The sequence below is a fragment of the Odocoileus virginianus genome, chromosome 7, assembly GCF_023699985.2.
Source record: "Odocoileus virginianus isolate 20LAN1187 ecotype Illinois chromosome 7, Ovbor_1.2, whole genome shotgun sequence".
Classification (NCBI taxonomy): Eukaryota; Metazoa; Chordata; class Mammalia; order Artiodactyla; family Cervidae; genus Odocoileus; species Odocoileus virginianus.
In genome coordinates, this window is record NC_069680.1 from 26,901,593 (window position 1) to 27,045,771 (window position 144,179).

General features: G+C 45.4%; 1 protein-coding gene, 1 long non-coding RNA gene and 1 pseudogene across 4 annotated transcripts; 1 reads left to right on the forward strand and 2 right to left on the reverse strand.

Annotated features, from left to right (window-relative positions):
- Nucleotides 1-11,195: 11,195 nt before the first annotated feature.
- On the reverse strand, nt 11,196-77,999 carry LOC110141512 (uncharacterized). Its single transcript, XR_002315065.2, has 3 exons — nt 77,786-77,999; nt 44,818-44,936; nt 11,196-11,558 (listed from the first exon to the last, which is right to left on the reverse strand). It is a non-coding gene; the product is annotated as an uncharacterized lncRNA (long non-coding RNA).
- A 10,040-nt stretch (nt 78,000-88,039) lies between these two features.
- On the forward strand, nt 88,040-99,614 carry LOC110141511 (elongation factor 1-gamma-like; annotated as a pseudogene).
- Nucleotides 99,615-109,568: 9,954 nt separating this feature from the next.
- On the reverse strand, nt 109,569-122,886 carry TEX36 (testis expressed 36). 3 transcript variants are annotated; one of them, XR_011488665.1, is made up of 5 exons: nt 122,705-122,883; nt 116,375-116,506; nt 115,597-115,677; nt 114,253-114,607; nt 109,569-109,638 (listed from the first exon to the last, which is right to left on the reverse strand). XR_011488665.1 is itself a non-coding variant. In XM_020900419.2 (4 exons), exons 1-4 carry the CDS (start codon nt 122,753-122,755, stop codon nt 114,311-114,313), a joined length of 561 nt encoding a protein of 186 aa, XP_020756078.1. In that variant the 5' UTR covers nt 122,756-122,883; the 3' UTR covers nt 113,994-114,310. The 3 variants fall into 3 exon arrangements, 2 of the variants coding, with proteins under 2 accessions (XP_020756078.1, XP_020756079.1); XM_020900419.2 differs by lacking the exon at nt 109,569-109,638 and having other exon boundaries at nt 113,994-114,607; XM_020900420.2 differs by lacking the exons at nt 109,569-109,638; nt 114,253-114,607 and adding an exon at nt 115,190-115,385 and having other exon boundaries at nt 122,705-122,886.
- Between the last annotated feature and the right edge of the window lie 21,293 nt (nt 122,887-144,179).

Consider the following 144,179-nt stretch of genomic DNA (forward strand, 5'->3'; position numbering starts at 1 on the left):
TTTATGGGGTCGCAAAGACTTAGACAGGACTGAGCGCACACACACACACGCACTGTTGACTGTGTACTGAGCCCAGTTTGTCTTCCTAGAATTTAAAAACTATATATACATGTGTGTATGTGTATAAATTTAAAGTCTATGACTTGTAGGTTTCCAGTGGTGATTAAGAAGGCCTTTTCAGTCCCTAGATGGTATGCACACAAATTCTATATCTTCTTGAAATTTTTAGTTTATTTTTGTTTTACTTTCAAATCTTCAGTCCATCTAGATTACATTTTTTAATGTGATGTAAATAAGGATCCAATGATATCTTCCTTCAGACATCCATTATACTGACAACTGTTTATTAAATAATCCATCTTTTTTCCACTGAAATGAAACCTTGTGGTCTATTATATTTTTGTACTTGCTGAGATCTAATTTTTGCTTCTCTCTTTGGTTCCACTGATCTCTTTGTCTCTTCCTGAAGCCACACTGACTTGATCGCAGAGCTTAGATCATGACCCATTATTTTGTGAGGAAGTGTACTCACTACTCTTTTCCATAACTTTCTTAGCTATTCTGGGGGCACTTACTCTTCCATTTAAGCTTTAATATCATTCCATCCAATTTGGAAACAACTCATTGAGATTTTAATTGCAATTAGATTGCTTTCATATATTAATTTAGGAGAATTGACTTTTTATGGCAGTAAGTCTTCTAATCCAAAAAGAATATTTGTTCAACTCTTGTCTTCTATCATCCAATATGTGCCTTTGGTTTTCTCCTTTTTGAGACAGCACTTTTTTTGTGAAATACCATTTGTGAATTTTGTTACCATTGTGAACGAAATATATTTCCCAGTTTCCACTTCTAAGTGCTTACGGCAGTGATCTGGCCAGAAGCACATGGTATATGGAGTGGGGTACTGAAAATATTTGACAAGAAAGTACAAATATCGTATATTAATGCAAGTATGAGGAATCTAGACAAATGGTACAGATGAATCTATTTTCAAGGCAGAAATAGAGACTCACACATAGGGAACAGACATGTAGACACAGCAGGAGAAAGGAAGGGTGGGACGAATTAGGAGATCAGGACTGATGTATATACACTAACATGTGTGTCTCTGACGTCTCCCACATTGCAGGTGGGTTCTTTACCCCTAGTGCCCCCTGGGAAGCCCTGTTAAATCGCTAGCTCGCGGGAACTTGCTATAAAGCACAGGTGCTCAGCTCCGTGCTCTGTGATGACGTAGATGGATGGGCTGGGGAGCGGGGGAGGATGTGGGGGGAAGCCCAAGAGGAAGGGGATATATGTATGCATATGGCTGATTCACTTCATTGTACAGGAGAAACTAACACAACATCATGGAGAAATTATATTCCAATAAAAATATTTAGAATAGAGAAAAGAAAGTATACATAAAGGCATGGGTATAAGTAAGGGAAGCCAGTGAGTGAGTGGAGAAGCACGCCAGGGTGCGCCGAAGCAGGCTTCAGAGTTGCGAGGGAGCTGCTTACAGATCTTGGAGGGCAAGCTACAGCTTCAGGGCAGGATAGCTGGAGAGGAGCCTTTGGGAGGGCGGCGGCCATCGCCCATCCACAGACGGCAGAAAGAAAGACACCCTCTCTCTCCCTCCTGCCGTCTCTGACCTCCTACCAGTGGTTCGCACTGGCTGAACCCAGCTGGAATCCAGAGGACAAGGAAGTCCACGCACGTGAGCAGAGCCAGGCAGGAGGCGAGGACAGACAGAGGGAATCCAGACAACGCTCACACTGAGAAGAGAGGAAAGCTACTGCATGTTGTGCCTTCATCTTGTATGAGGACACCTTACATATTATTATTTTAGGAACAAAATAAAATCTTTTTGGGTTTTCTGGGTATAAGGTTGTAACATTATTAAAAACAGGTAGTTGTCTCTTTTCCAATGCTTATATCCGTTATTTAATTTTTGTGCTGTATTACTTTGCCAGGGTTGCCAGAGCAAAGGACTATAGAGTGGCTTAAAAACAGAATGCGTTGTCTCACAGCTCTGAGATCAAGGTGGAGTCAGGGCTGGGTCCTTCTGAGTTGGGAGGCAGAATCGTTTTTGTGCCTCTCCCCAAGCTTCTGGTGATTGGCTGGCAATCCTGGGTGTTCCTCGCTTGTAGAAGCATCACCCCAATCTCTGCCTTTCTGTTCTATGGCATTCTTCCTGAGTGCATGTTGTTCAGTCACTAAGTCGTGTCTGGCTCTTTGCAACCCCATGGACTATAGCACATCAGGCTCTCTCCCCCACTATCTCCTGGAGCTTGCTCAAATTCATATCCATTGAGTTGGTGATGCCATATAACCATCTCATCCTCGGTCGTCCCCTTCTCCTCCTGCCCTCAATCTTTCCCAACATCAGAGAATTTTCCAATGAGTTGGCTCTTCGCATTAGGTGACCAAAGTTATTGGAGCTTCAGCTTCAGCATCAGTCTTTCCAATGAATATTCAGGGTTGATTTTCCTTAGGATTGACTGGTTTGATCTCTTTGCAGTCCAAGGGACTCTCAAGAGTCTCCTCCAGCACTACAGTTTGAAAGCATCAATTCTTTAGTGCTCAGCCTTCTTTATGATCCAACTCTCATATCCATACATAACTACTAGAAAAAACATAGCTTTGACTCACGGACTTTTGTTGGCAAAGTGATGTCTCTGCACTATCTAGGTTTGTAATAGCTTTTTCTCCAAGGAGCAAGTGTTTTTGAATTTCATGGCTGCAGTCACCATCCGCAGTGATTTTGGAGACCGCCCCCCCCCCCCAAAATCTGCCCTGAGTGCATGTGTGTATCCAAATTTCTCCTTCTTTTTTTTTTTTTTTAAATATATATATTTATCTTATTTACTTGTTTGGCTGTGCCAGGTCTTAACAGCAGGTGGGATCTAGTTCCCTGACCAGGGATTGAACCTGGGCTACCTGCATGGGGAGCACAGAGTCTTAGCCACTGGACCAGCAGGGAAATCCCCCAAATTTCTCCTTCTTATAAGGACATCGGTAGTAGTGGATTAGGGCCCAGTTCTAACGACCTCCTTTTAACTTGATCATCTGCAAAGATCCTATTTCCAAATAAGATGGGACTCACAGGCACTTCAGGTTAGGGCTTCAGCATTTTTTCAGTGGAAATACAATTCAACCCATAATACTTGTATTGCTTCTACTAAAACTTTAAGGACAATAATTAATAATAACCGCAATGGCAGGTATCACTGTCTAATTTCTAATTTAACTGATATTAATATATCCCTCTTATAGAATATATTTGCTATTGACTTTTATTAAATGGTCTTTATTAATTTAGTAAATAATCATTTAGTAAACAAGTAAGTAATGTAGTTATTATTTACTTCTCTATCCATTTTATTTTAAAATTTTATTAGGAGTAAAGTTACCACTATATTTTATCAATTGCCTTTCTAGCATCTGTTGATTTGATCAAATGATTTTACTCCTTTAATTTAATGATGCAATGGATTGCGTTGATAACTGTAGAGCTGCTGAACCTGTTTTGCCTTCTTACAAAAAGTTTTTTAATAAAAATATCAAAATATTCTTTTGATACATTGATGGATTCTAAAAAATTCTATTTAGACTTTTTACATTGATTTTCATAAGTTAAATCAGACTATAATTGTTCTTTTTGACAATTTTTTGGTTAGATTTTGATATTAAAGGTATGCAAACTGCATAAATTTAATTGGGAAGATTTCTTTATTTCTGGCCAAGAATACTTTACATAACACTGGATTTATTTATCTGATCTTTAAAAGTTAAGAGTTCAGCTGTGAAACTATCTTGCTTTGTATGTTTCTTCATATATCTTTAAGTAGCTCTGCAGTTTCTTCTGTGGTAACTGGTCTATTCAGAGTTTCTACTTTTTTATTGGACCAATTTAGGTAATTTATACTTAATTTTTTCACTCTCCACTTTCAAAGTATTTGCCATAGTATTACATGTCATATTTCCTCATTTTTTAAAATAAGTTCTCTTTTACCTGTGATTCAATTTCTCTTAGCATTTTTAACGTGTATATTTTCCTTAATCACACTTTTTTTAGTGTTCTTTCAAAAGAAAGAGCTTTTGGATTAATTTATCCTTCTACTATCTTGGTTGCTATGGTATTCTATCTCATTAACTTTGTCTTTTAAATTAATAAATTTCCACTTTCTTTCTTTTCATTTATTTTATAGTTCCCTTTCTACTTTCTGGTTTCTTTCTATTAGTCTTTCCTATTTTTCATCTTTGATAACTAAACACTTCAATCTATAGATTTTTTAAAGCATTTCAATGTACATGATAGATTTTTAGAATAAAGTGTTTCTTCATTGTTTTCTAAGTGGTTTGCTATTTTCCTTTAATTTTCTGTTTGACCTAAAGGTTAGCTAGGACTGTGGTTCTTAATTTGCACGACTTTTGGTTAGTGTTTAATTATTTATATATTTTTTGAATTTAATATAATAGTATAATCTGTAAATATCTACATTTTGATCCATCTGTGTCTGTGCTTATTTTTGATTTTTCATTATTGTTTTGTCTTTCTCCTTTAAGAAGTTTTTTTGTTTAGCCAAGTAGCTATTTGGCTCTTTTTTCCCTAGCTAGTATGGAATTTTAACTAAAGATTTCTATTCAATTAATGGTTATTGGACTTTCCCAAGAATGCTTAAACAGAAACATATTTCTAAATTATTATTTTAATCAATATACTAAGTACTTTCCCCACCAGGATGCCTTAGCTAGATGTTCCACGTGGTGTAGAATAATGATACTTAGAGAAGGTATTCTTGTTTTATTCCTAATTTCAGTCCAAATATCCTTATTTATATATTAATTTTATATTCTATTTTATATTCTATTTCATTTAAAAAGTTTTATTTTATAGCTATTTTCTAAGAGTTGTTTCCTTTTCATTTAAATCTAGAATAAATCTGAAATTTTGTAGGCTGTCTTGATATCGCCTAAGATGATCACTAGATTTTTTTTCTTAATCTTTCAATGTAATGATTTATATTACTACATTTCCTAATGCTGAAGGGTCTTTGCATCCTTAATCTATTTTACACCCTGCTGTAATTGATTTGCCAAAATTTTCTTTTGGATTGTTGCATTTGCATTTAAAAGCAAATGACCCACAGTTTTTCTATCTTGATCTACTCTGTCTGATTTTGATATCAGGGACACATTAGTTATTTAAAAAGTGTCTGAAAGATATTTCAAATGTGTTTTTGCCAAAAAAACAAAATGAACCATATGTTAATTCTATTGAAAAGTGTCAGTCATGCTAGTAAAGTCTTGAAAAGGAAGGATTCCATGGTCCATGAAGTATGGTAAGTGTTCAATTTAGTTCAGTTGCTTACTTGTGTCCAACTCTTCAACCCCATGGACTGCAGCACGCCAGGCTTCCCTGTCCATCACAACTTCCAGAGCTTGCTCAAACTCATGTCCATTGAGTTCGTGATGCCATCCAACCATCTCATTCTTTGTCGTCCCCTTCTCTTGCAATCTTTCCCAGCATCAGGGTCTTTTCCAATGAGTCAGTTCTTCGCATCAGGTGGCCAAAGTATTGGAGCTTCAGCATCCTTCCAATGAATATTCAGGACTGATTTCCTTCAGGATGGACTGGTTGGATCTCCTTGCAGTCTAAGGGACTCTCAAGGGTCTTCTCCAACACCACAGTTGGATATCCTTGCAGTCTGAGGGACTCTCAAGAGTCTTCTCCAACACCACAGTCCAAAAGCATCAGTTCTTCGGCACTCAGCTTTCTTTATACTTCAACTCTCACATCCATACATGACTACTGGAAAAACCATAGCCTTGACTAGATGGACCTTTGTTGGCAAAGTAATGTCTCTGCTTTTTAATATGCTGTCTAGGTTGGTCATAGCTTTTCTTCCAAGGAGCAAGTGTCTTTTAATTTCATGGGAAGTGTACCCCTCTGTTGGAGATTCACAATACACCATATACAAAGGCTCTGAAAATTCCTGCACAGAAGATGCTTATTTCTTCAACCCAGGCTTTAACAAACTAATTTGAGCACAGGACAGTTTTTTTTAAGTTTATCTATTAAAACATCTTACAGGATATCTTTGAAGAGATATCAGCTTTAGAAATGCCATTTTAGGCACGAAGATGTTTCTTATAAATTATATATAACAGAAAAGATTAGGAAACAACCTAAACAATAGTGGAATGTGTAGGTAAATTATAGTGGAACAGAACATATGCAGTCACAAACTGCTGTGTACAGAGTTTTTATAAAGGCATTCATTTTCATGTTAAAAGAAAAATCAGGATTAAAAATAAACTATGTGTTCAAAAAGACCCTGATGCTTGGAGGGATTGGGGGCAGGAGGAGGAGGGGACAACAGAGGATGAGATGGTTGCATGGCATCACCGACTCGATGGACATGAGTTTGAGTAAATTCTGGGAGTTGGTGACGGACAGGGAGGCCTGGCGTGCTGCAATTCATGGGGTCACAAAGAGTCGGACACGACTGAGCAACTGAACTGAACTGAACTGAATGTGTTCACATATATATTAAAAACAGAAAATGATTGGGAGTAAGTTCACCAAGATTCAAATAATCATTTTGAATGGTGGTTGTTTTGTTCATTTGTTTTTCTTTTCTTCTTTCTGTTCCTATAAGTATGGATTGCCTCCATATTTGGGGGAGAATGGTAACACCAAAGGGGCTTCTCAGATGATACTAGTGGAAAAGAAAGGGCCTGCAAATGCGGGAGATGCAGGTTTGATTCCTGGGTCAAGAAGATCCCTTAGAGGAGGGCATCGCAACCCACTTAGTATTCTTGCCTGGAAAGTCCAATGGACAAAGGAGCCTGGCAGCCTATAGTCCATAGGGTCGCACAGAGTTGGACATGACTGAACTGGCTTAGTATGCACAGATGCACAGTAATACCGAAATAATAGAAGCCTCCAATTTTTACCTGAAGGGAAAGGGAGGGTCAGACTTGTTGGCAGAGGAAGGAAGGTCAGAGAAGGTGCTGGGTGCCAGGGTCTCTGCCTGATGCTTTTTCTCTCCTCCTGCCTGTGGGAGGGCTTCCTAGGGCTGGCCATGTCCCTGGTGTGGATTTAAGTGTGAGCAGCCCCTCCTAGATGGCGACGCCAGGCTCTAACTTAGCAAACAGGTCGCTGAGCACGTATGTGTTCCACCCCCATCCTCACTCTCTTTCCACCCCATTTTTGTACTGACTGTATGGGACTCCCTTTCCCACTTGGCCACAGCCTCCCCGAGGCTAAGGACAGTGTGTGATGGACCTCTGAGTCCTTCTGGCAATTAGCACCGGGCGCTATGAAGGACACACAGGGGCACTTGTTTGTTCATATTCTAAAATAAGTGGCATCGTTCTCCTTAGACCCCACACCCCCAAGTCAACCCTGCTCAGCAGGGTCGAGAAGGAAGCAGAAGGACTCTATGGCTCCAGGAGGAACAAGTATTAGAGGCGCCAGGAGCTCGTGGGGTCACTGAGGCCACTGCAGACTCTCTCCCTCCAAATCCAGCTTCTCCATTCTTGGACCCTTGAAGTAGACGCTTTCTAATCTACATTATGGGCTTCCCTGCTGGCTCAGTCAGTAAAGAATCTGCCTGCAATGGGGAAGACCTGGTTTAATCCCTGGATTGGGAAGATCCCCTGGAGGAGGGCATGGCAACCCACTCCTGTATTCTTGCCTGGAGAATCCCCAGGGACAGAGGAGCCTGGTGGGCTACAGTCCATGGGGTCAGAGTAAGACATGACTGAGCGACTAAGCACACACTTTACATTATGGAATTTTAATTGATTACCCACAAGTATTACCCAGTCTCAGAGTAACAGTGAAAGTCTGTATACTGGACAATCACTCAATAATGGACTTTTTTCATTACAGAAAGAATGGGAGTATCTAGTAACAGCTCCAACTCTTGATATGTTCACTAACGGGATTCTGCTGCTGACTAATTCCATGAAGGTTTACATAATTCTTGACCTCTTCTAGCACAGAACGTTTCACTATGTGACTTTTGAAGGCCAAAGACACAGAATCTCCTGTGAGGCCTGAGTTCACACCAAGATCAAGAGATAATTTTTCAAGGAGCAATTTCTTTCCTGTTTTTAAAATTCACACGTGCAATCCGGAATCTATTCAAGCACTACCTCACTCTGTATTATTTTTTAACTTTGTTTATTTATTTATTTTTGGCTGCACTGGATCTTCGTTGCTGTGGAGGCTTCTATCTCGTTTCAGCGAGTGGAGCCTGCTCTCCAGTTGATGGGAGAGCTTCTTGCCGTGGCTTCTCCTGCTGCAGGGCAGGGCTGTAGGCACGTGGGCTTCAGCATCGTGGCACGTGAGCTCAGCAGTTGCGGCTCCCGAGCTCCAGAGCGCCAGCTCAGTAGATGTGCAGCTTAGCTGCACGTGAGATCTTCCCGGCCCAGGGATTGAGCCCGTGTCTCCTGCATTGGCAGGCAGATTCTTTACCACTGAGCCAGCAAGGAAGCCCTCTGTATTATTTTTTACTTTCTGTGTCAGATTAAGACAAAACCCAGTTTTCCTAAGATTTTGACAAAGTTTTGACAAACGACAGCTTAATCCCAAGAACAGCGTGATCACAGTGACTTTCACAGACTGAGCTCTTCCTTGGGACACACACCAGGTGAGTGCTCCCACCTTTCATCCGCAGGTGGTGGGTTCTGCTATTGCGGGTGAGCAGACCAAGGCTCAGGGGGGTTAAGTCACTACGTGATACGGGCACAGCTCGTGAGTATGCACTAGATCAGAGGTCTTCAGGCACCCGTCTGACTTCTCCAAAACCAGACCGTTTTTTCTAACTGTTCCGTGGGAAAAGTGGAATTAGCATATGAAATAGACAATACTTTCACAGTGTGGTAGTAAGAGGAGGAAAACTTCAACTGCCTACACCCTGAGTAGCACCAGGCATAGTTCTAAGCATCTAAGGCAGAGATGAATTCATTATGTTTGCAAAAAAAAAAAAAAAAAAACCCACGGGGGCAGGGGTGGGGACCATGAACGCCTCTGGCTTAGAGGTAAGGCAGCGAGAGGTCAGACAACTTGCCCAAGGCCATGCCTCTAGCAGGAGCAGGGCAGGGCTGGGGTCCCGGGAGTCTGGCTCCAGATCTGGGGAAGAAGCGCTCCTTTCCTCTGCATGAGAGCAACAGGAGCCCTGGGACCCTCTTTCTTGGCTGTTGGTCGTCTTCATTAAAGCTGATTAATCCAACACTTGCTCTGCCATCCTCAGCTTGAAGAAATTTTTGGATTACCATTGGAAATTGGCAAGACATATCTGTTCTGGCCTCCTTTCTATTGAACATGTATCTTCAATCACCCTTGGGGGGAGGAAGCAGTGGGATGAATCTGGCTCTTAACTCAGTATTTGTCAAATCTGCATGTCATTTTGGTATAAACGGGGCTTTGGGCTGACTTCTCGATTTAATCAGACATCTATATCCGTGTGTGTGTGTCTGTGTGTACAAAGACTTCTCTTCAGATTTCTTTGAATCCAGGAAATAATAAGATGCTAGGGAGGGAAAGGAAAGTTCTGTACTTCAGAACTTCACATTCTGGGGCACCAGCTGTCTTAGAACCACATTAGTGACTCTTGTGAAGTGCTATTTTCCCAAGAGACCACTATCATCAGAAGAGCACCTCAAGTTAACATTTTCCAAGAGCATCCCATCCTCTTCGTATTTATTATTTGGCTTCAATTACCTCAGTCAATAAAATTACCATTGTTGGTTCGCACCTTTCAGAAAATTTGTGTGCATTAAACACTTTGGCAATATTTATTTATTCTGCCATCTGTCTCACTATCTACACATTCTCAACAGTCTGGCCTAGAAAGCGCCCAAAACCACCTGAGCATCATAAAATTAGCGCATGGCTGTCAGAGCAACGCGTGGAGAGCACCGCTGCTGTCCTGCTGCCTGATTTAATGAGGTTCCGAAAGCATGTGGACAAGGATGCTTTCCCTTGGTTACCATGGAAACAGGACAGGCGCTCGGAGCAAGTGTCAGCAGCATCGAAATCAAGATGAATCAGCTGATGGCTCGTCATCTGGGGGAGGCGGTGACCATGCCGAGGTGGCTCCAGTGTGCAAGTAATCTCGCCCTCCTGTTCCTTCCTTCAGACAAACTCCGAGACAGAGATCCAAACTCCACCCCGATGTTTTCCTGAGCATACCGTGTTGCCATATAAGCTTAGTGAGTCTGAAGGGACTTACACTTTGAGAATTACAAAATTAGAAATGCTTAGAGTACTTCTGTTCTTTCAGATCCTAATTAATTGGCGATCTGTTGTTTTATCTGAGAGGAAATAAACAATTACACAATCCACTCCCACACTTCCTTTCCTCCAGCACGGGTTTATTTTATTCAAAGTCAAACTCACCTCAGGAGGAAACTTTTTATTTTAATGAAGAGAATAGGATAGCCAGAGCTTCTATTCCTAGGGTCTAAGCCTTTTCACACAAAGTCGATTTTCATCCTAAATTATGTTGTCACTGGGGAAGCAGCAGAATTTATAAATTTTAGTGTTAGCTCCATGAGTCACTAAAGTTTCTAAAGTATTCTTGAATCACTTGTAAAGAACAGAAAATAGAATATAAAATAATTCTCTACAATTCATTCTATATTTATGGAATAGTTTTCAGGTGAGAAGTTATGAACGAAGAACACAGATGAGCTGAAACATTGCTGGAGAACTAAGAAAAGGCTTGAACACCATTCTTCAGAAAGTTCCAATTTGGCAGCAGAAACTTGAAGCAGAACAACATTTGGTAAATATAGATCTCTGCCGACTTTTGCGAAGAGGAGGAATCTTTAACTTCTTGGTTTCATCTTCTTAAGATTTTTCTTCCTCTGTACAGGGTCAAATAGAATTCATTAGCCAATTAGCTCAGAGAAAATAAGGCAGCGTATATGCTATTTCATGTAGAAAAAGAGCAAAGTGTTCAATTTTTCTGCTTTTCGGCTGAACTGACAGATATTCTTTGTTCTCTAGGAATGTGATGATTTAGGCTAAAATTCTGCTTCCTGAATAATTCAGATAATTGCCTCAACCCCACACTTTGCTGGAGTTGGAGAGACTTGACTTCAAAAGGCAGGTGATCAAATTAAAATCACGTTTTGATGAACCTTATTTTAAGCTGTTTTTGAAAGAAAAAAAGATATTCACTGCTTAATTAAACATCTCTATGTATTTTGAAAACACAGATGAACCACGCTAAATGTTATTAGTCTAATGTTAAGTGGTGAGCAGTAAAAATTTTCTTTTGAAAAGGGTATGCTTGATATGTTGGACTTTGTTCCATAAGAATCGTCTAATCAGACATTTTTTGTCAAGCAGATGTTAGAGTTTAGATGTTCCAGGAGACAACGCTTTCATCCCGAACCTCAGCAGCTGTTTGCGCAAAGCGACGCTTGTTATGTGGCTCTGTGGCTGCCGGTCTATGTCATGCCGTTCTGTGCCACTGTCCTGAAGAGTTAGAGGGCTGGTTATACCAAGCATTTCTTGGGTCATTGACATAAGAGCATCTAATGTGCACCTGAAAAGAAATTTAAAAGAGTTCATTTAAAGAAACGGTACTGCTGTCAAACTTGCCTCCTGTGGTACTAGAAGAGCTTCATCTTGGTATTATGATGCAATTGCTTACTTACTTTGTGGACATCTTCCCATGCCCTAGGGTAATGCTCCTAACTTAGACTGGTGATGTGAGCACAGAAGTCTTTGCCTGGTGGGTCCATGATTCAACCTGCATCATCTGCACACCTCACCCCAAGTGCCCCAGGCTTGCTGCCTGGGGAGGACATGTACCCCTGCAGGGACAGGACGGACGAAGCCCGAGAGGGAGAAAGAAAGGCACGGGCGTCCGTGGTGCCCGCCGCACAGGCCCCACCTTGGATGAACCCACCTCCGCACCAGCTCCCGGGTGGGCTGCTCACTGCTGCTGTCCCACCCTGAGCAAGGTGGAGCCTGGACCTGGTGGCACCAAACTCAGCTGGGCTTTGACGCTGACCTTTTGGGGGGCAGCTCCCCCTGCAATGCTCAGTTAAGACCACTTTGCATCTTAGCCCCCTCTTCAAATGTCTGCACGATTCCCCCAGGGTGGCCCCTCCTCTCTGCAGGTGATCTTGCCCCCCGGTTGGACAGAGAAAACAGAAGCCCTCAAACCAGCCTGACCTCGTCCATCCTCTCCTCATTTTCACCTGTTTCAATAATAATACCAACAACAGATAATGCTTATGGGCTGCTCACCATGAAGTCTCTCCATGTGTTACTTTACTGAACCCTCATGATAACCTGATGATGAAGGCACCAGAACCACTCCCACATCACAGGCAAAGAGCCTGAGGGACACAGAGGGTGAGACCCTTGCCCAAGGCCACACACACGGTGTGCGGCAGCATGTGACCACGAAGCTCAGGTGCAGAGTTGGCGCTTCATCTCAGGCCCTGGATCCTATCCCATCCCCGCTTCTGAGGGACTCACTCCAAGGGCTGTTTCTGCCTCCTTCTGGGTCATCGGCCTCTCCCTTCCTACTGGCCCCTTCCTTGAGTCTTGCTCGAGTCTTCTACCCATCAACTCATTGTTTAAAAATCCTGGATCCCTCCTCTGTCTATTGTCTTCTCTTCCCTTTCCTTCCCTCCCCCTCTCTCTCTCTCTCTCTCTCTCTCTCTCATTTTCCCCTCTTCCAAACCAGCCTTCGTACAAAAGTCATGAGCACTCACGGGGCCCACTTCCCCACCTCCACTGATTAAGCCCAAGGCAAACTGGCACGTGCTCCCATCACCCTATAGAAATGGTAACCAACAAGGACCGACTACACAGCACAGGGAACTATACTCAGTATTTTGCAGTTACTATAAGGGGAAAGTGAACTTCCCTGGTAGCTCAGCAGTAAAGAATCTGCCTGCAATGCAGGAGACACAGGAGACACGGGTTTGATCCCTGGGTCTGGCAGATCCCCTGGAGGAGGGCATGGCAACCTGCTCCAGTATTCTTGCCTGGGAAATCCCATGGACAGAGGAGCCTGGTGGGTCGCAAAGTGTAGGACATGACTGAAGTGACTTAGCACTCATGTTTAAGGGAAAATAATCTGAAAAAATAGATAATATATGTATGTATAACTGAATCACTTTGCTGAACACCTGAAACTAACACAAAATTGTAAGTGAACTAGACTTCAATTTAAAAAAAATGTTCCTTAGGTTGCCAGTGACCTCCAGTGTGCTGTTTCAGTCCTTTCCTTGACACAGAGTTGGTATTAAGTGTTTGTATGGGCTTCCCAGGTGGTGCTAATTGTAACAGAATACACCTGCAATGCCGGAGACACAGAAGATGTGGATTCAATCCCTAGGTTGGGAAGATCCCCTGGAGAAGGGTATGGCAACCCACTCTATTATTCTTGCCTGGAGAATCCCATGGAGAGAGGAGCCTACAGTTCATAGGGTCTCAAAGAGTCGGACACAACCCAAGTGACTTAGCATGCATGCACAAATGTTTGTATAAAATAAGTGAAGAAATGGATAAACAAGTGAATATATAAAGTCTTGTAAGAAAAACTCAGCTGACTTCTCCCTATTCTGTTCCCCATCATTCTACCCAGCTTACTTTTGCAGATCCCCTGAATTAGCACACACCCATAGCATAGCTTCTCAACCTGAGGATCTGGGACCACCTACTTGGGAATTTCGTGCCCATCCCTGTCCCCCCATCTGCTAAGATGTTCTGGGTGGGGTCCATGTGGACGCTGTGAGCACACACTGGAGGTTGCACCTAGGCACATGACAGTTGGAGGGTGGGTGATCCCTTGTCTGCCCTTCTGTCAATCTTCATGATTCAGTGCTCTCCTTATAAACAAAAGATTTAAGACTATAAGAAGGAATTATGCCTTTGGAAACATTCACAGATACAAAGGAAAAATAAGCGTTATCTCTGGCATGCAATAGCGCTCGTGGAATTTCATCAGTCCTTGCCTTTTGCTTATGACACTTACCCTTTTCATCAAGGCTGTTATTAAAGGTTGCCACAACAGAACAATAGCAGGAGCAATCCAGGCTCAGACGTTTGCTCCCATCAGCTTCCGCCTGGGAGCTGACATCTTGGAGACTGATGATCTATTTTCTCTGCTCCCACTTTTTGGAACAAGAAAGTCTTATTTAGAAGGCAGAATTGCTTCCCAGGCAAATGCAGATCAGGGCATACTTTCCCCTCATGTGAAAACGCGCAGTGTTTCGCCTTCTGTGTAATTAATCACTCTGCTCTTCCTGCTCGTATGTTAGCTTGCCATTTACGCCACACGCTGTGCGTACTTTAGCACATTTGACGACAATGCAGAGAAGTGGGCAGGGCCTTCGAGGCACCGTTCCTTCCACAGATGCCTGACAGGTGCCAGCTACGTGCCCAGCCCCAGTCTTGGTAACTTGGATGCTACTCTCAGATACCTTGCAGGCTAACGGAGGAGATACGTCATGGATGCAGCATCCGGCACAACCAAAAGGTGCCAGGGGCTTTGAAACTAGCTTGTCTGAAAAGCCCTGAATGCAAGAACTGGCTCCATCATTTGGATTTCGGTGCTGAGTACAGGTCTGGCAGGAGACAATGCTCACTAAGCAGGGTTAAATGAATAAGACAGATCAAGTAGTTTGGGAATTCAGAGTTAGGCTGGGATAGGGGAGTGGATCACGTCCTTCCTGGGGTGGGCCTGTGGATTAGGGTTCCCTGAGGAAAGGGACGTGTGGGCCTAGCAGCTCTCACAATCCCATAGGACTTCACTGGATCTCTTTGCTCAAACCTTTACAGATTAAGTGTAAATTCATAATATCCTTGGAAACACAAGTGTCTTTCTTCAAATGTCAACCTGCATATCTTACGGCTTGTATTTGGGTGAAAGGCGTTCTCCACCCCAGTGCCCACCTGCATTCAGGAGTCTTTTGGTATTGATTTCAAAGGCTCTTCTCCTCCTTTTCTGTTTTTATTTATCTTCTCATAAGAAACTGGGAAAGCAGTCTCACTATAAACATCTTGGAAAGTAGAGAAACATTGGAAGAGTTTGAGAGGAATCACCCATAATCCTGCTAACCTAGAGGCAACTATGATTATTCTTTTTGGCATATTTCTTTATAGCATTTATGTATGTATGTATTTTTAACATTGTTAAGCACTATTAAAAACAGCTTCGAGTCCTTTCCACCATTATTAAAAACTCTTTAACTTTTTAAAATACTATGGAATGTGATATGATAGTGTTTGATTATGCAATGACTTAAATTTTCTTCATGTTTGATATTTTGACTGTTAGATTTTATGTTAATATAAATAGAGCTGAAATGAAATATTTATAAAGCACTGTCCACATTTTTAGTTATTTGCTTGGAGTAGATTCCTGCATCTATTGGAATGGTGGAGTCTAATGGAACCAATGGAAACAAATAAAGATCCTAATTAGGGGACTTCCTTGGTGGCCCAGTGGCTAAGACTCCAGCACGCCACAACTAAAGATCCTGCATGCTGCAGGGAAGATCAAAGATTCCGCATGCCACAACTAAGACCCAGCACAGCCTCTCTCTCTTTAAATATATATATAACATATATATGTGTGTGTGTGTGTGTGTGTGTGTGACACACACACATATCTTAATTAGGTACATATTGCCAAACTGCTTTCTGGAAAGTTTTCCCTAGCATTTCCTGCTCCCATAGGGTTTAAGAGTGCTTTCAACACTCCGGTTCACTTCAGGTTTTCCCATTATATACCACTCCAGAACAAACTATTCTAAAAGTAAGCAACTTAAAGTTACAGACATTTTATTCTCTGACAATTGTGTGGGTCAAGAATCCAGGCAGGGCTCAGCCAGTTGGTTCTTCTGCTCCTCATGGTCCCCGCTGGATCACCATTTCTGAGAGGCTCTTGGAAATTTTTATGTCTAAGCGATTGTATTAGAACAGCAATAAAAAACATGTAATCTCAAAAGATAAATAAAATATTCTTAAAATGGGGAAAATAAGTCTAGTTTTTTGGACTGAGGTTTCTTGGCGGTGGTAAGGGGGCATTTGGTCTTGTCTGGAGGGTCCAAGAAGGCTTCCCAACACGGTGTGCACCCTGGCAGGGGTGGCTAGAAGGCTGGGCTCTCTCAGATCCTTCACTGTCTTCATGTGGCCTCAGGGCCTCCTCCCCAGGTCTCTCTAGCAGAGCAGTCAGACCTCTTACAGGGCAGCTCAGGGCACCACAGGTGAGCCAGGGTTCTCAGAGACAGGAAGTGGAAGCCACCGGTGTCCTAGGCACAGCATCACTTCTGTCATAGTCCGCCGTCAAAGCTGTCATAGAGCCCATCCAGGTTCAAGGACAGGGGTCTGAGACATCATTTCTCAGTGGCAGGAATGTCAAAAAATTTGTGGCCACCTCTAAATCAATGAGTCGGACATGACTGAAGGAACTTAGCATGCATGCACTAATTCACTATATTACTGAATATTATTATAAGAAATATTTATTTGCTTACTAATTTGAAAGATTAGATATGGTAAACCAGTGTTTCTCTCACTTTTAATTTATTCCAATCTTTAATTTTTCATATATTTACTGCCATGTGAATTTTCCTACCTGTGAATTGTTTGGTCTTGCCGTTGGGTCACTCCTAGCTTTACTACTTAACAACTTAGAGATGCTGGGTGGGTTATTTAAACTCTGTGAGCCTCCACTTCTTCTACATCTGCAGAATGGGGAGTAATAATATCATCCACCTGAAAACCTGCAAGAGTCGCTGTGAAGCTTAAATGAGAGAATCTTCAAGTGTCTAATCCATGTCTGACTCCTCATATGTACTCAGTACTCACTGGGGACAACTGCTTGTTCAGAATCTTATTGCAATACTCAGGCACCAGCTTGGGGAAGTGCCTATGGAGAGAACGCAGGGGCTGTGGGTTGTAGGGGGGAACCTCGGGCAAAGGAAAAGCCAAGCATCCTCTATATTCTGCTTGATGCCAGTTTACAGCCTCAGTTCCCTGGCACCTCTGCCCGAGGGCAGGGAGCTGACGGCTTGTGAATGGGCACAGTGCCATCCTACGAGATGGGAATGAGAACAGGCAGCCAGGGGAACATGTAAGTGTCCTGCCGTGTTTGTTAAACAAACCATTCCCAGCTGGGGAGCTCTAAAACAGCTGTCAATCCTGATCTTACAAACCCTGGTAACGAGACGTGCAATCATTAACCCGGTTCTGGGAAGAATTACCTTTCAAACTTTTTTTTTAAAAAAGAAATAGCACAGTACACCCAGCAAATACAGAGAAGTTGATTTATGCCTCATCCATCAAATGGAAATACATGCTATTCCATGGGAACAAGACCAACACTTTGAGACTGGAGGTAGTCAATTCATTTGCTGAGCCCCAGCGGAGGGGAACTCTCATTTGTCACTTGCCCCTCCTGTCTGAAGGTGACACTCTGCACCCTGCCACCAGCAGCACAAATTCTTTTAGTGGCTTTTCCTCCCCTTGAGTGATAACGGCCAGGCACACACTCCCGTCCTGATTTGAATCTGGTGGTGCCTGGCCACAGCTGGTAGCCCTGTGAGAGACGTTATGGGCCACAAGCAGACCAAGTATCAGCCTTGAAAGCCTTTGCGCCTCCGGATGTTTTGAGGGGAGCAGGGGATGGAGCTGGGCAGGGCAGACTGGTGCTGGATGCAACACGGAAGGAGAAGCAGGCGAGGAGGACTCAGAGGCCAGGGCTCCTCTACCACCTATCAGCTGTGGGACATGGGCTTCCAGAGCCTCAGTTTCTACATCTGCTAATGGGGACACAAATGCCCGCCCTGCCTACTTCACAAGAATGTGAAACCGGGACTTTTTGGTGGCTCGGTGGATAAGACACCGCCTTCTGATGCAAGGGACTGGGTTCGATCCCTGGTCCAGGAAGGTTTCCACATGCTGAAGCAACTAAGCCGGTGAGTCACAACTACGGAGCCCTCGCTCTAAAGCCCACTTCTGCAGCACATACACCTAGGGCCCATGCTCCGCAGTGAGAAGCTGCAGCCATGAGAAGCCCGCACACTGCCACAAAGGGCAGCTCCTGCTCCCAGCAACTGCAGGAAGCCCATGCACAGCAACCGAGATCCAGCACAGCCAAAAATAAAAATAATGAATGTTTTTTAAAAAACAAGTGTGAAACCCCCCAAAACAGACCTTGTTACTGTGAGACATAATCATAACTGAGGCAAACATTATGCATTCTTTCTGTAGTGTTCTTTTAAAAGGACTTTTACATCTAGTATCTATTTTATTCTTTAATAGCTTTGGAGGGGCTTAATAAATGCTATTTTTCCACTTCACAAAGTGGGAAGCTGAGGTTTTCTGAGTCTGACTCCCCTGGATCATAGAGTGGAGCCCAGGTCTCCTGGTCCTCAGCAATTCCCACTGGAACACACTGTCCCCGAATGGCACAAGGATACACTGGGATCTGGACATCCTTCCAAGGTCCTTGTTTTAGGCACCTTTTTTTAGGTGGGTCAGTTCTAGCCAGGCCTCAGGGAGCTGGCGCTCAACTTGTCCGGCTGCAGGTTCCCCACCTGGAGAAGCTCCCAGGAGCCCAACCCTCCTCTTCCTCAGGCCACAGAACTCTGCATGCAGATGACCGGCTGGTTGGAGAGGCCCAGACTGGCAGTAGGGCAGGCGGCTTGGACAGGCCAGTGCCCTGCTGAAAAGAGGTCAGATTGGTCAAGCAGGTAGAACTGGGCTTTAATATCTCCACTTGTGGTTGGGTAAGTCGCTCAACCTCTATGAGTCTCAGTTTCCTCAAAATTGGGGAAGGTAGATGAAGGGCATGTGGTTGTTGGAGAATCAAGAACACTCGGCGTGAAGTGTCAGCCCTGGTGTCTGGCACAGAGCAGGGGGTATTGTTTTCTTTCTTCTTTTCTCCTTATCTCGCCTCTTTCCTTTCCTTTCTTTCATTTTTTTCTTCTTTTGGTAGGGGTTTTGAAAATATCTCAAATATGAACCAGACATGATGTGAACTTGGTGATATCTAAGATTTTTGGTTTCAACATGGACCTTTTGAGTTTTTTAAAGTCTTTATTGAATTACAAAATTGCTTCTGTTTTATACTTTGGCTTTTTATGGCTGCAAAAATCTTAAGCTCCTCGACCGGAAATTAAATCTCCATCTCCTGTATTGGAAGGTAAAGTCTTAACCACTGGACTGCCAGGCAAGTCCCAACTTGAGGATTTCTTGAGCAGATATGTTTATATTCAAGTTACAGGTGCACAAAGGCAACACTTATGGTCAAGCAGATAAAATGGAAAGAGTCCATTCCACAGCCTCAGGAAGGACTAGGCTAGCCTCAGAGGACAGAGACAAAGCAAGAGGGATCATGCAATCCAACTCATTTCATTCAAGTATTTCTTACTTGGCCCATGGATCCTCACATGCTGGGTAGCAAACTAACCTCAGAAGCCCTGGAAGTAGCTCCAACTTTTCCAAGATGACCATGTGTAACCTGAGTAGATCCTGAGGCCCCACGAGGCCTAGTCTCAGACAGTTTCATGTTAGAGACTATCAAGCAACAATGAACAATCACAAATAACTCCAACCTCCTTTGGAAGAATATCAAAGGAGATCCAAATTATAGTATCTAGAAACACTTCTGAAAACTCTTTTTTCCTTCTTTCCTTTTTTCTCCAGTTCTTACACAATCTCTGCAGGGGTTCTCAAGACTATAAACACTTCACTCTCAAAATTCTGCTTCTGAGTGTCCCAGATCCTTAATCCACGTGGCTTTTAACTCTTCCTTCTACTGAATCCCTCTTCCGTCTCCCCACTCCAGCTTGGGTCTCTCTATCCAGTCTTAGAAGTCTGGGACGTGTGTGGGTGGAAAGACAGAACTCTCTCTGGAGGACAGAGGAGAAAGAGAGGAGCAAGAGATGTTGGGGGGACATGCAGAGGCCGGTTGTGGCAAGTGACAGGGAGGGAGCATCACACGGGGACATCTCATTTATACCGCACGTGCCCAAGGACCAGCAGAGCGCCCCAGCACGAGCAGAGACAAGGACCTGGGGTCCGTGGACTTCCTCCAGTGTGGCTGGCGTGGGAGCAGCACACGAGGGCCGCTGTGTGTGCATAAAGCGGCTACAGTGAGCTCCCCAGGGCTGAACAGACAGATCAGAATTCTGGTAATCTCTTTTTGAATAGAGGTACTGTGTAATCTTTAAACTACCTGTGTAACCAGGAGTTAGTTTTGTCAATTTCACTAAGACTTAGATACTGGATTTCCTAGTGGCACAAATGGTAAAGAATCTGCCCGCAGTGCAGGAGACCAGGGTTCAGTCCCTGAGTAGGGAAGATCCTCTGGAGAAGGGAACGGCAATCCACTCCAGTATTCTTTCCTGGAGAATTTCATGGACAGAGAAGCCTGGCAGGCTACAATCCATGGGGTTGCAAAGAGTCAGACACGACTGAGTGACTAATACACACAACCCTACCAAAGACATTTTCATATCTCCCTGAATGTAACAAAGTTAAAGTTCATCATATTCTGGCTGGTATGAAGCCTTTCCTCTGCTGGGTGACTAGTACCTTCACCTGTTCTAGGCCAGGGGCTCACCACTCACTGCCACCCCTCACTGCTGCCTTCAGTTTGATTTTGCCACCTTGAACTGGGGCATTCACGCCGCTGAGCTTTGATTCAAGAACACTGGCTCATGAATTCCCCTGCCCTTTCACTGACCTTAATGGTCAACGTCCCGAGGTAGAAGCAACCCCATTTGAAAGGCTGGAGGATATTACGCGTACCACTGGACATTGCGTACCACTGGACATTTTTAGAAGGAGGATTTTGGGGGAGAAGAGGGATATAGCCTTTTTGATACTAAACATCCCACATAAGTAACATAGTATATAAGAGTATTTGGGGGCGTGCCTGCATGTGCACGTGTGTGTTTCAACAGGCCAGAAGAACAAGCGGAGGGGCTTGCGAAGCTCCCAAACTGCTGTATTACTATCGCTGCAGTGACTACTATCACTCTCCTCCACGGCTAGCGCACTTTAAGTTTCTGACCTCCTCAGAAGCCCTCAGAGCTCTCTGCTGATATTCTCTTTTTTTCAGAAACCTAAGACCTTTCAAGTGGTCAGGCTATGGAGGAGGAAGGCAGTCCCCCATGGTCAGGCAGATGCGCCCCCCAAACTGTCAGGGCAGCTGCAGACCCCTACTGCTGAAGGGGACAGTGTGAGCTCTGGCTCTGCCATCTCCTGGCCAGGCTACTGGCGTGGCCCCACACCATTACCTGGTCCCACTGTCTGCTTCCTCCTTGAGAAAGGAGGGCTTCAGGCTGGATCCTGTAATGTTAGAGCCAGAAGCAAGTTCGAAGCTCACGTAGCCTAAAGCCCAAGAGGTCACATGATTTGCCCAAGGTCAAACGGAGGACTGGTGGCAGGGCCAGGACCAGATGCCTGCTCTCCTGGTCCTCACTGCCCTGGGCGTCTTTAAGGACTCAACACACAGTAGATGGCTTTTCAAAGCAGCCCATAATCACACCTTGGGAGATGCAGACACTCACCCCAACTCTGCTCACTTCTGCATCTGGGAGGCAGTGCTTTCTAAAAATGCAGTGGTTTCAAGTTCAGCCAACTCTGGAGTGTTTTTTATTCTCTCCTGCCCCCAACATGCTGAACGGTTTCCATCTTCCTACTTCGCCCCTCTCTGTGACCCAGAGGCTCCTCGGGCTCAGTGGGGTGGGTACCGCCCCCTCTCCTGCCCCCGGGTTCAGAAGTGCCTACTGCTTGAGTTTCCTAGGACGGGGCCTTCGTCTCACAGCCTGCTGCCTCCCCAAGCACAGCTCTGCTCCTCGCCCATCTTCACCAAGTCGTGGCTGGCTGGGCATCCCTAGGAAGCCTTCCCACCATCCTCAGCCTACCCAGTTCCAGGTGGTCCGGGAGGGCAGCCTTTATTGGTTCCTCCTATAGAGGGTCCTGGGCCAGGCAGGCAGATGCTAAGATGAACAAGACATGGTGTTGCCTTCAGGGAGCAAAGATGTGGGAGAGACGGACGATGCTTCATTCCCCTGCTGGCCTTCACCCTGGCTGCTGCCTTGTCTCCCCACTGTGCATGGAGTCCTGGAAGGGGATGTCACCTGCCTGAGTCCCTACACCAAGCACAGGTCCGAGTGTATACAGTCCTGGGCCTTCAGCGGATGCATGAACCACTGAGTGAGCGAGCAAACAGGCTCGGCCGTGGAGGTGCGCGCTGGTGTGCGAGGTGCCAGACCACCCAAGGTGCTACCTGCAGACTGACTGTCGTGTTGGAGGCTGATAACCTGTTGGCCATGTGTGCTGATGAAGAAATTCATACTCTGGAGTAACCTGAGCAAACTCTGGCTCAGAGACAGAGGGGTGTCCCTTCCCGAGAGAGTCCTGCTGAAATTTTCACTTCCTGCAAACTTGCACTTTTCTTACAAATCGGAGTCATAAGTTAGGTCCCTCCAGGACAAGGATTCGCATGAGTGATTTATGAAAGGCTTGCTCCCGGGGACCCAGGTGGCAGTGGGACAATTTCGGGACCCAGGTGGCATTGGGACAATTTCAGGACCCATCTAGCCCCAGCCTGATCCTGTGGGAGTTCTAGAGCATGCGTACGCCTGTGATGGCTTATTCTGTGTGTCCACTTGGCTGGGCTGAGGGGGGCAAAGAAAGCTGGTAAAATATGATTTCTGGGTGGGTCCGTGAGGGTTTCCCCAGAAGAGATTAATTGGATTGGCAGACTGAATAAACAGCACCCCTCACCAGTGCAGATGGGCATCGTCCAATCTGTTTAGGGCCCAAATAAAACAAAAAGGCAGAAGTGAAGATATTCAGTTGTGTGTGACTCTTTGCGATCCCATGGACTCCTCCATCCATGGGACTCTCCAGGCAAGAGTACTGGAGTGGGTTGCAATTTCCTTCTCCAGGGGATCTTCCTGACCTGGGGATTGAACCCAGGTCTCGCACACTGTGGGCAGACACATTACCCTCTGAGTCACCAGGGAAGTCCCGAAAAGGCAGAGGAAGGGCACCTTCTCTCTGCAGCAGCTGGAGGTCCATCCTCTTCGGCCCTCAGGCACTGATGCTGCTGGTTCTTGAGTCTTCAGACTTGGACCAGAACTCACACAACCAGCCCCCTGGTTCTCAGGTCTTTGGACTCAGATTGAATTACACCACCAGTTTTCCTGGTTCTTCAGCTTGTAGACAGCAAATCATGGGACTTCTCAGCTTCCATAATTGTTAGGGGAAACACTGACTGAAACCGTCCACCCTGGTTGGGCACCACAGTTATTTTATGACAGGAGGTCCTGGTATGGAACACGGAACTGACAAGCCACCACTGACTGGAAGAGTTCAGGAAAGGTCAGAAGGAGAGAGGAGACAGCAGCCCACATGTCCTACCAACCTCCTGGAATCCTCCGCGCCGGAATCCATCTTGGCTGAGCAGTGTGGGTCCCACCAGGAAGGGTCAAGTCAGAGTGATTGGCCAGAGACACCCAGGAAACCAACCCCATCACTATGAAACCTAAGACTGCGAGCCACGTGGCAGAGCAGTTCTCCTGGGTTACCCGCTGCTCTCTGCCTAGGTGCCCCTTCCCCATAACGTCTCTTGCTTTGTCAGCCCACATGTCGCCTGGACTATTCATTTAGTGAGTGTTACACAAGAGCCTACCTTCAGACCTTGAAAAGGATCCTCCTTCCTGCAACGTAATCATCTGAACAACTTTGGTAATAAATCTCCTCATACCTGTATCTGTATCTACATCTACAGATCTGTATCTCTACCTATACCTCTATCTCTACATCTGCTGGTTCTGTATCTCTGGAGAACCAGAGATGACTAATGCATCGCAGAGGTGAACCCAGGGGAACATGACCTCAAAGGCCCTTTTGACCCCAGTACCGGCAGACAGGCCTCTCAAGGAGACAGGCCAGGAAAGCCAATAGCCAGGAGGCTGGGGGTTTGGGAGGGACAACTACACCTTGTGGGGACAAGACTGTTTGAAAGCCCTGGGCTGGGTGACCCCTCGCTTCTATTTTTATTTCAGAGTCTGTTTAACTGGCAAATGCTGAGAGCCATATTCAGCCTCCTACATGCCGAACACCCTGTACACATCCTGCAGCCTCACCGTCTGGCTGGATGGTGAAGGTCAATGCCGTGGGCACGGCTGAACCCAAACACAGGCTCCTAGTCCAGTTCTAAGAGGGACTCTACCCGTGCCCTCGGGTCCCCTGCTCGCGACTTTATCGCCCTGTGTCGGAGCGGGCGGGGGTGGCTCCGTTATTCCAAGGAGGCAGAGAAAGGTCTTAGGACCAAAGCAAGCCCCTGAGACACCTTCTAAACTGCTGAAGACCATGAACAGGCAGGTTGTCATGGAAGCCCCGAGGGCTGGGCACGCAGAGATTGGCGCTCTCTTTCCTTCCTTGTGAGTTCATGTCTAGAAGACATTACTGTTTAAAAAAATCATTAAAAGCTCTATTTATGGAATGCCTTGGCCAAAACATTTTAGTAGGACATACCGTTCGCCTCACTCCCTGCTGTCTCCGGTTCTCAGGAATAAAAGTGTTTTTCTCCAGAAAAAAATGAAGGCTAATGTAAGAAAGAAGTGCTCGGGGAATTATACCACTTAACTAACTTCATAAGTGTTTACAGCAAACACAGCCTCAGTGGAAACTTTGGAGGGGAAGAGGAAGCCTTTCAAAGCCTTCATAAAAGGTAGCGGAACCCCCACTGACACCGGGTGGAAGGCGGGGATCACAAATAAAAGAGCATCTCAACATTCAAAAGAAGGAAGGATAGCTGGAGGGGGTGAGGGGAGGCCGAGAACACATGAAAAAAGACATCGTTCCCACTTTGCTGATTACAGAGATCAACCAAATCCTCCCACGCCGGAAAGAACAAAGTAGTCATTTCTAGCAACCCCAGAGCAGAAGAAGGGGATATTGGCAGAATCCCTTCTTATTAAGGAGCAATTAAGTTATTAGGCGATTTCAGAGAAGTTCCAAGGGAACAGAGCCATTTTGTACGTTACAAACCACCTCTGAGTCCTTCACAGAATCGTAAGATACAGCACCGTTGCGTTACTTGCTATTTCTTGGCTGTTGTGTTCATTCATTCACTCAACAAATATTTATCTAGTAGACTTCTATCTACAGGCCATGGAAAACAATTTTACGGACCCAACAAAATCCTGTAGAAGGTAGAATCCAATCTGGAATTAGAAAGCTACATTCTAGTCCCCATTTTGTGGGGTGTGTGCTTTTCCACAGGCATCTCAAACTCCAGGGCTTCAGATTTCTCACCTGTAAAACCATACTCTGATATAATGTTTCACATTATAGAAATGGCTAGTAAACCATAAAGTCCTTTACGAAGGTTAGTTATTATTTTTGTAAAGTTCCCTGATGGGATGAGGTGACCACACATCCTTGTTTGTCCAGAAAAGCCCCAGGTTGCATCTGTCTTCCCAAGCCCTTTTCACTGTAACGGGCGTCCCAGTTTGGTGGGTGAATTATACACTCTCTCACTGGTAGGATCACCTGTGCAGGAGAAAACCATGAGCAGAGGACCAGAGTTCCCATGAGACTGTTCCGTCGCAGGAAATTCCCATATCTCACTAGCTCTTCACCAAGGCTCCGTTCTGCCTGACAGTACCGGCTCTTTTTGAAGTTGTGACCAGCTCAGGTGTGAAAATTAAATGGGTTCACAGAAATGAGTGCCCTTCTGCACACTTGCAACAGACGTTTCCAAAATGAAAAGAAGGGGGAATAAAGTGATTCACGGAACTCCCATTATGAATGCAGGATCTGCACATAAGGAAATGTTTTCCTGTACAGAGTCATTCTTGAGTTCATAAACTGAAATATTGTATTTCAAGGCATCGACAGGAAGCACACAGCACTGGCTGAGGCTGGCAGCAGCTGAAACCCAGGAGATTTGGGGCTTACCAAGCGGAATCAGGCTGCTGAGTTGTGGTCGCTGGGGGACACTGCCGAGGCTGGGTCTTGGATTTCAATTCCTGGCTCTCCGGCCCTTGGCTGGGTCTCCCAACCCCACTGGCTTCTGCTCCTGACTTGGGGCATGGGTATGGCTAGACGCTGCCTCCTCGTGCTGCTCTGAGTGCTAGGAGGCCTGGCCTGTAGAGATCTGACACGGCCCCAGACATGTGGCCAACTGTCTGTCAAGTGTGGACAGGCTTGTTCTCAGCTCTGCTGCTCCCAACTGAGTGGTCTGCGGGGGCTTCACGAGTAAGAAAATACATGGCAGAAGTCAGGAGCCAGTCCCTGCTATACCCCTCTTCTCTGGCCTTGATGAGAGCTGACCAGAACAGAGCCTTTCAAATGTGGTCAGTGAGTTTGCATCTTATCTGCATCAGTTAGCCACTGCCCCAATAATGCTGTGTAACAAACTATCCCAACCCTCTCCAACGTGTTGGTGAGCTGGTGTCAACGAATCTGCTTCCGACTGCTCTGGCTGGGGGGATTTTGGTGGTAGTTCTGCAAGGACCTGTGTCTCTTCCTCCTGCTGCACTCAGGGCTGATCCATAGGATGCTCCTCGGATGTCAATGACTGGGGCTGGAGGGCCCATGGAAACCCTCCAGGTTTCCCAAGGTCAAGGTTCAAACCAGTCACTGTCACTTCTGCCCATATTATCATTGACCAGAGCAAGCCATAACATGTGTACGTGCCAAGTTGCTTCAGTTGTGTCCAACTCTTTGTGACCCTACGGATTATAGCCTACCAGGCTCCTCTATCCATGGGATTCTCCATGCAAAAATATCGGAGTGGGTTCCATGCCCTCCTCCAGGTTACCTCCCAGCCCAGGGATCAAAACCGTGTCTCTCACATCTCCTACACTGGCAGGCAGATTCTTTGCTACTAGCGCCATCTAGGAAGCCAGCAAGTCATAGGGCCAAGCACAAAGTCAACACTCTCCCAAAAGGGCCATGACAAGAATGTGGTGGGAGAGAGGAGCAAAGAACTGGAGTCAATTTGCAACATTTCATCTTTTGCAGAAAAGGATGGAGCAAATTCTGAACACCGCTTATAGGCTAGGACTCGTTTCAGCTTCAAGAAATCCTCTGAAGTAAGTAATTACTCTGTTTTATAGATGAAGAGACTGAGGACTAGGACTGAATCAATTAGCTTTGCCATATAACAAAGCACTCCCTAATTTAGTGTTTAAGCATCACCGTTTATCCAGCTCACAACACTGCCCGTCAGCAAGTGGGGCAGGGCTAGATGGACTCTTTTGAGCTGATCTCAGCTGAGACCCGTATGCATCCGCGGTCAGCTGGCAAGTTGGCCGGAGACTGCTGGTCTGAAATGGCCTCACCCACCCATGTGGTGGTTGGCTGGTCATCAGCTGGGCAATAGAGATGGCTAGGCCATGTGTCTCCTCATCCAGCAGGCTATGTGGGGTTTGTTTACACGTGGATATACTGGTTCCAAAGGTAGCAAGAGAGCAGTCCCAATGTGCAGGCACTCTCTCTGCCTTCACTGGCTTATTTGCTCATGTCCCAGAAGCCAAAGCAAGACATGCAGCCAGCCAGAGCCAGCGAGGGAAGGGACAAGCCACGGGGTAGACAGAGGAAGTAAAATAACTAATGCCCATTTTGGTAATCTATACGAGTACCTTGCTCGGGGCACACAATAAATACGAGGCAGGCTTCCTTCTCTGCTGCTTTGGGCTGACAGGCATGTGGTAAGCACAGTCTGCAAGTCATCTGAGTCTCTGATGGGTTCCAGACATGCATCACCTCCCACGAGGCCACATAAACTGCCTGATCCTCACTGGACTCATACACGGCCCAAGAGGCTTGTGCTGCAGGAGTTAAAATAAAAATTAACCAATAAATGTATTTACAGGGCCTTTGGAAAAACGATGTGAATGTCTTAAAAGTAAATCTCACTTTCAGAAAAAGAAATCTTGCATATTTGATTCCAGATAAATTCTCCAAAAGGCATTTTTATAAACAGAAGCAGGAGCTTCTGCTGGTCTATGCCCTCACACTCCGATAGGGCACCCACTTGTCAGGCTATTACTGAGTCTGGTTTCTAAAGAACTGCCTAGAATTGGCTAACCATGCCCAGGTCTTAGCATCTGAGCTTTTACTGTGTAAATATGTTCAAATGCACTCATCCACTTTGCATCATATATCTGGAAAAGGGCAAAATCATTCTCCAAATTGGAGGGGACGCAGAGTGGGGGAAAATGTGTTCAGTGTTACTGCAATTAGTCACGCTTTGGAATATCCTGGGGAAAGTCTACTCTCCAGTTATTATTGACATAGTGAAGTGGAGGAGGTTAAAAAGAAGTCTGCAGGCACCCTTAATTAACCTCGCCATTATTTTTATTTCCCCGTGCATTTTCCTGACGGATGGGAGATCACGGGGTCAAACCCTGTTAGAGCGGCCGGTATCCTGGCGGTCCCTGAGCCCCAGCCTCCTGCTTTCCAGAGATGGAAGGAGCTGTAGGCAATCTGCACCATCAAAGTGGGCCACCCGGGGGGGCAGGTCCCAGCCCACTGCATCTGTGAGGCGGTTCCTCCTCCAAAGCCTACCCATCCTCCAAAGGCTGCTCATGTGCTCCGTCTCCAGGCAGCCTTCCTGGAATGGACTTCTCTTTCCTCTGTAACTCTCAGCCCTTTCCTGGCACCTCCTAACAGCGGATGAGAGGGTATTCTGCCCAGTTCCAAGGTTTAGGAGGGAAGCATTTACGAACCCTGCTGCTCACAGAGGCTGGCCTCACTGGTGACTGCCTTTGGCTGCGGAGAACACTGGCTCAAGGTCACACGCCTCGGAGAAGCCTCAGCCCCTCACTGGCTGAGACCAAGTCCAGCCCATTTCCCTCCATTTGGGCACATTCTGGCTTCAGAGCTCCTGTCGGACCGTCTGGGGCCGGGGCTGCCCCTGCACGGTGGGCCGCTTCCCCTGTCCCATCCCTGCCTCCTGAGACCTCGCTCCCAGGGACACCGCTGCATGCAACCCTCCCTCTCAGAGTCTGTTTCCAGGGCATTCGACCTGGGACGCACCTCCATGGCTCCCGATGTTTGTTTGCCAGCTGGGAGTGCTGGAGCTGAACTTAACACTGTTTTGCTATACAAATTAATATGTATTATATATTCTTATATATTATATATATTTTAATATATTTTATATATATTATATAATGTTATATATTATATATTTTTGTTTTATATTATATACATTAATGTTATACATTGCTATATATTACATTATGTTACATAAATATATATTGTTATATTATGTATCTGTTGTATATTTTTATATATGTATTATATATATTATATATATATAAATTTATATAACAAAACAGTGTTAAGTTCAGCCCCAGTGCACCCAGTTAGCTAACAAGCATATTATATATAAATAAATATTTATTTTTCTGAAACCTTGATGGCTAAAAATGAGAACTGCAATTTTAAAGTGGCCCACCGTTTCTTCCTTACCCACAGGTGGGGTCTGACCTTGTCCCTGGGAAAAGACTGGGTGTCTGGTCGTTTGGGGGTGGGAAGGACATGTCAGTCTCCCTGTGGTCACACATCATGGAGCCCCAAGCCTGCTCTGATGCCCCAACATGATCAGACTCCATGAGCTATTGTGCCAGGAGGTCTCTGCCAGGCAGGGAGCTGCATCTTGTCAGGGAAATCAGTCGGGGCATGGGTTTCTTTCCTTCTCTGGGTGGAGAGGAAGCACATAACCTTGAATCGAATCTCATTAGAGGAAGATGACGAAAGCCATCTCTCACTTCTGGGAGGAGCTGGCTGCCTCTGCCCAGCACAGCCATCAGCAATGGACATATAAGGAGAGAGAGAATCAAAGGGGGCCCCCACCAAGGGCATGTCCGTAGAGTCTAGGAGATATTAGTTCTGGGGTCTATTTAAAAGTTTCCTTCCTCTACACTGTGGCCCTGAAGTTACCTCCAGCCCTCCATAGCCATGTAGACACAAGGCAGGAGCCTGTACTGGGTGGAGAAGGAGTGCTCCAGCAGACTGGGCAATGAGAATGACCAGGGGGTGGATGTGGCCAGCCAAGACGGCAAACTGTAATTCAGTCAGATCTGTGGGAGCAGAGGGCTGGATGAAAACAGGACTTGCTAGCTGGGCACTGATGGAGAATTGGATCTGTGGACTCTGGCTGGTGAGCTGTGTCCTTACTCAAGGTCATAAGCTCCTTGAGAGCAGGACGCATGCCTCATTCCTTCCTTGGGTCATCCTCATTGCCTAGTAGGGTGTTTGCACGTGGTGGGACCTTCAAAGACATTCGTATTTGGATTCTCAAGCAATCTTGCATTATACAGAGCATAGTGATGCTGTCTATCCAGGGTCCCAGAGTGAGTGAGTGGCAGAGCCTGGGCTAGAACTTGGATCTCCAGATCCTTGGGTCTGGGTTCTTTCCATCTGGCCATCCTTTGTTGCTCGGGAACTATGAGTGCCCTGAGCACAACTAGATTCAGCTTCAACCTCCTGGAAGAAAATAGTGGGTTCACCCGAACTAAGGATACATGGCTGAGCACCCAATGGCCAGCAGTCCCAGCCCACGACCTGTGATGGGCAGAATTCTGAGATAACCCTCGCTCTCAGGTTCCCTTCCTGTGTATATGATGTGTAAATGATGAGCTATAGCACCTACGATCATGGTATGTGATGTGGCAGAGGGATTCTGTGGTTGTAATTAAGGTTGCTGATCAGTTGATCTTATGATGGGAGAGTATCCATTTGTACCTAAATATAATCTGAGACTTTTCTCTGTCTGGTGGGCAGATAGTGAAATGAGAGAGATTCAAAGCGCAAAAAAAGATTCAGTGCATCATTGTTGACTTTGAAGGTGGAGAGGGCCACATGCAAGGACTGGAGAGTAGCCTGTATGAGCTAAAAGTCAGTCACCCTGGCCAACAGTCAGCAAGGGCATGGGGACCTCAGTCCTACAACCACAAGGAATGGAATTCTGTCTACAACCTGAATAACAGATTCTTCTCTAGAGAAGAGCCCAGCCAACCGACACCACGGTTTCTCTTTTCAGACCCTAAACCAAGTCCAACTGAGCCCAGGGGACTTCTGCTTTGAAACTGTGAGATAATGGGTGTTTTTCTAAGTCACTGCATTTGTGGAGACTCTTTACAGAGAAACTGAAGACTGAGAGGGTCTTCTTTGAAAGCTCTCTGCAGTAGGTTTTCAAGCATGATAGACTATGGATGAATTCCTGTTCTCAGCTGTACAACCTCTGAGCCTCGGGTTTCTCATCTAAGTGATGGAAATAACACTGGCCTTTCTGAGTGGCCCCATTAACTGGAGTCTGTGGTGGGTGGCTGCTCTTTGGGGAGCCCTTAACCATTCAGCACCTCCTCAGCTGTCTCCTGGTAAAATAAAAAGTGAAATCGCTCAGTCGTGTCCGACTCTTTGCGACCCCATGGACTGTAGCCTACCAGGCTCCTCTGTCCATGGGATTTTCCAGGCAAGAGTAATGGAGTGGGTTGCCATTTCCTTCTCCAGGGGATCTTCCTGACCCAGGGATCGAACCCAGGTCCCCCGCATTGTAGGCAGACGCTTTACCGTCTGAGCCCCCAGGGAAGTCCAATAGGCCTTGGTAAAATAGGGCCCCACCAATACTCATCTTACCATTGCTCTAAAGATCGTATCTCATGAGACAATTGACAGAGGGCACAACACTAGGTTCTCTATTTACACCACCAGCCTGAGCACAAGCCATACATCACCCACCCAGCAACAGGCCATAAAGGACCATTTCTTGCTAGCATATTATCAAACATCATCACTATTGTGTATTTTTTGTTGTTTAGTTGCTAAGTCCAGTCCAACTGTTGCAACCTGAGGGACTATAGCCTATCAGGCTCCTCTGTCCACGGGATTTTCCAAGCAAGCATATTGGAGTGAGTTGCCATTTCCTTTTCCAGGGGATCTACCTGACCCAGGGGTTGAACCTGTGTCCCCTGCCTAAACAGGAGAACTCTTTATTACTGAACCACCAGGGAAGCCCTTTATGTAGCTTAGGACCCTCTAATTAATAAACTTATTGAAAGTTCAAGAAAAATTTCCTAAATATCATATAATCCTCTTGAGTAGGAAAATACTTCAATGCAATGTAATACTTCATTTGCATAAAAAAATTAGACATCAAGAAAGTTCAGAGGAGGTCTTGGGCTTTGAGCCTCTCTCAGCAGTGAGCACAGCTTGTTATTTTATCAGGAAAGCATCTTCTCCAAAGAACCTCCACCACCAAAGAGTTTTTGCTGTAAGAACGCGTCAAATCAGAAACTATGTTGTCATTCATCTTTTCCTTCAGATTCCATCGTCCCACAGGGAAAGCTCCTAACTAAGACACGGGCAGGCAATAAATTAGGAGAAGCAGCTGACACGTCAGCATGAAGAAGCCACCCGACCAGCGGAATCGACTGCTCCGGGTGTAACTGTCTCCCACTCGATGCGCCATATCTGAGTGCCCGTGATTCATGGGTGCCCCGATCACGGGCCCCCTGTTATCTAATAGATTTCTGAAGTTTTCCACCAAGCATTTTATTTTAAATGACAGTTATTTCTATTAATGGGTGGGCCCTGTCAGTTTCCTGACCCCGGTCGGGAAGGATGTCTTTCTGTTCAAATGGCAGTCATCATTTCTGTGAAGTGATGCATGTAAAGGAGGCAGCCGGTGCAAACACCTCGCACGGGGCTGTCACTCAAGCTGACATCTCCATGTCGGAGCGCTTTCTCCAAGTTTTCTCCATGTGACCTGCAAGTTAAAGATCAGGGGGCTCCCTTCATCCAAGCCATCCATGTGCCAATCATCCTTACCTAAAAATGAAAGTTACAAATAAGCCGGAGCTCCTATTTATACCCCTCTGCCAGGCCCATCTCTCCCCTGTCACTCTCCCGCCTTCATTATGGATCCGTGGCGGCTCTTCCCCCACGCCAGATCACAGACCAGCCGCTCCCCTTCTTCCACTATTTGTTTTCCTTCACCTTCTGTGATGTTTTATAAAATGGGCATGTCCTCCTGGCCTGAACAGGAGAGGAGGAAAGTTTCCTCTCCGTCTCTTCCTTCTCTTCTTTCTCTCCTTCCTCCCATCTTTCTTCCCTCTCTCCTTTCCTTCCCTTCTCCCATGTCCTCCTCTTCCTCTTTCGTCCCCATTCCTTCTCATTTCTCTTTCTTTTTCTTTGTTCTTCCTTCTTCATACCCTCCTTGTCCTGAAGGCTTCTTCATACCAGGAAGTTCAGGGGGTTTTTTTTATTAATTTTTCGGTTGCGCTGCGTCTTCATTGCTGTGAACTGGCTTCCTCTAATTGTGGTGAGTAGGGGTTACTCTTCTTTGCAGTGTGTGGGCTTCTCATTGCAGTGGGCACAGGCTCAGCCCTTGCAATGCGTGACTCTGGGGAGTGCAGGCTTCAGTCGTGGTGGTTCACCAGCTCAGTAGATGTGGCAGAGGGGCTTAGGTGCTCTATGGCAGGTGGAATCTTCCCGAACCAGGGACTGAACCCGTGTCCTCACATTGGCAGAAGGATTCTTAACCACTAAGCTACCAGGAAGTCCCCACAAGTCCAAGCTTGATTCTGCCCTGCCCAGCTCTGCTCTTTGCACCTGCCCACTGCCTCCCCCAAGCCTGACTCCGCTCCTTCTACCTGCCAGCCTGAACCCTGGCTCAGTTGACTTGGTCCTCTTGTGCCGACTGAACCACCCACTTGTGACTGATTCGGGTCTTCCATGAGGATCTGCTCACGCCTTGGACGAGCCTCACCTTTCACTCCAGGGCTTCTGCTTCCCTCCATGGCCACACTGAGGGTCTTTCTCAGCTCCCCCAGTAAAAATGGTCTTCTACTCATTTGTTCAACAAGTTTTCATCAATCACCTTCTATGTGCCAGGTCCACAGACACCAAGCCGATATCTGCCAACACATCTTCATCACTTGGTGACACGTGCCCCAGAGGAAGGGTCTGCCTCGGTCCCACACGTGGGGTGCCTGCTGGGTCAGGGCCACCATGGGTGCTGCTCCTGGAAAACCCTGTTCTACTTTTAAGACCCTCCTGCTCCGGAGGACAGAAGGGGACCCATCCTCAAGGGTGGACATGACTTTCCACTCCTCTCTGCATACCTTCAGGATGCCAGAGACTGGAGTGGGGAAAACCGCCACCTTGGGGTCCTCCCCTCCGGAGAGAGCTCAGCCCTGTCACGACCCTCCTCTAACTGCTCTGTGGACGCAATTGTGTTCTCAGGTGCTCTGTGAACACGTCTCAGTGCTCCAGCCTTCTCACTCCCTCCAACCATTGCCTCCCAGCACTTCCCATTTGCCTTCACTGGAGCAAAGCTCGACCATGAACCTGAAGACACAAGCGTGAACTCTGAGCTGGGAGAGCCCCAGGTGCCTTGCTACTACGGAACTAAGGAAAAAAAGTGAGAGTCTTAAAAAGCCCCCAAAGAGGGAAGCATCTTAGGTCCCAGCTTCCCATATGTGATGGGGGGACATGACAGAACAAGAGATATTTACAAAGCCTTGCACACATTGTTTGCCCCAGAAATGTCAATCCCCTTTCCCTGATACTTGCAATTTCAAACTCCCAGTTGAGAACCTGACCCCAATTTAGGAGGTGGAACGGTGGGTTCTGAAGGCGCCACTAGCTGGGAAACGTGCACAGAGATCGCCGGAGTAGGCAGGGTACCTGCACATGCCTCACACCTCTCTCTAGTCCTCCCTCCTCTCCTCGTGGGTAACCACGTGGGAGGAGGCAAACTGAGGGCTGTGCACTGGACCAGCGGTGAGAAATGAGGTGCTTGGTACACCAGCCTCGGGGTCTTCTATACAGATACTGGCAGCTGAGACCCCAGACCACTTTATGAACTTTCCATGAGATGCATCTCCTTTCAACTCAGAAATTCGCATACCTGAAAAAACTGCACGGAGTCCTGACTGACCAGGGAAATCCAGTGATTTACCTGGACGATAGACGAGGATATTCAGTTCAGTTCAGTCACTCAGTTGTGTCCAACTCTTTGTGACCCCATGGACTGCAGCACACCAGGCCTCCCTGGTCATCACCAACTCCCAGAGTTCATTCAAACTCATGTCCATTGAGTCAGTGATGCCATCCAACCATCTCATCCTCTGTTGTCCCCTTCTCCTCCTGCCTTCAATCTTTCCCAGCATCAGGGTCTTTTCCAATGAGTCGGCTCTTCACACCAGGTGGCCAAAGTATTGGAGCTTCAGCATCAGCCCTTCTGATGAATATTCAGGGTTGATTTCCTGTAGGATTGACTGACTGGATCTCCTTGCAGTCCAAGGGACTCTCAAGTCATCTCCAACACCACATTTCAAAAGCATCAATTCTTCGGCACTCATCTTTCTTTACAGTCCAACTCTCACATCCATACAAAACAATTCTTAACTTTTAAACTAAAATAGCAACCCCAAATCAGATAATTAAACAGGGAAACCATGCACAAATGTCATACACAGAGGCGGAGATCAAAGTAAATGGTGGACTGTGATAAAGATCAAGAGGGACAATTCAGATTTTTATGGCATATGTGACAAATGGCTGAAGTGGGAAAAAAAGATACCCAGTAACTTGATTTCTCAATATGCTGCAGAGATCAAAGGCTGGCCTCAGAAATGAAATACCACACCAAATGGCATATCCTTTGTTTTTATTATTATTTGGGGGGACAATTTGTATTTCAGACTCATAACTCAAGGGCTAGAAATTCATGAGCCAGTGTCGAGAGGTCCGTCAGCTATCCAAACAGGGAGGAATATTGCACTTAGAAATGCGTTCCACGCCTCTCATCCTGCCCTCACCCCAGGAAAGAAGTTGATAAGAGACCAATATAAATTATATGGGATTCAAATTAAATCCTCCACATCCCAGAATCCTGCTTTTTCTAAGTTCAACACTATGTGACTGTGTGTGTACATGTCAAATGAAAGTGAAAGTCACTCAGTTGTGTCCGACTCTTTGTGACCACATGGACTATATGGAATTCTCCAGACCAGAATACTGGAGTGGGTAGCTGTTCCCTTCTCCAGGAGATCTTCCCAACCCAGGGACTGAACTGGGGTCTCCTGCGTTACAGGCAGATTCTTTACCAACTGAGCCACCAGGAAAGCCTATACATGTCAAAAATCTCTTCACTATTACTTTCTGGCATTTTATCCTCTCATAATATATTCTTATTTCCTAAACTTGTTTCCCTGTGACTTTCTTTTCAACATCACCTTTATTATCTCCTGAGTCAAGTCTTCTTTCAATTGCCCATGGTTACATCTATGTCCACATCACCCAAATAATCCATCTCTCTGTGATCTGTCCAAATGTGTAGACATTTGGCAGCAGGTTAAAAAAACAAATCCAGTTGTGCAATCACTTCCGTTTTCTTCTGGAACTTTGTATAATGTAGAGATACCCCAGATAAAAGCTCGCCTATCCTCTCAATCTTCCATATTTAGTTAACATTATATTGTTATTTATTGTTCTTCTTATAGAATTCACCAGCTCACCAAGGTAGCATCAACAGGCATAATAACGTGGTTAATATATTACACAAACAATTATCCTTCAAATGTAAGTTACTAAATGGATTACAAATGAATCCAAGAATATTCTGGCAAATATCCCCGGAAGCTGCACTGGGACTAAAGCCATGGTAACAAAGCAACGTATTCAGGCTGGGGGATCAATGGCATGTTTGAAAAGCTTAATAAAACATCAAGACTGTTGATATTGCTGGTTCCAGGCAGGGAGGCAGAGACATTTAATCAGGTAGCAGGTAACATGGAGAATGTAAATAAAATAGATCAAAAATACATGTCCTAGGATCAGTATATTTACATCTCTCTCGCAGAGAATTACACAGAGTTAGGGTGATGCGCAGATTATTGTTGTGTGTTAGAGGAACCTGAGAAGTAAAAATGGGCTGCCTGTGACTGCTGACTAGGTTCCTAACAGTTTGGTCCAGGGTCTGATGGGCAGAGCTGAACTCCCTTCTGTCTCTGTGTGGCTGAAAGTGACCCATGTGCAAACCAGTGTTTCAGTCCAGGCTCACATATCCTCAAACCTCTTGGGTGTTTCAGAAATCCAGATTTCTCAATTATCTTTTTTTTTTTATAGAGAATTCAAGCACTCTAAAATTGAGAGAGTGCATAATGAACTTCCATGTACCTAATCACTAAGCTTCACCAATAAGCAACCTTTTACAACCTTAGAGATGATTTCTTTTCTTATTTGGTAAAAAGCTCATACAATTTACTGTCTTCACCATTTTAAAGTGTACAGCTCAGTAGTGTTAAGTATTTTCACATTGCTGTAAAAGAGACCTCCAGAATGTTTTCATCAAATGAGTCTCTATATCCAGTAAACAATTTCCCTTTTCTCCTGTCCTAGTCCTTGGAAACCACCACTCTGCTTTCTGTTTCTATGAATTTCACTAGTTTAGATATCTCATATAAATGGAATCATACAGCATTTGTCTTTTCATGACCAGCTTATTTCACCTGGCAGAATGTCCTCAAGGCTTACCCCCACACTGTAATATGTGATAGATTTTCCCTCCTTTTTAAGGTTGAATAATATTCCATTGTGTGAATACATCCCATTTTGTTTATCCATTCATCTGTAAATGGACACTTGGGCTGCTTTCATCTTTTCACTACTGTGAATAGTGCTGCTGTGAACATGGGTACCAAAATATCTCTTCAGACCCTGCTTTCAATTCTTTTGGATACATACCCAGAAGTGAGATTGCTAGATCATTTAGTAGTTTGATTTTTTTTTTTTTTTGAGGACACCGCCATACTATTTTCCATAGTGGTTGCACTATTTTACAATCACACCAATAGAGTACAAGGGTTCTAGTATCTTTACATCCTTGCCAATACTTGTTATTTTCTGAGTTTTTAATAGTACCATCGTGATGGATGAGAGGTGATATCTCATTGTGGATTTGATTTGCATTTTCCTGATGATTAGTGATGTTGAGCATCTTTTTATATGCTTATTAATCATCTGTATATTGTCTTCGGAAAAATGTCTAGTAAAGCCTTTTGCCCATTTTTAAGTTAGGTTACTTGATTTTTTTTAATGTTGTTATGATTTCTTCATAAGTAGAGACATAAAATGGTTTCCATTTTGTTTTTAACCAAAAAAATTGTAAGAGGAAAAAAAACTAGATTCCTGAAATGAAGATCCAGATAATCATACAGAGGTGGTTTCCAATATAAGCCAGAGATAATTAGTAGTTGAGTTTGAACTATCCACATGGCTAATGTGAATCATTAATGTGACTAGACAGACAAACGTCCGTCTAGTCAAAGCTATTGTTTTTCCAGTAGTCATGTATGGATATGAGAGTGGGACCATAAAGAAAGCTGAGCACTGAAGAATTGATGCTTTTGAACTGTGGTGTTGCAGAAGACTCTTGAGAGTTCCTTAGACTGCAAGGAGACCAAATCAGTCAATCCTAAAGGAAATCAGTCCTGAATATTCATTGGAAGGACTGATGCTGAAGCTGTAACTACAATACTTTGGCACCTGATGCGAAGAATTAACTCATTGGAAAAAGACACTGATGCTAGGAAAGATTGAAGGCAGGAGGAGAAGGGGACGACAGAGGATGAGATGGTTGGATGGCATCACCAACTCAATGGACATGAGTTTGAGCAAGCTCCAGGAGATCGGTGATGTACAGGGAAGCCTGATGTGCTGTAGTCTATGGGGTCGCAAAGAGTCAGACATGACTGAGCGACTGAACTGAACTGAACTGAATGTGAATCATCATTCAGTCACCAAACATGTATCCTGCTGAGCCAACTCTCCTAAAGGCATTTGCGCACAAGTGTGTTCAAAGAGCTTACAATTGAGAAGAAAAGCAGGTGTTTCTGATTTTTTTAAACAGCTTTACTGAGATGCACCTCCCATAACCATATAATTTAAAGGATATAATTAAATGGGTTTTTGTATATTAAAATTTGAGATTATTATATATACAACAAAAAAGTTTTCATTTAAGCCATTTTGAGTGGACGTCACGACACCAGATTTGGGGGTATGCAGTCCATAGGCTGGCTAGCAACATTCTGTGTGATTGGAGTTCTTCCTGCTACGTTGGGCTTGATGGTCAGGTTTTCTTCTTGAGCTACTTGGGAGAAAAGGCAAATGCATTAACTCTTGTTTCTGCCTTCATTGTTCCCTTTGGGCAAAGGACAAGTACTAGAGTACCTAAAGATGACACTCCTTTGTTTAGTCACTAATCACCAATTACTTCGTATGAAGGTCTTTAAATTAAAAAATTATTTGTTTTTTGCCAAACTATTCATTCATGTACTTCAAATGTTAAGAAAAAAAATTCCTAAAAGATGCCAGTTCCTCATTGCTCCCAATAGAGGATAAGCATTATTAGATGTGCAGTTTATTTTTGTTTCTTTTAATTAATTAATTACTTCACTTGGCTGCACCAGGTCTTAGTTGTAGCATGTGGGATCTTTAGTTGCAGCATGAGCACTCTGAGTTGGCATGCAGGATCTAGTTCCCCTGACCAGGGACCGAACCCGGGCCCCCTACACTGGGAGCGGAGAGTCTTAACTGCTGGACCACCAGGAAGTCCCTGTTTTTGTTTCTTTTTCTTTGCACAGGTTTTAAAGCATTTACAATCCAGTGCAAACATATATTATTTTCCTCCTACTTTTATCATAAAAGGTAGCATATTATGCACATTGTTCTGCAACTTGCATCTTTCACTTAGCAGTATACTTCAAGTGCTTTCATGATGAGTTTTTGATCATCATAAATAGTAAGAAATCAAGACTTCTGGTAGGAATAATTTTTTTCAAAGTATTTAGTTATCACTGGATGAGTCATCTATTAATGGGTCATTTAGTAATGGATGAGTCATTTATAATCAGTGTCTATCAGAGCACACCAAAGTTCACAGCCTAAATTACCTGGATCATTTAGTTGGAAAGAGACCCCATTTCTACCCAAATTAACCAGGTAGTTGTGGTTGATTAGAGTGGATCTAAAAATACATGGCCCTTTTCCCCTTTCCCTATAGGGACATGCTCCTTCATATTTTGATCCCAATTTATTTATAAAATCAGCATCGCTGTGGCTTGAATGGCTTCACAAACGCTTCCAAAGCGAAGCAATAGCTCAGAAAGATGAAATGGGTGAATGGGGAGCATTTTGTATTCTCGAACACCAACAGGACTCTGAAGAGTAAATAAAGAGCACCTGAAAGGTGAAAACTGTTCATTACAGTGTGAGCTCCTGAATTCCTGATCCTGAATCAGTAGATCAGCTCCTCCAAGCAAAATGGCATCATTAATCAAAAGGGAAAGAAATCCCCTCACAAGAGTGATAGGCACTGTGGGAAACAGAACTCAACTTGAAAATTCACTTCACTGCTGGTGGGCTGTTCCTGGGGAGAGCTTCTGATGAGAGAAGCTGGTGATCTTAGGACGAACCAGGAAGGTGAGTGGGATTAACTGCATCAAAAGAATCAATGGGGTGCAGAGAAGGGCGACTGAATATGAAAAGGGACTAGATTTGATAGATTTCAACTGATGAAATGTGCCTCTTGACCTTACATGGGGAAATAAAATAAGAAACTTGAAAGCTTCATTTTTGGTTAAAATATTCCATCTATTGGGCTTCCCTGGTAGCTTGGACGGTATAGCATCTGCCTACAATGTGGGAGACCTGGGTTCGATCCCTGAGTCGGGAAGATCCCCTGGAGAAGGAAATGGCAACCCACTCCAGTATTCATACCTGGAAAATCCCATGGATGGAGGAGCCTGGTGGGCTACAGTCCTTGGGGTCACAAAGAGTCGGACACGACTGAGCGACTTCTCTTCTTCTATGGACCTCCATGATAATACTCCCCATCACTCAATAAATTATCATCTTATAGTTCAATTATCATATGAGCCAGATCACCAGCTATCTCATCCCACCCCCTTTCATTCATTCATTGCACCTCAGGTCCCAGTTGTTTTGAGACAGATACTTCCAAAACGATCCATGTCCCTTTAGTTCTAATGAAATGAACAGGCTTCCTAGGTGTGCTTGTCCTAACCCAGCATGGACCTCAGTCCCAAGGTTCTGTTTCCATCTTGGATTAATGGAGTCTGCTGCCTTGTTCTACAGTCTACTTGCCACTCCTTCCAGTCTTCCTCTGGCATACTCAGGAATTTGCAGAATTTTAATATTAATAGCTTCCCCCAGATGTCCCACAGTTGTGCCAGTCAATGCTTTAAAAATAATCTACATTTTATTTCTTTAATTCCATTAACAGATTTATGATTTAACCTTTCATCAATAGCAGAAACTTGTGAGTTTTTAACCACAGAAAGGAAGTTTAATCACTCCCCAATTAGAAATTGTTGCAACATACTCCTAAACCTCTAGTGAGAGCTGCTGGCTGGAGGTGCCCGCCTGGGGATGAATCCATTTGTGCCCCTGCCCTGGAGCCAAGGCACTGCTTGAGGGAGGAGAACACAGGGGCTTGTGAGCACCTTGTTTTGGAGAAAGGTAACGTGGCAGGAGGCTGCTACTTAACAACCAGTCGCCTCCTGAGCTGGAGGGTCAATCACTACCATGAAGCAGTGACCGCTCCAGGTGAGACGATGAGGTTGTTTCACGTTCGAGAAAGTCTGGAGGGTGAACAGCTAATGGGCTGATGCCTTGGAAGCTTGACAAGAATGCTGTTTTCAGTTCCAATTGTGTTGGAGCTTCAGCGCCTTCCTTTTGGGTTGAGTTATTTTATTTAAACGGAAATTAAAATAAAACAGCTTGATACTGGGGACTGCCCCTTTCTGGGTTTTACCTGTCCATCATGTCTGAAAGTTTTTACCATCAGCCTGTATAATTTTTGTAATCAGAAAAGCAACTGACATTCTTTAACACAAAGGAAAACAACTTGTTTTTTCCATGCTTGCTTTTTGTCTAGTTCAGTCTTCTGTGGACAGCAGTAGCAGCTGAGGGTTCAGGGATGTTTACCCAATCGTGGTCAGCAACAGAAGATGTTTGCTTCTGCTTTCTCACTCTGTGAGACAGTGAAATCAAAAACAACAAAAACGATGGGGATAAAATAGTCATAATTTCTATCCTGTTGCGGTTTGTCTTCAACTCGACTTTCAGTTCCCCAAAGTCATTCCAAGCATGCTGCCAGAAGTCAGCTCTGACATTAAGAGCCAGAGAGTCTAATGTACAGGGATGGGAATGGTGCGGCTTATGGAAGGGTAATCTGCTGATTCTGGCGTAGAGACAAGGCCATTCAACCTTGCCTGCAGTTTTAACCACCTGGGGAGCTTTATAAGACACTGATACCTAGCCCCACACATAAAGGTTTGGCTGTGACTGCTTGGGATACTGGCCAGATGAGTCTATTGTGTGGCTGAAGGCAAGATTCTTTCCTGTTCCCATCCCCACCTCCTGCTCTGATGAAAACCCTTCTGTTTAGAGTAGTCTGCGGACCACTGGCATCAGCAACAACTGGGAGCACGATAGAAATGCAGACAGACCCTCAGGCCCCACCCCAGACCTTCTGAATCAGAACCTACGTTACAAGATTACCAGATGTGTCATGTGCACGTTGCACTTTAAGAATCACTGATTGAGGCCTCAAAATCTCTTTCCTGAATGCATCGCAGTCTCTGAGGGGGTCTTCTAGGTTTCTCTGTTCTCTGCCATTTCAAGGCAGTCTCCATACTGTTGAAGGGGTTCACAATAAACCACAATCAATTTATTTTGAGCTGAGGCATCTGAGTTCCTGAAATCCCTTATCTGCCTAAAAGCAGAGCCTCCCCAAAGAACTCAGTGGTCATAAATCCCCTCTCCTACAGCAGCTCTAATCTTCCTTTCTCTGACCCAAACAGACACTGTCACAAGACTATCATGTCTCCCATCTATTCTCCTAAGGGCCCATGTATCTTTCCAAAGAGTCATTTGCTTTTCTGAAAATGCCCTTCCCACCACTCCTAAGAAGTCATTTGTTCTCCCAAAGGGCCCCCCTGCCCCACCCCATCCCCTGTGTGCTGAGAGCTAAGGTGCCTCAGTCGTGTCTGACTCTTTGTGATCCTATAGACCACAGCCCACCAGGCTCCTCTGTCCATGGGGCTCTCCAGGAAAGAATACTCCTCCGGGGGATCTTCCCAACCCAGCAATCAAACCCATGTCACGTTCCCTGCATTGGCAGGCGGGTTCTTTACCACTAGCACCACTGGGAAACTGAGTAAGATGGTGTATAAGCCACGAAATCTAACCACCTCCATGAGTCACATTTCTTTGTGAACTCTCCTGTATGTATCTAGTTAAATCTGTTTTTTCTTTTGCTAATCTGGATTTTGTGACTTTCATTTGCAGCATCCAGGCAAATGGGATTCGTAACATAAGAGGGTAGAGGAAAAGCCTTTCCTCCCCAACACCATGACCATGTATTGCTGGTGTTGATAGGATAAAGTACAAACCCCTTCACCTGGCAACAAGGCCACTCAAAACAAGCCTCCAGCTGTATACCTCTCCAAATGTACTGTGTGTTCCTGGCTTCCTGGAGCCCTGCCACCAAGCCATGCTGAAACCTAGCCATCAAAGCACTTTCATGAATCCGTACATCTGCACAGACTGGTAACTCTGAACAGTTATTTTTTTTCTCCCTCTTCTCTCCCTGGAGATCTCCCACTCTCAAGAACATCTCCAAGCTACCCCTCCATTCAGTCTTCTCTATTTTCTTCCCCCAAAAGGGTTCTCAATGCCCCCAATCTGAGACTTCAGCACCTAGCACAATACCTGGTGCACGTGTGCACGTGCTAAGTTGCTTCACTCGTGTCTGACTCTTTGCAGCCTATGGACCACAGCCCTCCAGGCTCCTCTGTCCCTGGGATTCTCCAGGCAAGGAGACCAGAGCGGGTTACTGTGCCCTCCTCCAGGGGATCTTCCCCACCCAGGGATCAAACCTGCGTCTCTTTTGTCTCCTGCAGTGGCAGGCAGATTCTTTACCACAAGCACCCTGCACCTGGTACACAGGCGGTTTCAAAGAGTAGTTTCTGCGGTTTTGGTTTTTGTTTTGAGTAAATGAATGGAAGAAAAGATGGATGGATTGATTATGGAGAGACTAAAAACCTTGTTTCCCACATCTCTCCATCCATAAAAGTATTTAAGGGTCAGCGCCACCCTTAGTTTCAGGCCAGAGGAGCCTCTGTTCTGGGGCCTCTGAAATTCTGAAAGTGAAAATGTTAGTCACTCAGTCGTGTCCAACTCCTTGTGACTCCACAGACTGTAACATTCCAGGCTCCTCTATCCATGGACTTCTCCAAGCAAGAATACCGATGTGGATTGCCATTCCCTTCTTCAGAGGATCTTCCCAACCCAGGGATCGAGCCCAGGTCTCCCAAATGGCAGGCAAATTCTTTGCCTTCTGAGCTACCAGGAAAGCCACGATTCTGAGGGCTGAGTGCATCACACACACACACACACACACACACACATGTTGTAAAGAACGCGCAGTGCTTGTCACTGGAGCTTTGACAGGTGATACTGGAATAGTGCCGGCAACAACTCTAAGCATCCACTTAAGTGAATAACACAGCTCAGGCCCTAAAGAAACACATCTACACATTTTCTTGCTCTATGTCCGTGAAACAAAAAGTACCAGAGCTCAGATGCCATGAGGTTTGGGGTTCTACCTGTAGATGTCAGAAATAGACACAGCTTCAGAAGAGGGGAGGATCTGATCAGCAGAAACGCTTAGGTAAGATAAACAACTAATTAATTACCTTGTCAAATTCTTTCTCCTGGACAGGACAAACACAAGAGGTTCTGGCATAATGAAGCATTCTTTGTGAGGCTGAGAGTCCATTTTTCTGTTTCTCTTCCAATTTGTGAACCAGATGTACTGAAAAACATTTTGCAATAGTGAAATAATTCATAGTACTCTTAAATTTGCATATATATGGATCTAGATATAACAAGAATGAAGCATGGTATCAACTCCTGTGCTTGCGACTGGATAGTGAATGCTAGAATTGAAAGTAATCCTGCATTTGTAAACTATCTAATATGATTAGCTAAATTTGCAAAGTTAAATAAAAGTTCAACTTTAGAAATAGTTTCACTTTTTATAGTCATTAATGATATTTTCCATTTCCCCCTTGGATTTTAATAGAGATTTTTACTATTTTAAAAGAAAGTAATTTAGTAATGTGGAAAATGTTGATTTTTGTCACATTTGCTTTCATTTCTGTTTTGATATAAATATATGTAAATTGTACTTTAAGTACAACTACATTTTATTTTTAATCTTTGAAACATTGAGAATAAATATAAGGCAAGATCATGATAGGAACAAAACAAAAAAAGAAAGTAGAGCTCAGAAAAAAACTGAAAAGAAAAAATAAATAAAATACCTTTGAATAAATGGTTCATCTTAATTTTTTAACCTAAAAATAATAATAATAAAATGAGAAGTCCATGTGCCTGCTTAGTCACTCAGTCGTGTCCAATTCTCTGCGATCCCATGGACTGTAGTCCGTTAGGCTCCTCTGTCCATGGGGATTCTCCAAGCAAGGATACTAGAGTGGGCAGCCTATCCCTTCTCCAGGGGATCTTCCCAACCCAGGAGTCAAACCAGGGTCTCCTATACAGCAGGCAGATTCTTTATGGGGATTCTCCAAGCAAGGATACTGGAGTGGGCAGCCTATCCCTTCTGCAGGGGATCTTCCCAACCCAGGAGTCAAACCAGGGTCTCCTATACAGCAGGCAGATTCTTTATCAGCTGAGCTACCAGGAAAGCCTGTGACAGGTATAACCCATCCAAAATTTACTAGTTAGATATTATAAATTCTACATTTAATAAAGTTTTAATTACTGATCAAACAATGAAAATGAGCCAGAGAATTATTCAAATAAAATTCACAACTTCAAGAGCTTAGATGAAATCCCTGAAACCTCATTTCTTTACTACGTGAAGACTCAATCACTGATCAAAGCAGTAAGAATGAAAAAGAGGATTGTTCATAATGAATTCACAACTCAGAAGCAGCAGGTGCAACTCTGGTCTGTCCATTGCAGGATGCAGAAAAATCCATTCATGACATCAGCAAATTGGATGAGCAAGATGAACTCTCTGGAGTATCACTCATTTATCGTAGGATGATCCTAAAATTGGCATCAAACCCTCTTTGACTACAAAGGAATATTTCTAGCAAAACACAATCCAATTCAAATCAGCTAATCCAATTTTTCATTGGATGAGTATGGCAGCAAATTCAGTATTTAATTTTATACCGTTCTTTCAAACAGAAAAAGAACCTCTAAAAGCAGGTTTTCATAGTCCAAGGAGAAAGACAAAGTGTGCTGTTACAGAAAGTGTTACATACTTTACAACCGATTTTCAAGATCACCTTTGGCCAAAGAAGTTATTTGTGACCAAAAGCATTTGGACTTTTAAAAACCATATAAAATGTCACTCATACAAGTATGAAAAAAAGTACACATGCAAGCACCAAAAATTTAAAAGTGGGCTGAATAAATAGCAAATGACCAATCATGGTCAACAATGACAAGTAAACGCCAGTTTAGAAGTCTGTTGCGATGTTCTGAAAAAAATATTCTTTTGGGTCCAAGAGTTATGGTACTTTTTACAGCAATAATAGCACAATATTTACAGAACACAATACAATTTTTCTAGGTTTAAAAGAAATAATTCCAATTTTTATGTTAGAATGGCCAAAAATGGAAGACAGTCAAAAGTAATAAAACAAGCAATCACTATCTAGGATGGATAATTTTAAATTAAATTATTATTGTATCAGAAAACAAAGTGAGAGAATCATTCATATGTACCATAAAAACATAAGTAAACATTACTCAATGCAACTAGCTGTCAGTGTAACCACTGACAAAAGTCATATTGATCAACAAACTTTTGCTATGTGTGTTGTTGAAGAAGAAAACAAGAACATATTGCATTGTTTTCATACCTAGAAGTACAGTTTTTTTTTAATTTAAGAATCTAGAAAAAGAACTTTCAATCTTAGGCATTGATTTGAAAGATTGTTGAGAGTAAGTCTATGAAATTGGCACAAACATAGTTGGTAACGAAAAGGGTGTATGGGCCAGAATTTTTTAAAAATTCAAAAGCATTCCACATGTAACTCATAGTAGGGATTTGTTACTAGGACACATGATCTCAAGTTGTGTGTGTCCTTCAGAATAACTAAGCAAGTATAAAAAGCATTTTCTGGATCTTCCCAAAATGGAAACAGTTTCATCAAACATATATCAAATTTGACTTTATAAGGTCCCTCATACATACAACAGGAATGCCAACTAATCACTGTTCGAGCAACTAGATTTAATTTAAACAAAATATGAGAAGAGTTAAGCAAAACAACAGAAGCTCTACCAAAAGCAGCAAATGGGTGGGAAATGAAATAATCTTGAATTTGCATTATCCACTGTTGCTTGGTATATATTATTGCTTGCTCTCAATAATATTATCAAAAGTTTCAAAAATAATAGTGTGTGTAAAAAAAAAAGAATAGTGTGTGTAGCTACTTAATTTTTTAATTATTAATTAAAAAAATACTTGTGAAATATGTGGCATTCCATTAATTATAACAAAATTAGTACCAAAAAATAATGGGATAACTATGAATATCTACATAAAAATAATTCCCAAGTTATTTTCTGTAGAGAATATTTTCTGGTCATTATGGAATAAGAAATAGTCTCAGTTGAGTAGAGATCTGAAAAGGTTGAGTCATTTAGTGACATTTCAGTTTTCTTTAGACTATCCCACACTGAAAAAGTTGAAAAAAGGAATTAAGAAATATTGACTAAATCTAGACATTGCTTTAAGAGATGACTAAAATCGCTAACTGTGCTTAGTCGTTCAGTAGTGTTCGAGTCTTTGCAACCCCATGGACCATAGCCCTCCAGGCTTCTCTGCCCTTGGAATTCTCCAGACAAGAATACTGGAGTGGGTTGTCATTTCCTCCTCCAGGGGATCTTCTGGACCCAGGGATCGAGCCAGTGTCTCCTGCATCTCCTGCATTGGCAGGCAGATTCTTTTACCACTGAACCACCTTTTTATCATATTTGATTCCATCATCATATGTGAACGTGATATGTACAATTCACAGTTCATTTTGGACTCAAACTATTGCTTGAAGTTTATTGACGACTCCAGGAGTTACTATTAAATAGATCACAAAGTTTCTCCAATTTGAAAATAATAAAAAACTAAGAACTATGATTACTCAAGAGAGGTCTAATGTGGCATTATTCCATATAATATGTAAGTTAGGTGAAAATATTTACTATGACAATAGAATTAATAATTTTGCTAAAATAAAAACAAGAAATGTAAACTTTATGCCATCAGTGTATAATTTATGAATTATGCATCTCTGCTCTATTACTTAGCATCCATGAGTGACCCATCAGCTGTATGTGTACATATACACAAGAATAACATTTGGTCATCTCTGATGTTTTGCCAACTTCCTGTCATGTAAAAAGTACACTCAAACAAATTTTAACATATGATATTTATTTTAATGTGTTAATGTTTAACATACATCTAAAATTTTAGCAAATATTTAAATTGTTCTTATGAAGGTGCAGCTCTCAAGTGAGCAAGATGGGACATGTTCTTCTTAATAGCTTGTTAGATTGATGGCATTTTAAACCATCATCACCGACAGTGTGGCGTGAGGGCTTCCACTTGAGCTCTTGTCCCAGAAATAGACCTTTTCTGATGTAACGACAGAGACATTTACCCCCTGTTCATTCAGTGACGTTCCTGGAACTCTGACAACCCTTTCCTTTCTCCTCTCCTTGCCTGGTTTTTAACTCAGTGTCTGTGAGGTGGAAGTGGAGGTTGGGGGAGCACCCAATAGTGGCCTGTCTGCCGACCCCTGGGACTCGAGGTGCCCAGACAGAGTACTCAGCACCTGCCCCTGGGCCCTTCAGCTGGCCTGTCTGCTGACCGCTCCCATACAGCAGGGCCCCTCCAACCCAAGTGCCCAATTTCTGTAGGACATGGTGGGGAAGATGGCCTGCTTGTGGTGTTGCAGAGTGACTGACCCTCTCATTAATCCTAGGACCCAGCATGTCCCCCTGGAACTAAAGCTTGGAGCCCCATCACTGACAGCTGCCCCTGACTGTCATGTCTGCAGTGGGGAAGCAGGGGTTCCCCCAAGTGGGGTCTGCAGCCAGCTGGCTGTGCCTTGGTTCCTGACCAAAACCAGATTCCCACGTCCACAGCCATGCTCTCCCTTCTGTGGATGAGTTTCCTGATGCTGCTGCAACAGGCGACCACAAACTTACTGGCTTAACACCACACAAATTTAGGGACTTCCCTGGTGGTCCTGTGGTTAAGAATATCCCTTGCCTTGCAATGCATGGAATGCAGTTCGATCCCTAGTCAGGGAACTAGGATCCCACAGGTCACAGGGCAGTTAAGCCCACACCGCAACTAGAGAGAAGCAGGTGTGCCACAAAGAAGGTTTCACATGACACAACTAAGACTCGACTCAAATAAATAAATTTGGCTTATTTATTTCATAAGTAAAATGCTTTTTAAAAACCCATGCACTCTGTATAATAGGCTCTAGATTCATCCACCTCATTAGAACTGACTCAAATATGTTCCTTTTCATAGCTGAGTAATACTCCATTGTATATGTACCACAGCTTCTTTATCCATTCATCTGTTGGTGGACATCTAGGTTGCTTCCATGTCCCAGCTATTGTAAATAGTGCTGCAATGAGCACTGGGGTACATGTGTCCTTTTCAATTATGGTTTCCTCAGGGTATATACAGAGTAGTGGGATTGTTGGATTATCATACAGAGTGAAATGAGTCAGAAAGAGAAAAAAAATCATATTAATATATGATAATAAATATCATATATTAACACATATATATGGAATCTAGAAAGATGGTACTGATGATTCTATTTGCAGGGCAGCAACGCAGACACAGACATAAAGGACAGACTTTTGGACACAGTAGGGGAGGACGAGGGAGGAACAGTTGAGACAGTAACACTGAAGCACATACTTTACCATATGTGTTAATAAAATAGGGAGCCAGCGGGAATTTGGTGTATGACACAGGGAACCCAAATCCAGTGCTCTGTGACAACCTAGAGATGTGGGGTGGGGTGGGAGGTGGGAGGGAGACTCCAGACGGAGGGGACATATACATACATACAACCGATTCATCTTGATGTGTGGCAGAAATCATTACATTCATTAATATTATAAAGTAATTACCCTCCAATTAAAAATAGAATTTTAAAAAACCCACATAAATTTATGAACTGAACTGAACTGATACAAATTTATTTGGAAGTCAGGAGTCTACAACGATTCTCACAAGGCTGAAGTCAAGGTATTGACAGGGCTTCCTTCTAGAGGCTTGAGGGTGAGCCCATTCTTCTGCCTTTTCGGGCTTTTGGAAGCTGCCTGCACTCCTTGTTCTGTGACCCCTTCCATCTTGAAAGCAAAAAACAGCATCTTTCTTACACAGCATCATCTGACCCTCTTTCCCGCCCTCCTCTTCTACTAACTAGGACCAGAGGAAGGATTTTGTGTGGCCTGGCTTGATTCCTATACAGGTCTCCGAACTGGGGTTAGGGAATGGGGGGGCATTACTACTCAATTTGAGTCAAATACGTGTCCATCCCTCCGAACAGAGAGGTGGGATGTAGTAACGGGCAGCCCTCAGCGGGAGCACAGGATTGAAGCAAGGGAAGACGTTTTCTGAAAGGTCTCAAATGCTCTTTCTGATCTAACAAAACAATACGTATCTACTACAAATATTCATTACTTAAAGTCATGGGAAAATATTAAGAATTCAGAGTAAAAATAATCCTGTCGTCCCCAAACAACTGTGGTTAACATTATGGAATATTTCCTGCAAGTCTTTTTTTTTCCCCCAGGCACATGGGCGTGTTGAATATAGTCTTACCAGATTGTATAGGCAATTTTGCATCCTGCTCTTTTTACTTGAAATTATAACAGAAGGATTTTCTCATGTTATTTCCTTTGACTCTGTGCCCTGCACAATCACTTCCTTTCCCACTCAGCTCTTTGGCAGCACAATTTGTAGACTGCACAAATAACGGGAAGGAGTAGGGGCTTTTTTGATCTGGGGGAATTTGAGCTAAGAGAGGAGAAAGAGGATTAAAAGGACAAGGCTCTGTGACCTCACAGTGCTGCTAAGATGAACAAGTGACATATTATATGTGAGAGTGCCTTGGAAATGGCTTATTTATCAGAGTTAGAGTCATTAATCACCAAATACTCTTTTCTCCATTTGAAAAATAATTGTGGGGCATCTATGGTGGCTCAGTGGTAAAGAATTTGCCTGCCAATTCAGGGGACATTGGTTCGATCCCTGGTCCAGAAAGATTGCACATGCCACGGAGAGACAAAGCCTGTGCGCCCCAACTACTGAGCCAGTGCCCTAGAGTCTAGGAGCCGAAACTACTGAGCCCAGGAGCCACAAGTACTGAAGCCCGCCTGCCCAAGAGCCTGTGCTCTGCAAGAAGAGAAGACACCACAGTGAGAAGCCCAAGCACTGCAATGAAGAGTAGTCCTCACTCGCCACAACAAGAGAAAGCCGGCACAGCAACCAAGACCCGCACAACCAAAATAAAATTAATTAGTTACTTAATTTAAAAAAATAATTGTGTCCATCATTGTCTTGAAGTGCAAACAGAAAGTTCTGCCCATCCACCATAGGGTCCTGCAGGGAAAGGAAAGACTTCCCAGAAAAATCCATGGACTTGGTATGGCAGAGGCTGGGGGGAAGGGGGTGGTGATGGGGTTTCCCCAAATCACTTGCAGCTTCAGGTGAGGAGAGGATGCTATTCTGAGAGCTGCCGATAGCACATGCATCCAAACCCACAGGCTTTGAAGCTGTTTAATAGAAATTCACATCAAAACCTAACTCTGGCATAATGATGAAAATAAATCCTTGGGTCACACAGGGATCGTGATTGAGTAGAACTTGTTTGCTGGCACAGAAACAACATTTCAACTGGCATTAGATTGTCTTCCTTGAACAAAACTAAGTTTTCTGTCATTCTCTGACTTGGATTTCCTTTTCTCCCAAGATAACACAGACAGGACCCAGGTACTGCCAGTGACAGAGAAGACAGTTCGTATGGGCAACCAGATCTGGATGTGGGCTGACCCGGTATCCAGTGGTCTCTGCTTTCCTTAAAGAACAGAGCCAAGGGAAGGCACGGCGCCCCATCCTCCAACTTTCCCATCCCTCACCCTGTCCATCTCACTCATCCAAAAGACCTGCCAGTTCCAGCTCTAGCTTCTCCTCTGCTACCACCTGAAGCTCATTCTGCCTGCACTCCTGCAGGCTGGCCTCACGAGAGCAAGAATGACCTTTCAAAACCCAAGACCCCATGCACTGTTCCCCAGCTCACAGCCGTCCAAAGGCTTCCTGTTGCACTGAGATCAAAATCCCCACTCTTGACCACGGCCCCGGCCTGCAGATGGAATCCCTTTCTGAGCGCCCTCTCGCCTCCCTCCCCCCACACGCTGCACTCCAGACACTCATGCTTCCTTTCTCATTTCTGAACAACCCAAACTAGCTCCTTCTTCCGGCCATGGCACTTGCTCAAGCCCTGCCTGAAATGCTTCTCCCCCAACTCATCATACCAAAGACTCAGACTATTTAACTCTTGACTCAAGGTCCAGGTCTCATCCTTAGTCAGACTTCCTTGACACTGTCTATTTTATTGCATTTCTAGTACATTCATTCTTACTTTTTCATTCATCCATGCTTATCTTCTGTCTCCCCACTCAAAGTTAGCTCCTTGAAAGCAGGAATGCTGTTGGTCTCTGCCAACACAATTTATTAAGAACCTACTGGATATTTACTAAATATCAGTTGGAGGAGAGACTGAATGAACATCCAACTCTGAGAAGACATTTCTTTTGGTCAGACATGGAAAATGATATTTTGGAGAATCGGTTTCAGTTTCACACTAGTCAATGTCCCTCGGTTTTACCAGTAGTTTTCTGCATACTGCACTTGTCCTTAAGCTGTGAAAGGATCCCCTTAACATTCACTAAGGTCAGGCAAGTGGGTATTATTTCCAGTAAGGGAGAGCAAAAGCATGAATCTTACTAAAATGTCAATTGCCCTAAGGTGTGAAAAATATTTAAAAATTCTCCATTCACTCTTTTGTGGTAATATCCTTTGTGAAAACCTTTTCTCTGAATTTTGTTCATTCTTGATAAATGGAAGGAGAGATTTTCTCCAGATACCATAAAACATACCCAGGTAGATGGGGTTTATGAGTTTTAAGCACCTTCCTAACTTGCAGTCCTTGGTCAGTTAGAAGTAAAAGTGGAGCAGAGGGAGAAAAGGGCTAATTTCGTGTCCAGAAACCTTCTGAAAGGGGAGGGATCCAGGCCCCAAACTCTCCTTGTGCATGCTCAGTCGCTCGGTCGTGTCTGACTCTGTGACCCCATGGGCCGGAGCCCGCCAAGCTCCCCGTACATGGGATTCTCTAAGCAAGAATACTGGAGTGGGCTGTCATTTCCTCCTCCAGGGGATCTTCCCAACCCAGGGATCAAGCCTGCGTCTCCTGCATTGCAGGCAGATTCCTTACCACTGCACCAGCTGGGAAGCACCCAAAATCAGAGTTCAGAGTGCCTGAAGCCTGCCAGATGGGCTGCTTGGTAATGGCCAACATGCAATGGGAAAAGTGCCCCAAAGCTGCTTCTGGCCTCACAATTCCACTTCTGGGAACAGACTCCACCCCTCTGATGGTAAATGACCCATCCTGGATCAATTATAAACCCCCATCACGTGGAGTGCCAAGGGATGGTCACACGATTCTACGAGATCCATCAGAGTCCTTCCCTGGGACTTCGCTGGAGCTGGAAGGGAAGAGTTCTCTCTGATGGATTATCAGCCCAGAGGGGATTGAGATAAAGTTCCCTGAAGAAAGCCCCCTTGCTGTCAGAAGGAGCACAACCATCAGAGGCAGGCAGACAGACAAGACAGAGTCCCTCAGGCATCTGGGCCCACAGCAGGAGTTGTGCCCACTTGAAAGCCCTGGCCCACTCAGACTCTTCAGCAGCAGCAGCCTGGGAGCAGCTTCCCACCTCGAATCCTGCAGCTTTCTTCTTCTCTACCAGGGCTTTCTCCAGCAGGCACAACCCTAAAGTACAGGAAAGCTCAGGTTCCCAGGAGCAGCCCTCAGTCAGCAAGGAAGAGAGTGGGTGGATAAGCGCTCGGCCTCCCTAGCCTGCACTGAGAGATTCTGGCTTCTCCAGGGTCCCTGCCAAGAGCCCAGTTGCCCAAGGGCATAAGTTATCACTCACATGTGTCTTGATGGCTATTCTTGCTTCCTTGTTTTACTTTCCCCTACATCCTCACAATTCTGGTGCTGGAGGAAGAGTCTTGAGAGTTCCTTGGACAGCAAGGAGATCAAACCAGTCAACCCTAAAGGAAATCAGCCCTGAATATTCACTGGAAGGACTGATGCTGAAGCTGAAACTCCAATACTTTGGTCACCTGATGGAAAGAGCTGACTCATTGGAAAAAGACCCTGATGCTGGGAAAGATTGAAGGCAGGAGGAGAAGTGGGCAACAGAGGATGAAATGGTGGGATGGCATCACAGACCCAATGGACATGAGTTTGGGCAAACTCTGGGAGATAGTGAAGGACAGGGAAGGCTGGCGTGCTGCAGTCCATGGGGTTACAAAGAGTGGTACCTGCCAGGTCACTGCTGGGTCTGCAGCTTCCATCCTACATGCTAGTCATCCATAGGAGGAGCCATGGCTTTCGCCTCTGGGATGTCTAGCAATAAAGCACTTTCACCCCCATTATCACTCTCTCTTCTCAACCTAGAGGCTAGAACAGAGATTTCACGCACATTTCACATGGGAGGGCGCCAAGGCTCTGTGAGGTGAGGTGGCTGCCAGCACCCCATGGCCAGGTGCTCCCCTAAAAAGAGAAAAGAGAAGGACTAGAGCTTTAGCAAGTCCTTGAAGTGCAGACGAGTAACCTCCTGGCTGGTTTCCCCATGCTGCTGAGTGTGTAGTTACAGACTGGAACTGGTGACCAAATGTACTACATTTTACTGTTTATTTGTGTGAACCTGATTATTTAATTAGCTGCTTAAAAATTGAGAGCGTGACTCAGCTGCAAATACACCTACAGGCACAAGTCTACCATTTGTTCATTCAAACCATCCACAAATAAACCCTAAGGAATCTGCTTGGATTAAGAGCCCCAAGTCTTCTCGAGATGTCATTTTTCAGTGCTTATTTCACTTTGGGTTGCTAGGAGATAAATTGGTTTTTTAAAAAAGCAATTTGCATAAAGACCAGGAAAGCATTTTAATAATGTCAATATATAGCCAAATGGACTAAAGTGCTAAAGTGACTATTTTTCACTGGATAATTAAGCCTCCAAATTTAAATGTTATAAAAAGAGATATACTTGTATTCCGTGGAGGTCTACCCACTTAGGTAGCTAATTATTTCTCAAGAACAACACTGAGTCATGTCAGACATCTTCTTGCTAATCTAATAATATTAAGCTACTGGGAGATGGTGCCTATCCCATCACATCATCGGGAATGGAAAGCGGGTAGGGTTTTAATTGCAGAACTGTGAGAAATTCATTTTTCTAGTCACTAGCACAAATCTGACAATCTGTCTGGCAGCCAGGAACTAAATTAAAGAAGTTTTCTTTCCCTGATACATATGCTGTAAATCTCACTAATTCAAACTGATGGAGAGGAACAGCCAATCTATTTTGGTGAAAAATATTCACCGTAGGACTTATTTAATACTTTTTAAAATTTCTTCAAGTCCAAACAGAATATTGAGTCTGGTACAGAATGGTCAATACAAAAGTGTTAGCCATTGTTATGGTCTTCATATGGGTTCACAGGACTTCCCTGATGGCTCAGTGGTAAAAGAATCCGACCACCAAGCAGGAGATGCTGGTTTGATCCCTGGGTTGGGAAGATCCCCTGGAGAAGCAAATGGCAACCCACTCCAGTATTCTGGCCTGGAGAATCCCAAGGACAGAGGAGCCTGGCAGTGGCAGTCCATGGGGTCACAAGGAGTGGGACACGACTGAAGTGACTGAGCATGCATGCATGCCAGTGCCTTCTGAATGATCATGTAAGAGGGTTATGAGAGCACATCAGAAACGAATGCACTGTACTGGTGTTCAGCTCAGTTCAGTTGTTCCGTCCTGTCCAACTCTATGGACTGCAGCATGCCAGGCCTCCCTGTCCATCACCAACTCTTGGAGTTTACTCAAACTCATGTCCGTCAAGTTGGTGATGCCATCCAACCATCTCATCCTCTGTCATCCCCTTCTCCTCCGGCCTTCAATCTTTCCCAGCATCAGGGTCTTTTCAAATGAGTCACTTCTTCGCATCAGGTGGCTGAGTATTGGAGTTTCAGCTTCAGCATCAGTCTGTCCAATGGATATTCAGGACTGATGTTAGCTACTATCAGTGATATTGTCTGGTGAAGAAGTATGATCCACATTATGCTGATCTTTTGAATCATGTGATTTACAGGAACACACTGTGACACCACTTAGAGATTTAATATATATGAATATTAAGCAATCAGGTGGTACAAAAGTGCCAAAAGTTGTCCTACTTCACACTTTCAACGTGTCTCTGCAGTTTTGTCCCATTAATAACCTTAATGGAATATGTTTTTCCCCTAAACATGACCCGGAGGTAAGGAGCCTCAACAACAGAATTGGCCTCAGCCTCACTGCACTCGAAAGACAGTGCAGCCCAGCGATTAGAAGCTCAGGTTCTAGGGCTGAGGTTGGGTGTGCGGCTGAGTCTTATATCTATCTGTAAACTGGGAATGATGACGCTAGAAGTCGCCTCATTTGGAACTGTGAGAACCGAACACTTTACTGAAGGTAATGAGTTTATAATAGTTCCTGGCCAATGGGATGTGCTCCACAAGAGTCTGGTGTCGCCCATATTCTTCCCATCACTGCACCCCACGTTCAATTATCAACAGGAAAAAAGTGCAGGGGTTTGGGGGTGGGTGGTGGACATTTGGAAAACTGTATATAACTGGTTTCCATCAGGGATCTCAATCCCCAAATTCCCAACAAGCTGGTCACTGAGTTCTACCTGGAGTAAATGGGAGGTGGCAGGGCCCAGGTGAGGGGCGAGGGACACCAGGCTACATAGGTTTAGTGGTGAGATCCCTCCTGAAAGGGGCAGTTGTTGGCTGGCTGAGTGCCCTCACTCTGCACAGGAGCACGCTGGGAACCTCACGGACAGAACCCGTGTCCCCACAGTTCTCCCTGCACTCTGACTTAAGACCATAGATTAGATCCCCGCACCAAAGCAAATCTTAGTTGTTGCATTGACAGAGTATGTAGGATTTCCCTGGCGGTCCAGTGGTGAAGAACCCGCCTGCCAATGCAGGGGACATGGGTTCAATCCCTGGTCTGGGAAGACACCACATGCCACGAGGCAACGAAGGCCCCATGCATCAGAACTACTGAAGTCTGCATGCCTAGAGCCTGTGCTCTGCAACGACAGAAGTCACCACAATGAGAAGCCCGCGCACCGCAACGAAGGGTAGTCCCTACCGACCACAGCGAGAGAAAGCCTATGAAGACCAGTGCAGCCAAAAAGAAAAACAAGAAAGAAAGTGCCTGTACAAGGGGCTGCCCCCCGAAAGCGAAACCCCCCAAAGTCAGAGGATGGACCAGCAGACGCGTTCACGGCGGCCTTGAGTACCCTGCTGTTGTCAGCTTTTCTTTGTTTAACCCGGCCTCCCCCGCCTTCACGAGAATCTTTAGTGCCTGATGAGGAAAAACGGACCTTTGCATTTCACACGTCAGCCAGCTTTCATTTCTGAGCAGGGTTTTCAGAGTGACAGCTATAATCAAGTCTTAACAAATGACCGTCCTACACAATAGAACTACAAATAAAACTCGAGATGATGAATACATTTATTGTTCCTTCTTGTTTGCAAACATGTACCCAGTGAGATCTTGATTAGTTCAGAGTTTGGAAAAACAAAATTGTCTTCCAGCCTGTTTGCGCACTGGCTGCTTTTTCTGGCACCTGGAGAAATGCCCAGCTCTTTTGGAAGAGCACCTCCCATGTGTCCTAAGCCTTCCCCCCGGAAGAAAACCCTGGTAAAGACGGTGGGCCTGAGGGGCACCATCGCCATGAGGACAGACATGCACGTGGCACTCCAGCCCACGTCGGGCCCTCCACCAGAGGGTTCTGACCCACACAATGAGTGCCCCTGACCACATGCTCATAAATTCAGCATGACTCCTCCTTTGCTTGGATGAAATGGACTTACTTGAAATTTATATTTAGATTCCAAAGGAAATAAATCATTCCCAACTTCTGAGAAGTTGCCAAATGCTAAATAAGATAATAACATCTGAAGATGCAGTCTTCTCATCCTGATTCGGTCACTTACCCTGTGTGACTTTAGACAATACAATTGGCTTCTCTGGACTTCGGGCTCATTAAAGCAAGAAGGTCTGCTGTGCTTGCCTTAAATGGTTGCTATGTGACTCAAACAGGCTAATACAGTAGAAAACTCTTAAAAGGTGCAAAGTGTCATACAAATATAAGGTATTTTCTAATGACCTCATGTGAGGTTAGCTCCTATGGAATGCTTTGATGATGAAACATAAAATTGAGAAAATGAGCAGATGCACAGAGGACAAGTATTGTGTGATCCCACTTGCATGAGGTGCCTGGGATAGGCCAATGCACAGAGCAGACGTGGAACGGAGGCTACCTGGGTGGGGGCAGGGGGATGGAGAGTTAAGAGTTTAATGGGGACAGAGTTTCTGTTTGGGATGATGAAAAAGTTCTGAAATGAATGGTGGTGGTTTTTACACAACATTGTGAATGTATTTAATGTCACTGAATGACACTTAAAAATGTTAATTTTTATGTTACATGTATTTTCCTACAATGTAAATAAATAAACAGATGGCTGAGGAGACATCTGTAAACAGGATTATTTACAACAAGGAATTCTAACTTACATGTGATCTGAAATGGTTGTATCCATGTTGGGCACGTTCTCTTTCTGTGGTCAAAGTCTGTAAGAAGCCAAATCATTCTCAGAGACATTTATTTTTTTGCCTTTTAACCGGTGCTACTCGTGTTCATTGGGCTTCTTGCGGAATCTGCCTGCCGTGCAGAAGACCCAAGCTTGATCCCTGGGTCAGGAAGACCCCCTGGAGAAGGAAATGGCAACCCATTCCAGTCTTCTTGCCTGGGAAATTCCATGGACAGAGGAGCCTGGAGGGCTACAGTCCACGGGATTGCGAGAGTCAGACATGACTTAATGACTAGGCCACCAGCCACTACACCAGGAGGGGAGAGAGAGAGTGACTGGTTAACGGTATGGGTTTTATTTGGGGTGATGAAAATATTTTGGAACTAGAAAGAGGTGGTTGTTGCACAATGCTGTGAATGTTATTAAATGCCACTGAATTGTTTTAAAATGATTAATTTCATGTTATTTGAATTTCACTGGAATTTTTTTTTTTTTAACAAAAGACATGATTTGCCCTGCAGAGCAGGTGCAGAAGGAGGTCTTGGCAGAGGAGCACAGGGGACAGGCGAGCGGGGCTGAGCCAAGAGCTGAGGGTCCCCCACAACCAGACTTTCAAGAAGCAGAAGGCCCAGCTGCCATCTGGGTTCTGCTTCAGGGAGAGGGGCTCACCTCACTTTAGCCCACAAGAACTTACATGTTAAGCTTCTGGTTTCCAGCATGTAGTAGCCAACTGTCTTTTCAAATAACTAGAGCAATAGACTATTTGCTGGATACACATTTAAACAAGAAAAGGTTGAATGCAAAGGTATGAAAAAATGATGTCCTGGCTAAGTGAGCACAAAAAGAAAGCAGATGCAATAAATTAATTCCAGACGAAATTGAAAATCATTAAAGGAGGCAACAGGGATATTTTATATTGATGAAAAATTTAAGCCTGAGCTTTTATACACAACATAGTTTCCAAATCTGTGAAGCACTTAGAAAGATCAGAAGATATTGATAAGCCTGCCTTATAGTTTAACACACTTCCCTCAGAAATTGATCATGTAAACTGAAAGTTTTCCCCCCAAAAGAACACACAAACCCACATTTTAGAAATTTAACAACACAGTTCAGTATTGCACATCAAAATCGTGTGCTTTGCTAATGCTTTACATAGAGGGAAAGTCAGAATTTTAAGTATATACGCTAGAAAAAAGAAAGATTAAAAATGGATAAACTGGCTGAACAAGTGAGAATAAAACATCAGCATAATCACAAAGAAAGCAGAAGGAAAGTATAAAGCCACCGAGCAACACACAGAATAAAAGAACAGAGTGCGCAAAACACAATTCCTGTCTTTTAAGAGGTTAATTTAAATAGACAAATATACGGCAAGTTTGGATGAAGAAGAGATAAAAGGAGGTAAAGAGAAGGTACAGTACAAACAGGAGAAAAGGACGACAGAGGATGAGGTGGTTGGATGGCATCACCGACTCAATGGACATGAGTTTAAGCAAACTCCAGGAGACAGTGGAGGACAGGGAATGCTGGCAAGCTGCAGTACATGGGGCAGCAAAGAGTTGGACAAGGCATGACTGAACAACAGCAATACAGACAGTTAGGCATGAATAGGGGAATATAATTACAGTCACAATTAAGATTTTAAAACTCAGAAGAACACTGTGATGTAATACAATATTCTTTATACCACAGTTTGAAAACTTAAGGAAAAATGAGTGATTCTGTAAATACATAACGAATAGTAAATTAAGAAAAGATAGAAATCAGAAAAGATTTATCGAATAGACTGAATCAGAGGCCAAACTCTTTCACACAAAAGGCCTCTGATCCAGCATGTTGACAAGAGTTTTACCATATCTTCAAATAGTGAGTAGACTATCTCTCATTTATATAAACTGTTCTCCCAACAGTAACTGGAGGAAGAAGTGGCAACCCACTCCAGTATTCTTGCCTGGAAAATCCCATCGACAAAGGAGCCTGGAGGGCTACAGTCCATGGGGTCACAAAGAGTCAGACACGACTGAGTGATTAACATATACTTCCCAACAGTAAATAAAGGAAAAGTTCTCCTAACTCATTTTATGAAGCAAGCATCATGTTAATATCAAAACCCAGACAAGAACATTCAGAAAAGGGAGAGTATTGGTCAGTTTTACCCAGAAGTTTCCAGCCTAAAACTCCTGCTATTCTTGTCCCCTTAGAGTTTATTCCACTTGCAGCCCAGCAGGATCTAAAGTACATCAGAGTACGGCACCACCTGCTCACTCTGGTCCATGGTCCCCTCTCGGCCCTGTCCTCTGTCTTGCTAAGGGTACTCCTGCCCCAGGGCCTTTGCACTGGAAGTCCTTCTGCCAGGAGCACTCTTCTCCCCACATTCACACAGCTCCCTCTCCACCTCATTCAGCCTCTGCTCCAATGTCCTCTGACCACTTCATCTAAGATGGCAGTCACTCCCACCTCGCTCACCCAGGTGACTTTCTACATCGTCAACAGCATCGCTGAGTGCCGTGGACACTGAACTGTGTCTCCTCCCACTCCCCCCACAAATTAATACTGAAGCCCTAACTCCCCTGAGTGGTATTTGGCATCACAAAGAGCTTTGGAAGGTGATGAGATTTAGATGAAGTCATAAGGATAGGCCCCCCATTGAAGGCGTTGGTGCCCCTTATAAGAAGGACCTTAGAGATCATAAGAGCATCTTGACCAGACAGTGTTTATCTCAGGAATGCAAGAGTAATTCAGCCTGAGAAAATCTGCTGATGTAACTGCTGTGGGCGGAATAACGCCGCCCCCCCCCCCACCACATATGTCCCTGTCTTCACCCCTGGACCCTGTTACTATGTGTGTCAAAAGGAAGGCTGCAGGTGTAACTGAGTTAAAACGTGGAGCTGGAATCTTGTGCTGGGTGGGCGGGAGGCGGGGGGAAGGTTGGTACAATCACAAGGATACTTATGAGAAAAGACAGGAGGGTCAAAGCAGGAGATATGAGAACAGAAACAAAGATGAGAGGGAGAGAGAAAGAGTGGGGAGAGGGGGTGAGGTTTGAAGATGCTAAACTGTTGGCTTTGAAGGTGGAGGAAGGGGCCACGAGCCAAGGAATGCGTGCGGCCAGTAGAAGATGGAAAAGGAAAGAAAACAGCTTCTCCTGTGGAGCCCCCAGAAGGAATGGAGCTGGGCTGATATCTGAATTTTAAGGCTTTGACCTTCAGAATTGTAAGATTAAAAATGTGCTGTTTTAAGCTACTAAACGTGTAGTAATTAGTCTGAACAATAGGGACCAAATATAATAACTTACATTAGCAAATTAAAACGAAGAAAACCATCTCCATAGATTCTGAGAGCGCAGTCCGCACCTGCCTATGACGTGGGCAGGACCGGCCTTTGGCGCTGGTGGCGCGACCACGAGCACGGCCATCTGTTACGGAGCACAGTTTCCTGTGCAACTGAGCACGACGGCAGCCTGGGACTCTTGATTCCATTTCCGGGTGGGAACCTTGGCTCACAATGCAGTGTGTAAATTTGGACAAGAGACACCATTTCCTGCATCACTTTTCTCACGTGTAAAGAATAAATCTACATCAAAAGACAGCCTGGGGTTACATGAGGTGGCCCGAGCAGCACTCCTGGAAGGGAGCCTGTACTCAGTAAGTGCTCAGAGCAGCTTAGCTCCTGCGGACTGCGTGTCCTGGAATGGTGCCCTGAGGGTTTAGGGCAGCGACCACATCACACTGTCGGCTTCACCGTCCATCGCCCAGAACCACCAAAGGCCACACTGCCCAGCTTCCTGTTTCATCCAGGGCGGGAGGGGTCTGGACCTCAGGTTTGGGCTGAACCTACCTCCCTCTGCATGTGAAGTCAGTTCTCTGTCCACTCGCTGAGGTCCCTCCAGAACCCAACCACCTCCTCAGGCTTCATTGCAGGATTTTTCCAGCAAGTTGTTTAAAGCACTGAGACTTAATGAGTGAATGAATCACCTGCAAATGTGATTCCAGCCTCTTGTCCAGCATCAAGACACACGGCTTTCCCCACCTCTCCCTGTATGACTGTTTCCACAGTCTCCAGCCTGCCTCTGAAGAGCCTAATGCCAAAAACAATCTAACAGCGGCAATAATAACATGCATGGGTTGGGGTCACAGCCCAGGGCAGGCCCTGCCCATCTGTTATTCATTAGCTCATGGCAGCCCTGCGGTGGAGCCACAGTGGAGGAAACCAGATCACATGGGCTGAGTCAGCCCCCGGGTCACCTGGGTGACCCCCAGGCCAGAGCTCTTTCTGCATTCACTGCCCATGCCCCCGCCCCCCACTCCACCTTGGTCTGGGTTTGCACAGCTCAGCAGCAAGTTCACTTTGACCAGCAACAAGTGGGACCTTAGCAAAGTCTGTACTTGGGGCCTCCTGACAAGGCCCACTGCCCCCAAATGCCCAGGGCCCAGCTGATGAATATCCACTGCTCAATGGGCCTAATTTTTGTGCTCAGAAAAATAAACCCAGAAAGTGCCTTCCTGCCATTCTCAACACCTCTTTTAACTCCACTCTTCACTAATCAGTCGATTTTTACTGATTTTTCACTTGGAGGTTTTTAGAAACCCAGAAGATTGATTATAGGAAATCAAATCCACTCAGAGGAGCCGAGCCGTGTTTCATCACTGGCCAGGTTCATAATTGTTTCAACAATAACTGATTTTACCTGAATTAATTTGTACTTTTTCTGTAGAAAAGAAAAAAAGGAGAGAGAGAGAGAGAGACTAACACCAAGTAGTCTTGAAATTTACCTACCATTGTTGGAACCTTTAATCCAAATTATTTCTTTGGTCCCAATGACCAGCCCATTATCAGTAATGTGGTGCTAAAGGTGAAGCTGACCGTGTCAACCACGTGCTTCTGAAAGTGGAAACTCCTGTGGAGTCTTGACTCTCTAAACCATCACCTTGCTCCCCTTTCCCACGTACTCTGTCACCTGGAAAGTCACTCACTTTATGGGTGCAAGAATGTACTCATCTTGGATTTTTCTTCTTTTAAAAAAAAAAACAGATAAAAAAACACTGTTTCATTATAAAAGATAACCACAGTAGAGAAAATCTGGAAAATGGGAAAAAGAAAACAAAAAACACCCGTAATCTGAACCAGGTAACGGTCAATGTGAACGTCCACACGGCGGTCTCTGCAGATGTCCAGCTGAGGGCCACCTGTGTGGCGACAGGCCACACCACTTCCAAGCAGGGAAGGCTTCCTATCTGGGGTGTGCACGTGTGTGTGTGTTTTCCCTCCTCTCTTCATTCTCGTTGTTGATGCTTCCTGCTATCCATTTTTCATTTTTGGTCTTGTTCTTCTGCACTTCCTTCCAGGCAAAGTTCTTTAAGAGATGTATCTGTCATTAAACAAGCTCTCAGATTCCACATATGCAGGAGAAAAAGACTAAAGAGCAAGTGGAAACTGCCCCTCTCCTTGAGGGAAGCTGGCCCACATGTGCACAGGGTTCACCCACGGGGATCACATGCCTCCCTGAAAAGTCTCAGTGCTTTGAATAACTTGTTGAAAAATCCTGCAGTGAAACCTCCCCTGAGTTTGTGGAAATACAGCATTGTAGCCCAATATTTCAGGGTGAGCACTGGTCAGAGGCCCTCAAACGTGAATCAGAGCCCTGACTACGATCTTTCACAGGTGACTCACTGCTTAGAGCCACGTGTAAATGTGCGCCTCAGTGTCCCCATCTGTAAGTGTGTGAGAAGTCTCTAAGGACCCCAGGGAGCTCCCAGACACCGAAGTCTCGTGGGGGCTGTGACAGAGACACCCACCCCAGCTGGGCCCCGCCTTGGACCCCAGGACCCGTGCTCCCCCAAGGACAAACGAAGCTTCGGCACCTCATTCTGGGATCTGCTGCATGCCCAGTTCTGACATCCCTACCCGACTTTAGGAAACGGGGCTGGATCCGATCTACTTAGGCAGTGATCACAGATGAGCTTCTGCTCAGAGCTGGGCAGTATCAGGATGTGCCGAGCAGTGGTCCTCGTCCTCCCCAGAGCAGCCGGGGGAGGCAGACAGGACCGCACCGTCCTCATGCCTGCCTCTTGCCTGGGCCCTGTGCCTAGCCCATGAGCGGATCTGCCTGCTTCCCTGGACCCGGTCTGCGCCTGTGACCTCCTAGTAGCTAACCCACACTTCACTCCCACCTTTGACGGTGCCCTGTTTCCTTTGAGACAGACTTCTGCCCTGAGCCCGGGTCTGGGAGCCTGAGGCCAAGATTTCCAGGAACTCACTCCTCCCAGCCTCCCTGAGTCTGAGCTGCTCTCTCCTGCTGAGACCCCAGCACTCAAGACTAGGCCTCCCGAGCACCCCACAGCCTGGGAGCATACCCCACCACGAGGCATCTGCTTGGACCCTCTCTTTCTGAGCTGTTCCTTCCACCACAGGAGCAGTGCTCCCAACAGCTGCCATAGCCTGCCCCTCTGGCCATAACTGAGCAGCCTAAGGGGCAACACGTGTCCTAGGTTAGAATTGCCAGAAAAACACTGGATGCCCAGCTAATTTGAATTTCAGATAAACAATGAGTCATTTCTTGTATAAGTATGCTGCCATGCATTATTTGGGCTTCCCAGGTGGTGCTAGTGGTAAAGAACTCACCTATCAATGCAGGAGATATAAGAGACTTGGGTTCGATCCCTGGGGAAGATCCCCTGGGGGAGGGCATAGCAACCCACTCCAGTATTCTTGCCTGGAGAATCCCATGGACAGAGGAGCCTGGTGGGCCACGGTCAGGGGGTCACGGACACAACTGAGGCGAGTTAGCACACACGCACACATGCAATATTTAGGTATCCTTTATTTTTATTGGCTAAATCTGGCCACTGCACTCCAGCTAGACCAATCAAATTCTCTCTGGCAGGATTCTGAACCTAGGGTTCAGCAAAACTATAACATGATACCTTGGGCTGAGAGTGGGGCAGTTAGACTCCACCAGGTAAGAAGTAAAGAGAGGATTAGGTCTGCAAAGAGAGGCAAGGAAGCTGAAGGAACTAAGAGGCATCCACTTTCTTCCCTGTCCTGATGGAGACCTCTCCTGAGAGCTGTCCCGTTCCTGGCATCAGTGCCCTAGGATGTCCTGGTATCCTTATAATTAATATCTCTTCAGTGAAGGGTCTCAGGCAGCATGTTTTAGGTATAACCTGTCCCCTGGAACCTGGGTTAGTTGGTGCTAGTCTCTGCTGCTTTCCACCCCAAATGCCAAGACGGTCCCCTCCATGTCCCAGGCATCACTCTAGACTCCTCCCTCCCCTCCCTACACCCCTGCATCCAAGTCCGGTCTACTCCATCTCCCAAGTCTATGTCAGCTCTGTCTCCTCTCCATCCCAGTGCCTGCCAGCACCCTGCTTCCGGCCATCAGCACTTCTTGCCTGGATTAATACAATGGCTTCCTATTTTTCTTTCCTCTGGCATTCTCTACCCTCCAGCCAAAGCAATTGTCCCAAGACATAAATCTGACTCACTCTGCAAAAGCTCCACGTGAAACTCTCCAGTGGTTTGCCCTCCAAAGGCGCAGAAGTTCCTCGGTGACCTGACTTCTAATGAGCCATCCAGGGTCACCTCTTACCTTGTCGACTTCACACTCTTTAATGGGCTCTGGCCACACTGACAGCTCTCACGTCCTCCTCCATAGTCTCTCACCTCAGGGCCTTTACACCTGCTGCCCTTCCTACCTGTCTTCACCTGGCTTCCTCCCACCTTTGGGGGACCGGCTCATCATTTGCCTTGACTCCCTCCGCCCACCTCCTGTGCATGCATGCTAAGTCACTTGAGTTGTGTCTATTGACTCTTGGCAACCCCACGGACTGTGGTCCACCAGGCTCTTCTGTCTGAGGCATTCTCCAGGCAAGAATACCAGAACGGGTTGCCATGCCCTCCTCCAGGGGATCTTCCCAACCCAGGGAAGGAACTCGCACCTCCTGCATTGGCAGGTGGGTTCTTCACCACCAGCACCACCTGGGAAGCCCTCACCCACCCCCAGCAGGTGTGACAAGTGCTTCCCCGGCCTTGCGCGTACTGCCTCCTATGGTCCCTCCATGGTCCCACCAGCAGCATGGGAGCAGCACCTGGGAAGATGTTAGAAATGCCAGTTCCCAAGAGTTCCCCCTGCCTCCGACTTCCTGAAAAAGAAACTCTGGGCGGGACCCAGCGATCAGTGTTTCAACTAGTTCTCCAGTGGGTCTGATGCTCACTGATGTTTGAGAACCACTGCTCCACTGTGACTGAACACTTAGGGTTAGGGTTTGAAAGCCTTGAGGGGATTAGAAAAGCCATAGCGTCTTCACCAGCAGATACAGTAGCTGGCACATGATAGTCTTGGTAAATATATGTGGCTGGAAGAAAGGGAAGAAAGGGGGAAGCTAGAAGGAAGGACGGGAGGAAAGCAGGCAGGCAGCCACAAGCGGCCAACAGCACACTCGGTCTTCCTGACCCTCCAAGTGTTTCTAGACACAGCCGCCCCCATTTTCACATTTCCCTGGCTCTCCCCCAACGTGCTCTAAGTCTGGCCATAGAGATCATGCAGGACTTGGGCTCTGGGCACCTGTCACCACGAGTACAGAAGGGGCCGTAGGACTCACTTAGCTACCACTGGGCGCCACAGTTCTTGCATGCAGTGGGGTGCTTGCGAAGGCCCAAGGAGCTCTGAGTTTGCACAGATGGCCAGAGATGATGCTGCTTGTCAGCAGGAAGGGGCGGTGGCTCTGTTGCTCCCACCCCTAAGGGAGCATCAGACCATATCTTTTGACCACACCTTCCATCTGAGGCAGGATGAGGGGCTCTGAGGCGAGTCCCTTTTCGTTCTCAGTGGCACGCGCTGACCACGGTCCCTGACCGGTTGGTCCATGGAAACCCTGATGTCCTGTCTCTGGTCTCCACTCCCCAGGCCTGCTTCTGAGTCAACGGATCTCTAGCTGCCAGGCCTGAGCCATCACCAGCATGACCAAAGGGAGTGGGCAGAGGTCAGTAGGAAAACCCAAGAAGTGAGTCATTCATGGGAGGCAGTGTGGGGGATGTTCTCTGATGCAGAGGCTTCTGGAATGGATCTCTGACTGCCTGCTACCAGCGCCCCTCCCTCCCACGATGAGAAGGCAGTGAGGGGACAGGCTCAGGCCTGTGTTCCCAAAGAGAGGAGCTGGGAGGATGTGGGGAACATTGTCTGCTACCGAGTGTCAGCCAATGGGCCCTTCTGCAGAGGAAACTACAGCCATCTTCAGAATGGCAGATAAGACAGCCTGGTCCAGCCACAGCCACAGCCCTCCTCATGCCCGGAAAAGTGAGACCCTCACTGCAGAACTCCAGCTTGGGGGGGTGAGGGGGAGGGGAAGGGGTCCTTCAAAAGGAAGAGCCTCCCTCCCACTTTCCCAATAATCACTTTCACAATAATCTCACACTTGAAAAGCTCTCCACTGATTCCAAAGCCTATATCTCACCTAATCCTCGCCAATATCCCAGGAAGATAGAAGCTTTCAATACATCCTGTAGTAGATGAGAAAACCAGGGCTCAGAGATGAGGGCACTGGATGAGGAAGGAAAGGAGCAGAGAAGGGAATGTCTCTTCAGACGCACAGGCCAAGTCTCATCACCCTGCCCAAGTCCTTCATTCCATCAGACCAGGGCGACACTAATTAAACAAAGAAACAGTCAGAAAAGACTGTATGGAGAAGGCACTGATGGAGCTGGCCCAAGTAGAGAGAAGGCTCCAGAGGCTTTCTTAAGCATCAACAACCTTCTCAGCATGTGGGAAAGAGGTAGGAAGGGTCTGGATGCAGGACTGGCCTCTGGGCATTTTCTGCGTGGTTTCACGCTGCTCGCCCACCCAAAGGTTCATGGAGGGAAATGCATTCTCCTCTCTCTTCCCCCTGTCCACCTTTTCCCCAAACCCAGTCAGGCCACTGATCTCAGGGGAGCCCCTCTACAGGCTGGTCAGTAACTCAGGAGCTGTATCCTTCATTTGATAAGATGAGATGGGCCAAAGCAATTCCTTTCTCAAAAAGTCAGCATGAGAAAACTAAGAGATGGGGGCAGTTGGCTGTGGACATTAATTATGAGCTTGTGTAGAGGGGGCTGGGGAAGTTGTGATGGGTTATGTGTGGCTAGTGATGGAGTGGAGACTGGGAACCCAGGGGAGGGGAGAGACAGATCTGGGTAGAAGCAAAAAGAGATGGAGGGGTGTCTTGGGAAAGGCCACATGACTGTCCCACCACTGTCCTCACTCTGGGGAGAACCACGCTACCTGGAAACCCAGATTTCTCAGCCTTCCATGCTGCACTCCAACAGAATTTCCTTTACTAAGGCTACTGCGGGTGAGTCTAATCCCTATTTAAATTATTTATAATCAAAGAAAAGGAAACATTCACTTCTAAACCACCATTTTCAACATCTGTGAAAACCAAGAATCACAAATAATCAAGAACTTGAACCCAGGCTGCCCAGAGACACCCCAGGATCCCAGTTACAATCCTCACGGTGATAGCCTTTGATCTGAAGAGCTCAAGAAGACAAGACATACACTTCCATCTTTAAACACAAATCAGTCTATTTCTAAATACAACCCCGTGGAAAAACCTGGAAATCTCTTGGCATCTCATTAGCATTTCAAGGAAGGGTTACATGAAGCATTATCTATGAAAAAGTAAAAAGGCTTGATTTTATAAATGTGAGATGCTGAATATCCCCCCACCCCTGGCCATTTCTATTTGGGTCTTTCTTGAAATGTGCAAATAACAAAAGCCTAGCTGATGACCTGAGTCCCTGGGAACAACTGCTGAAGAACACAATATATTCGCCAAATTCAAAAGCAATTTTGTTTTAGCTTTCTTGCTTGGCCAGAGGAGTTGGCATGTGTAACTGTTGATTCAATTTGGCTCTCGTGTTAAAACATAAAACATGGAAAAATTAAACATATTTGTGAAATCTAAGCATACTTTTATCTATTAATATCCATATCCTAATTTTTTAAATTTAATTTTCAGTTAAAAATAACAGCTAACGTTTATTATGTGCTTATATGTGCAAGGAACTTTTAGCAAATAATCATCTTTAATCTTCACAGTAACCCTCTGGGACAAGTATATTATTACAGATACGAGAATAATTATTACAAGGGGACCTTGCAGGAGCTTGCCCAGGACGCACAGCCAGGAAGTGGCGACGCCAGGCCTGCACCTCGGAGGCCCAGGCTCTCTCAACCTTGCAGCCACCTCACCCCAGGGGAGGTTAGCTAAGGAAACAGATGATTGCTTGTTTGTTTGAGGTACAGACAGGGAAGATAATTCAGGAATTTGTAATTGCTCATCCCTGCTGGGGGATATTAGCTAGACATTAGCCATGACATGTGAATCATGACACTTGTTTCCGGCTGAGTTATTACCTATGCACAATGGCACTCACCAGCTTGCCCGCTTGCTTTAGAAAATACTGGAAAAAGACAGTCCTCGCTGCTTCCAGCTGCTCCCCACTGCCGATGACTCAACCAGAAATCCAGGGATCCCCCTCCGCATCCTGCACTGTTAGTGGGCGATCCCTGGCTCAGTCCTACATCTGTAGGGTGAGTTGCGGCCCTGACACAGTTTTTAGGGAGGCTGATGTATCACAGGCAACTATTCAGACACCTTGGGAAATCCTGACTGTGCCTCCTTGGGGCAAGAGCAGATGCTCAGCAACCCTCGACAGAATGCATCCTGAGGGTCCTCGGAGTCCCCGCGCCTTTGCTCTGGACAGGGGCCCAGGGCAGGAACTGGCCTCTGGGAGCCTTCTTTGTCCCCACTCTGGATGCTCTATGGGATGCCCAGGCCACGCATGCAGGGACTGCCTGGCCACTCCACTCCCAAGAGGGAACTGGACAGATTCCTAGTGAGATCCAGCAGGAAAAGACCTGCCCACGTGCTGCCCCTCCTGCTGGGCCAGTCACTGCCCGTCTTCCGTGCTTCAGCTTCCTTATCTGTCCAAAGGGCCGCCAGTGGCCTTGGGGACGAGGGGAGGGTTCAGCTGTGACTCAGAGACACTTACTCTCGGGAAGGGATCCAGGGGAAACCCAGGGCCCACCTCCTGACAGAACCTCCACCAATATTCCCATCTCATTTCTGGGGATATACAAAGCCTTCACTCTCATCAGACTTCCCCGACTGCTCAGCAGGTAAAGAATCTGCCTGCAATGCAGGAGACGCGGGTTCAGTTCCTGGGTCGGGAAGATCCCCTGGAGGAGAAACAGCAACCCACTCCAGTATTCCTGTTTGCAATTTGTAGTGAAAATTATCATTCTTGTGCTTTAAAATACAGGAGAGAAACCACTTTGCAACTACTCAAAAAAAAAACGTCTCAACTACCAGTAGCTCCCTCCCCACTCTGTGTGCTGCTCTGGACAGATTTCCTTACTCCCCAGACACCGCCTGGCACTTCCCTGCCCTCGCTCATTCTGCCGCCCCCTGTCTGCCCTTGAGGAGTCAGCCTGAAACCCTTGTGAAGCCCCCGCCTCTGGAAGCCTCTAGAGAATCCGTGCACTCCCCACAGGGAGTGGGGACCTCCTGTGTACTCCCCGCAGGGCACTGCATTACTCTGACTTGTATTGATATGTGACCCACTCAGTCATTCATCAGACACACCCTGAGGGCTGACTCTTTGCCCACGAGATGCTCAATGGAGGACCAGAGAAGACATGTGGTATCTAAGGTGGTTAGAGGGCACAGGTGAAAACATAACTGAAAAAGCTACCTGTATCCCCAAACTCTCTCCTTCCAGTTTATATTCTTGTTTATATTTCTAAGTTATCGATGTAGAGAATTTCATTCCTTTTAAAAGAAATTAATGCTGTTGCTCTTTCCATGGAATTCCTATCAAAATACACCACACAAATGTGGTACGAATGAGACTTTCGAGTGAAGTGTGATTGTTAATGGGCACGTGGAGGATTCCTTCTCTCTGCATCTGTGTTTCCTGGGCCCGTGCTCTCAACTGGCGCTCCAATGCACGAGAAAGGTACGAAGGGTTCCCTTGGGCAGAAAGGGGACAGAAAGAGGTTGGGATAACTTCTCATGTGTGAGTGCTGCCTGGCGTAAGGCAGTAATAATTTAAATAAAAGTACCACCACTCACTGGGCTTTCCAAGTTGCTCTGGTGGTAAAGAACCCTCCTGCCAATGCAGGAGCCATGAGAGACAGCGGTTCAGTCCCTGGGTTGAGAAGATCCTCTAGAGGAGGGCGCGGCAACCCACTCCAGTATTCTGCCTGCAGAATCCCATGGACAGTCCATGGGGTCACAGAGAGTCAGACACGACTTAAGCGACCGAGCACGCACACAGGCACACACACACATTGCGTGGGTTAAAAAATAAAAAGATGGATTTAATTCATTTATCTGGCTTTGCTGGTGGCCCGGTCAGTAAAAAATCCACCTGCAAGGCAGGAGACCGCCTATACAGGAGACCCAGGTTGAAAAACTGAGTCAGGAAGATGCCCTGGAGAAGGAAATGACAACCTATTCCAGTATTCTTGCTAGGAAATCCCGTGGACAGAGGAGGTCATAAGATTCAGACACAACTTAGAGACTAAATCGCCACCAATTCATTCATCTACCAATGAATCGCCTACCATATGAGTTCTGTATTTGGGAGTTTATTGGCCCTGAGGGGTCTTTGTATCTGAGGACATAGACTCTCCTGGTGCTCTGAAACTCAACTCCTAGAATCCCAACAGACACCTAACTAGGAGCAGGAAAAAGACAGTCCTTCTAACTGAGCACCTTTGTAGAATTTTTCCCACTTATAATGAAATATATTCAAGAATGACAAGACGTCAATAGATTCCTGTTTTCAGACATCTCTCCAAAAATCCAAACCCTGGGCCACATCTCCATGTCTATCTAAACAGGTAATTATACTTTGTGTATTAAAGTCTTCTATCTCTGACCTACCCAGTGCACAAAAAACAGTTTAACCTTTAGACCAAGTCATGTACACCATTTTACTCCTCGAAAGATAAATTTATGTTATTCTGTCAAATCAGTATCAACCTGACCTTTAAACACATCAGTGTTTCTTGGAAAAATATTATGGCTGGGATGCCGACCGAGGTAAACAATATTAGCTGCTCCTACCCAGCACCAAGCATGCTGCGCAGAGGCCTATCAGAATAAGGGGGCGGAAGGCAGCAGGGCCCAGAGCTCTTCTGACAAACTCCACAGGATATGAAGAACAATGCAAATGCACCAGAATTGGCAGATATATTTCTGTATTACTGTTCCAGAGACAGCAGCTAAGGTGAATCATTTCCCACCACCTACCACTCCAAATTATTTCAAATTCTGAAGGGACCCTATTTATTTCATTGGTAGCTAGCAATTTACTTAGCTGAAGATCATTATATTTATGTGTCTGTGAAATTCTCACAATAATTACACATTTGAGCTGTCTCCAATGTGCTATACGTAGTCTCATTAGTCATATCCTTGGAAGGATATTATCACATTTTGTAGCAACCTTCGCAATGTACATCTAAAGCGCCCAACTGGATGTGAACTTTGATTCTCGTGGTTTTCTTACATATCTGATTTATCAAACAGCAGGACAGCCTGCATTCACAAGCAAACGCTTACAGAACGCAAGGAAATTGTCTTAATTTCTCTTTTCTCTAGATCGCTTCAGCACGGCAGCCCTGGAAGATATTGTATTGGGCAGCAGGGAGAACAAAACTAGCTGAGATCTAAAATTACTTGAGGAGCTTACCAGAAAGTTCCATAATGGGAAATATTTATAAGCCAGTAAGCTTCTTTCCCAACCATAAAGTCATTGAAGGGTAAGGGGGAAGCAGTGGAAATTTCTGGCATTCTCAGGCAAGTGTCCCCAGGTTGAATTCTCAGGACAACTTTTGTGAGGCTGCTCAGTTTATCTAAAAGGTCTATTTTGTTGTTTTAAAGCCAGAGATTATTAGAGAGAACCGACCGCCTAGTGGTTTTGCCCATTTCTGCCTTCTGAGCGTTTATTTCAGAAGAATCCACTATTACTATAAACAGAATGATTCTCAGAACATCTCTAACCTTGATAGCAAATAACCATGATAGAAGAGCAATTCCCCTCTTGAGCAATGATTCTAAGAGAAGCTGGCAATTCATGCTCCAGAGAACACTGTCCCAGAGAACACTGTAGGACCACTGATGGGATGAGGAGGGGGGTGGGTTCTAGGACATGTGCCATGATTTACCAGGGCACATAAGTGTGTAGTCATCGCATTTACCATCTCACCACCCCCCAGGAGATGGTAAACCCCATGGGCATACAGATTGTATCTACATATGCTCCCCTTCACATCCTCAACACCTAGGACAGTGCCTAGCACACAGTAGGGGCTTGATAAATATTTATTAGAAATTAAGACATAACTGAGGGCATTAATCTGTATCAGCTATATGCCTTTTACCTTCTGATGGGTAGTATGACTATCTGATATTCAAATGGAATGAGGCTGAGAAGTCATGTGACTTTCTCACGTGTCTGAAGCCAGAGTCTCCAGACCATTATGCTCCATCACATTCCATTTATTAAACAGTGAATTAATGAGCACCTACTACATGCTAGGAACTACGCTAGGAACAAGTCACACAGAGCTTCTGGTCTAATGGGAAAACAGACCTTAGCCAGAGCTCCCAAGAAAGGAGATTCCCAAAGTAGAAAAATAGTCAGCCAATGAGTACACAGTAAAGCTAAGAGAATGTGCTGCCTGCTACTCCTGCTGTGTGGCGGTGTAGCCAGAGCTTGGCGGCCTAGGAGGTGACTTTGAGGGACAACTGAAATGCTTTATTTCTCGGTTGTGATGCTGGTTTCACGACTATACATTTTCATGACTATAAGTACACATCACCAAAGTGTACACTTAAAAGGAGTGAATTTTACTTAATGTAAGCTGTTGCTGTTGTTCAGTCACTAAGTTGTGCCTGACTCTTTGAGACCCCACGGGCTGCAGTAAGTCAGACTTCCCCATCCTCCACTATCTCCTAGAGTTTGCTCAAACCCATGTCCATTGAGTCAGTGATGCCATCCAACAATCTCATCCTCTGTCATCCCCTTCTCCTCCTGCCTTCAATCTTTCCCAGCATCAGGGTCTTTTCCAGTGAGTCAGCTCTTTGCATCAGGTGGCCAAGGTATGGGAGTTTCAGCTTCAGCACTGGTCCTCCCAATGAATATTCAGGATTGACTTCCTTAGGATTGACTGGTTTGATCTTGCAGTCCAAGGGACTTTCAAGAGTCTTCTCCAGCACCACAGTTCAAAAGCACCAGTTCTTCAGCGCTCAGCCTCCTTTATTGGTCCAGCTCTCACATCCATACGCGACTCCTGGAAAAACCACAGTTTTGACTATATGGACCTTTGCCAGCAAAATGATGTCTCTTCTTTTATTACACTGTCTATGTTTGTCATAGCTCTTCTTCCAAGGAGCAAATGTCTTTTAATTTCATGGGTGCAGTCACTGTTCATGGTGATTTTGGAGTTCAAGAAAATAAAATCTGCCAGTGTTTCCATTTTTTCCCCCATCTATTTGCCATGAAATGATGGGACTGGATGCCATGATCTCAGTTTTTTGAATGTTGAGTTTCAAGCCAGTCTTTTTACTCTCCTCTTTCACTTTTATCAAGAGACTCTTTAGTTCCTCTTTTCTTTCTGCCAATATAGTGATATCATCTGCATATCTGAGGTTGTTGATATTTCTCCCAGCAATCTTGATTCTAGCTGGTGATTCATCCATCCCAGCATTTCTCATGATGTATTCTGCATATAAGTTAAGGAAGCAGGGTGACAATATACAGCCTTGACATACTCCTTTCACAAATTTAAACCAATCCATTGTTCCATGTCTGGTTCTAAGTGTTGCTTCTTGATCTGCATATACGTTTCTCAAAAGGCAGGTAAGGTGGTCTGGTATTCCCACCTCTTTAAGAATTTTCCACAGTTTTTTGTAATAATGTAAGTTATACCTGAATAACTAACTTTAAAAACTAAAGCAACTTTGGAGGCTGAAAACAACAGTCATTTGTTATCCTCTTGGATACTTTGGACTGGGAATCTGGGCTGACATAGCAGAGTGCTTATCCTGGGGTCTTAGCTGGGAAGAGCCATAGGGTGGACGTATCCAAACAGTTGAGGGCTGAGTCACCAGGAGCCCCTGCTCTCACGTGTCAGATGGCTGGACTCTGTGCTGGATTGACTGGAAGGATGTCACCTGAAGCACCTCCATTCAGGCAGTGCTGTGAACACTAAGAATATAGCAGTTAACGTAATAGACAAATATCTTTGTCCTTTTGGAGTTGACAGATGGAAGGCAAACCGTAAATAATGAACATTATAAAGTAAACCGATGGTATGTTGGAGCTAATATGTGCATGGAATGAAGAGATGGAGAAGAGACTATCCGGTGTGAAAGGCACCTCCTCCAGTCCTGATATCTTGCTCTAACAGTGCTGTACAATGATACCAAGTTGCAGCTTTAATTGCATTTCCCTGGTTACTAGAGCACTGAGCATCTCCAGATGTGTGGCAGACTGCTAGCTGGTCACCAAACGCAGCTCCTCTTTTCCTGGGTCCAGTTGGATTACACTTCCCAGCCTCCCACGCAGCTGGCTGCAACCTCAGAGTTCCAACCAAAGGTGAGCAGTAGTGTCCTCACCAGGTGGCTCAGTGGTCGCCTGCCAAGCAGGACACACGGGTTCCATCCCTGGGTCAGGAAGATCCCCTGGAGGAAGAAACGGCAACCCTCTCCAGTATTCTTGCCCGAGAATTCCCATGGACAGTCCTCGAGGTCACAAAGAGGCAGACACGACTGAGCGAATAAACAAGTGTCCTCACCATTTCCAAGACCGACCCATAAAAACCTCTTTTCTTCTTCCAGCAGCCCAGTTCCAAGAGCAGCTTTGCCAGTTCCACCATGAAAATGGCAGGGCTTCCAGTAGCTGGGCTCCAGGCTGCTGTGACAGCGCCCCACCCTGCCCCCACCTACGTAAATGCGCCTCATTTACAAGAGCAAGAAAGAAACCTCTGTCGTGGGGCTTCGGCCTGACAGCACAAGCCCATCCCAACTAAGACGCTTAAATGCTCCTAGGGTTTGTCTTCTGAGCATCGGCTGTTCAGACCCTCTGCCAGACTTAGGGTGGGCTTATTTCTCCTTTCTTATTTATCTGTAGTGAAAGAAAGTGAAAGTGAAGTCGCTCAGTCGTGTCCGACTCTTTGCGACCCCGTGGACTACAGTCCAGCCCACCAGGCTCCTCCGTCCATGGGATTCTCCAGGCAAGAATACTGGAGTGGGTTACCATTTCCTTCTCCAGGGGATCTTCCCGACCCAGGGATCAAACCCCGGTCTCCCTCATTGGAGGCAGACGCTTTAACCTCTGAGCCACCAGGGAAGCCTGTTTTTTATCTGTAGGAATCCTTAATAGCCTTGCTACTCAAAATGTGGTCTGTGGACCAGCACCATATGCTTCACCTGGGACCTTGTTAAAAATGCGGGCTCTCCAGCGCCCCCGTACCTGCTCAAACAAGCCACCTTTTCAAAAGATCCGGTGATTCCTGTGCACAGTCAACCTTCGTCACCAGCAAAGCCCCATTAACAATTCCCGGGAAGTAAAAACAGAATGTGGATAATAAATCTAACCTTTGTTTTTTTCCTTTGTGCTCAGTCTGCTGTTACTTGTTCACAGGGGGTCGTAGGCAGAAGCCTCACTCACCAGGTCAGACCACAGTTCCTGGTGCAAAATGGCCACAGAGACACCTCAGCCTGTGGGCTATACCGGAAGACTACACTCAAGATTCAAGATGGCGGCAGCAGGCCGTGCGCAGAGAGGCTGAGCCTGGCACTGGATCTGGAGCGTGAGCAGTGCATTTGCCCCGCCCCTTGATAACCCCGCCCCTCCCTTCCCCCAATTAGATCCCTGCACAGCAGCCACGCCCACTGGCTGGTGTGGGCGTGGCTGAAGAGCACATGAAGAACATGTGCTCACTTCTCCCCATCCTGTGATCAAAGAATGAGGCTTTCCTTTGTTGCTGACGCAAAGGAAAGTGTTTCTCACTCTCATTCTATCGGCTCAGATGATGCAGAGCAGAAGGACCTTTGCTGGGGATTGACTCAGAATGTTGGTAACCAGCTGAGCAGCACTACTTCACATATTCTGCAGTAACTGTTGTTCTGTGGTTGCTAAGTCATGTCCAACTCTTTGTGACCCCGTAGAGTGTAGCCCGCCAGGTTCCTCTGTCCACGAGACTTTCCGGGCAAGAATACTGGAGTGGGTTTCCATTCCCTTCTCCAGGGGATCGTCCCTAACCAAGAATTGAACCCACATATCCTGCATTGGCAGGTGAATTCTTCACTACTGAGCCACCTGGGAAGCCTCTGCAGTAATTCTTCCATCTTTTATATGCATTGGATTCATTTTCTTCCAGCCTGCTGCTATCTTTCCATTTTTTGGCTCTATTCTCTCATATACTTTTTTTTTTTTTTGATGTTTCACATTGTAGTATTTACCAAATTTTAGTTTATGGCTTTATCTTTTAAGAAATTCTCTGAGATTACACAGACATTATGCTGTATTTTCTTCTAGAAGTTTTGAAGTTTCTTTTCACATTTTGTCCTTCCACCTGAATTTTGTTGGTCTGTAGTGTGCTGTTAGGCTCTCCTTTTATTTTTTCAAATGGATAATAATTACCCCAGAGCCATTCATTGACTCATCCATCTAGTCCGTACGAGATTGTAATGCTACCCAACCATAGATCACATATCAAGTTTCTATACATGGGTTTATGCCTCTGGTCTCCCTACTCAAATTCTTCTGTCGTATAACCTGTTGTTTTCTTAGGTAACCATATATTGCAACATATTTTGTCCCCATAATGAGGTTTTTCAGTAACTATCGAATAGTCTGCCATCCTTCATTTCATTAGGCTGTGAGATTTTTTTCAGTTTTGCTCTGTTGTAAATAACGCTGGAGTGAATATCCTTCACACCATCTTTGCTCAAACACATATTGATTTAAGATAAATTCTTTGAGTGAAATTAGCAAGTAGGCATACTTTTAAGGCACTGAATAGATTTTGCTAAATTGCCCTCCAGAAAAATTGTACCTATTTATATTTCCACCTGTTTCCTGCCACCTTCCTAACATTTTAATTCATCAGCATTTAAATCTCTGCCAATTTCTTGGGCAAAAATGAGGACATACCACTGTAATTCATGTGCCTTTTATGACAGATTAATGATGAACATTTTTATGTTTATTGGCCTTTGTATTTGTTTATTTTAACATATATGTGTGAAACCATCCTGTTCTGAGCCTATCTATGTGTAAGTGCATGTGTCTTTTTCTTATTTACAGATAAAGCTCTTTATATATGAAAAATGACAACTCTTGCTTATGTAGATTGCAAATTCCTTTGTAATTTATATTTTACTTTTGCTTGTGGCAGTTTCCTAATATGCAGAAGCTTTAAATGTTAACATGATCAAGTCTAGCAATGTTTTCCTTTAATATTATACTGAGAGGAAAAATAAAGATTCTATCCCAAACCATTCCTTGATGTATTCTTTCGGTTCTTTTAGATCTCGTTTTTCACATTTGATTGTTCCATTCACTTGCTAGTTACGTTCAGTCTGCATGTGGCAACTGTGTCTCTCCTGCCTTCTTTAGCCTGCGGAAGTCTCCCTGTGTGCTGTGCTGTGCTTAGTCTCTCGGTCGTGGCTGACTCTTTGCGACCCCACGGGCTGTAGCCCGCCAGGCTCCTCTATCCATGGGATTCTCCAGGCAAGAATACTGGAGTGGGTTACCATTTCCTTCTCCATGGGATCTTCCTGACCCAGGGATCAAACCCGTGTCTCCTGAACCTCCTGCATTGCAGGTGGATTCTTTACCCACTGAGCCCTAGGTACCTTCCCTCCTACCAGTTTCATGATGGTGATGTTTCATGGTATGTTATTCTTCCATGAATGCCATCTCCTACTGTAGCAGCAAGCCTGGTGCGGGCAGCATCCCTGTCTCTCCTCCACCTTTGTGTCCCCAGCATCATCAGAATGTCAGGCTCCTGCTTCCACTCATGTGCTATCCCTCTAGCTTTGTTTGAGACATACGATAATTTCCACTTATTCCTATCAGCCCTTATATCTATTCAGCTTAACTAATGTACATATGTGTGTATATAGTGTTATACTTATAGAGTTGTATCCTATCCAGCCTTTTTATGAGTCTGCAGCCAGTTGAGGATCTGCCTTGGCTCATTTGACTGTGTCATTCTCTCCTCAACTTAAAACTCACCATTCAAAAAACTAAGATCGTGGCATCCAGTCCAATCACTTAATGGCAAATAGATGGGGAAACAATGGAAACAGTGAGAGACTTTATTTTCTTGGGCTCTAAAATCACTGCAGATGGTGGCTGCGGCCATGAAATTAAAACATGCTTGCTCCTTGGAAGAAAAGCTATGACCAACCTAGATAGCACATTAAAAAGCAGAGACATTACCTTGCCAACAAAGGTCCATATAGTAAAAGCTATGGTTTTTTCAGTAGTCATGTATGGATGTGAGAGTTGGACTATAAAGAAAGTTGAGCACCAAAGAACTGGTGCTTTTGAACTGTGGTGTTGGAGAAGACTTCTGAGAGTCCCTTGGACTGCAAGGAGATCAAACCAGTCAATCCTAAAGGAAATCAGTCCTGAATATTCATTGGAAAAACTGATACTGAAGCTGAAACTCCAATTCTTTGGCCACCTGATGCGAAGAACTGACTCATTTGAAAAAATCCTCATGCTGGGAAAGATTGAAGGTGGGAGGAGAAGGGGACGACAGAGGATGAGATGGTTGGATGGCATCACCAACTCAATGGACAAGAGTTTGAGGAGTTGGTGAAGGACAGGGAAGCCTGGTGTGCTGCAGTCCATGGGGTCACAAAGAGTTGGACACAACTGAGCAACTAAACTGAACTGTTCTCTTCTCAGCAATAGTTCTCTAGGTAGTGCCCCTGGGCTTTATAAGCAAGCAAACACAATATCTAAAAATAATTTAGTTAGTTTTATGTCTTCTAGTCATAATTCACATTTTTTATTTGTTTATTACATTGGCTAAAACTTCCAGAACATGTAGTTCTTTAATAAACAAGAAACTATACAAAACCAAAATAGAAGATGGTTATATTGTATTTAGATTGCAATTTCTTTCAATTATAAATTTCAAAAGATATCCAGATGGTCTCCTGATGTGCACACAAAGATAATTTTCAACACTCTCATATTCTCATACTAAAAGTAGCCTCCATCCACCCCCACATCCCCAGCAGCCCGCCCCAGTCTCCTTTTGCACCACTGCAGTGAGTGCAGTGTTCTGGTGGGAAGAGAGGGTCACGCCACTCCTCCAGCAGCAGGGGGCAGTGGACAGGCACATTGCCCAGGTGCCAGGAGAGCTAGGACCCAATCCCAGCTCTGGCCCTGAGATGGCATCCTGTCTGGGACAAGCCACTGCCCCTCTATGGGTCTCATTTCCCCACTTTCGAGTCAAGGCATCCACCTCCTAGCTCTGCAGCCTGGGACGCCAGACTTGTGTTGGAATGGCCCTTCAAAGAGTGTGGGTCTTGCTACCTTCTAGCCCCGATCTCTGAGCAATGTGATCCTTGCCAGTGCAAATGCAAGCCAAGTGATGCCTTAAATAAGCACTGACTTGAAAGCCTGCTGCAGCAAGTGTATTAAGGAGATAAACCTTGGAGAATATCCTGTGTTGGTTGAGTTGAGCCTATGCAGATCACAGAGAGAATAAACCCTAAAGCACTGTCAACCCACCATAGGGGCAGTGCGCCCAAGATGAGTGATATCAGGGAAGGAGAGGCAGAGGAAGCACTACCAAGTCCAGTGGAAGCAGAGACAACGGTTCAAATCCTTCACCGCTACCGAAGCACCGCCCCTCTGCAGAGCCTTCCCAATCCTGGCTAGTCACCCGCACGCCAAGACTCCTAGCACCATGGCGGAGCTCTCCCAAACGCATCACAGCTGCTTGAGGACAGGGGACAGCCTTGCCACTTTTGCCTTCACTGAGTCCTCTCAGATATTCAGATGGTGACATGATATTTTCCTTTTTTCAAATCATATTTTTAATTAGAAAAATTATCATCAAATGCTTATTTTAGAATATGAGAGCTTCCCTGATAGCTCAGTTGGTAAAGAACCCGCCTGCAATGCAGGAGACCCCAGTTTGATCCCTGAGTCTGGAAGATCCCCTGGAGAAGGGAAAGGCTACCCACCCCTGTATTCTTGGGCTTCCCTGGTGGCTCAGATGGTAAAGAATCCGCCTGCAATGAGGAAGACCTGGGTTCGATCCCTGGGTTGGGAAGATCCCCTGGAGAAGGAAAATGTGACCCACTCCAGTATTGTGGCCTGGAGAATTCCATGGACTGTATAGCTCATGGGGTCACAAAGAGTTGGACATGACTGAGCGACTTTCACTTTTAGGAGCTAGAGAAAGGTATAGGAAAATCGATCACTCATCTCATCCAGAAATTAAACACTATATTTTCAACATTTTTAATTGGAGGATAATTGCTTTTGAATATTGTGTTGGTTTCCGTCATACATCAGCATGAGTCAGCAATGGATATACATCCCCTCCTTCGTGAAACTCCCTCCCAGTTCCCACCCTCTAGGCTGTCACAGTACCAGTACCCTGTGTCATGCAGAAAGTTCCCCCTGGTGATCTGTTTTACCGGCGGTAGGGTATACGTTCCAGTGTCACTGCTTCAACCTGTCCCTCCTCCATCTCCATTGTGTCCATGAGTCTCTTCTCTGTGTCTACGTCTCTATTTCCTCTCTGTTTTCAATTTTTTTAAATAAAACTAGCCTTATTACATGTGTAATCTATATGTACATATAATTGTAAAAATTTCTTACATTATTATTTTTCTAAGATATGATTTTTAGTAGCTATATAATTTTTCATCTCATACCTAAGCATCTTTCCATTTGCCAGATGTTTAGCTCTGGTCTTTGAACTGCTATAAATGACTCTGTAATAAGCATCTTTTCCCCTAAATCTTTGTCCAAGTATCTTATTGATTCCGAGGATGTGTTCTTAGATAGAGGATTATTGGGTCAAAAGATATGAATTTTTATTAGGGCTGTTCATATATACCACTATGTTTCTTACAGAAATGTACCAATTCTGTCTGAAGTTATCCATCTCAACAAATCCTTGCCAGCTTTAGGTATTTAAATTATAATAATAAAAATCTTTGCTCATTTTATACTGAGAAATGGAAACTCATTGTTGCTTTAATGGGCTTTTCTTTGATTACTAGTGAAGCTGAAAATTTTCTCATTTGGTTACTGTCCATTTGTAATTTATCTTTTGTGGATTTTCTATTCATTTTTTTTTCCCTTACTCTTTCCCTCTTGACTTCTTTTCCTCATAGGTTCAGTAAAACTGTGCTGAGCTTCTATTTGCTGGACCCTGCCCAGGGACCATGGTGGACATGGGGGAGCAAGATACAGCCAAGGACTCAACGCACCTGGGTGACACACACTTCCGCAGGACCTTACTGGACAGTCAATTACTGTGAGGAGGCAACTAGTGCAACTTTTTAAAAATTATGGTAAAATATACAGGATGCAATATACACCATCTTAACCATTTTAAGTATGCGGTTAAGATGCTAAGTGCATCCACACTGTTGTGCAACCAGTCTATACAACTTTCATCTTGCAAAATTGATACGCTGTCCCCATTCACCAACAGCTCCTCATCTTCCCAGTCTCTGACAACAACGCTTCTGCTTTGTCTCTGGGATTCTGACTCCTCTAGGGACCTCATATGAGTGGACTCGTACAATATTTGTTCTTTTGAAACTGGCTTATTTCACTTAATGTCATGTCCTTAAGGCTCATGCACGATGTAGTATGCAGTATACAGTACATCAAGGCTGTCAGTCTTAAAGGAAATCAACCCTGAACATTCTTTGGAAGGACTGATGCTGGAGCTGAAGCTCCAACACTTTGGCCACCTGATGCAAGTAGATAACCAGTTGGAAAAGACCCTCATGCTGGGAAAGACTGAGGACAGGAGAAGGGGGTGACAGATGGCATCATCAACTCAATGGACATGAGTCTGAGCAAGTACTGGGAGATAGTGGAGGACAGGGAAGCCTGGCATGTGGCAGTCCATGGGGTCTCAAAGAGTCAGACACGACTTAGTGACTGAACAACAACAGCAATGATGTAGCATGTGGTAAGATTTTCATCCTTCTTAAGGCTGATTAATAATCCACTGTATATACAAAATATACATATGTATATATACATATTTCATATTTTCTTTGTTCATTCATCCATTGATGGACACTTCGGTTGCTTCTACCTTTTGACTATTGTGAATAGGACTGCTATGAACTTAAGTGTACAAATGTCTCTTCAAGACTCTGTCTTCAGTTCTTCAGGATGTATACCCAGAAGTGAGATTGCTAGATCATAAGGTTATTCTATTTTTAACACTTTGAGGAATCCCCACACTATTTTGCAATGCACCATTTTGCATTCCCCTTAACAGTGCACAAGCCTTTCTATTTCTCCACATCCTCACCAACACATTTTCAATTTTTTTTATAGTAGTCATCTTGATGGATACGAGGTGATGTGGCGGTTTTGATTTGCATTTCCCTGGGTGATTAGTGATGTTGAATGCCTTTTTTGGTGCTTGTTGGTGCTTATGATATCTTCACAACAGGTGACTTTTAACATCACATATGCCATCATTATATGAAGCATAACCAGAGATGTTGGGAGGAATTGTCTTTTTGTGTTAGCTCATTCTGTTTTGGTAATGTCTTTAACATGACACTGACTTGAAATCGCCTCTATGATTGGCCAATTTCAAAATGAGAAAGAAAGCTTGTTTCAGTTCCTCCACAGGCTCTGAAACCTCAAGGTGTGAGGCTCTGAGAGCTGATATGTAGGTTTGAAGTGACCCTAGGTGTGAGAAAAGCATTTTAAGTACATTCCAGCTCTTCACAGACTCACGATGAATGTTCCGTCAGCAAATATGTACCCAGAGATTTAATGACACATTAAAGAGAAGATTGGAGGTCAATTACTTTGAATGGCAGTCCACACAGTTTGAATTTACAAATAATAGTCCCTCTTTGCTTTGGCTCTGGAGATGGGGTGCAGAGACACATTAATACCAAATGTCTCATCCACGCCTCAGAGTGGATACACACGTGAGAATCGGCTGGGGGGAACCTATGTGGACAGGCTGGAAGGCTTTCTAAGGCGATGATTATTTTCCCTCTTGGTATCATCAATCCTCAAGTCTCAGCTTTCAGAATTATCTGCAGTGACTTTTCTATTCTAAGGTGGACAGACGCCATAGTCCCACATCTCTCCCAGCCGTGAACTGTGGCAGGCTCAAGAAGAGCCAATTAATTCCAGGATTTATGGAAACAAAACACACTCTGGCTGCTAAATCCCCTCATCTCTCAAGATGCCCTGTGGCCCAGTGGGACTCAGAGAACTTCCCAAATCATAAGCAAAGGATACAGGACAATGCCTGATGCCCAGAAAGACTACTGGCAGGATGCTCCTTCCCCTGGAGCTGGGGGCAGTGCTGGGAGCCGGCAGCGACCAAACAAAGCAGCTTTAAGCAGCCTTAAAGCAGCTTGCCGAGTGTGTGTGTCCTGCGGTCTGGAGGTTGCCTGTGGTCTGAATCCAACCAAAAGATCTGGTTCTTAAAACTGTCCTGAGAAAAAGCATCAGTGGCTGGTAAAGAATCCACCTGCCAATGCAGGAGGTGCAGGAGACTTGGGTTCAATCCCTGGGTTGGGATGATCTCCTGAAGGAGGGAATGGCTACCCACTCCAGTATTCTTGCCAGGGTAATTCCATGGACAGAGGAGCCTGGCAGGCTACAGTCCGTAGAGTCGCAAAGAAACATGACTGAGTGGCTGAGTACAACCCTGAAGGAAGAGGTTTGTGGGTCTCTGCTGGTCGGGCTCAGCCTGAGGGTGCCCCTCAGGCCCTGAGGTCCCCTAAGCGCCCCTTCCCACCTTGGTATTGTGGGCTGATCTGTTTTTAGTATTTATATATATATATATATATATTTTTTTTTTTACTGCACTGGGTCTTAGTTGCAGTACACATGATCTTCACTTGCAGCATATGGGATCTAGTTCCCTGACCAGGGATTGAACCCGGGCCCTCTGCATTGGGGACATGGAGTCTTAGCCACCGGCCCACCAGAGAAGTCCCTGGTGTGGGCTAATCTTAAGTAGAAGTTTAAGAGGAGTGAGATGGGGAAGGAATGTTCTGCAAGGTGAGAGGTACAGTTCTGCAGTTATTAAAAAAAAAAAAAAAAAAAAAAGAGGCCAGAGAGCAGTAGCTAACTCCATACGAATTTAATGGAGCGGTCACCAGGGAACCCGGGGACACTGCAGAGAGGGTTTTGTGAGAGGAGGCTGGGTGCAAAGGAAGCCACTGACCCTCCAACAGCAAGCACGGGGATCCGAGAGCAAGCCAACTTTTGGCACAGAAAGATAAGAAAGGGCGGCCATACAAAGGCAAGAGTACAGACGCACAAAGGCTACGTAGGAGCCATCTCTGTGGGGAGGCCAGGGTGACCTGGAGTTTGGAGAACAAACACAGCAAGATGAGGTTTCCAGGAGACAAGCCAGACCATTTAGATCGCAATCTCTCCAAACTGGCAAGAGAGCACTTACCCCAGAAAGTCTATGCGGATGCTTGTCCCCCTGCCCTCAACTCCAGCTCCGCGCACTCAGCTCGGCTACCACGTAGCTGGCCTGTGTGCAGGGACATTTCCATCTGACCGTGGGCCCCTCATGGGCAGGCACCAGGCCTCATGCTCTGCTCTCTCCAAGCCCAAGGACAGAGCAGTGGCTGGCACAGAGGAGAGTTACAATGAAAGTTTGAGAGGAAAAAAAAAAAAAAAATAGCTGCAATCCCAGCTCTCTCCAAAAAAAAAAAAAAAAAAGTTTTTAAAGTTTCTTTTGAGGGAAATGGGAGGCAATTAAAGGGTCTGAGTAGAGAATGGGGAGGTATTCAAAGACAAAGTGAAATTCAGGTTTGATCCAAAGATTAGTTTGATGTCCTGGCTCAGTTCATAATTTAAAGTGTTTGTTTCTATCTAGGGGTTGGCAGGATTGTGTGTCGTAAAACCCCAATGATGTTTTTCTCTTTTAAAAACTGGAGGCAGACTGGAAGGCTGGACAGGACAGACTTTTTAAATAATTTGAAGAGCATCACTGTGGTGCAGGTTGCATGATGCATATAGGAAAGTCGATACTGTTCTAAGTGCACAGCTCCATGTGACCCCACACCCAGAGCAAGACAGAGAATGTTCCAGCACTGCAGAGCCCCAGCCTTGGACTTTGGAGGGTCTTGGCACCTGGCCGAGTTCACAGCCACTGTGGCGGCAAAGACCACTGCCCATCCTGCGTATACGCAGGGCTGTGTGTTTCCAAAGGCTGCCTCCCCTGGGGGTGGAGGAATCCCCACGCCCAGCTTCTTCAGCTCCGAGCGTGCTCCCGGGTCCTGGGTTCTGTGAGAAGCTATTGTGGTGGACTCTGGTGGGCTGCCGGGCACCCTCAGGCCTGCCCAGCACACACCTTTAGAGACTGAAGGTCTGCCTGGCCCAAGCTCACATCCCTTTCTCAGTGATCCACATCCAACGTCTGATCAGTGCAGGGGATAAAAGTCAGGCCCCAGCCAGGACAATGCCAAAGTGCCATCCTAGCTCGGGGCTCCCTGGGGGACAGCCGAGGCTGTCACGGGGCCACCAGCATCACAGTCCCCCTTCCCTCTTGGCTGGTCCCACTTCCTGTCCCGCCCTCCCTGGGTCTGTTGGCGCGGGCGCTCCCGAGTGAACACCTCACACGAATGCCACCTGGGCCTCTGCTTCCTGGGGGCCCAGGCCGCCACCGCGGGCCCCCTTCTGCCTTCCAGCCTCTGTTTCCAAAGGCGCGGCGGAGCTCCTGCCCTGTCCCGGGCAAGGCCCCGGCCCGGCAGGTGTGGAGCCAACACTGGCCGGGGCGCGTGTGCGTCGCACGGCGCCGTTTACCCAGCACTGGCACGCACACTGTCTCGTTTGACCGCGGCTCATTCGTTCGTTCGCTTCTCCAGCCAGGGCAGTGCCGGCGCTGGCACCAGGAGTCGAGATGTGAAGAAGAAAGCGACACTTTCCTCATGCCAAGGGTCCACAGCCTGGAGCAGAAGGCTGATCCCCTCACCAAGAGTTCTCCCCGCTCTGGAGGGGCGCTCGGAGAGGCCATGATGAGGGCAGAGGGGCAGGGACCAGAGAGCTGGGGTTTCCCAGGGAGGAGCCGCATGGCCGAGCCACCCACCAGCTGCCGGGCAGCGTCACGGAGACCAAACCCAGCACCAAGACGCACGGTGGGCGGCCAGTTAGGAGCTGCGCGCAGAACGGGCCACCCTGCGGTCTCCTCCGGCTTCACCCAGGATGGCCGCGTCCGTGAGCCCAGAGGCCTCTCCCTTCCCCCGTGCGGCCGCCCAGGGGTCTCCTCCCCGCTTGGCACAGCTGGGTGGGGCCCCGGGCAGCTGGATGGGACAAAAGGAGAGAGGAAGGGAAGGAAGGAGGGAGCTTCCGGCGGTGGTGGGGGGCGGCGTGGGGTGTAGGATTCCAAGCAAAAGAATAACATGATCTTGGCAAGCTGCCCCGGGTCCCACTTCAAGTACCGGATTCACTTAAATCCGTCTTTGCTACTTTCCAGAGTCAACAGGATTTGTTGACTCTCCAGTAGGGGAACAATCTTGAGGGAACAAGATTTTTAAAGTGCCTGTAAGTGAGATGTTTTCCCTAATCTGAATTTGGGGCATATTGATGCTTGGGGAAATTTTCAATGGCTTGATTGAGGGCTAGGACACTTCTTTAGAACATCTCTGTAGAGAAGGACAATGAATGTCAGATTATGCTTTTAGATGTTGCAGAGATGAAAGTACATCTTGGCTATTTATCAAATTAATCACCTTATAATCTAAAGACAAATGGGATTCCTAGGGCAGTATTCAGCCAGTAATTTAATACTTAAGTTTTTCTGATCAATAAACCATTGGCCTGTTAGAATATTTAAGTCATGCTTAGAGTCATTCAGGAAAAAAAAAAAATCTATTAAGTTCTTTGAAGGGATGTCTTTAATTTAAAATGTCATTTTCTATTTAAGCATTACATTTTACATTATTATAAAACAACACCAAACTTAATTTGAATAAAGATATTTTTAAAAAATTTTAGGCAGAAATAGGTTATAATTTAGTAAATGTTTTATTCAACAAGTACTCAAGTGCTAATAGAGCGTGCGCTCGCGTGCGTACACACACACACACACACACACACACACACACACACACACACACACACACACTTTGGACCACCACGTTTACACCTCCAGGGGGCACCATTCATCTTTTGATCTCGAGAAATGGTCCAGGACTGTGCGAGGCTCTTGGGATACTGTTGTGGATGTTTGTGACCCCGAAATTCATGTGTGAAACCTTAACTCCCCGTGTGATGGTATTTGGAGGTGAGGCCCTTGGGAGGTCATGAGGTAGAACCCACAGGATGGGGTTGTGTCTGTTAGTAGCTCAGTTGTGTCCGACTCTTTGTGACCCCGTGGACTCTAACCTGCCAGGCTCCTCTGTCCTTCGGATTCTCCAGGCAAGAATACTGGAGTGCATAGTCTGTTCCTTCTCCAGGGGATCTTCCTGACCCAGGGATCGAACCTGGGCCTCACACATTGTAGGCAGATTCTTTACCATCTGAGCCGCCAGGGAAACCCATGTCTAAACCACACTTGATGGAGTTAGTGCCCTTATAATAAGGCTAAGAGACCAGAGTACTCTCTGTCCCTCTTTCTCTCCCTCTCTCTGTGCTACATGAGGATACGGCAGGAAGACAGCTGTCTGCAAACCTGGAGGAGAGCTTTCCCTAGAATCCAACTGTGCTGATGTCCCAGCCTCCAAAACTCTGAGAAATAAGTGTTTGATGTTTAAAACACACCAGTCCAGTACACTTGTTACAGCTTGCTGAACTACGATGGATGCCACGGTGATAAGTCACAGTCCCTGTGCTCGAGGAACACGCAGTGAAGTGTGAGACCATCTGGGGAGGGGAACCTCAGGGTACTGAGGAACAGGACCGGAAAGAAATGAGCCCAGGACACCCTGGGCCTCAGAGAGGGCACCAACCCCGCCCACCGTGGGACCTGGGAAGTGCCAAGAGTGACTCCAGGAATATTAAAGCCACAAAAGTCTCTCTAAAGACTCTCTAGCTGAGAAGTTAAAAGATTTATCCAGGCTAACCCAAGGAGCTTTAAAAGTAGAGTCACAATTTACTGCCTGTCCAAATGTAGCGTGTTTACACTCGCGGGTTAAAGGTTATGCGAGTTATTGGTGCTTTAAAAAAAAACTTCATAGTAAAATATATTTGAGACCATGTAATGATAAGAAACATTTGGCATGTTGAAGGGAGAAAAAAATGCAGCTGTTGTAGAATTCTCCCCTATAAAAACATCTGACTCTGTGAACTGGGCTGGGAGGAAGTGAAGTTTCAAAGGAGTCCATTTGGAGTCACGCATAAACTGGGTCTGCTTAATGCAAAGAGTGCATGTTCTGTCGTAAATGATTTCCACCTCGGCACCTTGGACATGGAAACACAGCCAGCGTCCCTCTACAGCTAATTTGTTATCGTGGCCTCTGATGTGGGTTTGGGGCAGTTGTGCGAAATCTTCCTAGAATTCCATCGCAGCAAACCTTCAGAGGGAGAAACAGCAGCGGTGGCTTTGGAAATCACTGCCATTTGTAATAGATCAGTGCCTCCGTCCTCACCACGGCTGACCAGGAACATGAGCTGCAAGCCTTCAGTGATCTGGAGTTTTTCCCAGTGGTAATGTTGGATCTTCAGATGCAGCATGAAAGTGTGGAAAGAAACACCCATTCTGGAAGCGTCTTCTAGGAGAGAACGTTGAGAGCGTGCATGTGTACGCAGCTGGTAATGGAGATGCAATACTTATTTAGCATCTTTGTTTTTAAAATCATTTTCTAAGATGTTTATAGTGTTATAGCCATGCTTTCCGGGAAACAAACTCACTCAGAAGGACAATGCAGATAGTGGAGTGCAGTTTATTACACCGGCGTGCCCAAGGCAGAGTCTCCTCTTAGCCAAGGACCCCGACCAGCATTTGTGAAAATCTTTTATACCCCATGTGTACGTGTCCAAACCCACCAGCCCAAATCCCTTGAGGCTTACAAAGGAAGGGTAAATACAATCACAATAACCCCATCATTCACGTGTTATGTGTTCAAACAGTTAATAATCAATAAGCCCGTGGTTATATTCCAACCAGTTAATAACCGATAAGCCTGTGGTTACATCCGGATAGATACTGTCCGGAGGCAGGGGTGATAAGTGTCTGTTTTCTCTTAACCTGGATGTGATCTTCAAGATTCCCCTGCCCAGAGGGGGTCTTATCCTTCCATTGTCATTCCCACAGGCGCTAAGCACAGAGCTCAGAGTCCATTGGAGAGGCGGCCTAGCGCGATCAGCACGGACAGGCCTGAGATGGAGTCCAGGCCCTATGAATTCCTTCTTCAACAGGACTAAAGTCAGGGCAGTAATCCTAGCTGGGGTCTACCGAGTGCTCCTGTGTCCCAGGTAATGTAGTAGCCGACCCACACGTTTGGTCACAGGAGAGGCATAGCTGCGGCAAGGTGGGTAGAACAGCCCACGACATGCCAGGCACAAGCTCAGGTGCTTTACATCCATTATTTCAGCCGATCCTCACAACATCCTTTTGAGAAAAACACAAATACGAGCTCCATTATACAGATGTGGAAGCTGAGGTTCAGAGAGGCTCCTGAGTTGTTCAGGATGACTTCTACAGGCCAGTTCTCTACTGCTGAGCCCCACAGCCTCTGCTTGGCAGCTCTGGGCCGTGCCACGTGCTCAGTGGCTCAGTCGTGTCCAGCTCTTTGCGACCCCATGGACTGTAGCCCGCCAGGTTCCTCTGTCCATGGAATTTTCCAGACAAGAATCCTGGAGTGGATTGCCACTTCCTGCTCTAAGGGATCTCCCCGACCCAGGGAAGAACCCATGTCTCTTGGATCTCCTGCATTGGCCGGCAGGTTCTCTACCACTCGCGCCACCTGGGAAGTCCTAGCAAATTGCAAGTGTGTGCTCGGTCGCTCTGTCGTTTCTGACTGTGCGACCCCGTGGACTGTAGTCCACCAGGCTCCTCTGTTCATAGGGTTTCCCAGGCAAGAACACTGGGGTGGCTTGTCATTTCCTTCTCCAGGGGATCTTCCCCACCCAGGAATCGAACCCTGTCTCCTGTGTCTCCTGCGTGGGCACTTGGATTCTTTACCACTGCGCCACCGGGGAAGCTGCAAACTGCAAGGGAGATGCCCACTAAAGCCTTGGAAGTCCCAGTGCTGTCAGATCCACTGATGTCGTTCAGTCTCTCAGCCGTGTCCGACTCTTTGCGACCCCAGGGACCCCAAGCACGACAGGCTTCCCTGTCCATCACCATCTCCCAGACGTGTCACACCCATAAGTACAATTAAACCATGGGCACTGACCAGCCGCTGAAAAGTACTGAATGTGTGGTGTGTAAGAGGCACTCCAGGAACAAGACTGCCTGAAGTTTGCAAGAAGCATTTTGAGTAAAACAATCTGTAAGCAGTAAAACCCCGGGGTCTGAGAAGCCTATTTCTTCATCTTTCTTGGAGAGATTGAGGCGACTTTAAATTACCCAACAAATTAGTTCATTTTAATGTCAGAATGTATTAGGGGGTGGGGGGTTCTGAGGTGAAAGAAAAATAAGTGTAATTGCTTATTTTTTTCAAAATCACATATTACTTTGTTCATTATGAAATAATGAAGCATTATTTAATCCCATTATGAAATAAATGAGATTGAGTAAACAACACATGTGCATTCATGCCGTGATAGAAAGTCAGTAAATGTTTGTCCCACTGACACTTGAAAGTCTCGGCTCCATTTTTCTCAATAATGAAACTGTAGGTGTTTTCATTACAAAAATATATTTTATAAGAAATACAAATATGGCTTTATTAAATGAACTGTTAAGGGACCTTTCCTAGATGGTCGCATTTTGAAATGTAGATTCACGTCTTCAAAATGAAGCCCATCTGTAGGCAGTGATCAATATCTAACAAAATCATCAGTGAAATGAAAAAAAAAAAGTCAATAGGAAGACTAAGGTTAAGTCCACGAAAGCCCTATTTCCATATGTACACCTGCCCTCTTGTGGCATTCATCTGTATGGTCGCCTACCATGCATTTTGAAGACTTTGAACATGGATTATTTTAACCAATATCCTACATAGCTGTCTATCAACACACCTAACTACAGAGCCTCATCCTGGAATAGTTATTCTTTCCCACAGGCATTTATCTGCCCGACCTTAGAGACTGCAGGGCATGCTCACATTTGGTGAACATAATGCTTAGGAAAAATTCTAATTAATTGGCATTTTGCTCCTTGGTCCATCTGCTAAGACTGCATAAAAATTTACCCCAAAATATAAACAGCCATTCAGTGAGTCAGGAATTCAGGAAGGGGATGGTTTCTCTAGGGCCTCGTGTAGGTGACAAAGACTTAGAGCTGGGAACTTCTGAAGGTGTCTCCACTCGGATCTGGGGGTGGAGGCTGGCTGTTGGGGTCTCAGGTTCTTCCACACTGGGCTCTTCACAAGGTCCAGTTTGGGCTTCTTCAGAACATAGAAATCAATCCAATGTTAATTTATTGGAAGGACTGATGCTGAAGCTGGAGCTCCAGTACTTTGGCTATCAGACGCAAAGAGCTGACTCATTTCAAAAGACCTTGATGTTAGAAAAGATTGACGGCGGAAGGAGAAGGGGACGACAGAGGATGAGATGGTTGGATGGCATCACTGACACAATGGATGTGAGTTTGAGTGAACTCCGAGAGTTGGTGATGGACAGGCAGGCCTGGCATGCTGCAGTCCATGGGGTCGCAAAGAGTCAGACACGACTGAGCGAGTGAGCAATAACAATCGCAGAGCGTCAGAGGGTGAACTGAGGGAGGCAGAGAGAACGTCAGCAGAAACTCATCCTTATGACCTAGCTTCAGAGGTCAGGTGTAGCCACGTCCTCTCATTCTGTCTGTCACCAGGAGCCAGCCCTGATTCAATATGAGAAGGGACAGCATATTGTCCCCTGAATGGGCATGAAAACAGTGATGCACGGATCTTTGGGGACTATCTTGAAGACTGACAGCATATATTTCAACAATGAACCAGCATTGTATTTCAGCAGTATGTGGGATATGACTGCCTTCATCTGCTGCCTGTGGTCCTAACGTGCTCTCCAGCTAGCTGTGGGTCAGCATGTAAGATTGAAGGCCCCTGTTCCTCCAGGAGAAGGACCGAGGGAGAAGTCCCAATCAGAGTAAGTCATCCCAGGGAAGAAGTGAAATCATAGAGAATTTAGTTCTGGAAGGAAAAAAGGGAGGGCAGGGGCGGGGCTCTCACCCCTGTCCCAACTCTCTACCCTCACCTCCACCTGCACTTTAAGAGGATTTCATCAAGGACTCTGGGGGAAATGCAACTGACTAGTACAGATGAAAACACACACCTCAATTTCATTAGTAACCCCGGAAATAGACATTGAAGCAACAATCAGATACCCCAGAAGGACTTTTTCAGGCAGGAAAGGTGTGGTCAGCATGCTTTCTCAATGGGTGCAACCTCATTTAATCTGAAATTTTACTGTTGTTTATAATTATCTGAGTATATCTCAAATCTTAATTCAGTTTTATTTTTAATTTTTAAGAATATGAGTATTTTTTGTCTTTAAAAAAATAGTCTATATTTAGAAATACCAGGGTTTCCCAGGGGGCACTAATGGTAAAGAATCCGTCTGCCAATGCAGGATACACGAGAGACAAGGGTTCGATCCCTGGGTTGGGAAGATCCCCTGGAGGAGGAAATGGCAACCCACTCCAGTATCCTTGCCTGGAAAATTCCGTGGACAGAGGAGCCTGGGGCCACAAAAAAATAGAACACAACTGAGCAACTGAACACACCACAACTGTGAGATGGAGATTTCATTCCTGATCTCAAACACTCTGCTTTCTTTTATTTTTTAGAAAGGAGAGGAGTCAGGGGCAAGTCTGGGGAGTGTGGGGATCCCAGGAATATGCCACTGGACTTGGGCCACGAACAACAGACCAACAGGATTTCCCCCAGGACTCCTCTTTCTGATAGGGTGTGGGAAAGCATTCGAGATGGAGAGAGCAGCGTGACCCAACGTGGTGTCAACAAGCACCATATGCTTGGGAAGTGATGGGCGCTCAACGCCCAAAGGTGACCAAGGAAGCGGGTGGTTAAAGCTGCACGTGGAAGCTGATGCTAAAGGCCATGGTAGGGAGGTGAACTCAATTCACTGATGGGAACCTCCAGTGTTTTTTAAGCAAGGGTGCCGGGCAGTTGGGTGTGTTTTAGGCTCATCACTCTGAGCAAGATGGCCATGGAGGAGCAAAGGCATGTGACAATAGAGGACTATATGGGAAGGATTAACTGGGCAGGGGTGGGGATGGAAAGAAGGGAAATATTAAAGAGATGATCCTAAGGTGGAATGGCAGGATGCTGAGAGTGAGAAGGAGGGTGGAAGGCATCTAGCTTCAAGCTTTGGTAACTATATAGACAGCGATGTCTTTAACCAAAATGTGGGCTACAAGTGGGAGGAGTGCTTGAGCTCACATATGGAATTGCTGAGTTTTCATGTTTATGGGACATATAAGGATACAGCCCAAACCCGGGCCTGCCTTGGGGAATATTCATCTCATTAAAGTTAAATCACTTTTGCCTGTCTGCATGTCTCTTCCCCACAGGAATGTAACCTCCCAGAGGGAAAGATTGAAGGCAGGAGGAGAAGGGGATGACAGAGGATGAGATAGCTGGGTGGCTGGATGGACATGAGTTTGAGCAAGCTTTGGGAGTTGGTGATGGACAGGGAGGCCTGGCATGCTGCTGTCCATGGGGTCACAAAGAGTCGGACACAACTGAGTGACTGAACTGAGAGGGAAAACACACTCCTTTATCTTGAATCTCCTGTGCCCCTGGAGAGGGTGCAGCCAGTTTTGCTACATCAGTGCTTGTCTAGGTAAGTAATTGAGCAACAAAATGCATGCAAGGAGGAGGGAGGGGAAGGTAGAGGGCGAAGAGCAGGACTCTGAGGACCGCCAGTGGAGAAATTACTTGGGAAAAAAAGGGAAGCCAGGGAAGGTGCTGGCGAGGAGCAGAAGAGAGGAGGCAAGAGATCCAGTCAGCAAATGCATCGACCAGTTCTTCCTTGTCAGCAGACAGAGCAGCAGCAATGAGTCCCTTGGACACAGTCCCTGGACGGAAAGCCAGCACTGGCCTGCTCACCCAGGCCATGTGGGCTGCAACAAGTCAGAACTGGTTCTGTCCCCTCCTGCAGTCTGCTCCCTGTAAACAGTCACTGTGAGCGACCCAGCTCCTATCGCCCGAGCTGTATTCAAAACAATGGGAAATGCCTAGAGAAAGGAATCATACCCTCGGTTCCTTGCCACATTTTTCATATCATACTGATGGAGAAAAAGTTTCCTAAGTATTGTTAATGACTTGAAAGATTTCACTAAGTGGAGAGACCTGATGAGGGATTATTTTTTACTAATGGAGCTCCTTGGGACATCCGTAAAAATCAACAGTCCTCCGATGAAAGTGAGAGCCTTGGTCCTCTGACACTTAGTTGAATTTCTTGGTTTTTAATGGATTTGCTTAACGTGGGAAGCCTCCTGTGATGCTCTTTGTTCTGGGGACTAGGAGCTGCTAGACAATTAACTAATTGTTTTACTGATCGATATCTAATTTTTTGCTGTTGTCATAAAACCAAAGTAGCAGCAGAAAACGTAGAAAACGGGAAAAGAAAAATCTCCCCGAACCCTGCCCCCATCACAAACGTCTGATTACAATCGCACATTTCCAGTCCTCTGCCCTCAGCAGATAGTTTTGTAGCTGTAAACACAGGGGACATTGTGCCCTGCTTTTTTTCACTTAACATAATCTGATTCTCTTTTATGAGCAATGAAATTTGATACGAGGTGCTGCTCACACAGTTTTTTTTCTTAAAAGACCATCATTGCAAGGATTGGTGAGTATTTTCTAAGCCCCATCGACTTCAGGGAATCAGGAAATTAAACTTTTTATTTATTGGTCTTTGACTTTCCCATAAATGGACACAGTTCTACCTTGTTTGACTGCGCTGTAAAAGCAGGCACTGGCTGAACAAAGGCCATGCCGATGAGTAATTAGGCAGCAGGCAGAGGCCGGGCAGTGCTTTATGGGCCCATTAGTACTGGGCCAGCTGCTTTCAAGGTTCCAGTCTGCAACTTGGGCGTTAGGTACCTTTAGTTTCTTCAGTTCAAAAAAAAAAAAAATGACCTACCTGTTTTTTGTTGCTGTTGTTTTTGTCCAAATATTTAAAGACATGAACTGATCTCTGCAGTCCTTTAAAGGAAAGGATAACTGGTGTTTGTTACATATGTGATTTTTTTTTCTTTTTACTGTGCTTGGTCTTCGCTGCTGCTCGGCTTTCTCCAGCTGCAGTGAGCACTGAGTGCGTGGGCTTCTTCCTGCAGGGGCTTCTCTTGTTGCAATTGGAGCATGGACTCTAGGGCATGCAGGCTTCAGTACTTGTGGGTGGTGGGCTCAATAATTGCAGATCCCAGGCTTCAGAGTGTTGGCTCAATCGTTGTGGTGTACAGGCTGAGTTGATCTGAGGCATGTCGAATCTTCCCGGACCAGGGATCTAACCTGTGTCTCTTGCATTGACCGGCAGATTATTTACCACTGAGCCACGAAGGAAGCCCCTGTGGTTGGTTGTTTTTTTTTTTTTTTAAAGCCATATTCTGGCCCCTATCTCTATGAAATCACCACGAAGCCTAGGACCCTGTACACGTGTCCTGACAGCTGGAGGGCCTGAAGACCCTCATCACCACTCAATAGAGCGGGGCTCAGGTCCCTGTGCTCCGGGCACCACCCCACTTCCATTTCGGCCAAACCAGTCTCACCCCCTGAATTGCTCCATAAATTTTCCACCAGCGAGGTTCCAGCCTTTGAGGTGGATTCTGTGTGTTGGAGGGTGATGTCGCTGCCTGCTACGTGAGCCCCGAGGACATCCTCCCGAGGCAGCGGTACAGCTGGGCTGTGGTACCCAGTACAGTGGTACAGATGGCGGCAACACCGTGCCCCCAACCTGGACCCGGCGGTTCCCTACTGGGGCATCATGCATCACAGGGAGGCCAAGAGGAGGAGGAGGAGGGGGTGAGGCGGGTTCTGGGGCTGCTGGACACTCCCTTGAAGACTCGGACTTTTCTGGTGGGTGAACGTGTGACACCAGCTGACATCACCATTGTCAGCAGCCTGTTGGGGCTTTATTCACAGATTCTGGAGCCTTCTTTCTGCCAGGCCTTCCTTAATACCAACTGCTGGTTCCTCACCCGCATGAACCAGCCCCAGTTCTGGGTTGTCTTGGGGGAGGTGAAACTGTGAGGAAATGGTCCAGTTGGATCCTAAATGGTTTGCAGAGAGCTAGCCTAAAAAGGACACCCCATGGGAAGAGAAAGTTTCTCAAGAAGACAGGCAGAGGCCCCAGGTGAAGCAGAAAGAGGGGAAGAAGGTGGCTGCCCTGCTCTCGAGGAGGATCTTGGTGAACATGAGCAGGTGCTGGCTGCTGAGCTGAAGGCCAAGGACCCATCTGCTCACCTGCCCACTAGTGCCTTCTTGGGGGCTGGATTTAAGCTTGAGTACTCCCATGAGGACATGCTGTCTGTGGCGTTGCTATATTGGGGAGCATTTTGATCAGGGTGGGATTTCCTGGCAGCTCAGATGGTAAAGCATCTGCCTGCAACACGGGAGACCCAGGTTCGATCCCTGGGTCAGAAAGATCCCCTGGAGGAGGAAATGGCAACCCACTCCAGCACTCTTGCCTAGGAAATTCCATGGATGGAGGAGCCTGGTGGGCTACCGTCCGTGGGGTCGCAGAGTCAGACACGACTGGGTGACTTCACTTCACTTGATGAGGGGGGCTGGCCCCTATGGTACTCCAAATACCACTTCCCAGACCTCCCTGAGCTGCAGCCTGTCACTGGACTGTTCCAAGCCATTGGCCAAACTGAAGAAGAATGCCTTTGCCAGTGTCTTTCTCTATGGAACCAACCACAGCAGCCCCATTTCTGGAATCTGGGTCTTCCAGGGCTGGAGCTTGCCTTTCTGTGGAGCCCAGATTGGCCTGTGGACCACCAGTCACATGTATGGTGGAAACGATCCCAGCAGTGAGGAGACTCAGATGGTGGTTTGAGAATACTTTTCCTGGGAAGGAGCCTTCCAGCATGTGGGCAAAGCCTTCAACCAAGGCAAGGCCTTCAAGTGAACATCTCTTGCCATTGCCTAGCTGCTGTACCTGCCCTTCAAGGAGAATGGGGGTCGTTAAAGGAAACTGAACAATGGAAAAAAATAAAAGCTGTGTCCTGAATCTGATTAATCTTGTGTACACTTGAGTGCTTAGGGACTTGCAATATAGATGGAGTGATTCATTCTACAAGACCGTCCCCAGCTTTCTGGAGTGTCTCTTTCATGCTGAGCAGGGATGGTGGTCTGACCTCCGCACATTTTCGTGACATCCCCGAGAGGCTATGTGGTTATGACACACTCCTCTGAGAGCCCACTGGGGTTGTTCATCTTAACCAGAGTCCTGGGGGGGAAGCGGTATTTGCCTTGGGCACTTTTCCTCATGAAATGTATCTCTTCATATATATTTAGTCCAGAGCAAAAATTGTTACCTTCTCTACCTGTGATCACAGCTATTAAATAAATAACTAAAGGGAATCTATCTTCAGAGGAGGAAAATTGGGGAGTTCTTTTCCACCAGTGTGACCTCAATAAAAGATTGTCATCTTTGTAGACCCATCTTTACTTACCTGCTGCAGCTTTGTAAAGCAAAATGGTCATTGCCATTTCTAGGATGGAAAATGTCCATTTTATTAAAATTCCGAAGGTTAAAAAATGCCCAGATCTGCAAACACTGGTTTTAGTGGTTGGTGTTTTGAAACACTCCCTTGTTCATCAGCGCAATACAGCGTTGGTGAAGGACAGACAGAGAGCTAAGTGTTGTGACAAGGTCAAGGTGAAAGGAATGGATGTGAGCCTGTCCCCAAGGCCCTGCAGCCTGGGAGGAAGATGAAGCAGATACTCAACAGAGCAGTGGGCTCAAGGTTCAGAGGCGAAAAGAGAAGCATCACTCTCAGCTTGGGGTCAGGGTAGAGTGGTGTGGTCTTCCCTTAGCAAGGCAGGATGAGGGGTCAAGGCCACATCAGACCCAGTACCCACCCAGTGTTCCTCAGTTCTCTAGGAACTAATGCAATCCACTGTTGGAGCAAGAGAATTACAACTTGGAACCTGACTTTGTGAAGATACAATGTCAAAGAGTCTTGATAAGTAGTGGGCACAACCCACAGCTCCATGCATCCAGGAGACAAGACCTAGAAGGGGTCACCCTGCCGGCCTCACTGACTGGCCACTGGAGCCTTCCAGGTGGCTAGCTAGAGTGCCTATATAAAGTACTTTCACCCTTCTCCTGACACTATGAAAAACATTTTGCATGTATCCTCTCATGAATATGATGGTTAGGAGCCTGGCATGCTGCAGTCCATGGGGTCACAAAGAGTTGGACATGACTTAGCAACTGAACAACAAAGCATCCTCTCATATGATCCTTAATCCTAGGAGGTGAGTTCTATAAGTAGTCCCCAAAAAAGAATGTGAAAACCATACTTAGGAGTAACTTATCCAGTTCTACAAAGATAAGAAATAACTGAGCGGGGTACCAAAGCTGTGCTCACCCTGTAAGCTAAGACCACCCTTCATAACTGTCCACTGCAAAGGCATTCTGGACACTCTTTTGAAAGTCCCTTCCAATAAAGCCTGTATGCTGGGCAGGTGTATCTTGGGGCCTGGGGGTACAGCAGAGAGGTGGAAGGGCACAGTCTTCTACTGCCCCTAAATGCTGCCAGCATCCAGGTCTGAGAACCTGGCCATGTCCTGGTGTCAGCTCCTGCCCTAGCACTCTGCCTGCTTTCTCACATTTTCTCCTGTTTTCCTTGCCCACCAGCCAGAGCTCCTTCTTTGAGGGACAAATGAGCTTCGGAGCTGGAGTTCCATTGCACCTCAGACTGGCCCCAGTTTCCAGGACTCTTTCAACCTCTCCCCTTGGTGATGAATTTCTAGGACACTCAAATATTTACTCCTCAGGTTAGCTCAACTATTTTATAAAGGTGATTTGTTAAATGAATAGCCAAATTAGATCCAGTTTTGATATCTTTGTAAAGGATCCAAATATGTTCACAAATATACTTTCCTCAATCCTGTGCTCCAATTCTAAATCTGCTCCATGCGTCAAACCACATTGTACTACTGTGCATGCACACTTGAGCACGTGCACACACACACACACACACACACACACACACACACACACACCCTGCCTCTGTGCATGCTCAGGTGAGTTCCTCTCCTTTCCTCACCTCTTCTGCAGCATCCTCAGTCCCCCTGTAACTTCTCCAAAAGCTCTGGTGTGCTGACAGTGAGTTTCATTGGGTCTCACCAGCAGATCTCAGCCCTGGAATCAGCCAGGGCTGGGTAAATGAACTGATCTGGGTGGGACCCAGACTCTGGCACTGCTGAAGGCTCCCCAGGAGATGAAAATGGACAACCAGCCTCAGGAGCCTTGGCTGGCCTTCTCATGTCTCCGTCTCCTCACTCCTGCCTGCAGGGACAACTTCACTATCATCGATTTCTCCTGTCTCACGCCTGACCTGTTGAACCTGTTAGGAAACCCCAATGTAGGATCATGGATTCTCTGAATCCAGACAATCTCCCAGCTCCAGGGCTTCCTCCAGCTGGGGCCCTGCCCGCCTTCCGCAAGGTCCCACATCAGTCATCTGCTAGAGAAAGACCCACCGTCACCTCCCTGTGAGGAAGTGGTCACTCCAGGAGGACCCAAGTTCTCCCTCCACCTGAAGATTTCTCTAGTCTCCCCCCACCCCTCATGCAATGTACCCCTCACCCAGAGGCACATCCCCCTTCCAGGCACACACCCCACCAGACAAGCACCAGCCTCGCCTGCTCCTCCTCCGTCTTCGGGCATCCTAGTCCATCTATGGCCATTCTCTCCTCTGCCTTGGTCTGCAAGCACCGCTTTTCCTGTGCTAATAAAAACCCTAAAAAAGAAAAAAGTGGGGAGGGGTCAGGGGCTGGAGGGGGCATCTGAAGACAGAACCAGAGAGGTGGCCATGTGGGAGGGACTCAGATCAGCATCACTGGCTTTGAGGATGGAGGCAGGGGCCATACACTAAGGTTCCGGAAACTGGAAACAGAGAAGAAATGGATTTTCCCCTGGGGCTTCCAGAAAGTAGGACAGCCCTGCCCACACCTTGAGTTTTGCCCACTGAGAGCCATTTTGGACTCTGACCTCCAAAACTGTGAAGATAATAAATCTTCATTGTTTTAAGTTTATATATATTTATATATATTTATATCCCCTTTTGCTGACCTTTCCTCCATCAAGCTATCATTTAGCTTTCATTTCATCTCTTCCCTGCATATCCAGCCTCACCTTGAGTTGACCCTTTCTGCCCAGCTGTTTGCCGCAGGGCTTCTCCTGTCTCCCCCAGGCACCTAGAATGGAACCCAGCTGCAATCACACTCATCACCTTCTCCCCCAACCCAGAGGCTTTGTTCTGTCTTGAATAGCTCGATTTATCTGAACAGGGGCTCAATACTGCCTAACTTTACCCAAGAGCAAACCCTGTAACTTCACGCTCCCAATTATAAGGTGGGAAAACAGCAGACCTAATTCTGTCTGCTGAATAAACCCTCACGATTACTCTATTAATTCTTAATTTCACCTATCATTATGCTTTCAGTAAGTCAATGAATAAAACCAAAATAACCGCTTATATCCATAAGTAATCAAAATGTATTTAGTGCTTTAGCAGTTTGTTTTTCTAATTTTCCTTTAATTAGCTGAGAAAGAATTAAAGTCAATTCCTCATCCCGCAGATAAAAAATTAGACTCGGCTTTTGCCCTTACACATATCCAACTTTTAATGTACACAGGATACACAAATTCATAATTGTTCTATAATGTAATATGTATCCAATATTAAACACATTTCTATGACATTTATCTTATCTCCCTGATCACAGATAATATAATTATAATTATGCCCTTTCAAAGTATTATCGCCTGATCCACACTTAAGCAGCATTCTTAGCTTGAAATCTTGGCTATTGCACGCAGGGATTGCAGAATGTTTTTGTCCTCTGATAATTTAAATGATGGGCATATTGAGCAAGTATGGGTCTGTTGCTGTTCACCCTTGTAGTCCAATACTCAAAGAAAGGGCTTGAAAAATAGTCACTGAATAATGGATAAACACATAGGATGTTTGGGAATGTAAAAATAGTCACTGAATGATGGATAAGCACATAAGATGTTTGGGAATGTCTTATGTATGTTCACATTGGTATCCATGAGAACGTGGCCCACAGAGCAGTGGGGCAATTGAGAGGGGTGGGGACAGGGCCACATTAGAAATGAGCTGGAAATCAGCCCTAATTCTGTCGGCCGACATATCCGCCTTAACCATCACTGACTCCATGGACGTGAGTCTAAGCAAACTCCAGGAGACGGTGATGGACAGGGCCTGGAGTGCCGCTGTCCAAAGAGTCAGACACGACTGAGCTACAGATCCTAATTGAAGAAGCTGAAGTCTCAAATGGCTGTATATCAGCAGAGCCAAATCCTTCCTTTAGAGCTCTAGAATGTCACAGATATTAGGCATTGGTTTCAATACAAAATATGCTTTGGAGGAACAATGTGATTTCTCCGGCAGGCTTGTGTTGAGATTTTCCCATCCTCTTTTGGAACCACGTGTGATGACATTTGTTGGAGAAGGATTGGATACACCACTCATGGCTGGTAACAGTCACGGAAGCTTAGAGGAAGGTTGTAACAGCAGGAGAATATTTAAGACAGCTTCAGTGTTTCTCTTTCAGCCTTAAGGAATAGATAGCAATGTGTTCTTGGGCAGAAGAGACTGTGCTGTGCTATGGTCCCGGATAAACCTGTGAACAGCTATATGGCACCCGGGTAATGACCGAGTTGTTCTTTCTTCTGGGAACTAGGGTTGTCTGCTACCGATGATACAGCCTGCCTGGGGCCCAGGCAGAGTGGAAACGACAGTCCATGTATCTGAATGTTCTGCTCCTATTTGGTGGGAGGTGGGAATGCTCCTGAGCCCAGGAACTTGCGGATCTATCTGTTTGATTTCGATGGGGAGAGAGAAGAATGCATCTGAAGTTCTTTTGGTTGCTGTGTGCAGAAATCACACGCTACGCCTCACAAACTCACCGATTTCATAGAGCCGTCATCAAACGAGTGAGTTACGGTCTTCTTCATTCCACCATTCATCCAATGAGTCAGGCTCTGACAGGGGGTTGATTTGTTGTTTAATATTTGGGGGGATTATTTTGGTATAGCTGCAACGTGTTTACTCAAATACTGTGTGTTAAATGAGATGTTTTCATTTGTTTTGATAGGTACTTATAAAGGCAACGTACCGCATTTCACATTCACACACAGCCCTTCTGAGTTTGTGGCACCCGGATTCCCACAAAACCTCCCCTGTGTGTTTGGGACGCGCCAGCCTCGTTTCACCCAGAGGAGAGCAAGGCTTTGTGCAGTGCTGTCAAGCCCCAGAGCCCAGAGCCGAGCCTAAGGGGTCTTCCCCAGTCACTGGGACCAAAGACGGTGGGTGGTAGCAAAGAGCTCAGAGGAGGAAATTTATTCTTCTTGCTGTTTTATGGTTCCTAGGGTGTTACCATAACAGCATGAATTCTTCCCTGAACTCGGCAGAACATATGGGAAACCTATACTTAGCTTATCATTTCCAACCCTTCCTCCCCCACACCCTCCTTCCCCGCCAGGAGGCCTCAATATGGTACCAGTTCTGTAGGTAAAATAAAAAATGTTGAACTGAGTGAAGTGGTCGCTCTCCCAGACTCATGGGCGAGCAGTGATGCGTCCTGAGCTTTGACTGGAGTTCCAATTGAGCACTAACCTGCAAAGACAAAACTGTTCTCACAGGGGTTGCTGTATTACACATGGAAGGGGAAACACAGCCACCGCATCAGACTCAAGTGTGGAGCCACCAGAACAGATATGACTGTGGCCAAAAGTGGCCACAAAATATGCAATACAAAGAGAGAGCACAGAGCAATCCTTAAAATTGGTCATAAATGTCAAAATAGACCACGTGAGAATGTGCTTCTCTGCTGAAAAACTGTGTTTAGGAGTTCATCTCATACAGGAAATCATCACACTGCTCTTTTAAACCAACGAGTCTAGGGTCTGTAGATCAGATTTTTGCAAGTATCAATTAGGATGTCAATAGTTATGCACATGCCTTCAACACACACAGTAAGTAACTGAAGCTTCCTGGTCTGGGTCTCGAATGGATACAAGGCACCATCACTCCAAACATGATTGAATTCTAAGCCGTCAGCTGTTCTTTTAGTGTCTAAGTCATTTCTAGGATGGCACAAGTCCAAGTCTAATTCATTAAAACAGAAGAAATCTATAAACACCTGCATGTCATTGATTAGTAAGTTGGGGTTTCTTTAACTGGTTGTTTATTCCTCTGTTGAAAACAACACACTAAAGAACCAACAATGGCACGTCACTGACATTTTGCCAAGTTATTAGACTTATTTTTGTAAAGTGGGTTATTTTATTCGGGATGTCCCTGAAACATTGGGAGCCCCTAAAACCTACTCCTCTGTTTAAGTGCTGTATTCTCCTGATCTTGGTTCCTTGGACTGAGAATCTTGAGGGCCTTGGACAGTGTTACTTTTTACATAGAAATCAGCTAAGTAAAAAAGACTGGTTTCAAGGGCAAATTATCTAATTTGTAATTTCTGGAGATGGTAAATTTACTCTTCACTCCCAAAGAGGAGAGGCTGATCTTCCCCCATTCCCATGTCCCTGCTTCACAGAATTGCTGATTTGGCTCTATATGCTTTTTTGGCAATTTTAAAATTTCATCACCAGTACATTGAATGTGGGGGGGGGGTCACTCAATTTAGTTATTTTTAATTGGATGTAATCGCTTTACAATGTTGCATCAGTTTCTGCTGTACAACAGGGGATGTGTATTCACATATCCACTCCCTCTTGGGCCTCCCTCCCAGCCCCCCATCCCACCCCTCTAGGTCATCACAGAGCCGCGGGCTGAGTTCCCTGTGTTACACGACAGCCTCCCACTAGCTGTTTTACATGTGGTAGTGTATCCATGTCAATGCTACTCTCTCAATTCATCCCCCATCCTGAACTTGAGAGTCCGGGACAGTGCAGTCTCCGAGAGGCTTTCAAGTACTCACTGATTTTGAATATCTGCATCCGGGACCCAAGAAACAGCCCTGAACACCATAAAATCTGCCTGTAAATAGAATCTGGCATTCTATCAAGCCAAACAAAAACAAGGCATCTCTTTGAAACTGGGGACAAGAGAGATCAGCTACAGTTTCCCTCAAAACAGGAATAGTACGTGGGAATACCCATGATCACTAGTTTAAGAAACATAAAATGTTCCTGGATGGCCTCTTTATTTTAGTGGGTCGTTTTAAACTTTTTATTTTTATTTTTTTTCTGTTTGGCCACTGGGCTTCCCAGGTGGCACTAGTGGTAAAGAACCTGCCCGTCATTGCAGGAGACGTGAGAGATTTGGGTTCAGTCCCTGGGTCGGGAAGTTTCCCTGGAGAAGGAAATGGCAACCCGCTCCAGTATTCTGGCCTGAGAATTCCATGGACAGAGGACCCTACTGGGCTACAGCCCATGGGGTCACAAAGAGTCAGACACGACTGAAGCGACAGCACATTTGGCCACTAAGTCGTGTCTGACTTGGCTGTCAGTGGGATTTTCCAGGCAAGAATACTGGAGTGGGTTACCATTTCCTTCTCCAGGAGATCTTCCTGATCCCAGGAGTCTTTTCGACTCAGGTATCAAACCTGCGGCTCCTGCCTTGGCTCCTGCACTGCAGGCAGGTTCTTCACCCCGGAGGCCGTATCAGTGAATTCCACTAGAGGTGGGGCTGAGGCGAGCTCAAACCCTCCCTCTTGGACGGGATGTCACTACTGTAACTTCAAAGTCAACACAAAGAGTCTGGGGTATTTGATTTGTCAAACATTATGCAGTTTTCAGAGTAAAAAATTATCATGCACTCGATTGCCCAGACATGAAATCGTATACTACAGAATGAAAGCCAATGTTTAAGGGTTTAAAAATTTACTCCTTGCAAATTGTGATCAACATCCTCTGACCCTGCCCTGCCTGTGTCCCCATATGCCACGCGAATGTGGATGTGACACAGTAGGAACATCCCTCAAGGGGAGGGATGTGACCGGTACGGACAGAAACGTAGTCTTTCAGTGTTAGAAGACAACTTTGAGGACATCCGATTTCAACACTCTCCTGAAGCGTAGGAGATACTTTAGGTGGTTGACTGCTGCAGCGTTCAATAATATACTGGGTTACATATTTTAAAAAGTTCTTTCTTTTTCTATTCCGTTCTAAACCTTCTATTTGAATTGGGGAGAAAGCCTTGGGTTTGGTGATAGCGTGTCTAAGTCTCTAATACTAACATTCCTTTTCAAAAATCTGTGGACAGCCCCCAGACAAGAAGTCTTGAGGAAGCAGTCTTGAGGTGTTTGGGTGGAATTTAATCACTCTGGGTTAGTTTTTATCCCCCCATTGCATTTACTTTTAGTTACTTTTTATTGATGACAAGTGATACTGATTTTCTAGGAGATAGAAGGGAAGAGTCAGGTGTGCCCATCAGGGATGCTCCAAACATGGTAACTATTCCAGGGGTGCCAGCATGAAGGCAGTGGATTTTGGAAGAAGCAGCACCCAGGACAGGCTTCCCTGGTAGCTCAGCTGGTAAAGAATCCACCTGCAATTCAGGAGACCCCAGTTCAATTCCTGGGTCAGGAAGATCCCCTGGAGAAGGGATAGGCTCCCCACTCCAATATTCTTGGGCTTCCCTTGTGGCTCAGATGATAAAGAATCTGCCTGCAAGGCAGAAGACCCGGGTTCGATCCCTGTGTTGGGAAGATCCCCTGGAGGAAGGCATGGTAACCCATTCCAGTATTCTTGCCTGGAGAATCCCCGTGGACAGAGGAGCCTGGCGGGCTACAGTCCATGGGGTCACAAAGAATTGGACACGACTGAGTGACTAAGCACATAGCACAGCACACTAAGCACATAGCACTAAGCACACCCAGGACACTTGAGGGGTTGTTTACAGGGATTATGTGCCAGAGTTGGTCCACATGACATTCTTCATGCCAAACAGTGAGTCAGACCTGAGTCTGCACCAAAGCAAAAGTATTGAGAGTACATGGTTACTTGCGCTGAGGGGGCAGGGCCCTGCCGCAGGGAAATGGCAAGAGAGGCGCTAAGACACTTTCCCAGAAGCAGCGCTGCTGGTTACACCCCAGGCAGCACGTCCTGTCTCAGCCACCCTCACACCAACAGCGTGAAAACAACACACACACCGCTCACGCAAAACTCAAAACCACTAAATGTTTGCACCTGCTGGAAAGGCAAACAGACATTGCAGTACCCAAGGAAACAAAATGGAAAAAAATAATGTATTACAATAAAGTTATTATCAGTCAAAATTAAACATCTCATTGATAAATAAGAGCCAAACAGAGACCCTAAAAATTAAAATGTTGTTTGGTTATAGGACAATCTTAGTACAGTGGCTAAATAGCAGAATGGGCTGAGGAAGAGACAATTTGCAACCTAGAAGACAAAGTTTAGAGGCTATTCCAGAATCCAGGGCAAATAGACAAATAGAAAATATAAAGGAATATAGGAGAGTCAAGGGAGACAGGTCCAGATCTTTCAATATCCATCTAAGAAGCATTCTAGAAGAAAACGGGGGGAAATGGAAGAGAGAAAATAAGTGAAGAAAATTTTCTGTAAGTAAAAAAAAAGAAACCCTCAAAATTATAAAATTAAAAATAAAAACCCAAGGGTTCTCAAATTGAAATATCCCACTGAGTTTACAAGTATACATATCATGTAAATGTTAAGACTTGATTAGCCATTCAGCAAGGTAAGTATAAACTATATATAGTTTTGTAGCCAGCAAAAGAGGCTACACACATCACACACACACACACACACACAGGTAAAGCTGGCAAAATCTGAATAAGGTCTGTGGGCTGTACCAACATAAATCACCTGGTTGTGATATTTGCGGTAGGTAGCATTCTAAGGGGATCTTGTTGACCCTCATTCTTGTGTAATCTCATGAGTGTGGCAGAACCTGTGAATATAAAGCAATGTCATTCCCATACTTAAGTTATATAGAAATGGGGATTTTCCACATGTAATTAAGGCCCCAAGTCCATTGATCTTAAGTCATGAAGTTTGCATTTTTGCCGCAATAAATTATAGAGAGCACAAGCCTTCATCAAACACAGAACCTGCCCCACCAAGATCTTGGGCTTCCCAACCTCCAGAATTGTGAGAAATCAATGCTTATTTTTAATAAGCAAACAAACAAAAAGGATATGGAGATTAGATCTAGTCATGTGATCCCTGAAAAGGGCACAGGACGCTTCCTGGTGAGAGGTTACAAAATGTGAAAGGGATTTGAACTTCTTCCCTGGTTTTGGAGAGGAGGAGACCACGCAGCAAGGAAAGCAGTAATTTCTAGGCACTAATAATGTGAAGACCATGATGTAGCTACACAGTGGTATCTGAGAAAAACAACCTTACCTGCATTTACAAGAAAACAAGAAAGGCTGCAAAGAATTGAGCTATGCTTTCACCTTGAGAAGCTAGGGAAAAAAATCAAAATAAGCTCAAGAACAAAATTAGTAAACATGAAAGCACAAATTATCAAGATCAAAAGCAAACAACAGCAACAAACACGTAGATCTGGTGAAGAGAGCAAAGATATGTGAGCAACATTCAGCATGTCAAAGACAGGACGCAACTTTAAAGCACAAAAGAGAATATATTAAAGCACCACAGAATTTTAAATCCATGTGAAACAGATGACTTCCTCAAAAAATAAAAATGTCCAAAACTAGAGGAAAAAAGAAATAGAAGCACCATACAGACCGATCTCCATAAAATAAACGGAAAAGATGTTCAAAGATGCACACCTGTAAACTAAAACAGGTCTAAGAGACTGCATGGCAAATTCTACAGACATTTGCAATTTGTATAAGCAGTATCAGAGCACAATAGAAATAGATTTTAAGATCCTAAATAAAATATTTGCTTATCAAATCCTGGATTTATCAAAAGAATAATACATCTTAACAGCTTGAGTTTGTCCTCAGAATGCTAAAATCGCTCCATGCTAGAAAATCCATGAATATGTTATTATATTAACAGATTAATACAGAAAATTTACATGATCATCTCAATAAATACCAAAGTTTCATTTGCTATAATGTCACCTTATACACAATAAGAACTACAACAAAACTGTTCAAATCATTCAGTAATCTCAAACAAAAGGAGTCCCGAGCAAGGCATCAGTTCGCTCTGTCTCTGTCTCAACACATACTCTTAACAAAAACCAGTGGTTCCAGAAGTCATTACACAAGGGATTCTTACATTTTGCTACATTAATATGCATGCAAGGCTGAAATATGGTATACAGCACACTAGTGCAAGATGTTAATAGCAGAGGAAAGTCTCAGAAGTGGGAATATGGGGGAGAGAGGGAATATGCTTTCGTTTGATCTTTGTAAAACTGTTCTGAGAAATGAAGTCTATTAACATAAAAATATATGTGTCTAAGTTTATACATCAACAAAGAGAAACAAAACACAACCAGCTACAGAAAACGTTGGCAACACCTTTTCTATCTGTCTGTCTTATAATCTGTTAGTGAAGTGGTGAGCTGAAGCACGGCCTCTTTGAGAAGCTTTGAATTAAAATTTAAAATCCACATACTCTTCAATTGAACAAGTTTATTTCAATGAGTTTAACATATAGAAATGTCACAACTGAATGCAAATGTTAATCTATTAACGTGTTTATTTCTAATTGTTCATAGTAGGAAAAGACTGAAAACTACTTAAATGATTATCAAAAGATTAAGGGACTATGACATATTCATGTAACGAAATACCAAGCAGCCATGTTTCCAAAAGAGAAGTAGATTTGTAAGCACCAAGAGAGAATGCAGTATTCATAAGTGTGGTTGGTGGCGGTGTGGCAGAAGGCAGCAGCGGCAAGTGGAACCCTTGGTGTTTACTAAGGGTAGGTGTGTTTGAGAGGCAGAGAGGGAAAAATCCACGTCGTACTTTACCAAGAGAAGACTATTAAAAGAAACTCAACAGGCAGATGAAGGGATAAAGATGTGGTACTACTCAGCCACAAAAAAGAATAAAATAATGCCATTTGAAGCAACATGGATGGACATAGAGATTATCATACTAAGGGAAGGCAGTCAAACAGACAAATACTATATGATAACACTAATAAGCAGAATCTAAAAAAAATGTGACAAATGAACTTATTTACAAAAAGAAACATATAGATAGAGAAAAAAATTATGGTTATCAAACAAGAAAGTGGGGAAGGGATAAATTAGGAGTTTAGGATTAAAGGCTGCAAACTACTACATATAAAAAGACAAACAACAAGGTCCTACTGTACGGCACAGGGAACTGTATTCAATATCCTGTATAATAATCAACTATAATGGAAAGAATATGAAAAAGAATACATATATATATATATATTATATCTGAATCACTTTGCTATACATCAGAAACTTACACAACACTGTAATAAACTATACTTCAATTTTGAAAAAGTAATAACTTTTTAAAAAGGCCACAGAACTGGTGCTGGGAGAGAAAATGGAGACTGGGAGTCAGGAATGTGAAAGAAACCACTTTTCACCATTTACTTTTATTTTATTTGAATTTTTTCCCATGTATATATATACTTAAAGATATATATCTTAGGGGGGAAAATCCAGGAAAGTAAGAATGCAAAAGAATATTCTTACCTAGGTAAAAGTTGCCTATCTCAAATCCACAATAGTCAGATGTCAGAGTGACCCATTAGAATCAGCCCCAATAAATTCAGACATTAAGAAAGTATATGCACTATCTGTGCTAATATTCAATTTGTACCTGATGCAAAAAGATGGGCAGGGGCTATAAATTCTAGAAATTATGTAAGTTATCACATTCACAAGTGATATAATTATCCACATAGAAAATCCAAAAGAATCAACTGAAAAATTAATAAAACTTTATTTTTATTTTATTAGAATATTTTTTATTTATTCTAAGAAGTTTACCCAGGTAGTTAAATACAAGATTCACATATAGAAATCAATAGCATTTTTTATGCATCAGATAAAACTAACCAAAAAGTATAACTTAAACACACACACACACATACATTCAAAATAGCCACATTTCAAAATGCACAGGACTAAACATAGAAAAGAAACATACTGTACTTTTGTGACAGAAATTATACAACTTTATTAAAGAATACAAAATAATATTTGAACAAATGGGGAGATATACCATTGTATAAAGATGTCAATTCTTCTATAAATTAATATCTCAATTAAGGGAAATTCCTATCAAATTGCCAATGGATTTACTTGAAAGCTTATTCTAAAATTCATCTATAGAAAAAAATATTTAAATAGAAACCAAATAATTTTGATACAGAATGAGGGTGACACTATACCATTCAAAGGGAAAAATAGAAATGACCCCTGAGTGGGAAAAGATGGTCGTCTTCACTAATAGAGAAATGCAAAATAAGATTAATAAGATAGTTTTTGTCCTTAGATATCTTTGAATATCTAAAAGATAATTTGGGGGGGAGAGAAACAAAAACTCACAGATACTGTTGGTGGAAGTTTACTTGGTCTAGTCTTTTTTTAAAGGTGATTTGGAAGATTAAAACCTTGTGCAAGGAATTCCCTGGTGGCCCAGAGGTTAAGACTCCATCTTCCAGTGGAGGGGATGGGGGTTCAATCCCCAGTCAGGAACTAAGATCCCACGTGCTGCACAGTGCAACCAAATGTTAAAAAAAACAAACAAACAAAAACCATGCATATGGTCCAATCCAGCAGTAACAAGGTAACTTTCAGACCTGACTCCAGAGTACATGTAAACACCCGCCCAAAGAGCCTGATCAAGCATGTCATGTAGCACCAAGTCTTTCCAAACTAGAAACAATTCAAGTGCTCATTAGGAAGACAGTTTTGTTTTGTTTTGTTTTGTTTTAACATAGCACAGCCATCTTAGGGGATACAGTGCAGTAGTTTAAAAAGCAAACCAACCTATTCCTATTGACATTGCAAGAACTTCAAGATCACTTATGTACTGCAAGAACGTGTGTTCTATGTGACAGTTTATGTTCAAAATCTGTACATAGTTGTGCACATACATGTAATTGTAAATGTACAGAACAAAAACAAATGGTGAGCTTTTTTCTGGGGACAAGGATTAGAGATGCAGTAAAATCAGTGGGGACTCCAGCTTCCTCTATTTTGCTTGAAATTTCAAGATGAAAATGTAAGCCTATATTAATCATGTAGTTTTAAAACTCTCCCTGAAGTTAATATGACAATTTTTAAATATAAGCACATTTTTCTTTCAAACATATTCATTTAAAATGTGTATATCATCACATATTTTTATTTTAAAAGGGCCTGAATATTTTTCAACCTTATTAAAACCATAAGAATATTTTCAAGGTGGGGGAGTGGTAAGGTTATCTGTTGCCATTCTGGTTTCTCTATATAAGGACTTTAATCTCTATGTTATCACTGCAAGAAAACATCATCTCAGCATTAAGGCACATGCAGTCTACATTCTCTAAATAATTCTAAACAAATCTGATATCAAACATCAGTGCTGCATCAGAAAACACATACTTGTAGAATGTCCAACGACATAACAATATTGCAAAACATCAAGGATCTTCTGGAAGGGTTATGGCTCCAGTGAAGAACTGGTCTTTGTGTTAATCAGGAACCTTACTTTTGGATTCTTTTTCCAAAACTCTGTATAGCTGTGCTGGGGCATAAATTTAAAAGTGTTCCATATCTCATGATGATGTCTTGGAAAGCGTCTGAAAATTGGGACTACCACAGCTTCCTTATAGACATATGATATTTGGTTATTTGAAAAGCCATCGAGACAAGATGGAACATAGTCACATGCCCAGAGATTGAAATTTCTTGAAACGTGTTGCCTTTTTTCTGGGGAGATCTTCTTACGTCCCAAGCCCTGGAGAAGGATCACAAGCGGATTAGGAGGAAAATATTCAAGGCCACACAGTTTGGAGGTCTTTAATAAAACCACCTCCACAACATCCTGTGTTTAAATGACCACTCTTATAGGAGGCATCCTTTATCAACTTGTGGGAGGCTGTAAATTGACACAACCTCCTGATTCTCATAGCCTTCCACTCCCACCAAAGGGGCTGGGCTTCTAGAGACATGGATGGCTGAACCAGAGAGACCCCAGCCTGGACAGCCAGGAAGCCCGCGTAGGTTCTCTGCACCCAGGCGGCTGTATACACCCCCAGCTGCATCCCCAGCACTCAGTGGGAGGGCTCTTACTCCGAGAGATCCGAGGATTCTCTCCCATCCCAGAGGATTCCCAGTTAAGGAAGCAGCGCCTGGTTCTCCACCCACAGGCTTCCTCCTCATACCTTACTAATGTGGCCATTAGAAAATTTACAAATTACATATACAGCTCGCATATCTATTTCCATTACACAGTGCTGTGTTAACAACCACTAACCAGCACCATCAGACTTTTTCTCAGTGATGGGTAAACACCATCTCCAGGAACAAGATAACTGTAGTTAGTAGGGGCTCCTTCTTTATATCATGAAAACTCCCCATCCTTTCCTTGGATGCCTCCTTATGGGTCCTGGCTCCGCCATCCAGAGACACACATAGGCAATCCCTCCTTCTCATGACAGATCTTCACAGAAGAAAGCTCACAAATTAGACGGTTTATGGGAAAGCACTTGGATAAGCATGAAATTCACAAAAACCTAGGCAGGAGAGAGGATGGTGTGGATTTTGAAAGCCACATGGGAATTTGAGAATTTATGTTTCCCCCAATCCCCCGGCCTGGTAAACTGTTATGAGGCTTTAATTTTATTTCAATTTTGAGGCCAGTCGTCAATCTTCACCAGCTCTCAGAAAATCAAGAGCCCTGATGTTGCTGTTCATTTTTTTAGCAATGTGGAGAGAAATACTCACAGAGTCAAGGTAGAACCCAGAGTCCTGAAAGCTGTGACGATTGTCGTGATCAGAGAAGGGGAAGTTGTTATTTACTGCTTGCTGGAAAAGAGCCAGGCGAGAGATAAAAAGGCACACATCAGAACCACAGCAGGCTTCCAGAACCTGCCTACAGTGGCCTGGAAGGAAGATGAAGGAGGAAAGTTGACCTCTAAGTGAGAACTAAACCCATCCACAGCAATGGAGCAAACAGCTAGGGGGCGAGGGCTTAGGTGTGTACATCAGCTCAAGGCCTTGAAACTCTACTTCATTGCCAGCTTTCTTAAAATTACAACAAATTCTCTTTAAAATACCTTATTAAGAGACAAAGTCAATAAAATACCTTATCAACTTTCAATACCTATTGAAAGTCAGTAGGCATGGAATTGAAGGCTGGAAAGGAATTTTGAAGCCATCGTCTTCATCTGGCCAGTAAGGGTCCTAGTAGACCAGAGCTCTCTGGTCCAGGGTGGCTAAGTGTGAAGTCAACCCCACTTCTACCTCCGGCCACTTGTGGCCCCTTAAGCTGCTTATGAACTGGCCAGGGAGGTAGAAATGTGTGTTAAGCGCTCTGTCCATAGAGGAGTAACTATCGTCTGGACCAGGAGGTAGTTCCTTCTAGAGAGTATTTGAGGAGCCATAGTGAGCAATTATGAAGTGAGGATGCTTCCAGAATGTAGGGATCCAGGGAGAGCTAGTGAGCAGTTCCTTCCAAGCAGTACCACCCCCTTGGAGAACCAGGCCAGCGCACTGGACTCACCTTCTCCCGCACTTTGTAGATCGGCGGAAGTTTCTCCTCCACTTGCCGAGATAAACGTGGACTGTAGGACTCTTTCAACATCATACTTGTGATGGATTCTGGCGTCTTTTGTGTTAGTCCAATGTGAGGGAACTGGAAAAACAGCACACGCCTTGATTAAAACCAGACACATCTGAATCTCAAAGCCAAGTATCAGGGCTTCCTCTGTAAAAGGATTAAAATGCAATTTGGGTGCTTCTGGCATGCAATGGAAATGGCATAATTTTCGTAATTTTCAAGTATCCTTTCCAAGACAAAAAATATTGTCATGGCCCAAGGCCACCACTGCCGGTTGTTTCAAGTTACAGGGGCCACCCTGCTGCTCGGAGCCTGGAAATGGTTCCGTGGCCTGGGGAGGGGGGTGTGGTCCCACGAGAGGGAGCCGATGAGCTCCAAGGAGACAGAGTGTGTTATCTGAGACCTTCCTGGTGGTCAGGGAGTGCCCCATACTCAGGGCCAAGCATTTGGCCCACATTCCCAGGGTTGAGCCAACCTCCTGCAGGTAGGAGGCGGACCTTCGGGCACGGGAGGGTGAGAAGGGTTGCGTGAGTCTCTACAGAAAATGTAGAATGGTAGAGGCTGGGAAGATTATTTGGATGCCAGGGGTGAGCTGGGAGTGGGCTTTAGTATCTCCCTGTGAACAGGAGGGAAGGAAACAGGACTGATTCGGGGGAGGTGGTCCCAAAGAAGGTCCAGACCAACCCCATAGGGAGCTCTAGACAGAGTGGCTTCTCAGAGTCGGCCTGATGGAGTGAGAGGACTCTGGTCCATCAGTCACTGGGTAGAAGGAAAATGTGGAGGACCCAGGAAGCAACTGACCTTGAGGAAGAAGCTCTTTTCAGCCAAGGAGATCTAGGGTTGGACCCCGCCCCTCCTCCCCCCAACCAAGCCACGCTCTCAGCAGCTAGGCCAGGAGTCCATTCCCAAAGAGGGATGTGGGTTCTTCTTGATGGCCACTGTAGCTCACCCCAATTTTACATAAACAGCTCCTCTACAAAGTGGCCTTTGAAGTGGTGATCTATAGGAGAGAAATATGAATGTATGAATGGAAACTAAGATACAAATAAAAGGCAAGACCCCAACTCTCAGTGAAAATTCTTGCAAAAGGAGGTAACATAATGTGAGAGTGGGTCATAGACAATAGATTCAACGTCCCTGGGTCCAATCCCAGCTCTCTCTCCTATAAGGTCAGCCTTCCGCAAGAGACTTAATTTTTCCAGGTCCCAGTTTCTTTATCTGTAAAATGGGAATAATAGTAACCTACCTGATAGAGTGCATGCATGCTAAGTTGCTTCAGTCATGTCCAACTCTTCCCGACCCCATGGACTGTAACCCACCAGGCTCCCCGTCCATGGGATTATCCAGGCAAGAATACTGGAGTGGGTTGTCATGCCCTCCTCCAGGGGATCCTCCCAACCTAGGGATTGAACCTGTGTCTCCTGTGGTTCCTTCATTGCAGGTGGATTGCTCACCATTGAGTTACTGGGGAAGCTCCACTTGATTGAGAAGATGTGATTAAAAGAGTAAAACACATGCACCCAGACAGTATCCCCTAGCTGTTGACAGGTTCTGTTCTTGCTCACAGCTGTCCCCTCCCTTATCCCCAAACCCACTGTTACACCAAAGGCCAGTCTTTCCTTGTCTTCAGGATTACAATGACATTGGTTAACACTGTTGTTTTCTCCCATTCCTTCTCAAGTAACTGTACATATAACTATGGCCTTTGTTTAATCTCTGCACAAGAGTGCATTTAGTATGCTACTCTTATGTCAAAAGGTGGAGAGATTATGCCATCTATATGGTACACTCAGTGGGGCATTGCTGGCAGAGAAAATGAGAAGCAATGGTTTATACGACACATAGCAATGTGGAAAAGAAGAAACAGAATGAGATCTGTAACCCAACACCATTTACATAAATAAATAATCCATGCACACAAAACAGCACTACATAATTTACAAGAATACATCTCAGTAACAGAGTTCCCATTAAACACATATGAGTGGCTGCCCATGGGGTGAGCAGAGCAGGAACAGGTATTAAGAGCAAGGAAGTGACCACATGAACCAACCAACATTGTATGGACTGGCCCTGCTATGGATGAACGACAGGGTCACATTGGAGGAGGGCACCATGGAAATGGAAGGTTTCCTTGCCATCCTTTAAACATTTCTTAACTAAGTGCATCTATTACATTGTCTCATTTTCCACAACAAGAACAATCGTCTTTGTTTTTGATTACCGTTGTAATACTTGCTCATGGTTTTAAAAGTTCAGACAATAAAGAACAACTTAAGGAAGGAATCGGGTTGTATCAGGCTTCCCAGGTGGTGCTAGTGTAAAGGACCCACCTGCCTATGCAGGAGATGTAGGAGACATGGGTTCCTTCCCGGGGCTGGGAAGATCCCCTGGAGGAGGCCATGGCAACCCACTCTAGTATTCTTGCCTGCAGAATCCCATGGACAGAGGATCCTGGTGGGCTATAGTCCATGGGGCCACAAAGAGTCGGACACGACTGAAGCAATTTAGCATGCACACAGGATTGTATTATGTGATTTCAAAAAATTACAAATACCTTAAAAAATTTAACAGTTAACTTTTGGGAATTCCCTGGCAGCCAGTGGTTAAGAAAACAAAAACAAACCCAGTAACTTTTGGTTACCCTCTCCTCCCTCTTCTTGTCATCCCAAATAAAAATGATAACAACAATAGCTCTCATATATTCCTTCACAAACACCTGTACCTACAAAGGGGACTTACACTGCTATACAAAAGTTGGACCACATAATGCATACTATTTTGTACCTCACTTTTCTTTTTTTCCGTTTTTTATGGGAGTATAATTGTTTTACAGTGTTCTGTTAGTTTCTGTTGTACAACAAAGTGAATCAGCTCTAAGTATACATATATCCCCTCCCTTTCGAGCTTCCCTCCCACTTCCGCATCCCACCCCTCTCGGTCATCACAGGGCACCAAGCTGAGCACCCTGTGATCTACAACATAACTTGCTTTTCTTGCTTAACATTATTGTTCTTGTAGTTCAGTCGCTCAGTCGTGTCCAACTCTTTGTGACCTCATGGACTGCAGCACACCAGGCTTCCCTTCCTTCACTATCTCCTGGAGTTTGCTCAAATTCATCACTTAACAATATACCCCCCTCCCAAAAAAAAAACCCTAGAAATTTTTCAAAGTCAGCCTATACATTTCTAATTCATTCTATAGTATATATATATATATATATTTATGTTTTTAAGCAATTTTTAAGTAAGTATAAATAATACAAAGGGCCTCCAGACTCAGAGCCTTTCTCTTTTCTCTTCCTCCAATCTGCTTTTCCAAGTTATGGAGAATCAGGCCATGGGTAGGGAGTTTTTCTACATCTGGAAGGGTTCCTCTCACCAGCTGAATGATGACTGACTTGAGTTCATTTGTATTCTGCAAGACTGTGGACTAAATCACTGTAAAAAAAAAATGGCTCTAGCATTTTAATTTCACTCTTTTAAAATATATATTTAATGGCTATAACATGATAGCTGTGAAATAAACCCTTCTGTTAGATATTGTAACCGTGAAATATAGCTTTTTAACTAGTTGGCGGTGAAATTTTTGCTGCATTCAATCACTCAATGACTGAAATATTAAACAGGAAGGTGAACGTGTGTGCAGAGTGCCTTTTCTACTCGGCAACAGCCAGATCACCACCAGCAAGGTCAGCTGTGAAATGACTGTCACCTCCAATGTGGCAATTACTGTCTCCGAAATGGGCTGCTACTGACACAAAACCAACAATTTCCTTAATTTTCCCAACTTGTCTACAAGTTACTTAGGGAAACTTCATGTCAGCACTGTTCTTTTTATTCTCTTAGGTGCCGGCAGCAGAAAGGAGACCCACATCATAGGCTCCGGTTAGATTTTGGGGAAATTAAGCCTTCCTTCCTGAACTGGTTCCTTGTACATTCCTAGGATCCCCACTAGGAGATGCCATGCTTTCTTGATTTCTCCCTTATTGTAGAACACTAACTTTGGAGTAGCAACATGGCTGGTTTAAAAAATACTTCCCGAGGACTTCCTTGGTGGCCCAGTAGTTAAGACTTCACACTTTCAGTGCTTCCGCTGCAGGGGATGTGGGTTCAATCCCTGGTCACGGAACTAAGATTGCATTAAGATCGAGGCTTGGTTAAAAAAAAAAAAAAAAACCCTCCTCCAACTCCTTTGCAGCTAAATTGGACACGTGACCCTTGAAATGAAAGCCTAAGTCTGTGGTGGGGCTCCTGGTTCCCCACTAAGGGATACACCCCACAGTAGCTTTGAGCTCTTCTGCAGATACGGAAGGTCCTCAGGAGGGAGAAGTCAGCGGTTAACCATGGTATGCAGCCCACAGGGGCATCGTCTTAACCGTGGTATGCAGCCCACAGGGGCATCGTCTTAACCATGGTATGCAGCCCACAGGGGCATCGTCTTAACCGTGGTATGCAGCTCACAGGGGCATCGTCTTAACTGTGGTATGCAGCCCACAGGGGCATCGACCCCAGACCAGTTGGACCTGAAGGTTGATGATGCTGACTTGCACTTACCTCACCGCCAACCCATCAGAAGAATGTCCACAAGCTGATCACGCCCTGTTTTAACCATTACTATGAACCTCCTCACTATCCTCTCCAAGCTGGGACATATGTTTCCAAGGCAGGAGTCCACTGTGTCCCCCTTTGCCTGGCAAAGTTATCAAGTTATCCTTTTTTACTTCACCCAAAACCCTGTTTCTGAGATTCGATTCCGCAGTGGTGCGCGGAGCAGCCGAGTTTTCGGCATCATTGTTACTCGAGGACACAAACCCTTCTCTGGTTAAGGCTCTGTAGTCTCCTATTTATAATAATATTCAGTCAAGCATAATCCTGATACTGTAGATGATAAAAAGAGGCCGAGCTCTTTAGCCTGAGAAGCTTGTTTCTTCCTGACCAGTTAGTGCATGTAGTTCACACTATTCATCATCTCTCTTTAGCTGCCAGGAAACTCAGAGTCAAATTTGTTTGACTCCAAATATCTATTGTTTAAGCCATATGGCCTGCATATCTATGTTATGTATTTTATGTATTTTCTATTTTCTATGTTTCTGTGTTATATGTTTTCCCAGTCTCAGTCTCTTAAAGTATATTTAAACTGGTTCTGAGGTTTTGTTTTTATATACTTTATACTTTATTTTTAATATTTTCCACTCATTACTTTAAACCTTTGTGGAATGGAGCAGGGTATACAACAGGAAAGAATATCAGTATAAATATATACCCATCCCATCTTGTGGGTACCAAAACCCGGGGATGCTCAAGTTGCTTAGTTTGCCTTTGTATCCATGGGTTCTACATGGTGGACACATATACTGATATCACATATATACATATATATTATGTATATAATAGTTAGCAACAGTGTTTCCGTGCATTATACTAAGCACCTTTGTACCGATTGTCTCATTAATCCTCACCATGGCCTCTAACCTTGGTATATTATGCTTCCATTTAACAGACAAAGAGACTGAGATTAAGCCTTCAGGCCCCAATTTTCCAACATATTTTCCATTTTTTTGTCCTTTTAAACAAATCTTTAAAAAAATTTTCTATGTACTACTGCCCTAAAAGAGGTTAGTACCACTGTTTCCTGTGATACAACCAGTGGGGAAAAAAGACAAAGATACCAGGTCCATGGAATTTATATTCTAGGAGGGAGAGAAAAGTCACACATGTAATAAATTATATAGTATGTCAGAAGATGGGTGTGTGCCTGGTAAGTCACTTAAGTCGTGAACAGCTCTGTGTGACCCTGTGGACCATAGCCCGCCAGGCTCCTCTGTCCATGGGATTTTCCAGGCACGAATACAGGAGTGGGTTGCCACGTCCTCCTGCAGGGGGTCGTCCCGACCCAGGGATCAAACCTGTGTCTCTTACGGCTCCTGTATTGGCAGGAGGATTCTTTACCGCTAAAGCCACATGGGAAGCCCATGTCAGAAGATAGACGTTATGGAAAAAAGAAAAAGCAGAGAACACAGCAATCACTGCCTCATGGACATTCACAAGATACCAGTCTGCTGAGTGGTTTGTGCACAGACTAATTTCATCTGATCCTCCAAGAATCAGATATGAGATTCCCATTTCACAGGTGAAAGAACTGACACAGGATGAAGGGATCTGTCAGAAGTCATACTATGCTAAGTAGCAGCAGTAGGATCTGAGCTCAGTTCTGTGCCTGACCACACTCCTGTGGTCTGAGAAAGGTGAGAGAGGGTATCACCCTTCTTACCCATCTTCCATCCTTGTCTAAGGGTGGGTTGAAGCGTCTCCCTTTGACCATTTTGTGCAGGAAACGGAAGGGGGCTGAGACTGCCGCTCTTATCCCTCCATGGCCTCATGAGCTCTACACCTGGGAAGCCACTCCCCCTTGATCCTGGCCTCTAATTCGCGGGCTCTACCTGGCAGGGAAGTCCGGGAGTGGTCCCTGTTGTCATAGCATCAGAGCCCACCCGTCACAATGGGGCAGGAGCGCGGGTCCTCCAGCCAGCCAAGGGCTCCTGCTGCTTCGCGGTGTGTGAGTCCCAGGTGAGGAGCCCCCCACGCAGGCCAGACAGGTGGGCTCCAGACAGTCCTGAGACAATGGCCCACTCCACACCCTCCAAATCCTCCAACAGACGACTTCTGCATTGAATGTCTTCACGGTCACCATCTGCCCCAGCCTGTTGGTTTTCAGAGATGTGAGCTGACTCCGCCTTGTCTACAGCCCTGGCATGACCCAGGACATGGCATGACCCAGGCCAGGACCCAGATCTCCCCACGGGCTCCGTGCACGGCTGCTTCCCTGCCCAGCTGGGGCTCACTCACTGCGCGTTCACCATGCTGCACACAGCTGAGACCATGAGGAAGAGGCAATCATGAGTAATTATTCAGTGCCAGGGGTTGTGCTGAGCCCTTTTCACGTGTTTTACAAACCATTGGTGTCTACAAATGAGGAAACAGCACCTTGTACCCAGTGAGGGGGTTGCCAGGTCACAGGATGGCTCCAGGGCTCGCGAGCCTTTCCCGGGGCCAAGTGGTCTCCCCCAAGCTGTGGAGGCAGCTCCTGAGAACTGGTCTTCCTCCAGGGCCCGGACATGCAAGTGCGGCCTCACTTCTCAGTGAGGTGATTTCCGCTTCCCTTCCTCCCTCCCTTCCTTCCTTCCTTTCTCTCTTTCTCTTTCTTTTTCATTCTCTCTTCCTTCTTTCTCCATCTCTTTCTTCTTTTATTTCTTCATTTCTTCCTCTCCCTTCCATTCTCCTTTTTTTTAACACCCTGTCTTGACCATTCTATCGGCTACTCGATGTAAAAGTAAGAGTATGCGTCTACAGGAGACTCTGCCTGGCTCTCTTGGTAGGAAATTGTGTCCTCATCCCTCTCTTCTCCTAATCATGGCCAGGGTGTCCTCACAAGAGCTGCGCGTCAGGGACACGGGGCCTTCGCCCTGGTGTCCTCCCAAGAGCTGCGCGTCGGGGACACGGGGCCTCCGCCCTGGTGTCCTCCCAAGAGCTGCGCGTCGGGGACACGGGGCCTCCGCCCTGGTGTCCTCCCAAGAGCTGCGCGTCGGGGACACGGGGCCTCCGCCCTGGTGTCCTCCCAAGAGCTGCGCGTCGGGGACACGGGGCCTCCGCCCTGGTGTCCTCCCAAGAGCTGCGCGTCGGGGACACGGGGCCTCCGCCCTGGTGTCCTCCCAAGAGCTGCGCGTCGGGGACACGGGGCCTCCGCCCTGGTGTCCTCCCAAGAGCTGCGCGTCGGGGACACGGGGCCTCCGCCCTGGTGTCCTCCCAAGAGCTGCGCGTCGGGGACACGGGGCCTCCGCCCTGGTGTCCTCCCAAGAGCTGCGCGTCGGGGACACGGGGCCTCCGCCCTGGTGTCCTCCCAAGAGCTGCGCGTCGGGGACACGGGGCCTCCGCCCTGGTGTCCTCCCAAGAGCTGCGCGTCGGGGACACGGGGCCTCCGCCCTGGTGTCCTCCCAAGAGCTGCGCGTCGGGGACACGGGGCCTCCGCCCTGGTGTCCTCCCAAGAGCTGCGCGTCGGGGACACGGGGCCTCCGCCCTGGTGTCCTCCCAAGAGCTGCGCGTCGGGGACACGGGGCCTCCGCCCTGGTGTCCTCCCAAGAGCTGCGCGTCGGGGACACGGGGCCTCCGCCCTGGTGTCCTCACAAGAGCTGCGCGTCGGGGACACGGGGCCTCCGCCCTGGTGTCCTCCCAAGAGCTGCGTGTCAGGGACACGGGACCTCTGCCCTGGCCATCACTGAGGGCCCAGGGCGGTGGGCTCCTGGGTGAGGTGCCTGCGGGGGAACACGGACCGAGACGGAGCAGGTGTTAGCAACTTCCACTCACAGACGGGGGAAAGCAAGTCTCAGAGAGGTGAAGGGACTCCATCACAGTCATACCGCTAATCTGTAGAAAAGTCCGCATGAGAACTCAGATGTGTGGAGGCCAAAGTCAACGACAGCATCAAACAGGATTCGTTTCACTGCATTTCCCCGACCCCGTTTGAATTAATGGGCACTGAATTTACTAGGATTGTTTATCATTCCACTTTTTTCGTCTGCGTGGAAGCGGGCCTGACTACACGCCGGCCTGTCAGCCACGATCCCTCCCCACGGCGAGCCTGGCAGGCCGGGGGTCAATGACCGCTGTTGCCTGCTCCTCCACTGGCCCCCCTCCCAGTGGACGCACTGCCACAGAGCCCAGCACAGATGGAGAAGAGGGATGAGGGCCGGACGCGGCTTCCCCCACATCCCAAGACTGAGAGCAAAGCAATGAGGGAGGAGGGAGCCAGAGACAAAAATCTAAAGCCAGTGCCACTTCCAATGCAGTGTTCCATGGGCATTCACTTCGTCTCCACCAACAGAGCAGAAAATCCTCTAGATCTGAAGTCTCATCTCTGAATATATTCTCGTCTGCTCTGTAATTTAGTCTTCTGCTCTGTTAAGCAAGGTATATGATCACTGGTTAAGGTGTTCGCCAGTTTCCCCCTTTTGAATGATGGTTTACAATTCTCAAAAATGTGTCCAAGAAAAATCAAAAGTGAATACAGAAAACCCGGCCAGGAAAAACAAAATAGTTTTTCTTCAGCTAGGATTTCCGAGCGGCAGATTTGGGTGGGGTGTTTCGTTGTTGAGGTTGTTCTTTTCAGAGTTTTGAATTACTGGGCTGAACCTGGGGGCCCACCATGCTGGTAGCAAGTCCTGTAAACACACAGGGCTCTCAGATCCCTGGGGCTGAGAACACCAGAGGGTGGAGCCCCGTCCTGCCTTGGGTCTTTGCACGTGCACGCTGTGCTCAGAATGCAGTGATGCAGAACAAGCTGTCAAGGCGGCTGTGGAGGCAATGATGAGCACGTGGCTGTGTTCACTCGCTCAACAAGCACAGAATGCACACCCACTATGTGCCAGCTCTGCGTTCCAGCAGCACCAAGACGATCACCAACACCAGTTTTTTGTCAGTGGTAAATCACGGGCAGTTTTTTAAAATGTCAGGAATATATATTAGCATCCACTATTTTTAGGCCAATTGTAAGTCAGAAGTGGGGCCTCCCTGGCAGCTCAGAGGTAAAGAATCAGCCTGCCAATTCAGGAGATGCGGGTTTGATCCCTGGGTTGGGAAGATCCCTTGGAGGAGAAAGTGGCAACCCACTCCGGTGTTCTTGCCTGGAGAATCTCCTGGACAGAGGAGTCTGGCGGCCTACAGTCCACGGGGGTCACAAAAGAGTCAGACACAACTGAGTCACTGAACAACAAATTGTGGATACGCCAATACATCAGATGACCAGGACCCCAAATTATTGATTAACCAAAATTATTTTCTGCGAGCCATCTGTCACATTTATGCCTAGTTGTTCCATCCAATGTATTTTTTAACACAGCAGCTGTTTGTATAATTTGACTTTTAGATCTTTGCATCCAAAGTGTTAAAGACCTTATGAAAGGCAGCTGTCTGTCTCTTTCTGTGCTTCCAGTGTGGTGTGCCATTCCTTGATTTAATTAAGGACTTGCCGTCTTTTGCAGGAGAGAAAGAGGTGGAACCACCAGTATGTTTTCACACATGCCTCTGCCACGTGCCCACATGTGCTGTCCCCAGAAACTCGCAGACCTGCACGCACAGGCACACTGCAATTCATCATGCCACCGAAGGGAAGATTTTGCCTCCTCGTTCATATCCACACATCCCGGACAATTTAACTAGCATATGGGGGGAAATCTGAGGCATCTTCACATTCATAAAATGTTGAGCTCTGAGAAATTCTCCAGCATCTGAATTATAAAACACATTTTCGTTTCACTCTGCAAAGTAAACTATCTGGATTCTTTCTGCAAATAGCAACCAAATTGAGGTGACTCCATTGCATTTTTCTATTAGTTCACGATTCACACAGAACTAATGGAAATTACAATGAATGCACAACCTATTTGCACATCACCTTGAAAAGTACCCAGGCATCGGTAACATGAAGCACTTTTTTTCCCTTGTTTTACCCTATCTTGCAAACTATCTGGAAAATTAACTGCATCTCTCTCCCTTCCACTCAACAATTCCTGGATCAAGACAAGTAAGATGAATTGAAAGACAAGAAGAAGAACTTGACCACCTTGGAAGTTTGTTCAGTTGAGAGGTAGAAATAACAACATTTATAAAAACCCTTGACTCCACAAATACGCACGAGTCAGCGAGGATGTGAGACATTGCCCAGGTAACGACAATTTTTGATAACCTTGCTGAAACATGAACTGTGATAAACTTTTCAAATCGTATCTAGAGAAGCTTTTGCTTGATTGATAACTTGGAGAATTGGTCACTCTAAAAATTGCTGCAATCTAGCAAATTGTACTGGACACAGCGAAGGTCACGGAAAAACTGTCACCGTCCTCACGAACCTGACTCTCTGCTGGGGAGACAGACATTACACACAGAAAACTGGCTATAATTGGGAGAGGTTTCGGGGTGCTCAAGACCGTATGACAGAGGGACCTGCGTGAATCTGAACGGTGACTAGGCAGGTAATGAGGAAATGAAGCGAAGAATGACTTCAGTGAACCAAAGGGAGAAGGAAGCATGTGCCAGGTGAATGGAGAGCCTGGTAGAGACCCTGATAGTGGGCAGAGCTTGACTCTCTCAGGAACCAGAAAGGAGGCCAGAGGATTGTGCAGGTTGGAGGTGATGTTGGAAAAATCAGGAAGCAGGCCACTCAGGGCCTCCAGGCTGAGAGCTGGTGGACAGGCACTTTGCCCTCTGTGACCTTGATCAGCTGGCCAATGTCAGCAGCAGGCAGAAACTCAAGGAACAGGTGATAGCAACATAACAGTTGAGAGCTTTGGCTTTTTTTAGAAAAAGCACCTTAGAAGTAAGACTCGCCATTAAGATTCAGTAGGTGTGCCAAGTTTATGCTGTCTCCAAATTCTGAAAAAGACAGGCAGAAATACTTAGTGTGAATCTCGTTTCTCCCGGGTGGGGTTGGTTACTCCTATTTTCTCTGTGTTTGGTGTTTGTTGAGGTTTATGTGAAGATGTGATGCTATTATTTTCAACCCCTGGAAAGTCAGCTGCTTTTGTCTTCTCGCAGTGTGAATGGGACAGTCCTCTGAAGACACAGAATAAAAGACAGCAGTAATTACAAGTGTGGTTCAACACAGAGGGCACTGGAATGGAAAATGCCAGCCTCCACCATCTTAAAGCCAAACCACCAAATAAATATATATTTTTCAACTGAAGAGAAAATGAACAGTGTCGTGGAAGGTGATGGAAAGTTCCCCTCTATCCCACACCAGGAGAGGAGAGGGGAGACAGGTCCCCCAAGGTAAGAAGAGACCTGTAGACCTTTTCAAATCTCCTCTCTCCTCTTATTGTACACCATAAAACATAATGGAGATTTCATCAACTTGGCAGCAAATTGCGAACTAATAAAAAGCATTATTACAAAGATAATAAGAAGACCAAGTCATAAATGACAGACGTGGACTGAGTCCTGGTATTAGACACCACTTTCTCCAGCTCAACAGGAATCCAAGGTTCATCAATTCAGTTAATTGTGTGGATGACCACCAATCTGTCCTTTCTTTCTCTGCTCTTTCTTCACATTCCAGAGTATTTCTGTTCACAGGGAGACCCTTGAAATGGCAAGTAGGAAACCTACACAGCATCAGGTCTTGCAATATTGCCTTCTACACATCGTCTCTTTTCCCTCCCTACTTCCTCCAAAGTTGGCTGTGAGGTAAGGAACCTCCCCACCCCCGCCAAGGCCTCTCTGCTCCAGATGTGGTCCTTGGACCAGCAGCCTGAGCGCCACTTCGAAGTTAATTAGAAATGCAGCGTCTCTGGGCTTCCCTGGTGGTGCAATGGGTAAGAATCCGCCTGCAAGGCAGAGGACACGGGTTTCATCCCTGGACTGGGAAGCTTCCACATGCCACAGAGCAACGAAGCCCATGCATGGCAAGTAGTAAGCCGGAGCTCTAGAGCCCACGCGCCCTAACAACCAAAGCCCGTGCGCCCCTAGAACTCCTGCTCCGCAGCAAGAGAAACCACCGCAATGAGAAGTCCGCACACCGAAGCCAAGAGTAGTCCCCTGCTTGCTGCAGCTAGAGAAAAGTCCATGCAGCAATGAAGACCCAGTGCAGCCAAAAAATTTAAAAATTAAAAAAGAAAAAGAAAGAAATGCAGAGTCTCAGGCACCTGCCCAGACCTACCAAATCAGAATCTGCATCTTTAATAAGATTTTGTGTGATCTGTGTTCACATAAAGTTTCAGAAGCACCACTCTAGAACATCACAAGGCCCTTGTCAAGATTTGAGACTTTCTCAGTCCCTCTGTGAAAGGACAGTGGATTCAGGGCACCCATGGCCCTTTTGACCTTGTACCTACAGATAAGCACTTCAGCCTAATCCGTGGACAAGGATCACTGCACTTTTAGACTTTTAAAGATTTGGAAACTGAAGTAGGAGGTTAAAAGGGTTTCTACTCGAGTTCAGCTTGGTGCTCTGTGATGACCTAGAGGGGGTGAGATGGGAGCGGGGAGACCAAGCGAGGCTCGAGAGAAGGGGGATACATGTATACTTAGCACTGATTCACGTTGTTGTAGAGCAGAGATTAACACAACAATTGTAAAGCAATTATCCTCCAAATTAAAAAATTTAAAAGTCTGTGCAAAAAAAGTATACACAGCTTGGGGTTTGGAAAGTATTGTTAATAAACTTTTTCATGGGATATTCCTTCATTGCAGATGAAATGTGAAATGTCACCAAAAAAATAAAGATAAGTAAGCCAAGGAAATAAAAAAGGATTATATCTTATTTATCCAGGAGGTTTTCTCTCAGGCGCTTAAAGCCTTTCTAGTGGTACCACTCCAACCTCAGTGTACCTTCTGATTGGAAGCAGGGAAGTGGGAGGCTCCCCCCACCCAGGACCCCAAGACACATGCTGTTTCTTTGCACAGTTACATAAACAGGCTGCAGTGTCATCGTCTTTATGTTTCATTTCAATTCCTGCCCCATTGATTCAATGGTGGCTCAGGAAAAGGCGAGTAAACCAAATTCACGGTTCTGCCTTGCCACGGTCCAGTCGTTGCGACGGTGGGAGAATGACCACATCAGGGCTGTGCGCCTAATTAAACACTTAGTCAATAACCTGCTCCCTCTGGACCCAGCCATTTGCTTTCTCCATTGTGGGAACGAGATAACTGGGCAGTGAATGTGGGTAATTCATGCGGGAAGAGCTCATTTTAGGTGAGGGCAGATTGATTGGAATTAGTTATTTCAGCATCGGTGCTGGAGAAGGCAGAGAGAAAGTGCTGTTTTTCCTCGGGTGATTCCAATATTCCTTCACAAAGGTGAGGCAAGGACCACGTCCAGCTCGCCAGGGGCACACGAGCGTGGACCATCTAGAACCAGCATCCCAACACACAGGTGTGTACCTGTCCGGGGCGGGCTCAGAGATTTGGGGACAGACCGTCATTGCTATGCACGCAGCTCACGGCTGCAGGAGCCCTCTAATTGTTCTGCAGTGAGATGAGAACTCGGTTTTATCTGAAGTCTCAGGTCAGCTTGTTGACTGCACTGTCTGGCGCTACAGCACATAATAGCATTGTTAGGGGAGATGTCAGCGAAGGCACTGAAGGGTGGAAAAACATGAAATCAAATTTCTCACATGACAGTGGCTTGGATAGTTGTTGGGCTTTTGCTCCCACCGATTGGGACCGAAGATTCTTTTCAGGCTGATTCGATCAGACACCACACAGTGTTTGTCCAGCGAACCCACCCCGCGGTTAACACATTTTAACAAGTCATCTCTTCCTCCTCCTCCCAGAAAGAGGACTGGAACGGGCAGACACGTTACCAGTCTCTGCTCAGAGAAATCATTTTCATAACATCCCAAGCCTCCTAAGACATCATGTTGTATTCTTCCATCAGCCATCTGCTAGGGGAGATGCATGCATACGACATCTTCCTCCGCTGGCATAATTAAAAGAGATTCTGTGCGTTCGAACGCTGTGTTACATTTACATTCAAAGTTATTTTGCTCTCTCTTTGCCCTTGCCCTCAAGGAATTGTGGGAATTCAACTTAATAGGCTTTTAATGGTTCTGTGATAACTGTGATTATAAACTGTGAATTGGATCGTGGGAGCATCGAAGTTCAGCTGCATTTCATGCAAAGACATCACCGTTGCTTTTGATCCTTGGTTGATATTTGGTTTACAGTGTTCAGACACCACCATCTTTAAAAAAAATAATGAAATAAAAGGCACCTCATTTGCTTCACAATTGCTTTGATAAGAATTTTAAAGCCTTTAAGCACACATTTCCCTTTTGATATATTAGAAGTATTTAGAAACACATCCTGTTGCTAAAAATTCAATTTCAAAGTCTACAATTATATTTCCTGCTTCCTTTTAGAGGGGAGATGATGGGTTTATTTAAAACACATGCAACATGTTGGACACGTGTGCGCGCACACACACACACACGCACTCACACATACTCACACGCTGCCTTCGACCTTTCACTGCCAAATATTTAGAAATAAATTTTTACTGCGTTCTCTGAACATCTAATTACTGCTTTGAGGCGAGTTAATGAAAATATACTTTTCTTTGAAATATGTTGGCTCTACTAAATGAGCCTCTCCTTGTGAGTCCACAGATGAATCGATGGTGAGCCTCCTTGAAAAAAAGAGGCTTTCTGATCATTGTTGCCAGATGTCTCAAGCAAGCCTGCCAAGCTGGGGCCAGAAACACAGCCTTAAAATAGTAGGCACGGAATTGCACCATCAGCCAATTAGGGCCCTTAGAGCAAATTAGCTCTCTTTTCCCATTGGCCAGAGCAGCTGAAACTTGTGCAGGGGCAGCCTAGCGCCAGTCCAGCCAGCATCTCCTACTCTGGCCAGTTCTTGCTGGCATCCAAAAAGGCCACCAGCAACAGTCAGCCCCCAGTTTAAAAAAAAAACTGCCTTGCTGAAACACCTCGGCTCAGCTCCCAGGAAGATCCCCATGGCCACCTCTGGAGAGCAGGGCGTTGTCTAAGGCAGAATAATTCCAGCGGGTGGAATAGTTCTCAATGTCACAACCCTCCCAGAGTTGTCCTCTAGAGAGGAGGTCTCACTCTCAGTAAGGGAGCCCTTAGCTACAGGGCCTCCTTGAGGAGAAATCAGTGAGACTGGTTCAGTGGGAAATCCGCCAGAACGAAAGCTGAGTGCTGGAGCGACAGACAGCACAGCGCTGTGCTCTCCACTTGGAGGTTGCCTTCACCATCGATTTTAAAAGAAAGTCACAGGAAGCATCGAACCCTTAAAGACCATTTCATCTGGAAGGAACAAAGGACCACTGGAGCAGAAAGTCTCATCTACAAAGGTCAGCTCTTGGCAACATATGCCCCGCTGGGCAGCCAGGAGCATTGTAGACACTGTCCAACGATGCTGCCAGCACTGGCATCAGGACCAAGAATTAAGAAATTACTATTGGCAGCAAAGAGTAATTTGGTTGCAATAGCTCCCCAAAAGCTTTAAAAATATCCATATTTATGATCTAATAATTTTACTTCTGAGAATTTACCCCAAGAAAATATCCACACATTTGCACAAAGATGTGTCCCTAAGTATGTTCATTGCAGGATTTGCTAGAGAAAAAAAATTTGAAACATAAAGTCGAACCCAATGCAGTCATGAAGAACATAGGAGAATGATGCAGAAAAACATTTACACTGCATCGTACAGTCAAAAGGAAAGGTAAATACTCTATAGGATGATCTTCTTTTGTAAAAATATATATACATATTCATGGAAAGTGGAAGGTTACACCAACATTTTAGGATTAATTGAATTTCCTAGTTTCTTCACTGGGCTTTTCCAAATTTCTGTGGTGGTGGTTTTAGTCGCTAAGTTGTGTCCGACTCTTGCGACCCCATGGACTGTAGCCCTCCAGACTCCTCTGTTCATGGAATTTTCCAGGAGAGAATAGTGGAGTGGGTTGCCATTTCCTTCTTTAGGGGATCTTCCCAATCCAGGGGTTGAACCCACGTCTCCTGTGTTGACAGGTGGATTCTTTACCGACTGAGCTACCATAATGAGCGTGTATTGCTATTGTGGTCAGAAACAACATTGAAAAAATTATTTATTTCTTATTTGTTTGAACAAAATTGGCTCTGCTGGATCTTCGTTGCCGCAAGGGCTATTCTCTAGTAGCCACGAGCGGGGCTTCTCTCTAGCTGCGGTGTGCAGGCTTCTCACTGCAGTGGTTTCTCTTGTGGAGCACAGGCTCGCGGGCTCGCGGCCTTCCGCAGTTGTGACTCCGGGGCTCCAGAGCACAGGCTCAGTAATTGTGGCGCACAGCATATGGGATCTTCCCGGATCAGAGATTGAACCCGTGTCCCCTGCATTGACAGGCAGATTCTTTACCACTGAGCCACCAGGGAAGCCCAAGAATTTTGAAAAGGAAGATATAGCAAGACAAGTAATGCATAAATCAATGTCTTGCAAGAGTTCAAGACCCAGACGAGGAGAAGGGCATGTAAATGAAGCTATAAAACATACGGAATCAGCAATGTCTGCTGAGCGTGGATAGTGCTAGATGGACTATGTTCAAATCATGAATTTACATGTGTTCCAAGAAAGTGTTTTATAGGCTATCCTCCACATTGCACTAGACGCTGATGGTACCACAATCAGTTATCAGTGGTTCATACTCTAGAGGGCCCATGGCCTGAACGAGGAATATTTCCATATTGCCAAAGAAGCATTGCATTCCACCCTGGTGGCAGGCAAAGTCCCCCGCCCCCATCAGCTCCCATGGAATTCACTTTAATAAGCTTTGTATTATGGAACATAAAACTATAAAGCTTAAAATCTGCATGACATCTGGGCTTAACCCAGACTTTTAAGAGTCAGATCTTGAAATAAAACAATGAGGAATAATGAAGTTCCAAGTTCCAGCCGTAGCTCTGCTGAGATCTTTAAGCAGGAAGGCTAGGATATGCTATAATGTCTTCAACATATTCTAAATGCAATCCAAAACTTTCAATACTTCCAACTTCAGGAATCAGACCTTAAAAATGTAGATCAGGTCAATGTGGGGTAGACCTTCTCTCCACTATTGAAAAGTTTTTGCCATGACTTTTTTGATAGCCAGAGTTAATTTTTATAGTAAATAGACTACCTGACAGACTTCCCCCTGACAGGGGCTTCAAGGCAGGCACCAAGGGCACTGGCCAAGTGATTAAGATCAAGTCTCAGTTCTCAGGACCAGAGTTGATAAATTTCATAATTAATTTATTCCCTTATTAACCACCCTATCAACATCATTAACATAAAGTTACATATTTTTCTGTTAAAAAAAATAGGCATTTTCATCCTGTACCTTTGCTGACCATGTTTTCTGGATTTTAGTGCATTTGGACTCTTTGGTCTGAAAAAATTGCCAACCTCTATTCTAACTCAATCCAGTTGGAGTCAAGCAGAGTTTTTAAAAAAATTTAAGTGCATCTAGAAGTGCACCACTTCCATCGCAGTCCAGGGGTTAAGACTTCGCTTCCAGCGTAGGGGGTGCTGGTTTGATCCCTGGTCAGGAAGCTAATGTTTCCACATATGTGGCCAAAAAAACAAATATAAAGTAGAAGGAATGTTGTAACAAATTCAATAAAGACACTTTTTAAAAAAAATAGTCCACATTTTAAAATATCTTTTAAAAGAAGTGTATCTAGAATTACTGGTTGTCTGGTCTCTAAGTCCAACTTTAAAGCAAAAGCCACATGAATGCTAACACCACAATATTTCCCTGTATTTCTCGATACTCTCAATATTTCTCTGCAGGACAAAAATCCCAACACTTGTAAATATACTGTTGTTCAGTCACTAGATCATGTCTGACTCTGTGACTCCATGGACTGTAGCCCACCAGGCTTCTCTGTCCTTGGAATTTCCCAGGAACACTGGAGTGGGTGGCCATTTCCTTCTCCAGGGGATCTTCCTGACCCAGGGATCGAACCCACGTCTCCTGCACTAGCAGGTGAATTCTTTATCACTGAGCCCCCAGGGGAGCCTGCCTGCCATGTAGTTAGGTGTAAACAAATGTTAGCTCTTTTGTGACTACATCTTACTGGTCCCCCAAAGTGCGTGAATTTTGTCAAGAGGCCCCTGGGACCTCACTGGTGATGAGGGCAGGAGGAGGAGGGGCCTAGGAAGACAGAGGGTCAAGACCAGAGCTAAGGGCCTGCTCTGAGGCTCTGGAAGTCTGTCCAGACAGAAGGGGCTCTGAGCATGAAGGAGACTGTGGCGGAGGCAGGTGTTCTCCGGGCCAACCTGAAAAGCCCACCCGGAAGACACCCTAATTCCTAGGCTTCTCTGGGACTCCCCCAGGCCCTCACCGTGGCTTCTGCCTCCGTCTCTTCCTCGGCTCAGACATCAGATTGGCGGCTGTGCTGGCATCTGTCCTTCTCGTGACTTGGAGGTAGTGGGTCTGTGAGCGGGCTGAGGAGTACTGTGCAGGAGGCACCACAAGCACCCCACCTGGAGCCTGGAAGCCTCAAAGGCAAGTACGGACTCTGCACATCTTTGCTAATGGAAAGCATTGCTTCGGTCTGAATTGAGGTCTTCCAAGAAAAATCACCCAGTGATGACAGGCTCTTCAATACGGGATCCAGCCACAGGCCAGAGATCAAGCTTCACTGAACCAGAGTGAGGGGAAAAAATGACAGTCAAACATTTTCTTTTTCCGCACACAGACTGTAATCAGCTCTCCACAAGGTCATCCTGGAACTCCAAGGACGGTCCAGACCCCTCCTGGCTCTCCCCAGTAATGGACAGAGGCAATGGTGCAGATAATCCAGCCAAATGGTGGGTAATCCAAAAGCCATTTCCATTTGGCCTTGGGAGAACTTTCCACGCTCAGGCTGAGTGTGGGTGTATGCGAGGTTCTCTGCCAGACCTGGGGTGCACGTGGGGTCTGGGCGCGTCCCAGGATGAGGCTGCACTCCGGGACAGCATTTCCCAGCAGCAGCAGCGTGGCCGGGGTCTCTGCTGAGTGCAGGAGGCAATGTAGGCCCTTCAGTAGGGGTTCTGCACCTGCCCCTCTGCCCCTGGTCCATTCTCCACTCTCGTCTGACCCGTCCAGAAGATCAACCCTGCCAACAGTATCACCTGAGCTCTTTTGCCCTCTGGCTTCCTGGCAGGTTTAAGCACAAGGACTCGGGAGAAAAGAAAGAAGAGAAAACCTGGGATGTCTCTTCCCTGCTTCCTTCTTGCTCGGGCACAATTTCTCGGGCAACCTCTACGCCCCTCTACCTCCGCCCTGGTTCTGGTTTTCACCATGTTCCAGGACACCACTCCATCCCACGGACCTTCAGTCGCCCGTGGTGGTGATGAAGCCTTGTCCTCCCACGTGGGGTCGCAGCCTGCCCACACCTCCACGAGCGGTGCCATCATAAAGCGTTGCTGCTAAATTGTCTGGAGCAAGCTCTGCTTCCCACTGAAGCCTGGCAGATAGAGGGTGGAACAGGATGGGGCTGAATTTGGAGCTGGAGCTGGGGTCCTGGGGGGCTGTTTAAACAGAGAGGCAGCTCAATACCCACTCAGAGCATACCTCCCCATTAGATCTGATGGAAGCCCACTGCTCCTTTCTGAGTAGAAGCCCCTTGGCTCTGCCTAGCCTGCCTCCAGACCAGTGGCATCAGGTACAACCCACCTGGACAATCCTGTGTTGGAGGCCAACCCATGTCTTCCTTGTGGTCATCTAGGACAACCAACTTCCCTTGGAAATGAAGTAATCACATTTAAGAGAGGCAACTTACCCAACATCCTTGAATCTTCCCTCTCCTGAGACCCCTTGTCTAACCTTGTCCTCTTAAAACCGAGATCAGCATTGTACCAAGGACCTTTGGTTGATCAGCCATTCCTTGACCATAACCATGACCCTATTTTCTAAAATCATGACCCATGTTCTTTCTCCTTAGTCTGCTTGACTTTCTGGCTTTCCTGGTTGGTTTAAGTCACAGCTGCTCCAACTCTGCCTCTCTGACAATCCATTCGCTCGTTCTTCTGTTAATGGACAATTCATTTGTTCCTGACAGTTCTAATATCTAGTTATTTTGCAGAGTTTCCAGTCCCTGTCAAAGGACCACCATCCATTCATTTCCACACACTGGAGACTTGTTCCATTCTCTCCTCTGCTCCCCAGATCCAAGCCATCCCTTAGTCCTGGCATAGCTCTCTAACCCACCCACTTCTCTCAACGTGTGCTTCCAACACCCTAATGTAACTGACACCATTTCTCAGCTGAGTGGCTTCCTCCTTCCAGGAATCCCAGCATACACCCTGCCCTTCCCACCAAGCCATCCTGCATCCTGTGGGCTTTGAAAACCTGAATCAGACCATGCCAACTCCTAAAATCCCTCAGAGGCCTTCATTGTGCTAACAAAGACAGCCTTTACTGAGTCCGAAGCCTCCTATGGCCCCTGCCCTTGCCTCTGGCAGCATCTCTCACCCTCTTTCCCTCCTTTTCTGCATTCCATCCACAAACCTTACTCTCTGTTCTCACTGGCTTCTGTGCAACTGCTCTTCCCCCCATCCACCTTGCCCCATCTTCTCCCTGACTCCTATCCATTTTCAGATCTTAAACATCACGTTCTCTAGATCAAGTCAGTTCACCCAGAAAAGTGTAGAAACCTGAACCTTCCTTCAAAGCTCCTATTACAGCTGGTAATGGGTCATGGGTTAACGTGTCTCCTCTAGACCATCAGCTCCGTAAACCCAGGAATTATCTCTGGTTTTGCTCTGACCCCCACATACAGGTGCATGGCAGATACTCAATAGTCTTAAATAAACAGTAGGGGTTTTTTTCTATTAAAAATATGCTACAGAGAAATTTCTGGGCCAACATGGCCAATTTACCACATGCTTCTATTTCCTCTCCTTCTGGAATCCCACCAATAAAGGAACTTTTCAAAGGTGCAGGCTCATAAGAACGAAGAGAACTAAAGAAGAGACAATGAGAAAGAAAAGTTCAGCATATTTTTTGGAACATACAAAACAGATGGGGAAGCAGTAGCCGATGCAACAGGTAGCAGTGACTATATCGCAGGTGCCAGTAGGAGGTCGACTAGGTGACACATACAGAACTGGGGACCCCAAGACCCAGAGACACAAATACTCTGGAAAGTGGGGGCAGGGCAAAACAGGGGCTGGAAGCAGAATTGGTTGAAAATCTATAGATGGAAGGATTAAACCCTGGCCCCTTTCCCACCCTATTAGCCAAGCAACTACTCCCGTCTTCACTCTGACATCACCAGCGGGCAAGCAGAGTCTCGTCCTTGACATGAGACATGAGGTGTAGAAGCACAAGACTAAAAATGCAGTTCAGTGGGAGGCGATAATTCACAGCTAATCCGGAGAGATTAGGGATGCAGGGATCCTGCACGGGGATGCAGTTTCTGGCAGCTGCAAGTTGGCCAGAGCTCACTGAATGGTCTCAAGACATGGGCGGGGCCCCAACAAAGTCTACTACAATGGACACATGTGATGTGACTGGGTCAGCAAAAGAAGCAAGGCAGCTATAAAGGATGACTTGAGACAACTGGGGAATTCAAACGCAGACTCTATACTGGATTTTATTTTATCAGGGTTGACTATCTTGCTGTGGTAGTAGTGATTTAGTCATAAGTCATGTCCTACTCTTGCAATCCCATGGGCCATAGCTCACCAGGCTCCTCTGTCTATGGGACTTCCCAGGTGACAATACTGGCATGGTTGCCATTTCCTTCTCCAGAAGATCTTCCCAACCCAGGGACTGAAACCAGGTCTCTTGCATTACAGGCAGTCTTCCTGCATTGGAGACAGATTCTTTACCAACTGAGTCACCAGGGAAGATATAGATGAATGCCCTTGTTCTGAGAAGAGCTACGCTGAAGTATTTAGGATGGCAGCATTGTGATACCTATACCTTTCAGATATTCAACAGAGAAATTATACTCATACAGATATATATGTGAATATACACGCAGAAAGATAGATACAAATACAGATGGATGGATGGACTGACTGACCAGGAGAAAGAAAGATCAATTCAGAGAAAATTGATGTGGCAAATTGTTAACAATAATGAGGCTAGATGTGGAGTGTTCAGGTGTTTTGTTCTGTTCTTCAGGGTTTTTTTTTTTTTTTTTTTTCTACAGTGGGCTTGAAATTTTTCAAGATGAAACAAGAATCCAAGTAGCACAAACATTTCTCAGCAGCAGCACTGAGGCAAAAACCAATAACAAGGGTGCCCTATATGATACTGGGCAATTTTTCAATCCAGCTTTCTATTCCCAGCCAAACTGTCTACCCAAATAGGGAGGGGAAAGCAAATATATTTTTTAAATTATTTGTTTTAATTGGAGGCTAATTACTTTACAATATTGTGGTGGTTTTTGCCATGCATTGACATGAATCAGCCATGGGTGTACATGTGTTCCCCATCCTGAACCCCCCTCCCACCTCCCTCCCATCCCATCCCTCTGAGTCATCCCAGTGCACCAGCCCTGAGCACCCTGTCTCATGCATCAGACCTGGTCTGGTGATCTGTTTCACCCTTGATAATATATATGTTTCAATGCTATTCTCTCAGATCATTCCACCTTCACCTTCTCCCACGGAGTCCAAAAGTCTGTTCTATACACCTGTGTCTCTTTTGCTGTCTCGCATATAGGGTTACCATTACCATCTTTCTAAATTCCATATAAATGTGTTAGTATATTGTATTGGTGTTTTTCTTTCTGACTTACTTCACTCTGTATAATAGGCTCCAGTTTCATCCACTTCATTAGAACTGATTCAAATGTGTTCTTTTTAATGGCTGAGTAATATTCCATTGTGTATATGTAACCACAGCTTTCTTATCCATTTGTCTGCTGTTATTTTTAACACATGCAAGAACTCAACAGTGTTATAGCCCATGTGCCTTTTCTCAGGAAACCACTGAAAAATGTGCTTCAGACAACACAAATGGGATGAGGGAAGCAGCAGAAGAAAGAAAGACAGCCACAGGATGCTGTGGTGCAAAGGAAAGCCCACTCTAGACAGGAGGATACTAGGCTTCAGCAGAAAGGAGAAAACCAAAACAAAAAGAACTCCTGTGTCTGCCCCAGTGGAGCTTGTTATTGGTAAATGTGCAGCAGAGCGTTAAAGATAATGTAGTGATGACAGTACATAGAAAAATGAGCAAATGTAAAGCTGATGTCACTGTTAACTCCACAAAAAATAAAAGTGAGTATTCCAGAAAGTAAACCAGGGTCTAGAGCACATCTGGTTCAGCAGCTGACAACACGTGTAAAGTTACAATAGAGAAAACATCGGTGTTTTATTTAACCAAAACTGTGTGGGGTAGGGATAGGGAGTATGTAGAAAGAGAGGGAGTGGGTTATAATTAAGTCCCTACCTGTCTCATTTAACATATCTGGAAATTAAAAGATAATGTAAAAAACTGATAAATCAAGAAATAGCTGCCCCGAAGAACTGAAAGCAGAGGCTCTGATGGGTATTTGGATACCCATGTTCATGGCGTATTTGCAGCTCCCACAGGTAGAAAACAACCCAATGTCCACAAGCAGATAAACAACAAAATGTGGCATGGACACGCAATGGATTATTATTCAGTCTTAAACAGAAAGAAAGTTCTGACACATGCTGTAATATGGATGCGTTTTGAAGAGGTTATGCTCAGTGACATAAGCTGACTACAAAAGGACAAATATGCTTCTACTTATATGAGATACCTAGAATGGGCCAATTCATAGAGACAGAAAAGAGAGATTATGAGGGGCTAGGGGCAGGAGAGTGGAGAGCTATTGCCTAACGAGCACAGAGCTTCTCTCTGTGCTTTTTGCCTCTGTTTGAGAAGGTAAAAAATTCTGGAGCTGGATGGTCCCACAACACCGAGGATGTGCGTAATGCCACTGAATTGCACACGTAAAAACAGGTAAAATGGACAAAAAGAAACACCTGTATAAGGATAATATCGGGGGACTTCCTTGGTGGTCCAGTGGTTCATGCTGGTTCATGCTTCCAATGCAGGGGACCCAGGTTTGATCCCTGGTCAGGGAACTAGATCACACATACCCAAACTAAGAGTTCACATGCTGGAACTAAAGATCCCACGTGCCACAGTTAAGACTTGGCGCAGCCAAATAAATAAGTCTATTTTTTTAAAAGAATCCTATTTGAAGTTCTGTCAGCAACCAGCAGGAGAAATAGCTGCTTGCCACTAGGAAGTGATACGAGGGGATGGGAGGGATGTGGCAAGAGACAGTTCCTTTGCATTACAGTTCTCTCTGCACTGTTTTACTGTAAAAAGTCTAGTGTTAACATTCCTGCAGTGCTGACTGTGCTCCAGGCCTGCTTCACATACTTTCTGTATATGCTCATTTAATCCTCGTATCACTATGAGCTGGGAGTCTGTTCCACATTTTAGAGAAAAGAAAACAGATCCAGGGAGGCGGGGAGGGGGCATCCAGCCCAGGCAGGCTGGCTCCAGAATCACTGCTCTTAATCATTTGACTTTGCTGCCTTTCGTGCATGTGTATTACTGTGACACAAGTGAAAAATTAATTTTAAAATATGCTTATATACAGATCTTATGTGTGAGAGTATCAGATTCCTGGGAGTGAAACATCCCCAGTTTCTATGAAAGATGAAACGAGGCATTCAGTTCATCGTGTGAGCGTAAAAGCTACTCAAATAACACTGACATTATGCTCATTTCATTACAGAACTGAAGCACAGAAGCAAACAACTTGTCTTTGTGTTACAATTTTTACCAGGTCTCCCTGGTTTTTGCAGCCCCGCCCCCCAATTTTCTCTCTCAGCTCCCCTGTCCCAGTGTCACCATAACAGCACCTGTGAAATAAAACACAAGAAAAATGAACACTGAAAGAGTACATCAAGCTTCCTTTAGAAATAGAGGAAAATAAGTTTACAGTTAGAAAACATGTTGAACTATTACTTTTATAGTGAAAACAGTTACATCACAATTTTAAATTACATTTCCATTTGAAATGGAGTCGATTTGCACCACCTACTGGAATATACAGCTCTCTATAGTCAGAGGTTTCAAAATGATGAACCGCTTTTAAAATTTTAGAGTTAACATGTCTAGTTATCTTCAAGAGACCAGCCCCTTTGACATGCTGGAAATGCCAAATGCTAATTTGCTTTGGGGACCAGTTTCTAAAACAAACTTTCTTTAAAAGCCAAATTTAATCATCTAGCTAAATTAAAAAATTGTACAACTGCTTATAAAAATAAAATGATTAAGCCAAATACATCAACCAAAGAGATAAAAATGTAAATTAGAAGCAAAGCTGAAATCAATACACATTATCAGTTGCTAACTCACCATTTAAAAAGAAAATTCAAGCAGACAAATGGAAAATGGCAGGAAACATAAGCAAAAAGGATAATAAACAGAACATAACACAACATTAATTAAAAAAGAATTCACCCAGTGAAAATTTGATAGTGTTTATATCCAAAGTAATAATCATTGTCGTAGCTTAATTACAGCTGAACGTCAACATACAAAGTATTTGTACTTAGGGTTTTTTTTTTTTTCGGACATTTTAAAGGAAACATCAACAAAAATTTTTCATTTTTCATGACAAACTACTCCAAGCAGTAAATTTCCGAATATATAGTGGCAACATTTATTATTGTGTAATTGACAGAGATTCAGGAAAAAATTACATCTACAATATCTACTATTCTAGATGAGATTGCTTGAGAATAGAAGCCTAAATATATTACGTTTTAATTTCTTGAAACCTATTATCGCATTTCACTTATTTTATGGGTATTTTGTCTGAAAATTGATTTTATTTTTATATGTCAACTAAATTAGATGTCAACTAAATTAACTGGAGCATAAAATATGCCAGCAAGATATATTTACAAATACACATGGCAAAATGGTGTGCAAGTAACAAGAATCTGATTTAAAGTCACCAGCACAGAAAGACTCCGTGCGACAATGACCAAGTCATCCATAATTCTCTTTGTGTTGCAGGTGATTTGTGCACCAAAATCCTGTTGACAGTAACAAATGTCATGAGCAGGGTGGCCGGAAGGTTTCTCTTTCTCATTACATTTCACTGCTGGGGTGATTTCTTCCTTAAGGTTCTCGTCTGCGTTGGAAAGCTTGGGGTGCTTAATTCCCACCAGGTGAGCCGTGTGTCCCCAGACAGCACATCCATGGACCCCGACCCTAAGGTTAAGGTTGGCTCACCACCTCCATGGAGAGATGACTCCCACACCGAAGTCTGCAGCCCTGATCTCTTTTAACAGCCAGAGCGGTGTACCCCGCAGCCTGCTGAGGGCCCTCCTGAATGTCCCAAAGGTACTTCAAACCTATACGTCCCAGAGACAACTCATGACCTCCTCCCCAGCCTTGTCTTTTCTGTTATTCCAGCTCACCTCTCCCGTTTATCCAACAGGTGACCCTGATACCTATTTCCTACTTGCCGCAGATCCAATCCCTTCCAAGTCCTGGCCATTTTACTTTCTAAATCTCCCTGGAGCCTGTCTGCCTTTATCCATCTCCATCACCACCCCACTGGTCCAAAGGACCACCATTTCCAGCCTGGACCAGTTCAAGATGGTGTGTCTTCCTTTACCCTCAAAAGCTCTTCACCAAGGATACTGAGAGATTTCTTAACAAGGTCACAGCGCCCTCCCCTGGCCAGTGCTCACCTGCCTCCCCAGCCCCATCTCTTATCTGGCCCTCCTGGGGCTCCTGTCCCAGTCTCACCACCACCTTTCTGGGCCTCTCTCCACTGATACCTTTGCCTGGCCTTTTCCCACTGCCTGGAATTCTCTTCTCTCCCCTTGTTGCCAAGTTACCTTCTCTCTGACTTTCCCAACTGGGTCAATTCATAGTTTTGAATTCACATTTAGGAGGGAACATATTTGAAAGTTTCTGCATGCCCCCACCAAACTGTCTTCGCTCACCTCTGTGTTCCCAGCACTCCACCTGTACATAAAGCCGTGGAATGATTCATTCAACTCCAGGCCAGAGGAGTGCCCGTTCTGGCTTCCCTCTGGCAGGGAGACAGGGCCATCTGGAGCTCCAGGGAGCCTGCCCTAAGGGCTTCAAGCCTGCCTCAGGGCCCACCCAGGCTGCTGCCCAGACCTGGCTCCCAGAAGACCTGGAGTTTTCACCCCTGTGCCCAAGGGTGGCCAGAGGGCCTCTGTGCAAGGGTCAGATGACAGCACATTTT

Excerpts from the sequence above, each read along its gene's own strand:
- TEX36 (XM_020900419.2), bottom strand. The coding sequence starts at position 122,755 with ATGGTCAAAGGGAGACGCTTCAACCCACCCTTAGACAAGGATGGAAGA. Across the intron at positions 115,678-116,374 it reads TCTACAAAGTGCGGGAGAAG|CAAGCAGTAAATAACAACTT; the intron begins GTGAGTCCAGTG and ends GCTCTTTTCCAG. Across the intron at positions 114,608-115,596 it reads CTGGGTTCTACCTTGACTCT|GGCTTGGGACGTAAGAAGAT; the intron begins GTGAGTATTTCT and ends ATCCTTCTCCAG.